The sequence below is a fragment of the Mobula birostris genome, chromosome 21 (genome assembly GCF_030028105.1).
Source record: "Mobula birostris isolate sMobBir1 chromosome 21, sMobBir1.hap1, whole genome shotgun sequence".
NCBI lineage: Eukaryota > Metazoa > Chordata > Chondrichthyes > Myliobatiformes > Myliobatidae > Mobula > Mobula birostris.
Window position 1 is genome coordinate 11,271,917 of NC_092390.1, and position 121,896 is coordinate 11,393,812.

The 121,896-nt window shown below is 45.6% G+C and overlaps 1 protein-coding gene across 1 annotated transcript; it reads left to right on the forward strand.

Moving 5' to 3' along the window:
• The first annotated feature begins 9,111 nt into the window (after nt 1-9,111).
• Nucleotides 9,112-104,979, forward strand: LOC140185888 (prominin-1-A-like). Its single transcript, XM_072239692.1, is given in 27 exon segments — nt 9,112-9,290; nt 12,731-13,087; nt 32,148-32,203; nt 39,178-39,383; nt 43,443-43,563; nt 48,164-48,227; nt 48,805-48,894; nt 51,764-51,960; nt 53,292-53,366; nt 62,468-62,526; nt 63,262-63,365; nt 63,368-63,419; nt 65,261-65,352; nt 65,355-65,412; nt 67,521-67,644; nt 68,394-68,485; nt 69,530-69,614; nt 77,138-77,284; nt 81,162-81,233; nt 83,592-83,681; nt 84,529-84,582; nt 88,143-88,223; nt 92,448-92,516; nt 96,284-96,373; nt 97,135-97,247; nt 99,079-99,102; nt 103,288-104,979. Coding segments are annotated over 26 exon segments (2,472 nt in total). The 5' UTR covers nt 9,112-9,290; nt 12,731-12,849; the 3' UTR covers nt 103,307-104,979.
• Nucleotides 104,980-121,896: the final 16,917 nt, after the last annotated feature.

Sequence of the window (121,896 nt, forward strand, 5' to 3'; positions counted from 1 at the left end):
TGCCATATTGTTAGCACTAGAATGGAGTGAGCAGGTTGATTGTAATAATTTTGTGATATGTAGCGATTCTGTGTCCCCCCCTTGCAAGCATTAAGGCGAATACAGCTGGAGGTCACTAGGATCTGCTTTATGAGATCCTGTTTACAAATTCAAGACTGGCTAAACAAGGCAAAAATATCGCATTCATGTGGGTTCCAGCACATTCAGGTATTATGGGAAATGAGACAGCAGATAGGCTGGCAAAAGCAGCAGTCAAAAAAGGATGTATACAGGTCAATATTAAACTATCAAAATCAGAGGGGAAGAGCATAGTGTGGAGAAGGATAAATCAACAGTGGCAGCAGCATTGGGATAGAGCAATAAAAGGAAGACATTTACATTCAACTCAGAACAGAGTGGATATGGGAAGAAGTAGGGGAGTAAAGCAGAAGGAGCAAGTAATTATAAGTAGACTGAGAACTGGGCACAGCAACCTTAATGGCACTCTGGCCATCATAAATAAGCATCCAACAGGTTTTTGCGATCTATGTCAGGAGACTGAAACAGTAGAGCATATCCTTATTTCATGCAGGAAATTTGCATAGGAAAGACAACAAATGTTACAACAGTTACAAAAAATAGGACTGGTAGAGAACAGTGTTAAAGGTTTATTGGAGTGTGGGGAGTGTGATCAGGGGAGAAAATGGTTGTTTACTTATTTAAGGGTGACGGGACTGGAAAGACGGCTTTAAAGTGAGTGGACAATGAAGGACAATAAATCATGAAGATGGCAGGAATGCAACAGTGTGGATGCCAACTGCCGTAAAAACTCAAAAAAGAAGAAGAAGAAGAAGAAGGTCCAAAAGCTGGCAAGTCAGTATCCTGGGAAAAAAATTACAACAAGGAGACAAAAGAATACTCCAAGCAACTCCACAAAAAGGTTACTGAAAAGCACAAGTCAGGAGATGGATACAAGAAAATTTCCAAGATACTGAATATTCCTTGGAGTACAGTTAAGACAATCATCACAGCTGTAAATCTGCCTAGCGCAAGCTGTCCTCAAAAACTGAGAGACCAAGCAAGAAGGTGACTAGTGAGGGAGGACACTGAGGGTTGGAAAATGCAAGGGCATGCACTTTGGTAGTAGAAACGAATGTGCGGAATGTTTTCTAAACGGGGAGAAAATCCAGGAATCTGAGATGCAGAGGGACTTGGGAGTCCTGAAGGTTAATTTGCAGGTCGAGTCAGTGGTGAGGAAGACAAATGCCATGTTATCATTCATTTCAAGAGGTCTAGAATACAAGAGCAAGAATGTGATGCTGAGGCTTTATAAGGCACTGGTGGGACCTCACCTTGAGTATTGTGAACAGTTTTGGGCCCATCATCTTAGAAAAGGTGTGCTGGCATTGGAGAGGGTCCAGAGGAGATTCACAAGGATGATTCCAGGAATGAAAGGGTTATCATACAAGGAACGTTTGATGACTCTGGGTCTGTGCTCGCTGGAATCCAAAAGGATGAGGAGGGATCTTATTGAAACCTTTTGAATGTTGTAAGGCCTAGACAGAGAGGATGTGGAAAGGATGTTTCCCATGGTGGGAGAGTTTAGGACAAGAGGGCACAGCCTCAGGATGGAGGGGAGCCCTTTCAAAACAGATGTGGAGAAATTTCTTTAGCCAAAGGGTGGTGAATTTGTGGAATTTGTTGCCACATGCAGCTGTGGAGGCCAGGTCGTTGGGTGTATTCAAGGCAGAAATTGATAGGTTCTTGATTGGACATGGCATCAAAGGTTATGGTTAGAAGGCCATGAACTGGGGTTAAGAAGGAGATAGAGAAAAGTATCAGCCATGATTGAATGGCGGAGCAGACTTGATGGGCCAGATGGCCTAATTCTGCTCCTATGTCTTATGGTCTTATGGACACCAATAGACATTTACAACTCTGGAGGAGTTACAAGCTTCAGTGGCTGAGATGGCAGAGACTGTGCATACAACAACTGTTGCCCAGATGCTTCACCAGTCGCAGCTTTATGGGAGAGTGGCAAAGAGAAAGCCACTGTTGAAAATACTCACATGAAATCTAAGCTAGGGTTTGCCAGAAGGCATGTGGGAGACTCTAGAATCAGCTGGAAGAAGGTTCTATGGTCGGATGAAACCAAAATTGAGCTTTCTGGCCATCAGAATAAACGCTATCTTTGGTGTAAGCCCAACACCGCACATCATCAAAAACACACCATCCCTACCGTGAAGCATGGTGGTGGCTGCATCATGCTGTGGGGATGCTTCACTGTAGCAACACCTTGTGAAGGTAGAGGATAAAATGAATGCAGCAAAATACAGGGAAATCGTGGAGGAAAACCTGATGCATTCTGCAAGATAACTGCAACTTGGAAGAAGAATTGTTTTCCAGCAAGACAATAACTCCAAGCATAAAGCCAAAGCTACACAGGAATGGCTTAAAAACAACAAAGTTAATGTCCTGGAGTGGCCAAGTCAGAGTCCAGACCTCAATCCAATTGAGAATTTGTGGCTAGACTTGAAAAAGGCTGTTCACTCACAATCCCCTTGCAATCTGACAGAGCTTGAGCAGTTTTGTGAAGAAAAATAGGGAAAAATTGCAATGTTTAGATGTGCAAAGCTGATAGAGACCTATCCACACAGATTCAAGGCTGCAGTTGCTGCCAAAGGTGCATCTACTAAGTACAGATGAAAGGGGTGAGTAATTATGCAATCAATTTTTTTAAATAATTATAATAAGTTCAGAACAATTTGTAGCAATTTGTTTTCACTTTGACATGAAAGAATATTTTTTGTTGATCAGTGTCAAAAAAGCCAAATTAAATCTACTATGATTCAATGTTGTAAAATAATAAAACATGATAACTTTCATGGGAGTGAATACTTTTTATAGGCACTGTATGTGTCTATTAAATAGTTAAAACAAATGGTGCAAAAAAAACTAGAAATAAAAAAGGAGTGAGGTAATATCCATGGGTCCAATGTCCATTTAGAAATCGGAGGTGAAGAAGCTGTTCCTGAATCGTTGAGTGTGTGCTTTCAGGCTTCTTTACCTCCTTCCCAACAGTAACAATGAGAAGGAGCATGTCCTGATTAGTGGGGATCCTTAGTGACAGATGCCGCCTTCCTAAGGCACTGCTCCTTGAAGATGTTTTGGATACTATGGAGGCTAGTATCCATGATGGAGCTGACTAATTTTACAAGTCTCTGCAACTTACTGCAAACTTGTTCAGTGGCCCACCCCCCTCCCCCCCATACCAGACAGCGATGCAGCCAGTCAGAATGCTCTCCACAGTACATTTGAAGTGTTTGAGTTGTCCACAGGAGGTTTGTCTTGTCGTATGAGGAGTGATTGATGGCTCTCAGCCATGTACTTGCTAGAATTTTAGAAGAACAATAGAGTGAGTTCATTGTAACTTATGTTGAAATGCCTAGAGAGAGTAGATGTGGCGAAGATGTTTCATGTAATGGGGTAGTCTAGGACCAGAGGACACAACTTCAGAATAGATGGTTGTCAATTTAGAACAGCGGTGAGAAGGAATTTCTTTAGCCAGAGGGTAGTGAATCTGTACAACTCATTGCCACAGGCAGCTGTGGAGGTCAAGTCATTGGGTGTATTTAAGTTTGAGGTTGATAGGTTTTTGATAAGTCAGGGCATGAAAGGTTACAGGGAGAAGACAAGAGAATGGGGTTGAAGGGAAATGGGTCAGCTATGACGAAATGACAGAGCTGATTCAATGGGTTGAATAGCCTAATTCTGCTCCTATGTCTTGTGTTCTTATGGTCTTGTAGGTGGTGGAAAAAGGTGTTTAACAGACTAGCCTTGATCAGTCAGGGCACTCTGTGTAAGCATTGAGTCATTATGCAAATTCAAGTTTATTGTCAACTGACTGTACGTACATGCAACCAAACGAAGCAACGTTCCTCTGGACCATGGTGTAATGACTAAACGTGTATCACGCTCAGCACATAAAACAAATGGGATGTATGGGCACTGTACAGATGAGTGCTGCACCAGTTGCCTCCATCTCTCACGGCTGTGGACAAGTGCCTGGGTTGCTGCAAAGCTCTCTCCAGTCCATCTGCAATGTTGTCTGTCCATTACTTCTGTCTGCCTGCCCGTTTTTCTTTTCCCCAGCACTTTGAGAGTCCACTTGATCTTCTTAAGTGGCAATACCATCTCATTTTCCTCTTCTTTACTGTGGACAGTAGATCTTTGTAGTGTCTCATGTGCTGGGTGATGGTTCTTTGTACTTCATCATTTGACACATGGTCTGTATAGGAGATGCTGGGCCTTCTGAAGCATCTATTTTCTACTGCCTGGATCTTCTTTTTCAGTTCTGCTGTCAAAGTCTGTGATTCGCATGCACACAAGAAGATGGAGAGCACGTGCATGCAAGAGTTTCAACTCAGATCTGAGAGTGACGTTATTGTCTCTGCAGATTGGTTTTAGTTTAGCCAGCATTGCTGTTGTTTGGATTGTCCTTGCAACGACTTCGGGCTTTGATCCTCCGTGGTTGATGATGGCACCGAGATACTTGAATGGTTTGACAATCTCTAGCTCTTGTCCACTGACTGATTTTTGTGGTGATTGGATCCTCACTGTTTGGTTTTCTCTGTGCTGATCTCCGTGCTGTATCTGGTAGATGTATTGTCCAGACGGTTCACAAGGCAGGCCAGTTCATCCTCACTTCCTGACAACCCATCAGTGTCACCGGCGAACCTGAGGTTGGTTATTATGTCCTCCAATGCTGACTATGCCAATATGGTCTTCCAGGGCATCTATATTATTTGCTCCAGGAGAATGTTGAACAGAGTGGGTGAAAGGAGGCAGCCTTGTCAGACTCCAACTGATGTGTGGAACCACTCTCCAACTGTGCCTTGGACAAGTACTGCACTGCGAGCTTTGGTGTAGGGCTGCTTGATGGTTTGGACCAGCTTCTGGCCCAGGTTGTATCTCTTCGTTGTGGCCCAGAGTACATCATGCCACATGCTATCAAATGCCTTCTTGGAGTCTATGAACATGCGGAAGATGCCCTGTTGATGTTGGTTGTATTTGTCGCACAGTACTCGGAGGTTGAATATCTGTTCTGTTGTACTTCTTCCTTCTAAATCCAACCTGCTCTTTGGCGATTATTTCTTCTGCCTGTGGTTTCAGTCTGTTCAAGATTACTTTCAGCATCACTTTGCTTGCAAAGCTGACAAGACTTGTGGTTCTATAATACTGGCACTACTGTAAGTTGCCTTTCTTGGGGAGAGTGATGATGAGTGATTTTTGTCCAGGGTGCTGGCCAGATTTTGTTGCAGAAATTGATGAGGTTGTCTATCATTGTCTTTCCTCCTGTACCTCCTTCCTTACTGTGTGGGCCAAAGAGATTGTGAAATGGATGGTGAGGATCATCGACAATGCTTCAGGTCCTTCACACACAGGAGGTCCTGAAAACAGACTACAGGGAGTTAGGAAGGAAGTTGAGAAGCAGGACCACAAAGGTAGTAATCTCAGGATTACTGCCTGTGCTACAGGACAGTGAGTAAAGGAATAGAATGAGGTGGACGATAAGTGCGTGGCTGAGGGATTAGAGCAGAGGGTAGGGATTCAGATTTCTGGATCATTGGGACCCCTTTTGGGGCAGGTGTGACATGTGCAAAAAGGACAGGTTGTACTTGAATCCCAGGGAGACCAATATCCTGGCGGGGAGGTTTGCAAAGGCTATTGGGGGAGAGTTTAAACTAGAATTGCAGGGGGGTGGGAACTGAAGTGACGGAGGAAAGGGAGGTTGGCTCACAAATAGAGAAAGCTTAGAGCAGGGAGGATCAGCAGGTGATAGAGAAGGGACGCACTCGGACCGATGGCTTGAGATGTGTATTTTAATGCAAGGAGTATTATGAACAAAGTGGATGAGCTTAGAGCGTGGATCAGTGCTGCAACTATGATGTTGTGGCCATTACAGAGACTTGGATGGCTCAGGGGCAGGAATGGTTACTTCGAGGGCCAGGCTTTAGATGTTTCAGAAAGGACAGGGAGGGAGGCAAAAGAGGTGGGGGTGTGGCACTGTTGATCAGAGATAGTGTCACGGCTGCAGAAAAGGAGGAAGTCATGGAGGGATTGACTACAGAGTCTCTGTGGGTGGAAATTAAAAACAGGAAAGGGTCAATAACTCTACTGGGTGTTTTTCGTAGATCACCCAATAGTAACAGGGACATCATGGAGCAGATAGGGAGAAAGATTCTGGAAAGGTCTAATAATAACAGGGTGGTTGTGGTGGGTGATTTTAATTTCCCAAATATTGATTGGCATCTCCTTAGAGTGGGGAGTTTAGATGGGGTGGAATTTGTTAGGTGTGTTCAGGAAGGTTTCCTGACACAATATATAAATAATCCTACAAGAGGATAGGCTGTACTTGATCTGGTATTGGGAAATGAACCTGGTCAGGTGTCAGGTCTCTCAGTGGGAGAGCATTTTGGAGATAGAGATCACAATTCTATCTCCTTCATCTTAACATTGGGGAGGGATAGGAACAGACAAGTTAGGGAAATGTTTAATTGCAGTAAGGGGAACTATGAGGCTATCAGGATGGAACTTGGAAGCATAAATTGGAAACAGATGTTCTCAGGGAAACGTACAGAAGAAACATAGCAAATGTTCAGGGGATATTTGAGTGGGGTACTGCGTAGATACACTCCAATGAGACAGGGAAAGGATGGTAGGGTGTAGGAACCATGGTGCACAAAGGCTGTTGTAAATCTAGTCAAGAAGAAAAGAAGAGCTTACAAAAGGTTCAAAAAAACTAGGTAATGATAGAGATCTAGAAGATTATAAGGCTTGCAGGAAGGAGCTTAAGAATGAAATTAGGAGAGCCAGAAGGGGCCATGAGAAAGCCTCGGCGAGCAGGATTAAGGAAAACACCAAGGCCTTCTACAAGTATGTGAAGAGCAAGAGGATAAGACATGAAAAAATAGGGTCAATCAAGTGTGACAGTGGAAAAGTGTGTATGGAACCGGAGGAGATAGCAGAGGTACTTAATGAGTACTTTGCTTCAGTATTCACTGCGGAAAAGGATCTTGGCAATTGTAGGGATGACTTGCAGCAGACTGAAAAGCTTGAGCATGTAGATATCAAGGAAGAGGATGTGCTGGAGCTTTTGGAAAGCATCAAGTTGGATAAATCACTGGGACCAGATGAGGAGGTGAGGAAGGAGATTGCTGAGCCTCTGGTGATGATCTTTACATCATCAATGAGGACAGGAGAGGTTCCGGAGGATTAGAGGGTTGCGGATATTGTTCCCTTATTCAAGATAGGGCATAGAGATAGCCCAGGAAATTATAGACCAGTGAGTCTTACTTCAGTGGTTGGTAAGTTGATGGAGAAGATCCTGAGAGGCAGGATTTATGAACATTTGGAAAGGCATAATATGATTAGGAATATTCAGCATGGCTTTGTCAAAGGCAGGTCTTACGAGCCTGATTGAATATTTTGAGGATGTGACTAAAAACGTTGATGAAGTTAGAGCAGTAGACGTAGTGTATATGGATTTCAGCAAAGCATTTAGTAAGGTACCCCATGCAAGGCTTATTGAGAAAGTAAAGAGGCATGGGATCCAAGGGGACATTGCTTTGTGGATCCAGAACTTGCTTGCCCACAGGAGGCAAGGAGTGGTTTTAGACAGGTCATATTCTGCATGGAGGTCAGTGACCAGTGATGTGCCTCAGGGATCTGTTCTGGGACCCCTACTCTTTGTGATTTTTATAAATGACCTGGTTGATGAAGTGGAGGGGATGGGTTAGTGGTGGAGGCAGAAACGATAGGATCTTTTAAGAGACTCCTGGATAGGTACATGGAGCTTAGAAAGATGGAGGGCTATTTTCTAAGGTAAGAACATGTTTGGCACAGCTTTGTGTGCTGAAGGGCCTGTATTGTGCTGTAGGTTTTCTATGTTTCTATATACAATGTTATTGTTGAGGCTGTACTTGGAGTATCCTATAGAGTTCTGGTCACACTGTTGTCAGAAAGACGTGGTTTTACTGGAAAGTGTGCAGTAATGATTTCCGAGAAAATTACCAGGACAAGAAAGCCTTATTTATGGGGAGAGATTGGCTAGGCTCAGTCTTTTTTCTTTGGAATGTGAGAGAATGAGGGGCAACCTTATAGAAGAGTTTAAAACTATAAGAGGCAGAGATAAGGTGGATGGTAATGGTCTTTTTCCCAGGGTAAGGAGTCCAGTACGAGGCGCAGAAGTTTAAGGTGATAGAGGAAAGGTTTAAGAGGGGCCTGAGTGGAAACTTTTTCATGTAGTTGATGGTGAGAGTATGAATCAAGCTGCCAAGGGAAGTGGTTGAGGCAGGTACAGTAGTAATCATTCAAGAAGCACTTGGATAGGTACCTGCAGGGGTGGAGACTGGAGGGATATGGGCCAAATGCAGAAACTATAGACAAGATGGGTGGGCACCATGGTTGACATGGTCTGCTTGGCCTGAATGGCCTGAATCCATGCTGTATTGCTCTGTTACTCTAATTTTAATTTCGATTTCGATTTCAGCCATTCTCAAGAATCCCTAGTTAGTTCTGAACATGTTATAATATGCCTGGTGGATATATTTTTTAAAAAATGGCTCAGAGCCCAATTAATATCACGTCACAAATTGAATGTTGGTGTGATCGGAGCTATCCGTGTGTGTATGGGCCGTCATTACAGGAAACGTATTATCAAGATTAGAATGAAATGTGACTTAGTCACAGTAGCTGCAGAATAGCTAACAAATGAAAGGAAGCAGTAAGCAAATTTTAATTCTATCTCACTGTAACTTCTTAAAAAAATTTAGTTTATGCAACCTTCTTCCAGAGACTGTGAAATAACAAGTGCCCAGTGAAACAAAATACTAGTTTCCAAAACTCTGATCAAGAAATCGCCAAGGTTATTAATTTACCAAGGGAACAAATAATTCCGATTCATGCTGAGCACAGCTCAAGTTGTGTGCGCTGCTGCTTTTAAGATTACCTATTGCTTTCAGGTCAAAGTTTTTATTCTTTAACAGCCTGAGAAGGGATAAGGTTCAAAGTTTGGATCAAAAAGTTGTGTTTGGAACAGAGCCTGTGGGTGTATTAGGAAACGTGGTGGAAAGTTCAGACATCTTGTTTGGCTGGAAAATGAGATAGAAGACTGCCCCCACACTACAGGACCAGAGAATAATGTGTCTAGGTTCTTGTTAGCATTGTTTCTTTGTGTTTATAGTTAGATGAGCCAGGATTAATGTGAGTGTTTTAAATGTGCTTCCTAGCAAGAACCCAGCCTGATGAAGGTGAGTTGTGATGAAGGAAGTGGGGGGTGGTTGGCCGGTAGCTGCAAAGGAAGGGACTGGTTAAGAGTGAAGGGAAGGGTTAGTCAAAGGTGAACACAAGATGAATTGTTTCATCCTGAATTGCCGAATGTTTATTCCTCTCAATAAATCCTGTCTGAGCTGCTGAGTTCCTCCAGCATTTTGTACATGATGCCTGGTCAAAGGTGAGATGGTGATGCGGAGGGGTGGGGGGGGGGGGGGTGTTGCGTGCAGAGATGTGAAAGGCTCACAAGAATAATCTCAGGAACAAAAGGTTTAATATATGAAATGCCTTTGTTTCCAGGCCTGTACCCGATGGGGTTCAGGAGCAGGAAGTGGGATCTCATTAAAACCTAGCAGATATTGAAATGCCTAAAGAGTGGATATGGACAGGATGTTCCCTTTCGTAAGAGAGCCCAGGATCTGAGGGCACAGCCTCAGAAGAAAGCGACATCCCTTTAAAACTGAGACGAAGAGCAATTTCAGCCGGACGGTGGTGAATCTGTGAAATTTGTTTCCACAGAGAGCTGTGTAGCCAAGTCAGTGGTTATATTTAGGACAGAAATTAATAGGTTCTTGATTGGTAAGGGGGTTAAAAGTTGCAAAGAGAATGCGGGAGAGTGAGGTTGGGGGGAAAGAAGTCATTATTGAAGGGGCAGAACAGACTCCATGGCCATATTGGGCTAATTCTGCTCCTATGTTTTATGGTCAATTAGATCACAGCTGATCCTTGCCAACTATCCACCTCCTGGTTAGATATGAAACTCGTATAAATCTCTAATTTTGAATTCTCCATTGAGCCTGGTTCTAAACTATGGCCTTGCATAGAAATGGTTCCTCACTTCACTTCTGGAAGTCAGATGGTGCCAGAAATACCCAACAGGACGGGCAGCATCTGCGGACAGTTGACCAGTCGTGTCTGAGCCATTTCCTCAGGATTTTAAGCTGATTGAAGGAAAGTAAAGCAGTGTTAGAAGTAGATTTTGTTTTACCCTGAGAGTGGTGTGTGTGCGTGGAACACTCTGCTAAAGAAGGTGATGAGACAGTTACATTAGGGATATTTAAGAGACCTTGATAGACACGTGATAATTGAAAAATGGAGGTTTATAGGTTAGGTTAGCTTAGCTTTTATTTGTCACATATACTTTGGAACACTGAAACGTACAGTGAAGTACGTTGTTTGCAATAACAACCACCATTGTCCAGGGATGTGCTGGGGGCAGCCCACAAGTATCGCCATTCTTCCGGCACCAAAGTAGAATGCCCGCAACTTACTAATGTTAACCTGTACGTCGTTTTAATGTGGGAGGAAACCAGAGCACCCGGAGGAAACCCATGCAGTCTCAAAAGGAACGTGCAAACTCCTTGCAGACATCAGTGAGAATTGAACCCAAGCCGGTGATATTGTATGCCATTACATTAAACACTTCACCACTGTGCCTACTGTGGGCAAAGTGGGAGGGAAGATTTACACTGATATTAGAGTAGATTCTGAAGTCAGCACAATAGGATGGGCCAAAGGGCCTGTATTGTGATGTAATGTTCTATGTTCCAAATAGTAAATGATCGGATCTCCAGCATTTGTCGATCATCCTGAATTTCATGTACTTTTAGTCTCTCTCACCTTCAGCAGAAACTACTCACAGCAGGAATTGTTCCTAATAATGAGGTTAAAAACCTCAACTGTTACCTGCCTGAGCCTTTTAAGTTCCAGACTACACAAACTACAGTTGCACTACCTCTTCTTAAATGAGTCACTACCTCAGGAAGACAACACCCCTCATCAAGTGGTTAGAAAGTTGTAGGCAAGCTACGTTGGTGCCAGACGCCACCATAGGCTGTGCTGGTCATTGATGCAAACAATGCATTTCACTGTATGTTTCAATGTACATGTGACGATGTAAAGTTAATCTTGATCTTTAATCACCCTCTGGGCCGTGCTACTTTCTCACTGCAGCCGTCGGGCAGAAGGTACAGAAGCCTGAAGTCCCACACCATCAAGTTTAAGAACAGCTACTCCCCTTCAACCATTTGGTTGTAGAACCAACTGGCTCAACTCTAATCACCACTTTGATCACTTTGGACTTTTTTCTGCTCTATCTGAAGATCGTACACTATCTATGTTTGATTTCTGTTTTTTTTTTGTGTAACTGATGCTGTGTACCTGTGAAGCCCTTATGTTTCTGCTTTGTGCCTCTGTTTACATGTGCTTATGATAATCACCTTGACTTTACCTAAAATACATTTGCTGGAGGCTGTTCCTGTTCCTTGGAGAAGTGGATTCTATATTTCCTTATGGAGGAGCACCATGGCATCATGGCGGTTAGCACGACAGCTCAGGGCATCAAAGTTTGAATGTTCAATTCCAGTGCCACCTGTGAGGAATTTGCACATTCTCCCTGTGAGTGTGCGGGTTTCCTCCGGGTGCTCTGGCTTCCTCCCACAATCTAGAGATGTACCCATTAGTAGGTTGATTGGTCATTGTAAATTGTCCTGTGATTAGGCTGTTGTTAAATTTATGGGTTGCTGGTAGTGCGTCTCGTTGGGCTGGAAAGGTCTGTTCCACGTTCTTTCTCCAAGTGAATAAATAAGGATATTTTCGCTCCTTGGTTCCATGCTGGCTTGTAAAGCAATCCATTCTCCCTGTATCCTGCCCCCCGCACCTCCCTCAGCTCCACCCTCCCCACCCTCACAGACTTCACCACTTCACCTCCGCTCTTCGGGAAACTTGCAATGGCCCATTAACCCACCAACCTGCAGGGCTTTTTTGGGATGTGGGGGGAAGCTGGAGCACCCAGAGGAGACCCATCCGGTCGGCGTGAGAAGACACAAGTTCCGCGCTGATGGCTCGGAAGGCTGGGGTGGAACCCGCGGCCCTGCGACTGTGAGGCCGGGCGCTCTACCAGATGTTCCACTGTCCCATTGCCCTGCTTTCTGAGCCTTCTCCGACAGGCGTCACCTTGTCGTGCTGGAGAAGCTTGAGATCCCAAGGGCAATGCCATCTGGAGCTCGGCTCCTGGTAGGGTCACCCCAGGCGGTACGGTCGACTGGGAGGTTCCAGTCTAAGAGTAATCCGACCAAGACCAGAACTGTGGAGGCTGGTGGGAGATGATGCCCCCTCACAATGGCAGCGAAGGGTCCTCAATCATCTTGCCCTCTCTGCCACCGGACCTCGACCCCAACCTGTCAAGGACTTTGTGGTGGCTGCCCACGCATCAGCCTCCCTGTCCTAAACAAAATTACGGGCAAGACCCCTTGGGAGAAATTGTACTCGAATGGAGTAATCACCCTGTTATCATTACTGCTTTGTGAATAGACATATTGTAAAGTCAGACATAGAGGGGAAGTCAATTGTAAATAGTATGCAAATGTGGGAACAGGAAATAAATGTTTATTGCTTAGTAACACATTTATTTTCTCAGTGCATGAATCAGAATCCCGCCCAACACCATGAACCAGGCACTGCAATCTTAAAGCAAACACTTCTTGGAGAAAGAGGGGAAGACGTACTGGAGTGTGGAGAGACTCCGCTGTGGTGGTCATGGCTCTCCCCGGGCTCCTGGCAGCTTCCCGATGGGAACTGCTGACGCTGGCAGTGCTTGCCCTCTCTCGGACGGCTGCTTCTGTTCAAGACTGTGGCCAGAACATTGGGAACTCCAGCAGCATCCCAGAGGCGCCGTACATCCGTGGTTCCGAAGTCGAGGCAGGCGGGCTGTCAGTGCTCTACCGCATGGTGCACAACTTCCTCGATATCGTTCAGCCCAACCCCTTCCCAACAGGTGAGACGGCGAGCCGGCCGGGTTTTAAAGGGGAAGGCTGCAGAGCTGTGGGGTTAGTGGGGCAGGAAAGCAGGCCATTTGGCCCACACTGAGTAGTACTCACCCAGTCTTCCGGTACGTCGCTGTGCATGTTCGGTGTCCAGTAATTCAAGGGCTCGTCCAGACACTTATTATTAAATGCAGTCGGGGATTCTTCCTCCAACGCTCTCTCTGGAGTACATTTCAGGAACTCAACACTCCCTAGGTGGCAAAGGTCCTCTTCTAATCCCTTACTGCCCGCCCTATGCCCTTTGATCCTGTGTCCCTCTGAGATACAAGAGCCTGCACTGCCCAATTACGCCTATGTGAACAAACAAGCTACTGGCTGCACACCTTTAAGGTGTGGGAAGAAAGCGGAGCAGAGTAAACCCATGCAGTCATGGAGAGAAAACTTCTTATAGACAGCGGTTGGAACTAAATCCAGATCGGGGGTGCTATGAAGCATTGCGCTAACTGCGGGGCCACAGTGCCGCCCCCAAGTCTGGGGAGTCGCTATTCCCCAATTTGGAGAATAGTTTCCTGCTGTCTACCCTGCCTAGCTTTCTCATTCTAAAACATGCTCCTCTCTGCCTCCTCAAAAAACAGGCCGAACCTCTCCAGTCACTCCTCGTAGCTCAAACACTTCATCCCAGGCAACGTCCTGGTGAAGACTGACAAAAAAAAATGCTGCAGCAGCACACACAAAATGCTGGAGGCACTTGGCAGGTCAGGCAGCAGCTGTGGAGGGGAATGAACAGCTGATGTTTCACGCCCTTCCCTATAACTCGGGTTCTAAGGCCTGGCAACATCTTTGCAAATGTTCTCTGCAGTCTTTCGATCTTGTAGGTATTCTCTTATGAGATTGTGTTGGGAAGCAATTGGAATTTGTTTGAGGGAAGTGTGAGGTAACGTGCTAGAGGAGGACAGTGGAGGCAACGCTATGCTCCTCACTCTATCGCTCCACCAAAGGATCAGTGGGTCTGTGGGGTGCGTCAGGTACCAATTGCACTGCAGTTTCGAGTCCATTTCACTTCAGCAGCACCGCCCAAGCCAGCTATTATCACCACGATGGACAGGGGCACAGAGCACACGATGGCACCACCACCTACAAATTCCCCTTCAAGTCACGCACCATCCTGACCAGGAGTATAATTCATATTTCCTTCCATGTGTAAAGGGGGGGGCCATTCAGCCCATTAATTCTACACTGGCTCAGAGAGCAATTCAACCTCACTCCTCCATAAGACATGGGAGCAGAGTTAGACCACTCAGTCCGTTGAGTCTGCTCAACCATTCTATTGTGGCTGATTTATTATCCCTCTCAATCCTATTCTCTTGCCTCCTCACTGTGACCTTTGACTCTCTAATTAATCAAGACCCTATTAACCTCTACCTTAAATATACCCAATGACTTGGCCTCCATAATATCTGTGGCAATGAATTCCACATATTCACCACATTCTGGCTAAAGAAATTCATCCTCACCTCAGTTCTGAATGGATGTCCCTCTATTCTGAGTCTGTGTCCTCAGGTCCTAGACTCCCCCCTCGATAGGAAATACCCTCTCCACATCCACTCTATCTGGGCCTTTCAATATTCAATAGGTTTCAATGAGATCACCCATGCACCCCCCTTATTCTTCTAACCTCCTGAGTGTAGAGTCCCAGTGCCATCAAATACTCCTCATAACTTAACCCTTTCATTCCTGGAATCATTCTTGTGAACCTCCTCTGGATCTTCTCCAAAACCCGCAAATCTTTTCTTAGACAAGTGGCCTAAAGTACTGCTCTCAATATTCCAAGGGTGGTCTGACCAATGCCTTATAAAGCCTCAGCACTACCTCCATGTTTTAGCATTCTAGTCCTCTTGAAATGAATGCTAACATTGAATGTGCCTTCCTTACCACTGATTCAACCTGCAAGTTAATCTTTAAGGAGTCCTGAAAGTCCTTTTGCATCTGTTTTTTAATATTCTCCCTGTTTTGAAAACAGTCTACACCTTTACTCCTTCTACCAAAGTGTATGACCATACACTTCCTTAAACGGTATTCCATCTGCTGCTGCTTTGCTCAATCTCCAAGTCTTTCTGCAGACACCCTGCTTTCTCAACACTATCTGCCACTCCACCTATCTTTGTACCGTCTGCAAACTCGGCCACAAAGCCATCAATTTCTTCATCCAAATTATTGACGTATGGCGTGAAAAGAAGCAGCCCCAATACTGACCCCTGCGGCAGAGAACTAGTCACTGGTAGCCGACCAGAATACAGTATGCCCCCTTTATTCCTATTCTTTGCCTCCTGCCAGCCACCCAATTTTCTGTTTGTGCTAGTTTCTTTCCTGTAATATCATGGGCTCTTTTCTTGTTAAGCAGCCTCGTGTGTAGCACCCTTGCCAAAGGCCTTCTGAAAATCCAAATAAACAACATCCACTGACTCTCCTTTGTCTATCCTGCCTATTATTTCCTCGAAGAATTCCAACAGATTTGTCAGGCAAGATTTTCCCCTTAAGGAAACCTTGCTAACTTTATCTATCCAAGTTCCCTGAAACCTCAACTTTAATAATAGACACCCAAATCTTTCCAGCCACCGAACTTAGGTTAACTGGCCTGTAATTTCCATTCTTCTGCCTCCCTCTCTTAAAGACTGGAGTGACATTTGCAATTTTCCAATCCTCCAGAACCATTCCAGAATCCAGTGACTCTTGAAAGATTATTACTAATGTCTCCACAATCTCTTCAGCCACCTCCTTCAGAACCCTGGGGTGTAGTCCACATGACCCAGGTGACTTCTCGACCTTCAGACCTTTCAATTTCTCAAGCACCTTCTCCTTAGTAATGGCAACGACACTCAGTTCTGCCCCTGGCACTCTCAAATTTCTGGCATTCTGCTGGTGCCTTCCACAGTGAAGAGTGATGAAAAACATTTATTACATCTTCCATTTCTTTGTCACCCATTGCTACTTCTCCAGTGTCATTTTCCAGTAGTCTGAAATCGACTCTCATCTCACTTTTACTCTTTATATATCTTGGGGGGGGGGGGGGGAGAGAAAAATTCTCTTTTGTATTATTGGCTAGCTTACCTTATTTAATCTTTTCTCTCTTTATGGGTTTTTTAGTTATTATCTCACTGTAACCTATTAATAAGACCACAATACACAGGAGCAGAATTAGGCTACTCAGCCTTTCAAGTCTGTTCCACTGTTCGGAATTGCTGCTATTGTTTCAACCCCATTGTCACAACTACTACCTGTAACCCTCTTTCGAATCGATACAGCACGGGTACAGGCCATTCAGCCCAACGAGTCTATGCTGACTACATTGCTCATTCCAATTTCCTGCACTTGGCCCAAATCCCTCCAGGCACCTCCCCTGTGTACCTATGTGGGTGCTTCTGAAATAGTACGATTGCACCCTCCTCAACCACTTCCTCTGACAGCCCCTCCCCCTCTGTGGGGAAAAGGTTGCCCCTCACGTCCCTCGTAAATCTTTCCCCTCTCACCCTAAACCTATGCCCTTTGCTTTGTACTCCCCTAACCCTGGGGGAAAAGATTGTTACCCAAATCTCATCAGTGTAAACACCTCCGTAAGATCGCTCCTCATTCTCCTCTGTTCAAAGGATTAAATATCTAGCACGGCCAACTTCTCCCTATAACTCAGGCCCTACTCTCCGGTAACATCGTTGTAAATCTTTTGTCCATTCTTTCCAGTTCAATCGCACCTACCCTACAAGAAAGTGACTTAAACTGTACACGTTACTCGAGTGCAGCCTCACCAATGCCTTCTGTCCTGGTTCCTATAGTCAATGCCCTGGCTGACAACGGGCAGCGTGCTAAATGCCTTTTCATCACTCTGTCCACCTGTAACATCTGTGGATTTTGAGCATTGTATAAACCATTGGATAAGGCTGCACGTGGAAGGTCGTGCATAAATTAAGAGCCCACTATATGGGAAGAGGTGTATTAGAATGAATTGATAACCTGTTACAAAGAGTTGAAATGATCTCAGAATTGGGTTCAATATCACTGGCCTATGTTGTGAAATTTGTTCGCTTTTTGCGGCAGAAGCACGTTGCTATTCTTACAGTAATAATAGAGTAACACCTGTGCATTACAGTAAATATGCATAATAGTTAAATTAGACAAGTAGTGCAAAAAAAGTATATTTTTTAAAAAAGTAGCAGGTTAGTGTTCATGGGTTCAGTGTCCATCCAGAGATCAGATGGTAGAGGGGAAGAAGCTGTTCCTGGATCGTTGATTGTGTGCCTTCAGGCTCCTGTACCTGCTTCCTGACGGCAGCAATGAGAAGAGGGCAGGTCCTGGGTGATGGGCATCCTTCAACATGGACGCCGCCTTTTTGAGGCATCGCTCCTTGAAGATGTCCTGGATACTACGGTGCCCATGACAGAGCTGACTAAGTTTACAACTCTCTGCAGCTTACTTCGATCCTGTGGCAGTAGCCCCTCTCTCATACCAGACAGTGATGCAGCCAGTTAAAATGCTCTCCACTGTACATCTGTAGAAATTTGCGGGTGCTTTGGGTGATGTACCAAATCTCCTCAAACTCCTAATGAAAAATAGCTGCTGTCTTGCCTTCTTGCACCGAAGGGACGGGACGAGCAGAGTGCCATAGGGATGACAACTTGTCCCGCTGGTGTTTACAATTTGCATTGGCCTGCTTTCGATGTACGGTACAGGTGACAAACAAAACTGACACAATGGAGCGCTTCTTCGTTCCCCTTGACCCCGGTACAGTATCACAGCGGGAACTGGTACTTCTCCCTCAGCACCAGCTGGAGAAGAAAAAGACGGCGTTTCGTTGTTCGCTTCATTATTTGCAACTCAGGGGGTGGGGAGGAACTGTGCTGGAATGCTAGGCATGGCAAGGTTAAATTCTCTGTAATTAGTGAACTGTACTACCCACTTATTCGTTCATGCTAAATATCGGGTTGGCTTCGTGTTTGCCTACTTCAGCTTCTGTAACGAGATAGTTCCCTATAGTCCATTGTTAAATGAATCCGTTTACCTGACACCCTTTTCAACAGAGAACACTAGCATTCTGAAGCAGAACGAGTTCCCTGAACAATGACATTAATTACAGCCGGTTCAAGTTGCACTGCTTTACAGCGACAATTGCTGGTTAATTGCCCGTTTGTCCAAAACACACCAATCTGTTTTGTCATGGTTTCCAGTTCAACGCTCTTCCGTCTCTCCACATTCACCCTCTTCAAAGAAGATTGGGTCCATAAGGCACAGCAGCAAAATTAGGCCATTTGGCCCTTCCATTCTTCTCTGCCATTGCATCATGGCTGATTTATTATCCCTCTCAACCCCATTCTCCTGTCTTCTGCCCCTTAACCTTTGACGCACTTACTAATCAATCACCTATCCCTCCCTTACTCCTATGGTCCACTCCCCTATCCTTTCAGATTCCTTCCTCTCCAGCCCTTTTGCATTTCCCACATCACCCACCACCTTCAAGCTGCCCTCCCTCCCTTTCCCCCTACCTTTTTATTCTGGCATCTTCCCTCTTCCTTGTCCAAGAACCTGTCAACCACTTGAAATAACTTGGCCTCCACAGCCATCTGTAGCAATGAGTTTCAAAGGTTCACTGCCCTCTGGCTAACGAAGTTCCTCCTCACTTCTGTTCTGTAAGAACATCCTTGCACCCTGAGTCTGTGTCCTCCAATCCTAGACTTCTTCGCAATAGGAAGCTTCCTCTCAGTGTCCAATATCCGGACCTTTCAGTACTCGATAGGTTTCAGTGAGATCCTGCACCCCCCCCCCCCCCACCAGACCCATTCTTCTAAACTCCAGCAAGTACAGGTCCAGCTCCTCATATGTTAACCCTTTCATTCCTGGGATCATTCTCGTGAATCTCCTCTGCACTCTCTCCAGTGCCAGCACATCCTTCCTTAGATAAGGGGCCCAAAACTGCTCACAACACCAAGTCCTGTCTGACCAAAGCTTTATAGAGCCTCAGCGTTACATTCTTGCTTTTGTATTTCAGTCCAGCTGAACTGAGTGCAAACATTGCATTTGCCTTCCCTTAAGTTGGGATGCAAGTCTGGTTGAGTTTATTGTCACGTGCAAAGTACGGTGAGGTACAGGTAGAATTGAAAATCTGCGGCAGCACCACACAGATCATGATCTATAGCAGAGAGTGAAGAAGGAAAGTCTGTACAAACCATGCAGTTAGTGTAACAAAGGTCCACGGCAGGACAAGAGTTGCTCCTTGGTGTTAGTAACTGAGGTAGGGTTAGTGTTGTACAGGTCAGTTCAAGAACCTGTTGGTTGTAGGAAAGCTGCTGTTCCTGAACCTGGTGGTGTGGCACTTCAGGCTCCATGCCTTTATTCTGGCACCTTCATGCTTCCATTTCAGTCCTGAAGAAAGGTCTTGACCTGAAGAATTGACTGTTTACTCTTTTCCATAGATGCTGCCTGAGCTGCTGAGTTCCTCCAGCATTTTGTGTGTGGAGCTCTGGATTTCCAGCATCTTCAGAACTTTTCATGTTTACTCTGTACGTCCTGCCTGATGGCGGTGGTGAGAGCGGAGCGGAGCCTGGATGGTGGGGATCCTTGAGGATAGATGTTGGCTTGATGAGACAGTGCCTCCTGTAGTGATGGGGAGGGCTGTGCCCGTGATGGGCTGGGCAGTTCCCGCTGATGGTACCCCCGCAGCTTTTCCTGTTCTGTGCCCATTATCTCTCAGTCACCAGCCTGGTTTTGTACTGACGATTAGTCAACTTGCATTGAACTAATGTTCAGATTGACTCAACCTGCTTTATTCATCTTCATCTATTTTCACCCAGAACAGACACTGGTGAGTCCTACTTTGGAGGATTGTGTACAGTTTTGGACGGCTACCTGCAGGGAAGATGTAAATAAGATTGAAAGAGTACAGAGAAAATTTACAAGGCTGTTGCTGGGTCTGGAGGACTTGAGTTATAAGGAAATATTGTGATAGGTTAGGACTTATTCCTTGGAACGTAGAAGATTGAGAGGAGATTTGATAGAGGTAGACAAAATTGAGGGGTATAGATAGGGTAAATGCAAGCAGACTTTTTCCACTGAAGTTGGGTGCGACTACAACCAGAGGTCATGGGTTAAGGGTGAAAGGTGAAAGGTTTAAGGGGAGCATGAGGGGGAACTTCTGCACTCTCTCAACCCTTTGAGTGAAGAATGAGGTGCCAGCACAAGTGGTCATGTGAGCTTGATTTCAATGTTTAAGGGAAGTTTGGATAGGTGCATGATGGTAAGGACACGGAGAGCTATGGTCCTGGCACAGGTGGATGGGACTAGGAAGCTTAAATGATTCAACACAACTAGAAGGGCTGAAGGGCCTGTTTCTGTGCTGTACTTTTCTTTGACTCTATGACCTTAAGAATATTGTAGAACATAGAATACTACAGCACAGTGCCAGTCCTTTCGTCCACTGACCTTTTTAATCTACTCCAAGATCAATCTAACTCATCCTTCACACATAGCCCTCCATTTTTCTTTTAAGAGTCATAAATGTATCTGCCTCCACCACTACCTCTGGCATGTATGTACCACCCTCTGTGCTTTTTTAAAAAAAACCTACTTCTGACACCCCCCCCTTGTACTTTCCTCCAATCACCTTAAAAGTATGTCCCTCTGCCCCAGGAAAAAGGTGCTAGCTGTCCGCTCTACCTGTGCCTCTTATCACCTCGACTCTCTTCTCATCCTCCTTCGCTCCAAACAAAAACGCCTTGGCTCGTTCAACCTATAAGACACGTGCTCTTATCCAGACAGTATCCTGGTAAACTTCTTCTGGAAGTCTCTAGAGTTTCCACATCCTTCCTATAATGAGGCGAAAAGAACTGAACAAATATTCCAAGTGTGGTCTAACCAGAGATTTATAGAGCTATAACTTGGCTGTTGAAGTCGATCCCCAGACTAATAAAGGGCAACGCACCACATGTCTTAACCGCCAGATCAACTTGCACGGCAACTTTGGGGGAACAATGGGCTTGGACCACAAAATCCCTCTGTTCCTCCACACTGCTAAGAAATTCTACATTATACATAAATCAGAATGGGTTTATTACTGTATTACCCCTGACACCAGGGAAGGTGGGACCTGTGCAGAAGGGACAACTTGCACCTGAACTGTAGGGGGACTATATATCCTAGCGGGAAGCTTTATTAATGCTGCAAGGTGGGGTTTAAACTAGAGTTGCAGGGGGATGGGAACCAGAGTGCCGGAACAGTTAGTGGAAATGTCGAGGAGGCAGATGTTGGTAAGATCTCAGACAAAGTTAGGAATCAAAACGTTGAGCGTGGTGCAACAAAATCAAGAAGGGTGAATACAGGACTGAAGGTGCTGTATCTGGATATGTACAGTGTACGGAATAAGGTAGATGAACTTGCAGCACAGTTGCAGATTAGCAGGTATGATGTTGCAGGCATCACGGAATCATGGCTGAAAGGTTATAGCAGGGAGCATGATGTCCAGGGATACACATTGTATTGAAAGGAAGGCAGAGGGTGTGGTGTTGTTCTGTTTATTAAGGATGAGGTCTCAGGGTTCTTGGAGGCACACAGTAAAATAGGCTGCAGTCAGCATGATTTCCTCAAGGGAAATTTTTGCCTCACAAATCTGTAGGAACTCTTTGAAGAAGTAACTAGCAGGATAGACAAAAGAGAATCGGTTCATGTCGTGTCCACCGATGGAATACAGGCGTATGGTCATGCATTTTGGTAGAAGAACTGAAAGGGGAGACTATTTCTAAATGGAGAGAAAATATTTAAAAAACTGAGCTGCAAAGGGACTTTGGAGTTCTCGTGCAGGATTCCCTAAAGCTTAATTTGCAAGTTGAGTCTGCAGTGAGGAAGGCAACTGAAATGTTTGTATTTATTCCAAGAAGACTAGAATATAAAAGCAAGGCTGTAATGTTGAAATTTTACAAAGCATGGTGAGGCCTCACTTGCAGTATTGTGAGCAGGTTTGGACCCCTTATCTTAGAGAGGATGTGCTGAAACTGGAGACTGTTCAAAGGAGGTTCACAAAAATTATTCCTGGATTGAATGGCTCGTCATATGAAGAGTGTCTGATGGCTCTGGATCTGTATTCACTGGAATCCAGAAGAGTGAGAAGTGACATGACTGAAACCAATCAAATGGTGATAGTGAATGAAGAGAGGACGTTTCCTATGGTGGGAGAATCTAAGACCAGAGGACACTGCCTCAGAATAGAGGGGGCATCCTTTTAGAATGGAGATGAGGAGGAATTTCTTTAGCTAGAGAGTAGTGAATCTGTGGAATTTGTTGCCTCAGGCAGCTGTGGAGGCTGCCTTTATGAATATTTTAGGCAGAGATTGGTAAATTCTTGATTGGTCAGGGCATGAAAGGAGATGGGGAGAAGGCAGAAGATTGGGGCTGAGAGGGAAAATCGATCAGCCGTAATGAAATAGAAACATAGAAAACCTACCGCACAATACAGGCCCTTCGGCCCACAAAGCTGTGCCAAACATGTCCTTACCTTAGAGCTACCTAGGCTTACCCATAGCCGTATATTTTTCTGAGCTCCATGTATCCATCCAGGAGTCTCTTAACAGACCCTATCGTATCTGCCTCCACCACTGCCGCCGGCAGCCCATTCCACACTCTCACCACTCTCTGCATAAAAAACTTACCCCTGACATCTCCTCTGTACCTATTCTTGAAACTGCCTAGAGTTTTCCTAGCACATAGCCCTCTATTTTTCTCAGCTCCATGTACATATCTAAGAGGTTCTTAAAAGACCCTATCGTATCTGCTTCCATCACCACCGCTGGCAGTGCATTCCATGCACCCACCACTCTCTGTGTGAAAAACTTACCCCCGACATCCCCTCAGTACCTATTTCCAAGCACCTTAAAACTATGCCCCCTTGTGTTAGCTATTTCAGCCCTGGGAAAAAGCCTCTGACTATCCACACAATCAATGCCTCTCATTATCTTGTACACCTCTATCAGGTCACCTCTCATCCTCTGTTGCTCAAAGGAGAAAAGGCCAAATTCACACAACCTATTCTCATAAGACATGCTCCCCAATCCAGGCAACATCCTTGTAAATCTCCTCTGCACTCTTTCTATGGTTTCCACGTCCTTCCTGTAGTGAGGCGACCAGAACTGAGCACAGTACTCCAAGCGGGGTCTGACCAGGGTCCTATATAGCTGCAACGTTATCTCTCGGCTCTTAAACTCAATCCCATGACTGATGAAGGCCAATGCACCGTATGACTTCTTAACCACACAGTCAACCTGCGTAGCAGATTTGAATGTCCTATGGACTCGGACCCCAAGGTCCCTCTGATCCTCCACACTGTCAAGAGTCTTACCAGTAATTCTATATTTTACCATCATATTTGACCTACCAAACTGAACCACCTCACACTTATCCAAGTTGAACTCTATCTGCTACTTCTCAGCCCAGTTTTGCATCCTATCGATGTCCCGCTGTAACCTCTGACAGCCCTCCACACTATCCACAACACCCCCAACCTTTGTGTCATCAGCAAATTTACTAATCCATCCCTCCACTTCCTCATCCAGGTCATTTATAAAAATCACAATGAGTAGGAGTAGCAGAACAGATCCCTGAGGCACACCACTGGTCACCAGCCTCCATGCAGCATATGACCCATCTACAACCACTCTTTGCCTTCTGTGGGCAAGCCAGTTCTGGATCCACAAAGCAATGTCCCCCTGGATCCCATGCCTCCTTACTTTCTCAATAAGCCTTGCATGGGGTACTTTATCAAATGCCTTGCTAAAATCCATATACTCTACATCTACTGCTCTACTCTCATCAATGTGTTTAGTCACATCCTCAAAAAATTCAATCAGGCTGGTAAGGCATGACCTGCCTTTGACAAAGCCATGCTGACTATTCCTAATCATATTATGCCTCTCCAAATGTTCATAAACTTTGCCTCTCAAGATCTTCTCCATCAACTTACCAACCACTGAAGTAAGACTCACTGGTCTGTAATTTCCAAGGCTAGCCCTATTCCCTTTCTTAAATAAGGGAACAACATCCGCAACCCTCTAATCCTCCAGAACCTCTCCCGTCCTCATTGATGATGCAAAGATCATCACCAGAGGCTCAACAATCTCCTCCCTCACCTCCCACAGTAGACTGGGGTACATCCCATCCGGTCCCGGTGACTTATCCAACTTGATGCTTTCCAAAAGCTCCAGCGCATCCTCTTTCTTAATATCTACATGCTCAAGCTTTTCAGTCTGCTGCAAGTCATCCTTACAATTGCCAAGATCCTTTTCCGTAGTGAATACTGAAACGAAGTATTCATTAAGTACCTCTGCCATCTCCTCCGGTTCCATACACACTTTTCCACAGTCACACTTGTTTGGTCCTATTCTCTCCTGTCTTATTCTTTTGCTCTTCACATACCTGTAGAATGCCTTGTGGGTTTCTTTAATCCTGTCCGCCAAGGCCTTCTCATGGCCCCTTCTGGCTCTCCTAATTTCATTCTTAAGCTCCTTCCAGCTAACCTTATAATCTTCTAGATCTCTATCATTACCTAGTTTTTTGAACCTTACATAAGCTCTTCTATTCTTCTTGACTAGATTTACAACAGCCTTTGTACACCACTGTTCCTATACCCTACCATCCTTTCCCTGTCTCATTGGAATGTATCTACGCAGTACCCCACAGAAATATCCCCTGAACATTTGCCATGTTTCTTCCGTACGTTTCCCTGAGAACATCTGTTTCCAATTTATGCTTCCAAGTTCCTGCCTGATAGCCTCATATTTCCCCTCACTCCAATTAAATGTTTCCCTAACTTGTCTGTTCCTATCCTTCTCCAATGCTATGATGAAGGAGATAGAATTGTGATCTCTATCTCCAAAATGCTCTCCCACTGAGAGACCTGACACCTGACCAGATTCATTTCCCAATACCAGATCAAGAAAAGGGTACTAATTATGGATGATCAGCCATGATCACAGTGAATGGTGGTCTGACTTGAAGGGCTGAATGGCCTACTCCTGCACCTATTGTCTATTGTCTATCAAGTACAGCCTATCCTCTTGTAGGCTTACTTACATATTGTGTCAAGAAACCTTCCTGAACACACCTAACAAACTCCACCCCATCTAAACTCCCCACTCTAGGGAGATGCCAATCAATATTTGGGAAATTGAAATCTCCCACCACAACAACCCTGTTATTATTACTCCTTTCCAGAATCTGTCTCCCTATCTGCTCCTCAATATCCCTGTTACTATTGGGAGGTCTAGAAAAACACCAAGTAGAGTTATTGACCCCTTTCTGTTTCAAACTACCACCCACAGAGACTCCGTAGACAACCCCTCCATGACTTCCTCCTTTTCTGCAGCCATGACTCCATCTCTGAGTAACAGTGCCATGCCCCCACCTCTTTTGCCTCCCTCCCTGTCCTTTCTGAAACATCTATAGCCTGGCACTTGAAGAAGCCAATCCTGCCCCTGCACCATCCAAGTCTCTGTAATGGTCACAACATCATAGCTCCAAGTACTGATCCATGCTCTAAGCTCATCCGCTTTATTCGTAATACTCCTTGCATTAAGTAGACACATCTCAAACCATTAGTCTGAGCACGTCCCTTCTCTATCATCTGCCTTTACCTCTATTACTACCCATCACCTCTATTACTACCTTTGAGGTCCTGCTTCTCAACTTCCTTTCTAACTCCCTGTTGTCTGTTTTCAGGACCCCCTCCCTTTTCCTACCTACGTCGTTGGTACCAATATGTTCTACGACCTCTGGCTGTTCTCCTTCCTACTTCAAGATATCATGGACACAATCTGAAACATCCCGGTCCTTCGCACCTGGGAGGCAAACTACCATCCGTGTTTCTTTCCTACGTCTACAGAATCGCCTGTCTGACCCCCTAACTATAGAGTCCCCTATCACTGCTGCAATCGTCTTCCTTTCCCTACCCTTCTGAGCCACAGGGCCGGACTCTGGAGCAGACTCGATGGGCCAAATGGCCTGATTCTACTCCTGTATCTTGTGGCCTGATATATAATGAAACTTCTTGTTTTTTTTAGCAGCAGTGCAGAACAATACACGAAATGTACTATAAATTACAATAAAAAATATGTATTAGAACATTAAGTATGTAATGTAAGAAGAGAGGAAGAATAATGAAGTAGTGCTCATGTATTCTTTACGGGTTGAGCTAAGGAATAGCAGGGGTAAAAGGACCCTGATGGCAGTTATTTATAGGCCTCCAAACAGCTGCAGTGATGTGGACTACAAATTACAACAGGAAATAGAAAAGGCTTGTCAGAAGGGCAGTGTTTAGGATAATTGTGGGGGATTTTAACATGCGAGTGGATTGGGAAAATCAGGTCGGCAATGGATCTCAAGAGAGAGAGAACTTGTAGAATGTCTGCGAGGTGGCTTTTTAGAACAGCTTGTTGTTGAGCCCACTAGGGGATCGGCTGTACTGGATTGGGTATTGTGTAATGAACCGGAGGTGATGAGAGAGATTGAGGTGAAGGAACCCTTAGGAGACAGTGATCATAACATGATTGAGTTCACTGTGAAATTGGAGAAAGAAAAGCCGAAATCTGATGTGTCAGTATTTCAGTGGAGTAAAGGAAATTACAATGGCATGAGAGAGGAACTGGCCAAAGTTGACTGGAAAGGGACACTGACGGGAAAGACGGCAGAGCAGCAGTGGCTGGAGTTTATGTGAGAAGTGAGGAAGGTGCAAGACAGGTATATTCCAAAAAAGAAGAAATTTTCGAATGGAAAAAGGATGCAACCGTGGTTGACAAGAGAAGTCAAAGCCAAAGTTAAAGCAAAAGAGAGGGCATACAAGGAAGCAAAAATTAGTGGGAAGACAGAGGATTGGGAAGTTTTTAAAAGCTTACAAAAGGAAACTAAGAAGGTCATTAAGAGGGAAAAGATTAACTATGAAAGGAAGCTAGCAGATAACATCAAAGAGGATACTAAAAGCTTTTTCGAGTATATGAAAGAGTAAAAGACAGGTGAGAGTAGATATAGGACCAATAGAAAATGATGCTGGAGAAATTGTAATGGGAGATAAGGAGATGGTGGAGGAACTGAATGAGTATTTTGCATCAGTCTTCACTGAGGAAGATATCAGCAGTATACCGGACACTCAAGGGTGGCAGGGAAGAGAAGTGTGCGCGGTCACGACACAGAAAGTCCTCAGGAAGCTGAATAGTCTAAAGGTAGATAAATCTCCTGGACCAGATGGAATGCACCCTCGTGTTCTGAAGGAAGTAGCTGTGGAGATTGCGGAGGCATTAGCGATGATCTTTCAAAAGTCGATAGATTCTGGCATGGTTCTGGAGGACTGGAAGATTGCAAATGTCACTCCGCTATTTAAGAAGGGGGCAAGGAAGCAAAAAGGAAATTATAGACCTTAAACAACAGGAATTCTGCAGATGCTGGAAACTCAAGCAACACACATCAAAGTTGCTGGTGAACGCAGCAGGCCAGGCAGCATCTCTAGGAAGAGGTACAGTCGCCGTTTCAGGCCGAGACCCTTCGTCAGGACTAACTGAAGGAAGGGCTAGTAAGAGATTTGAAAGTGGGAGGGGGAGGGGGAGATCCAAAATGATAGGAGAATGTCGTTCCACAGGGATCAGTGTTGGGGCCGCTTCTTTTTACATTGTACATCAATGATTTGGATTATGGAATAGATGGCTTTGTGGCTAAGTTTGCTGACGATACGAAGATAGGTGGAGGGGCTGGTAGTGCTGAGGAAACAGAGAGTCTGCAGAGAGACTTGGATAGATTCGAAGATTGGGCAAAGAAGTGGCAAATGAAATACACTGTTGGAAAGTGTATGGTTATGCACTTTGGCAGAAAGAATAAACGGGCGGACTATTATTTAAATGGGGAAAGAATTCAAAGTTCTGAGATGCAACGGGACTTGGGAGTCCTCGTACAGGATACCCTTAAGTTTAATCTCCAGGTTGAATGGGTGGTGAAGAAGGCGAATGCAATGTTGGCATTCATTTCTAGAGAAATAGAGTAAAGGAACAGGGATGTGATGTTGAGGCTCTATAAGGCGATGGTGGGGCCTCACTTGGAGTACTGTGGGCAGTTTTGGTCTCCTTATTTAAGAAAGGAGGTGCTGACGTTGGAAAGGGTACAGAGAAGATTCACTAGAATGATTCCGGGAATGAGAGGGGTAACATATGAGGAACGTTTGTCCATTCTTGGACTGTATTCCTTGGAGTTTAGAAGAATGAGGGGAGACCTCATAGAAACATTTCGAATGTTGAAAGGTATGGACAGAGTGGATGTGACAAAGTTGCTTCCCATGATGGAGGAGTCTAGTACGAGAGGGCATGACTTAAGGATTGAAGGGCGCCCATTCAGAACAAAAATGCAAACAAATTTTTTTAGCCAGGGGGTGGCGAATCTATGGAATTTGTTGCCACGAGCAGCAGTGGAGGCCAAGTCATTGGGTGTATGTAAGGCAGAGATTTATAGGTACCTGAGTAGCCAGGGCATCAAAGGTTATGGTGAGAAGGCGGGGGAGTGGGACTAAATGGGAGAATGGATCAGCTTGTGATAAAATGGCGGAGCAGACTCGATGGGCCGAATGGCTGACTTCCACTCCTTTGTCTTATGGTCTTATTCATTGACCATTAGGAAACCTAATGGCGGAAGAAAAAATTCTGTTCCAAAATGCTGAGTGTGTGTCTGTGGGTTCATAAAATTTGTATAATATATATTTTAATTTTAATTGCATAGTATTTGATTTGCATAAAATTTGTAAATCTTGTACCATGTGTGCAAACACTGTATAAGACCTGTCATTCCAGTAGCTCATCAGAAAATCATCAGTTTCCTTCTAGAATCACCAAAATAGACAACAGCATAGTCCCTGTGTTCCATCTTCCATGTTATCACTCATCTTGTCCAAAGCACTTCAGTACAAACATGATGGGCCAAAGGGCCTGTTCCTGTGCTCTACTGTGCCATGTTTTATCCCCTTGAAGCTCCTTTGCATCCACCTCTGTACTCACAAATCCATCTGGTTTAGTATTTTGAACAGTTATGACTTTTGCTGACAGAGCTATCGCAATCTCTTGCTAAAGTCGAGTGCACCTTCATATGCGTTCGAATGTATGCGTTAGGGCACCATGGTTAGCGTGACACTCTTATAGCTCACCGAGTGATAGAGTTCGGAGTTCAATTCCCCTGTAAGAAAGTTTGCACTTTCCTTCCCGTGTGCACGTGGGTTTCCTCCATGTGCTCAGGTTTCCTCCCACACTCTAAAGACCTGCTGATTAGTAGGTGTGTCATTGTAAGTTGTCCTATGATTCGGCTTGGGTTGCTGGGTGGTGCAGCTTGGCGAGCTGAAAGGGCTGATTTCACACTGTGTCTCTAAATAAATAAACGAGATACCTGTAGTGACTGAGAGACACTGAAGCTGGAGGAGATAAAGTCTTTGTTCAGCAAAACAAGCCGGCATCATAGTGGAGACTAATCCAATATTATATGACATTTTTCAATGCTAAATATCAAAGGTAACACAGGACAATTCTATAGTTACAATGTATCCGCAATGCTTCCTTTGAACTGTATATCATTTTCAAACACCTAGATCTTCAGACACCCAAAATGAATGCTAATCACCATTGTCTCTGAGCTGCATTCATGTATATGCAGAAATTTTAGGTCAATGAGTGTGTCTCGGTTTGCAATTGACCCCATTCTGTAGGTTCAAGAACATCATTGTTCTGAGATGCATATTAAACTCAATCTACAATCCACATTCAGATCTGAAGACTAGTTGCTATTGAAATTAATATTTGCTATATTCCTTAATTCTAGAGTATGCCCTAACACCTGTAAATAAAATAGCATCACATAATCAGCATTCAGAAGAAAGCAAACACAAGTTTTACACAATCTTTGCAAGAAAATTCTCAATTGGAACAAAAGCTAATTATGCAGTGTCTGCAGAGATGTTTAGATGGGTAAAGTGAACGGGCAAGGGTCTGGCAGATGGAGTACAACGTTGGTAAATGTGAGGTCGGCCACTTTGGAAGGAAAAATGGAAGATCAGATCATATTTTAATGGAGGAAAACTGCGGCATGCTGTTTTGCAAGGCTTCACCTTGAGTACTGCATGAGTCCTTACTTGAGGATTGATGTATTGGCTTCGGAGCCATTGCAGAAGGGATCCACAAGTTGATTCCCGAGTTGAGGGCATTACCCTATGTGGAGTGATTGGGACAATATTCGCTGAAATTCAGAAGGATCTCAGAAACATAAAATAATAAAAGGGATAGAGAAGACAGAGACAGGAAAAATGATCCACTTCCTAGAACTAGAGATCATAGAATTGAGGGGATAGATTTAGGAAGGAGATAGGGAGAATCTGAAAGTAGTAGAATTCTCTGTCCAGGGAAGCAGCAGAAGCTACTTCATTAAATATATTATTGGGGCTACTGTGCAGGACTGAATGAAGCTCCAGATAGTTGTGAACTCGGTCAGCTCCATCAGGGACATTAGCCTCCCCAACATCCAGGTCACCTTCAAGGAGTGATGCCTTAAAAAGGCAGCATCCATCATTAAGGACCCATATCAATCAGGAGATGCCCTCACCTCACTGCCACCATCAGGGAAGAGGTATAGGAGCCTAAAGACACACACTCAGCGATTCAGGAACAGCTTTTTCCCCTCTGCCATCCGATTTCTGAATGGACATTGAACCCATGAACACTACCTCACTAATTTTAATGTAGTACTTATTTAAATAACTATTTTAATATATAGACAGTTCTTTTTATCATGTATTGAATTGTACTGCTGATGTGTCATTTCGTGACTGGTGCTGGTGATATCAAACCTGATTCTGATTCTAATGTATTTAAGACACAGTGAGATATATTTTCGCCTAACAGTGGAATTGAGGGCTATTGAATTGATCTTATTTCTTACATCCTTCACATACATGAGGAGTAAAAATCTTTGTGTTACATCTCCATCTGAATGTATAATTTATAGTAATTTGTAATAAACAATATGTACAACAGGACAGTTAATATAGCATAGAAATACAATTGTATCAGTGTGAATTAATCAGTCTGATGGCCTGGTGGAAGAAGCTGTCCCTGAACCTGTTGGTCCTGGCTTTTATGCCGTGGTACCGTTTCCCGGATGGTAGCAACGAGAATAGTTTGTCATTGGGGTGACTCGGGTCCCCAATGATACTTTGGGCCCTTTTTATGCACCTGTCTCTGTAAATGTTCTGAATAGTGGGAAGTTCACATCTACAGATGCGCTGGGCTGTCTGCACCACTCTCTGCAGAGTCCTGTGATTGAGGGCAGTACAGTTCCCATAGCAGGCAGTGATGCAGCCAGTCAGAATGCTCTCAATTGTGCCCCTGTAGAAAGTCCTTAGGATGTAGGGATTCATGCCAAACTTCTTCAACCGTCTGAGGTGAAGGAGGCGCTGTTGTGCCTTTTTCACCACACAGCTGGTATGTACAGACCATGTGAGGTCCTTGGTGATGTGGATGCCGAGGAACTTGAAGCTGTTTACCCTCTCAACCCCAGATCCATTGATGTCGATAGGGCTTAGCCCATCTCTATTCCTCCTGTAGGCCACAACCAGTCCCTTTGTTTTTGTGACATTGAAGGAGAGGTTGTTTTCTTGACACCACCATGTCTTCCTCTCTGTAGGCTGCCTCATTATTATTTGAGATGAGGCCAGTCAATGTAGTATCATCTACATTGGCGAAAAGGCAGGTAGAAGGAGCGGAGACCATGGACAGATCAGTCATAATCTTATTGAGTGGTGGAGCAGGCTCGATGGGACGGAATACCAACTCCTGCTCCTGTTTTATTGCAGATTGATCCAGATCATCATCGTGTTGTGAAACTACAGTGATTTGTGCTTTGTTGTTGAACTGCAGGAATTTGTATCTTGCTAGTTGGTTCAAGAACACAATGTTCGAAGGGAAGCAGCTGTTCCTGAACGTGTGTGCGAGGTGAAAGCTGATATATTAAAGCATACTGTCTTTGCTTTTGTAGATATCATCAAATTACTCATGGAGAACACTGAAGAAATCCAGAACAGCTACATGAAGGTAAGAGTGAAGATGTCATCTCATTAGGTTTTTCAATGGTTCAATTTATCAGAGAATGTGATTCGATGGTTCTCCAAGTCTCCCGACTCAAGGACTTGCATAACGAGAGCTATCACTAACTCAAATCCCGTATGGCTTTGGAATGTGGGAGGAGACCTACTCAGCAATGGGAAGAATGTACAAACTCCCTTACAGAGTGGCAGAATTGAAACCAGGTCTCTGGTCACTGGCACTGAAAGTATTACACTCACCACTACCAAATCACCTCAACAATTGCACTGTTAAGTTGATGTAACAGTCTAATTGAGCCAGGACCAAACTAACCCAGTGCACAGTGAACTGATGGCTCACAGAGAGAGCTGCTACCCGACATCACCCACAGGCTGTCTGCGTGGAGTTCACATGACCTCTCCAGGAGCTCCAGTTCCCTCTCAACGACATGTGGTCGGGTTGGTTAATTGGCCTCCGTAAGTTATTCCTGGTCTGAAGTTAGAAGGTAAATGATGAGATTAGAACATACAGCATAGTGCAGGCCCTTTGGCGCATTGTACTGTGCCGACCTTTTTACCTACTTTAAGATCAATCTAACCCTTCCCTCCTATATAGCCCTTCATTGTTCTTTCATTCATGTGCCTATCTAACAGTCTCTGAAATCTCCCTAACATACTTGCCTCTACCACCACTCCTGCGTTGACGGTTTATTCCCCTTCACAGATGCTGCCTGACCTGCTGTGTTCCTCCAGCATTTGGTGTGTGTTGCAATCAATCAATCTTTCCCTGGTACAAACACTCAGCTCTGAAGCTTTTGGGTGAGATGGTTGTCCTCATTCCTCAAGTCACTGGAGGATTGTTAACTTCCCCTAAATGCCCCGAATGTATCTGTGTCTACCACCAACCCTGGCAGCACGTTCCATGCACCCACCTCTCTCAGTGTGAAGAACTTAACTCTGACATCCCCTCCCCGCTAAACGTTCCTCCAATCGCATTAAAATTATGCCCTCTCGTATTAGCTATTTCTGCCCTGGGGAAATAGGTGCTGGCTGTCCACTCGATCTCTGTTTCTTATCACTTTGTACGTCAAGTCAAGAAATGTGGAGACAATAACACCAGATTTGTGTAAAGAGTGGCTATCAGTCTTGGTGGGTTGAAAGCCCTGATTCTGTGCTAAATCTCTCTCTGACTCTGCGATCCTGTCACCTCCCACCTAGCTTCCTGAATGCCATATTCTGCCACTGTCTCACGGTTACCTTCTCCCCACACCTTTCTACACCCCTGAGGTACTGCAGAGACCACCTTCAGCTGAGAACCGAATGCTGACAGCTCATTTTAAACTCTGCTAGCAGAATTTGCTGGATGAATTTCAGATGAGAGTTTATACCCAGCCTATCCAGAATCACTCAGAAAAGTGAAATACTTAGTGGGTATACTTGAGACAGTGGTTGAGAGGTTCTTGATCAGTCAGGGCATGAGGGGATACGGGGAGAAGGCAGGAGGTTGGGGCTGAGAGGGAAAATGGATCAGCCATGACAAACTGGCAGAGCAGACTAGATGGGCCAAATGGCCTAATTCTGCTCCTTTCTCTTATGGTCTTATGAAATGTTCCTTCTCAGGGAACACCTTAGTTCAAAGTACATTTATTATTGAATTACGTAAGCCTTGAGATTTGTCTCCTAACAGGCAGCTACGAAACACAGAAACCCAAAATAAAACCCTGGTGAATCTCCTAAGCACCTTCTCCAAAACCAGCATATCCTTGTGTCAGTTATTTCTCTCAAAGTTGGCAGTATTTTCTATCTTATTACAGTGTAAGGTGAATACTTATCAATCATGCGCAGAATTTCAAATTACCTTGAGGAAAACTAGTGAACTCAAAGCCGTGTAGGATTTGAATGATGTCACAACCTTTGGAGCCATTGTTAGCACAGCTTTTTGTCCTGCAACACTTGACTGGTGTTAATGTGATAGAAAAGAGACATCGTCACAAGTGTGACTTCCCGATAGCCAAACATTTTAATTCTGATTCCCATTCGGACGTGTTGGTCTATGGCCTCCTCTTGTGCCAAGATGAGGCCACCTCAGGTGGAGGAGCAATGCCTTGTATTCCATCTGGGTACGCCCCAACCTGACAGCAGGATTATCAATTTCTCCTTCCAGTAAACAAATTTCCTCTTCTCCCCTCAGCTCTTCCTCTATCCCCACCCTAACCTTCCACTTCTTCTCACCAGCCTATTGCCTCATCCTGGTTCCCCTCCTCCTTCCTTTTCTCCTATTGCCCACCTCCTTCTTCTCCAGCCCTTGACCTTTCCCACCCACCTGGCTTCACCTACCACCTTCCACGTTGCCTCCTTCCCCTTTGCCCCACCCCAAGCTTTTTACTTCAGACATCTTCCCCCTTCCTTTCCAGTCTAGAAGGAGAGTCTGTTTACTCTTTTCCATTGGTGCTGCCCGACCTGCTGAGTTCCCCCAGCATTTTGGTGTGCGTAGCAAAGAGAAAGCAGTGATCTAGAACAGCGGTCCCCAGCCACCGGGCCGCGGACTGGTACCGGGCCACAAAGCATGTGCTACCGGGCCGCTAGGAAACGATATGATTTGGTGATATGAAACGATATGAGTCAGTTGCACCTTTCCTCATTCCCTGTCACACACTGTTGAACTTGAACGCACATGAGGTCATTACCCGCACGTCATCCATGTCAGCGCGGGAAGGAGATCAACTCCTCGGGCTTGCAAATGACGGCGGGCTGAAAAGTATGTTTGACATAACATCTCTGCCGGCATTCTGGATCAAAGTCAAGGCTAAATATCCTGAGATAGCCACGAAAGCACTAAAAACGTTGCTTCCATTTCCAACATATCTCTGCAATGAATGTAACAAAAACTAAATTGCGGAATAGACTGGACGTAAGGAACTATCGCTGTCTCCCGTCACCCCTCGATAGGACCATGTTGTTGCAGAGAAACAAGCCCAGGGCTCCCAATGATTCAGTGATATTGGTGTGTTGCAATGGTTTTATATGTTCATACGGGGAAAATATGTGCAGTGTGTTTAATATCCAAACGTTACTTAAAATGTTATGATGCTATTGACTTATGTGACTTATATAACCATATAACAATTACAGCACAGAAACAGGCCATCTCTGCCCTCCTAGTCTGTGCCAAATGCTACTTTCACCTAGTCCCACCGACCTGCACTCAGCCCATAACCCTCCATTCCTTTCCTGTCCATAAACCTATCCAATTTTTCTTTAAATGATAATATCGAACTTGCCTCTACCACTTCTATTGGAAGCTCGTTCAACACTTACTTCAAGCTCCCCTGTCCTCCCCTGATAATTGACTTATCACTATATTCATGCAAAGAAAATATGCGCTGTGTGCTTAATATTAAATTTGTTAGATAAACCCTTCTAGAAACGAAATTGAGTGTATTAGCCACTTATCACCTATATTCTGGTCGTGATTAACCCCCCCCCCCCGGAACAGAATTGCCAAAAACAACTGGTAGAAAAAAAATCGGCACGTACACGCATTTGCACTGGTTCCTGCGTCAGGTTTCATGGTCATTGTAGAATTTCTTGGGGTAAACACAATGCATTTGACTGCTACTCTTGTCCATTGGCAACCCTACACCACCCTCTCCCCCCCGGTAGGCTGGTCCGCAAGAATATTGTCAATATTAAACCGGTCCGCAGTGCAGAAAAGGTTGTGGACCCCTGATCTAGAAGGGCCGAGATGGCCTGTTTCCGTGCTATAATTGTTATATGGTTGTATCTGTCATAGTCAGAGTTACAGAGCATGCAACAGACCCTTTATCTCAACTGTTTTGTGTCAATCAGGTATCTTCCTGAGTCAGCCCATTGAACTGAACTTAACCACTAATGCCCCAAACCTCTCCTATCCAAGTACCTGCCCATACGTCTTCTTAAATGTTGTAATTGTACCCACCCCTACATCTTCCAGTCTCCCCCCGCCCCCCATGGACTCTATCCTTCTAGCTGCCTCAGTAAAGCAGCCAGTTTAATTTTAATTTACACTAGAATTGCATTAAGAAAATTGAAATTGTGTTTGGTAATCTTGCTGCCTCAGTCAACTAACTTCAGGAGAGAAAAGAACCCCCCCCCACCCCACCGCCGGATTGAAAATCAAAGTACTGCAGATGCTGGAAATCTGAAATAAAATGGAGAACACTAGGGATACTTGTCAGATTGGACAGCAGCTGTGGAGAGAGAAGTATTCGGGTTGATGATCTTTCACCAGATGTATCCTGAGTCACCAAGTTTGCACGTCATTCTCTGTATGAGCTGGCAATCAATTTTTTATTGATGCATGTAAGGGAATTAAAGAAGGGAGTTTCAGAGAATTCTTTTTCATACACAAGTACATCAAGGTACTGTAAAAGATTCAAAGTACATTTATTATCAAAGTATGTATGTAGTATACAACCCTGAGATTACTCTTCCACACAGATGGTCATGAAACAAGAACCATGAAATCAACCTCTTCAAAGAAAAACAACAAATATCAAAATCCCCTCCCCCCAGAGCACAAAAAAAATCGCACAGAGGACAACCCAAAAATAAGAACAAACAAAAACACAGAATATTAAACACAAAATCAAGAGAAGTACTTCAGAATGCGGACTAAGCAATCAGGAGGGATGGACGACGGGGGTATAAATACCACCGGGCTAGACGTGCCCAGGCATCATCCCTGATGGAGATGGCGGAGTATGTCATTGAAACGTCAGTTATAATTAATACCTATACCCGGCTGAAAGCCCGCGAAGAGTTTATTCGGCATATATGCTGGGAAAGTACGAGATATTTCCCTACAGCTTGGCTCAGTGTTTATTGTTTGCAGGCCATCCTGATTCAAAAATCGCCCACAAGTAGTAATAAAAAAAAAGCGATTAGAACTACAACTAGAGCACATCATCAACCTGAATTAGAGTCCAAATCTACAATCTGTGTCAATTAAACCTCGCTCTGGCACCGTCCGCTGACAGCATCGAGTGAGAGGGAGATCGAGATCAAGAACCTTCCCTTGGGAGTACCAAGCGAGAGTCAGAAAGAGGCTGTCACACACAGACACCTTCTCCGACAGCAGCAGGCGAGAGGGGCGAGGGATGTGTGAAGAGAGAGAGGAAAACTGGTCACACACAGACACCTTCTCTGGGAGCACTGAGCGAGAGGGGCAAGGGATATGTGAAGAGAGAGAGGAAAACTGGTCACATACAGACACCTTCTCTGGGAGCACTGAGCGAGAGGGGTGGGGGATGTGTGAAGAGAGAGAGGAAAACTGGTCACACACAGACAACTTTGCAAGAGGCTGGGAAATGGTGCTGAACACTTTGCTCTTCCTCCAAACCCAGCTCAATGATTTCAATCTTCCTCAGCAAGATCGATGAGAGAAAACCACTTCCCTCTCCTCTGTGGCCCACTCTCTTGTCTTATTATATCTCTTCTTCAGCTCTTTACCTCTTCCACCTCTCCCCTCTTCTTTCTTCATCTCTCCTTCCCCCTCAACTACTAGTTTTACTCCCTCAGCCCTCCTCACTCCTGCCCCCTACCTTTCCAGTCCTGATGGAGTGTCTCAGCCCACAACACCGGCTGTTTATTCCCTCCATAGATGCTGACTGACCTGGCGAGTCCCTTTAGAATTTTCAGCATCTGCAGAATCGCGTGTTAACAGAATGCTGCAGGTCACACACATCAAAGTTGCTGGTGAACGCAGCAGGCCAGGCAGCATCTCTAGGAAGAGGTACAGTCGACGTTTCAGGCCGAGACCCTTCGTCAGGACTAACTGACGGAAGAGCTAGTAAGAGATTTGAAAGTGGGAGGGGGAGGGGGAGATCCAAAATGATAGGAGAAGACAGGAGGGGGAGGGATGGAAAGAGCTGGACCGGTGATTGGAAAAGGGGATATGAGAGGATCATGGGACAGGAGGCCCAGGGAGAAAGACAAGGAACGGGGGCGGGAACCCAGAAGATGGGCAAGGGGTATAGTCAGAGGGACAGAGGGAGAAAAAGGAGAGAGAGAGAAAGAATGTGTGTATAAAAATAAATAACGGATGGGGTACGGGGGGAGGTGGGGCATTAGCGGAAATTAGAGAAGTCGATGTTCATGCCACCAGGTTGGAGGCTACCCAGACGGAATATAAGGTGTTGTTCCTCCAATACCCCTTGCCCATCCTCTGGGTTCCCCCCACCCTTGTCTTTCTCCCCGGACCTCCTGTCCCATGATCCTCTCGTATCCCTTTTGCCTATCACCTGTCCAGCTCTTGGCTCCATCCCTCCCCCTCCTGTCTTCTCCTATGGTTTTGGATCTCCCCCCCCCCCACTTTCAAATCTCTTATTCACTCTTCCTTCAGTTAGTCCTGACGAAGGGTCTCGGCCCGAAACGTCGACTGTATCTCTTCCTAGAGATGCTGCCTGGCCTGCTGCGTTCACCAGCAACTTTGATGTGTGTTGCTTGAATTTCCAGCATCTGCAGAATTCCTCTTGTTTGTTGTTTGCTGAAGGTAATATGACAGTTACAAACTGCAGTGCCGTCAAACGAATCAAGTGCAAGGGTTGTGATAAGTAAGAATGAGAGATGAGGAGTTCATCTTTATCAGCTTATAACAGTGGGGTAGAAGCCGCCCCTGAGCCTGGTGGGACATGCTTTCAGGCCTCTGTATCTTCTCTCTGAAGGGAGGGGAGAGAAGAGAGAATGCTCAGGGTGAGTGGGGTCTTTGATTATTTTTGCTGCTTTACTGAGGCAGTGAGAAGTGTAGACAGAGTCTGTGGAAGTGAAGCTGGTTTCCTCGGTGTGCTGAGTTGTGTCCACAACTTCCTGCACTTTGCAATGGTTCTGGGCAGAGGCATCCAGGTGGGATTCTTTCCATGGCGAGAGTTTCCAGCACCACCCTCATCCCGATCTCCTCACTCTCACCTGACGCATGCTCTAATCTCTAACCTTGTCTCACCCCAGGTGGTACAGTATGAGGTCGGTTACATCGTGTGCACCGTCATTGGGATACTCCTGTTCCTCCTCATGCCCCTCGTTGGTCTCTGTTTCTGCTGCTGTCGCTGCTGTGGGAGGTGTGGAGGGAAGATGTACCAGGAGCAGACCAAGTGGATGGACACCAGGAGGAGGCTGCTGGCCGTGGCCCTGTTTGTGATCACGTCAGTCATACTGTGAGTGAGCTGGGAGCCACACTATTCCTCTTCAGGATCACCTTCACTATCACTGACACGTGTCGTTAAACTTTTCCCGTGGCTGCAGTACAGTGCGAGGATTAAAAATATAATAAACTACAAGATAAAATAAAATTAGTAAATGGTGTAAAGGAAAAAATAGTGAGGTAGTGTTTGTGGGTTGACTGTCCATTCAGAGATCCAAATTCTGAATCACTGAGTGTGCGTTCAGGGTCCTGTCCCTCTCCCTCATGGTAACAATGAGAAGAGGGCATGTCCTGAATGATGGGATCCTTAATAATGGATGCTGATTTCTTGGGATATTAACTTTTGACTGGCTTTTGAAGATTCCTTGATGATGAGGTGGGGATGTTTGTGTCTGTGTAAACTCTCCAATGTTCCAGCATGGGATAAGCTGCCCAGAGGGACACAAGATAATTTAAAGTCACAGATTTCAAAGGCTCCTAGAGAAGGTGTGGCTCTCTCTACATTCTTCCATTGCAGGGTCAGCACGGGTTAGATACAGAGTGAAGCTGCCTCTACACTGTCCCATCACACACTCCCAGGGCAGGGACAGCACGGGTTAGACACAGAGTGAAACTCCCTCTACACTGTCCCATCACACACTCCCAGGACAGGGACAGCACGGGTTAGATACAGAGTGAAGCTCCCTCTACACTGTCCCATCACACACTCCCAGGGCAGGGACAGCACGGGTTAGACACAGAGTGAAACTCCCCCTACACTGTCCCATCACACACTCCCAGGGCAGGGACAGCACAGGTTAGATAGAGTGAAGCTCCCTCTACACTGTCCATCACACACTCCCAGGACAGGGACAGCACGGGTTAGATACAGAGTGAAGCTCCGTCTACACTGTCCCATCACACACTCCCAGGGCAGGGACAGCACGGGTTAGACACAGAGTGAAACTCCCTCTACACTGTCCCATCACACACTCCCAGGGCAGGGACAGCACGGGTTAGATACAGAGTGAAGCTCCGTCTACACTGTCCCATCACACACTCCCAGGGCAGGGACAGCACGGGTTAGACACAGAGTGAAACTCCCTCTACACTGTCCAATCACACACGTGAGTGTAATGGGCCGCACTTTTGCTGCAATGAAACATTAAATTACATTTAAATTATTTTTCTTCAGGAAGTTGGAGAATTGAGAGTTGCCTTAATGTCTACCTCTCCATTGTTTAAATCCTTGACATCAGTTAAGACTTGAAGGAATGAGACACGACTGTACGATTGGTTAGCTCTCTAAACGGTGGAGGTGGATCTTCTGCCTGCAACATGGAATGAGTCGATAACCAATTTTTTAGATTGAAGTGGTCAACTATTTTTGATAAGCTCCATTTGTACCCAAATGGAAATCCAGCAGCCACACCTGTTTAATGTCAGACGGTGATAATCCGTGTTTAGAAGCTGATCTCAGAACAGTGCACCTTGTTGTCTATTCTGCATTGTCCTTCCTCGATGTACTGTGTCATGGTTTGTTCATTATAAACAAAGTCAAAATGTAATTTATTATCAAAGCAGCTATATGTTACTAAATACCATCTTGAGTTTCATTTTCTTGCAGGCACTTACAGGTAATTAAAAATGCAATACAAGTTGCAAAAAAAATCTATACATAGCCAAAGACTGTCAAACAACCAATGTGCAAAAGAAGACAAATTGTGCCAATAAAAATATTGATACAGAGAATGAGTTGTAAAACGTCCGTGAAAGTGAGCGGGTAGGTTACGGAATCAGTTTAGAGTTGTGGTGATTAAGGTTATCCATGGCGGTTCAGGAGCCTGATGGTTGTAGGGTAATAGCTGTTCCTGAACCTGGTGCGATAAGACAAATTAGTATACACGAGAAGCTTTTCACTGTACCTTCGTGCATGTGACAATAATAAGCTAATTCCTATTCCAGTATCACCAAACATGATGATGGATATTCTGGTTTGACCATCTGAGGTAAGGCAGTGAACACGGCCCAGTCCATTACAGGCAAGGGTCTCCCCACCATTGAGCATATTTACGTGGAGCACTGCCACAAGAAAGCAGCGTCCATCATCAAGGACCCCCTCATCCAGACCATGTCCTCTTCTCACTGCCACCATCAGGAAGGAGATACCCACACCACCAGGTTCAGGAACAGCTATTGCCCTTCAGCCATCAGGGCTCCTGACCCAGGCAACACACATAAAAGTTGCTGGTGAACGCAGCAGGCCAGGCAGCATCTCTAGGAAGAGGTGCAGTCGACGTTTCAGGCCGAGACCCTTTGTCAGGACTAACTGAAGGAAGAGTGAGTAAGGGATTTGAAAGTGGGAGGGGGAGGGGGAGTTCCAAAATGATAGGAGAAGACAGGAGGGGGAGGGATGGAGCCAAGAGCTGGACAGGTGATAGGCAAAAGGGATATGAGAGGATCATGGGACAGGAGGTCCGGGAAGAAAGACAAGGGAGGGGGGGACCCAGAGGATGGGCAAGGGGTATATTCAGAGGGACAGAGGGAGAAAAAGGAGAGTGAGAGAAAGAATGTGTGTATAAAAATAAGTAACAGATAGGGTACGAGGGGGAGGTGGGGCATCAGCGGAAGTTAGAGAAGTCGATGTTCATGCCATCAGGTTGGAGGCTACCCAGACGGAATATAAGGTGTTGTTCCTCCAACCTGAGTGTGGCTTCATCTTTACAGTAGAGGAGGCCGTGGATAGACATGTCAGAATGGGAATGGGATGTGGAATTAAAATGTGTAGCCACTGGGAGGTCCTGCTTTCTCCGGCGGACAGAGTGTAGGTGTTCAGCAAAGTGGTCTCCCAGTCTGCGTCGGGTCTTGCCAATATATAAAAGGCCACATCGGGAGCACCGGACGCAGTATATCACCCCAGCCGACTCACAGGTGAAGTGTTGCCTCACCTGGAAGGACTGTTTGGGGCCCTGAATGGTGGTAAGGGAGGATTCCACGTCCCATTCCCATTCTGACATGTCTATCCACGGCCTCCTCTACTTTAAAGATGAAGCCACACTCAGGTTGGAGGAACAACACCTTATATTTCGTCTGGGTAGCCTCCAACCTGATGGCATGAACATCGACTTCTCTAACTTCCGCTAATGCCCCACCTCCCCCTCATACCCCATCTGTTACTTATTTTTATACACACATTCTTTCTCTCACTCTCCTTTTTCTCCCTCTGTCCCTCTGAATATACCCCTTGCCCATCCTCTGGGTTCCCCCCCCCTGTCTTTCTTCCCGGACCTCCTGTCCCATGATCCTCTCATATCCCTTTTGCCTATCACCTGTCCAGCTCTTGGCTCCATCCCTCCCCCTCCTGTCTTCTCCTATCATTTTGGATCTCCCCTTCCCCCTCCCACTTTCAAATCCCTTACTCACTCTTCCTTCAGTTAGTCCTGACGAAGGGTCTCGGCCTGAAACATCGACTGTACCTCTTCCTAGAGATGCTGCCTGGCCTGCTGTGTTCACCAGCAACTTTGATGTGTGTTGCTTGAAATTCCAGCATCTGCAAATTTCCTCGTGTTTGCGCCACAACCTATGGACTCACTTTCAAGGGGTCTACAAGTTAACTATTACTTATTTACTTTTTTATTTGCATGATTTGTCATCTTTCGCACATTGGATGTTTGTCAGTCTTTGTCATTTACAGTTTTTCATAAATCCTATTGTATTTCTTTACTTCACTGTAAATGCCCACAGGAAACCGAATCTCAGCGTGGTATATGGTGACATAGACGTATTTTGACAATAAAGTTACTTTGACCACTGGATTGGATGATCACCAGGGTATGTTTGCTCAAATCTCTGGAGTGGGATTTGAACCCGTCTGAGTGCTATTTATACCCACATTGCTGGAGTGTGGTCTGAACTCTGTCTCCCACTTGTGCCCCACATCTCAGGAACAGAATTAGAACCCACACTCTTGAAGCTCTAAAGAGAGAGGGAGAAGCGTCTCACTACAAGGACTAAATTAAGCACGTCAAACATTGATCATTTTTGAGTAAAGCACAGACATAAAGGTAGCCTGTTTCTGATTCTCCACTTACAGAGCAGGATGTGTCTGCATGTTTGTCAGCAATGCTAAGGCGTCAGAAACCGTACAGGAGGGTGAGAAACTGCTGAACAACACCCTGGAAAACTTAAAACTCTACATAATGACCATCCCGACTGTAAGTTTTCATTTTTCTGGTAATGCCACATTAAGACCATAAGACATTGGAGCAGAATTAGGTCATTCAGCCCATCGAGTCTGCTCCACCATTCCATCATGTCTCATTTATTATCCGTCACAACCCCATCCTCCTGCCTTCTCCCTTTGATGCCCTGACCAACCCAGGACCTATCAACCTCCACTTTAAATATACCCACTGACTTGGCCACCAAACCATCCATGGCAATGATTTCCACAGATTCGGCACTCTCTAGCAAAGAAATCCCTCCTCATCTCTGTTCTACAAGGACATCCTTTAATTCTGACACTGTGCCCTCTGGTCGCCAGCTCCCTCATTATAGGAAACATCCTCTCCAAGTTCACTCAATCAAGGGACTTCAATATTCAATAGGTTTGAATGAATCCCCCACATCCTTCGAAACTCCAATAAGTAGAGCATTCTCCAATGAGTAGAGTAAAGCCCAGAGCATTCAAACACTACTCATGTGTTAACCTTACCATTCTCATGAACCTTCTCCGGACCCTCTCCAATGCCAGCACACCAAACCAGCTCACAATACTCCAAGTGTGGTCTGGCCAGTGCTTTGTAAAGCCTCATCCTTGCTTTTATATTCCAGTCACCCTGAAATAAATGCTAAGATTGCATTTACTTTCCTTACCACCCAGTCAACCTGTAAGTTTACCTTCAAGGAATCCAGCGTGGGAACTCCCAAGTCCCTCTGCACCACAGATTTCTGAATTCACTCCCTGTTTATTGTTTATTTTTATTGCGATACAGCACAGAATTCACCGTTCTGGCCCTTCGAGCCACGCCACCCAGCAATCCCCTGATTTAATCCAAACGTGATTACAGGACAATTTACAATGACCAATTCACCTCCCAACCAGTCCTTCTTTGGACTACGGAAGGAAAGTGAAGCCCCCGAAGGAAACCCACACGGTCACGGGGAGAACATACAAACTCCTCACAGGCAACGGCGGGATTTATTTCTGCAATACAGACTTATCACTGAGCAAATTAACCCCTTCAGCTGCATGCCTGACCAACACATATGTACAAAATGCTGGAGGAGCTCAACAAGTCAGGCAGCATCTAGAGAGGAGAAAAAAACAGTCGATATTTCGGGCTGGCGCCCTTCATCAAGACTGGAAATGAAAGGGGCAGACGCCAGAAAAGGAAGGTGGGGAGAGAGGGAAGAGCACAAGTTAGCAGGTGATAGGTGAGACCAGGTGAGGAGGGAGGTAGGTGGGTTGGGGAGGGGGGAATCAAGTAAGATGCTGAGAGGGGATAGGTGGAAGAAGTAAAGAGGAGGAATCTGAGAGGAGAGTGGACCCTAAGAGAAGGGGAAGGTGGAGGGGTACCAGGGGGTGGGGGGGGGGCAAGGGCAGGTTAGAGAAGAGGTGAGGTGAGATGAGAAGCAGAATGGGGAATGGAAAAAGTGGGAATGAAGGGAGGTGGAGATATTACCAGAAGCTGGAGAAATCGATATGCGTGTCATCAGGTTGGAGGGTACCCCGACTGAGTAGGAGCATTGCTTCTCCAACCTGAGTGTAGCCTCATTGTGGCAGTACAGGAGGCCATTGACCAACAAGTTGGAATGGGAATGGGAAGTCCAAATTAAATGGATAGCCAAAGGGAGATCCTGTCTTTTGCGGCTGACAGATGTCCAACAATCTGCATCGGGTCTCACCAATTTAGATGATTTGCACCTGATGCAATAGATAACCTCGACAGACTCGTAGATGAAATGTTGCCTCACCTGGATGGATTCTTGGGGCCTGAGCGGTGGTGAGAGAGCGATGCCTGACCAAGTGTCCCTTTCTAAAGGCAAACCTTTTGAATTCAAAGATTTGCATTATTGAACTTTTTAAGTTCCTGTTACCAAAATTGTACTGACAGAGGGAGGCCAAACTGCCATTATACCTGGGCTGGTTCTGTGAAAGACCTCTCCCAATTCATCTCACAATCCTATGTACTTCCTTCCTTTACAAACAAATCCGCTGTTCTCTCGTTATGCTTTTGAGATTACAATATCTACAGGCATTAAAGAATACTCTCCCATCTCACTAATTCTCTTTGAGTATTTGCTCACCAGCTCTCCAAAAAATGTATCTCCTTTTCCCTCTCAATATGATAAATGCCTTCACTAAATCTCACCGTTGGTTCTGTACTTGTACCTTACACTAACAGGAGGCTATTTGGACCATCCAGTCATTGTTGGCTCCCTCCTCCCCATTTTCCTTTATCTCTAAAGGTTATTCATTCATACAGTTTAAAGTTACCGCCTGTTGTGCTGCTGGTGTTTAGGGCAGCAATGAAGATCCTACATCTCTGTCTGTCCTTGGCCAGTTTCTATATTGTGCTGCTGGTGTGGTTCAGGGTCCTCATTTCTGCCTCTACAGCACGGTGTCAAGTTGCCTTCAGTCTCCCCCATTTCCTCTGCCCCTCAGTTAAGTGCTGTCTTGATGATAGAGTTGGCCTCTCTTCACGTCACATGCCCAATCCATCTCCAACATTCCTCATGATGACGGTGGCCATGTCCTCTTGGTGACACTGAAGGAGTAGGGCATGGTTGGAGATCTTTCTTGGCCAGAAAATACGGAGGATGTTCCAATGGCTCGTGGTGTGGAATGACAACAGCTTGGCAAGGTCATTCTGACCTGTACAAGAGTGTGGACAGAACGCAGCTCTGGTATACCTTCACCTTGGTGTGGACGCTGTGCTCGGTTGATATTCACTCATACACACCCATCAAAACCTCCCTCCCCCCCCCCCCTTGGCCTACACTGGTTGATCAACTGACCACCTTTGCGAAGTAGAAGCTGGAGCACCCGGGGAAAACTCACACCGTCACAGGGAGAAAGTTCACACTGCACACAGACAGCAGCTGAGCCCAGGTCGAGCCGGGGTCCCTGGAGTTACAAAGCCATGGAGGAAACAGCCTCCTGTTCCCTATTGTAATAGGATGTGGCAGAAAACCAGGGAAGACCCAGGTGATGACAAGCAGAGCGTACAAACTTCACTCAGACAGCACCCAATGTCAGGATCGGACATGGGTGCAGAGCGCCGTGAGGCAGCAGGGCCATTGTGTTGTGTAACACATGTAATTCAGGTCTAGATTTGTAACAGCGTCATAGATTCTTAGAGTATATGGCATGGATACCGTCCCTTCAACCCATATGGTCCACGGTGAGCACCCCAGCCAGTCCCACTTGCCAACAATTGGCCCAAACCCTCTAAAACTTTTCCATCCATTATAATATTTGCCTCAAATCTTCTCATTTCATGTACCCACCACTCTCTGTGTGAAGCAGTTGCCTTTCAGGTCCTTGTTAAATCTCTCCCCTCTAACCTTAAACCTATGCCATCTAGATTTGATTCTTTTTCTCATGGAGAAGAACGATGTACATTCATACTGTCTATGTGCCTCATGATTTTTGCATATTTCCATAAGGTGCCTGGGCTCCAAGGAATAAAGTTCTAGTCTGCCCAATGTCTCCCTATAAATTTAGGTAACTTTCTGATAAATCATCTTTGCACTCTTCTCAGCTTTATGATTTAAGACCATTCATTTCAAGAGGTCTAGAATACAAGAGCAGGGATGTGATGCTGAGGTTTTATAAGGCACTGGTGAGGCCTCACCTTGAGTACTGTGAACAGTTTTGGGCTCCTCATCTCAGAAAAGACGTGCTGGCATTGGAGAGGGTTCAGAGGAGGCTCACAAGGATGATTCCTGGAATGAAAGGGTTGTCATATGAGGAACGTATGGGCTCTGGGTTTGTACTTGCTGGAATTTAGGATGAGAGGGGATCTCATTGAAACCTTTCAAATGTTGAAAGGCCTTGACTGAGTAGGTGTGGAAAGAATGTTTCCCATGGTGGGGGAGTCTAGGACAAGAGGGCACAGCCTCTGGATACGGGGCATCCATTTAAATCAGAGATGCAGAGAAACTTCTTAGGCCAGAGGGTGGTGAATTCGTTGGGTATATTTAAGGCAGATCTTAATAGATTCTTGATTGGACATGACGTTAAAGGTTATGGGGAGAAGGGGAAAAAAGAATCGGCCGTGATCGAATGGTGGAGCAGACTCGATGGGCCAAATGGCCTAATTCTGCTCCTGTGTCTTATGGTTTTATGGTCTAAATCTTCTTACTCTCTTTTCAGCTTAACGGCTTCGTTCTCATGACAGTGTGAGCAGAGGTTCCCCACCATGTTTATTGCATGAACCCCTACCATTGACGAGTGGTCTGTGGATCCCAGGTTGGGAACCCCTGCCGAAGACGATTCTCGACAGTTGGCCTCGCCAACACATTACTACTGCAATATGACATCCCAACTTCCGTACTTAATGTCCTGACCAATAAAGCCAACTACCTTCTCCACCCCTCCACCCCGATGGTATACTTACAACACTGTCTATTCGTACATGTATCCAGTTGGCCATTCAAATTATGGGCGTGTTTTTGATCATGTAAATCTCCCCAAACTGCTGCTTGAAAGAAAATCCCTAATCACGAGCTGCGTCTTTTGCATATGTGGGTTCCAGGAACCGCGCACCTGAGATTATTATAATTTCTCTTCCAAATTGTTTCTTCCAGCAAGTCACAGCCATCACAAACGGCACCTCTATTCCAGTGATGCTCGTCACGGCTAACCTGGACAGTAAGTTAAGATGCTTTGGCACTCCGCTAATCGATATCAGCGTGTTCGGCTCCAGGTTGAAAAGCCAGCCCCTTACAAGCATTCTGATCACCAGTATGGGCCACGTTTGGTTAAATATATGAATTACTGACACCTGGATTAAGATCAGGATCACCCCCGCACCTGCCCATTCTCTGTATCTCTTATCTTTAAATGTCACCATCTTGAACATCTGCTAACATGGAGACACAAGAGACTGCAGAAGCTGAAGTCTAACAAACTAAACCCCACACACCCCAGAATTCTCTCTCTCGGTCATCTCTCCCTCCGATCAGGAGAAAACACAAAAGCCCGAAAGTGCGCACTGCCAGTCTCAAGGACAGATTTTATCCTACTGTTGTAAGACTTTTGAATGGGCTCCTAGAACGATAAGATAGACTCTTGTTCTCCGTCTGATGTGCCCCTGATGCACGAGGATGAGGTCACTGTTCCCTACAGCTGATGGTGTACCTGCACACTTCAATTTTGCTGTAATGGTGACATCTTGGACTGGGTTTCTCATTTGGCTTGTCTTCTTTGAACCTCTTATCATTTTCAGATATTGGCTCGAATCTGGGTGAATCCATTAAGGAGAAGTTAGGTGGAAGTGCATACCCAGCACTGACAGCAGCATGGAATTTGGCTCAAGGTAATGACCACCAGAGGCTTGTACGGAAAAAGAGCAATGACTGAGGTGGGGTCGTCTGTGTGTTCCTAGTCTGGCAGTGTGTGATGGGACAGTGTAGAGGGAGATTCACTCTGTATCTAACCCGTGCTGTCCCTGTCCTGGGAGTGTGTGATGGGACAGTGTAGAGGGAGCTTCACTCTATCTAACCCGTGCTGTCCCTGTCCTGGGAGTGTGTGATGGGACAGTGTAGAGGGAGCTTCACTCTATCTAACCCGTGCTGTCCCTGTCCTGGGAGTGTGTGATGGGACAGTGTAGAGGGAGCTTCACTCTGTATCTAACCCGTGCTGTCCCTGTCCTGGGAGTGTGTGATGGGACAGTGTAGAGGGAGCTTCACTCTATCTAACCCGTGCTGTCCCTGTCCTGGGAGTGTGTGATGGGACAGTGTAGAGGGAGCTTCACTCTGTATCTAACCCGTGCTGTCCCTGTCCTGGGAGTGTGTGATGGGACAGTGTAGAGGGAGCTTCACTCTATCTAACCCGTGCTGTCCCTGTCCTGGGAGTGTGTGATGGGACAGTGTAGAGGGAGCTTCACTCTGTATCTAACCCGTGCTGTCCCTGTCCTGGGAGTGTGTGATGGGACAGTGTAGAGGGAGCTTCACTCTGTATCTAACCCGTGCTGTCCCTGTCCTGGGAGTGTGTGATGGGACAGTGTAGAGGGAGCTTCACTCTATCTAACCCGTGCTGTCCCTGTCCTGGGAGTGTGTGATGGGACAGTGTAGAGGGAGCTTCATTCTGTATCTAACCCGTGCTGTCCCTGTCCTGGGAGTGTGTGATGGGACAGTGTAGAGGGAGCTTCACTCTGTATCTAACCCGTGCTGTCCCTGTCCTGGGAGTGTGTGATGGGACAGTGTAGAGGGAGCTTCACTCTATCTAACCCGTGCTGTCCCTGTCCTGGGAGTGTGTGATGGGACAGTGTAGAGGGAGCTTCACTCTGTATCTAACCCGTGCTGTCCCTGTCCTGGGAGTGTGTGATGGGACAGTGTAGAGGGAGCTTCACTCTGTATCTAACCCGTGCTGTCCCTGTCCTGGGAGTGTGTGATGGGACAGTGTAGAGGGAGCTTCACTCTATCTAACCCGTGCTGTCCCTGTCCTGGGAGTGTGTGATGGGACAGTGTAGAGGGAGCTTCACTCTATCTAACCCGTGCTGTCCCTGTCCTGGGAGTGTGTGATGGGACAGTGTAGAGGTAGCTTCACTCTGTATCTAACCCGTGCTGTCCCTGTCCTGGGAGTGTGTGATGGGACAGTGTAGAGGGAGCTTCACTCTATCTAACCCGTGCTATCCCTGTCCTGGGAGTGTGTGATGGGACAGTGTAGAGGGAGCTTCACTCTGTATCTAACCCGTGCTGTCCCTGTCCTGGGAGTGTGTGATGGGACAGTGTAGAGGGAGCTTCACTCTGTATCTAACCCGTGCTGTCCCTGTCCTGGGAGTGTGTGATGGGACAGTGTAGAGGGAGCTTCACTCTATCTAACCCGTGCTGTCCCTGTCCTGGGAGTGTGTGATGGGACAGTGTAGAGGGAGATTCACTCTGTATCTAACCCGTGCTGTCCCTGTCCTGGGAGTGTGTGGTGGGACAGTGCAGAGGGAGGTTTTGTTTTGCATCTAACTACTCCATGATGCTACCATATCACATGTGCACGCCTCACTAACAAAGAGTAGGCACATCTTCCCCCGGCTTTCCCGTGCTTTCCTTTTGATTAGTTTTCGAGTTACAAAACATAACACCCGACTTCCCCGGTGGAATCACAGAGGTTCACAGACCCAGGGTCTTCGTTCCTGATCCAAAACTTCCAGTTCTCCAGTTGTATCCATGAGATGTGTGTAATCACCAGAGTGGGACTGGTTCTGTATTGGCTTCGCCAGGTACCCTTGGTTCAATAGGATATACTGGCTCTGGTTAGGGACAGAGTGGGAGCAACGGCCATACCCACAACATGGGAAAGATTCAGAAGGGCAGTCGTAAGAATATGGCACAGAGGACATGGATGAAGGGAGTGAGAACCTGCGTGAGGATTTAGACTGGCTCAATACCAGGTCCACGTCTGCATGTAGAGGGAAATGGTGAAAATTGGTGCAGCCATCCAAGTGGGGAAAGGCCACAGTTTCAGATACTCCCACCACGGTGTCCCAAGAGATTGGACTTACTGGTGGAATGGACAGTGAAGAAAAATAATGACATCAGGTGGTTCTAATGTCAATCCTATAAAGAAGCGGAATGGTATATCTTGCAGAGTGATTTACAATGAATAAATATTTTTGTGTTACCTTAGAATTTGAGGAATGAAGTGTGTGTACGTTTGTGAAATAAGGCCAGAGTGTGTGGTGGGAGAGTGAGATGGAGGAGAGCCTTCAGAGGAGAGATGAAGATGAGCTTTGTTTGTCAAATGTACGTCGAAACATACAGTATGCAATTGTTTGTGTCAGCAACCAACACAGTCCGAGGATGTGCCAAGTGTTGCCAGGCTCCTGGTGCCAACAGAGCATGCCCACAATTTACTAACCCGAACCTGTACCTTGCAATGTGGGAGGAAGCCTGCACGGTCATGGACAGAAAGTACAAACTCCTTACAGACAGCGGCAGAAATCGAACCCTGATCTTCCGGTTGCTGGCACCGTGAAAAGTTGCACTAACCACTAGGCTAGCGCGCTGCCACTTCCAGCCCGGGGCTGTTCAGTTGAGTGTGAGGTTTGCTTACCATAAAGCCGTTAGGCTGTGGGATTGAAACTGGGAGTAAACTGTCCCCCAACAGGGAACAGCTGAAAGGCAGTGTTTGATCTTTGGGATTCTGGTTCCATCTCTCCGGTCCAAACATTCCAAGTGTTTCATTCACAGACATCCAGGAAATGAACAACAGACTTCTGCAGATCAACAACACAGTGGCAAAGCTGATCCAGCAGCAAGAGTATCTCCAGAAGAATCTGAGCGACATCCAACAGAGCATGAACAAGACCCTCATTCATTGTGGATCCAATTGTACCAGCAGCCAGGGCCTGGTGACTGGGCTCACCCCTCTCGCCAATTTTTCCATGGTACGGGACCTTCCAGTCTCCTCTCTCCATCTCGTCCGGCCCTCTTCCCCAATCTTCCTAGCTGCATCACACCATCCACGGCATCCCTGCCTGTCCGGAAACTGCTCCATCCCTCCTTCTTCTCAGCTTTGCTTAAAAGTTTCCTCTTTTAGCTCTTTCCTTTGTCGCTCCCATCCATGGCTTCGTGTTGGACGTTATTTGATGCCTCTACCGCAAACCATCTTGGAGCAGTTTATTAATGGCGTGACTGAAAAATGTTTTTGCCAGCACACAGCCCAGTAAAGTAATGAGATCACCCCTCAATCTCCTACACTCTGAGGAGTAGCGGTCCACGTGTCCATCCTCTCCCCATAACTCAGCCACTTGGGTCCTGGCAAAATCCTTGTTAATCATCTGTGCACGCTTTCCAATTTAAGCACATCTTTCCTGTAACAGTGCGAGCAAAGCTGGACACAGCAGTTAACTGAATTGCAAGATGATAAGAGGCATAGATAGAGCAGGCAGCCAGAGACTTTTCTCCAGGGTGAAGATAGCTAATGAGAGAGGGCATCATTTTAAGGTGATTGGAGGAAAGTGTAGTGGGGGAGTGGCTGAGGTAGGTTTCTAACACAGAGACTGATGGGTGCGTAGAACGCACTGCCAGGGTTTCTGCTGGAGGCTGATATGTGAGGAACATTTCAGAGACTCTTGGGTAGGTACATGGATGAATGGAAAAAGGATGGAGGGTTAGCTTGATCTTATAGTAGGTTAAAATGTCGGCATAATGTTGTCGCTGAAGGGCCTGTATTGTAGTGTAACGTTCGATAATCTAATACACCAATGACCTCGTCAACATCTTGTACAATCACAATATAACCAAATATTAGACATTAGGAGAAGAATTGGGCAATTCGGCCCATCAAATATAGTCCACCATTCTATCATGGCTGATTTATTATCCCACTCAACCCCACTCGCCTGCCTTCTCCCCATAACATTTGACACCCTGGCTAATCGAAGACTTATCAAACTACATTTTAAATATACCTGATGACTTGGCCTCCACAGCCATCTGTGTCTGTCTCCCAGCTTCCGTATTCAGTGCCCTGACTGCTGAAAGCCAGTATGCCGAAAGCTTGCTTCACCACCTGATTTACTTGTGACTCTGTTTTAAGGGAGCCAGTAACCTGTACTCTAAGATTCCTATGTTCTACAACAGGGCCCAGGGACCTTCAGTTCAATATAGCTGCTTCAACTGCTCCTTTGATCCTTGAGTGTGGATGTTGGGGGAATCAGCAATGGTAATGCGTTGTGTTAACTCTACACACAATTCATTTCTGATCTTCTGACAGATTCCTAACATGGACGTCATGACCAATGCCATGAAGCAAGTTGTGGATTCGGACCTCCAATCCCTTGTACAAAAGGTATAGAGTTTCTCGTTATGTATGCGCGGAGGAAGATTGACAAAGGAGCAGTGAGATTAAACTTTTTACTGAGTCGTGTTAGTAATGGTACACAAACACAAGATTCCCCAGATGCAAACCTAGCCTACCAAAATGAAAATATATTCCCTCTCTCTCTCTCTGCCTTCCTGGGTAGCTGATTTTGAGGGTAGTGGGCTGTGAATCTCCTCATCTCTTCAAAGTTCGAAAATTCAAAGTAAATTTATTGCAGCACACACAGTATATGTCACCATATACAGCCACGAGATCCAATTTCTTGTGGGCATACTCAATAACTCCATAGTAGAATAATAACCATAACAGAATCAATGAGAGACCGCACCAACTTGGGCATTCCACCACTGTACAAAAGACAACAAAGTGCAAATACAAAGAGAGAGCAAAAACAAATAATAATGAAATTATAATAAATAAGCAATAAATATCGAGAACATGAGATGAAGAGTCCTTGAAAATGAATCAGGTCACCTCTCATCCTCCACTGCTCCAAGGAGAAAAGGCTAAGATCACTCAACCTATTCTCATAAGGCATGCTCCCCAATCCAGGCAACATCCTTATAAATCTCCTCTGCACCCTTTCTATGGTTTCCACGTCCTTCCTGTGAAGCGACCAGAACAGAGCACAGTACTCCAAGTGGGGTCTGACCGGGGTCCTATACAGCTGCAACATTACCTCTCGGCTCTTATACTCAATCCCACAGATGATGAAGACGAATGCACCGTATGCCTTCTTAACCACAGAGTCAACCTGCATAGCAGCTTTGAGTGTCCTATAGACTCGGACCCCAAGATCCCTCTGATCCTCCACACTGCCAAGAGTTTTACCACTAATACTATATTCTGTCATTATATTTGACCTACCAAAATGAACCACCTCACACTTCTCAGCCCAGTTTTGCATCCTATCAATGTCCCACTGTAACCTCTGACAGCCCTCCACACTATCCACAACACCTCCAACCTTTGTGTCATCAGTAAATTTACTAACCCATCCCACCACTTCTTCATCCAGGTCATTTATAAAAATCACGAAAAGTAGGGGTCCCAGAACAGATTCCTGAGGCACACCACTGGTCACTGACCTCCATGCAGAACATGACCCGTCTACAACCACACTTTGCCTTCTGTGAACATGCCAATTCTAGATCCACAAAACAATGTCTCCTTGGATCCCATGCCTCCTTACTTTCTCAGTAAGCCTTGCATGGGGTACCTTATCAAATGCCTTGCTGAAATCCATATACACTACATCTACTGCTCTACCTTCATCAATGTATTTAGTCACATCCTCAAAAAATTCAATCAGGCTCATAAGGCACGACCTGCTTTTTATGCCTCTCCAAATGTTCATAAATCTTGCCTCTCAGGATCTTCTCCATCAAATTACCAACCACTGAAGTAAGACTCACTGGTCTATAATTTCCTGAGCTATCTCTATTCCTTCCCTTGAATAAGGGAACAACATCGGCAAACCTTCAAACCTCAGGAGCCTCTCCTATCCCCATTGATATTGCAAATATCATTGCCAGAGGCTCAACAATCTCCTCCCTCGCCTCGCACAGTAGCCTGGGGTACATCTCATCTGGTCCCGGAGACTTATCCAACTTGATGCTTTCCAAAAGCTCCAGCACATTCTCTTTCATAATGTCTACATGCTCAAGTTTTTCAATCTGCTGTAAGTCATCCCTACAATCGCCAAGATCTTTTTCCGCAGTGAATACTGAAGCAAAGTACTCATTAAGTACCTCTGCTATCTCCTCCGGTTCCATACACACTTTTCCACTGTCACACTTGATTGATCCTATTCTTTCATGTCTTATCCTCTTGCTCTTCACATACTTGTAGAATGCTTTGGGGTTTTGCTTAATCCTGCTCGCCAAGGCCTTCTCATGGCCCCTTCTGGCTCTCCTAATTTCATTCTTAAGCTCCTTCCTGCTAGCCTTATAATCTTCTAGATCTATATCATTACCCAGTTTTTTTTAAACTTTGGTAAGCTTTTCTTTTCTTCTTGACAAGATTTTCAACAAACTTTGTACACCACAGTTCCTGTTCCTTCTCATCCATTCCCTGTCTCATTGGAACATACCGAACTTGTTTGTTCCTATCTCTCTCTAATGCTATGGTAAAGGAGATAGAATTGTGATCACTATCTCCAAAATGCTCTCCCACTGAGAGACCTGACACCTGACCAGGTTCACTAACCAATAGCAGATCAAGTACAGCCTCTCCTCTTGTAGGCCTATCTACATATTGTGTCATGAGCCTTCCTGAACACACCTAAAAAACTCCACCCCATCTAAACCTCTTGCTCTAGGGAGATGCCAATCAATATTTGGGATAGCCCTGTTATTACACCTTTCCAGAATCTGTCTCCCTATCTGCTCCTCGATGTCCCTGCTACTATTGGATGGTCAATAAAAAACACCCAGTAGAGTTATTTACCCCTTCCTGTTTCAAACTACCACCCACAGAGACTCAGTGGACAATCCCTCCATGACTCCCTCCTTTTCTGCAGCTGTAACACTATCTCTGATCAGCAGTGCCATGCCCCACCTCTTTTGCCTCCCTCCCTGTCCTTTCTGAAACAGCTATAGCCTGGAACTTGAAGTAACCATTCCTGCCCCTGAACCATCCAAGTCTCTGTAATGGCCACAACATCATAGTTCCAAATACTGATCCACACTCTAAGCTCATCCACTTTGTTCATGATGCTTCTTGCATTAAAATTGGCACATCTCAAACCATCGGTCTGATTGCATCCCCTCTCTTTCCCCTGCCTATCCTTCCTTTCACACTGTCTCCAAGCTTTCTCCATTTGTGAGCCAACAACCCCTTCCTTTGTCTTTTCAGTTCGGTTCCCACCCTCCAGCGATTCCAGTTTAAACTCTCCTCCATAGCCTTAGCAAACGTCCCTGCCAGGATATTAGTTTCCCTCAGATTCAAGTGCAACCCGTCCTTTTTGTACAGGTCATGCCTGCCCCAAAAGAGGTCCCAATGATCCAGTAATCTGAATCCCTGCCCCTGCTCCAATCCCTCAGACACACATTTATCCTCCACCTCACACTATTCCTAAACTCATTGTCGTATAGCACAGGCAGTAATCCCGAGATTACTACCTATGAGGTCCTGCTTCTCAATTTCCTTCCTAACTCCCTGCAGTCTGTTTCAGGACCTGCTCTCTTTTCCTACCTATGTCATTGGTACCAATATGTACCACGACCTCTGGCTGTTCACCTTCCACTTCAGGATATCATGGATGCGATCAGAAACATCCTGGACCCTGGCACCTGGGGCGCAAATTACCATCCACTTTTCTTTCCCGCGTCCACAGAATCGCCTATCTGACCCCCTAACTTAACAAACACCTCAGGAAGTAGAGGTGTTGTGACACTTTCTTCGTATTTGAACTTACACGGTTGGCCCAGGACAGGTCCTCTGAAATAATAACACCTAGGAAGTTAAAGTTGCTAACTTCTGATCCTCCAATCAGTACTAGCTCATGGACCTCTGGTTCCCTTCTCTTGAAGTCTATGATCAGTTTCTTGGTCTTGCTGATATGGAGTAAGAGGTTGTTGTGGCACCACTCAGCCAGGTTTTCAATCTCCCTCCCTCCAATCACCAACTTCGATTTTGCCAGCAACGGTGATGTCATCAGCAAGCTTAATTATGATGTTGGAGCTGTGCTTAGCCTCACAATCATTGTGTAAAGTGAGTAAAACAGGGGGCAAAATACACAGTTTCGTGCTGCCGATGGAGGTCATGGAGAGGATGTTGCTGCTGATCTGAAATGACTGGGGTCTGCAGGTGAGGAAGTCAAGGATCCAATTGCACAAGGAGGTATTGAGGCCCAGGTCTTGGAGCTTATTGATTTGAAGGGATGATGGCATTGAATGCTAGTTTATAATTGATAAAGAGCATTCTGATGTATGCATCTTTGCTGTCCAGGTGTTGCAGGGTTGAGTGATGAGGCAATGAGATGCACCTGCTCTGGACCTGTTGCTCTGGTAGGCAAACTAGAATGGATACAAGTCACTTCTGGAGAAGGAGTTGATATGTTTTATCATCACCCTCTCAAAACACTTCATCACTGAGGATGATAGTCATTGAGGCAGGTTACCATGTTCTTCTGAGGCATCGGTATAACTGAAGCCTGCTTGAAGCAGATGGGTACCGCACACTGCCAAAGTGAGAGGTTAAAGATCTTAGTGAACACCAGCATAAGTTTTTAGTACTTGGCCAGGTACCTTGCCCGGGCTGGATGCTTTTCGTGGGTTCACAATCTTCTGAAAGCTGCTCACACATTGGTCTCAAAGACTGAAATGATAGGATCATCGGGGGATGTGGGAGTTTGTGATGGTCCCTCTATGATTTGACAGTCAAAGCGAGCGTAGAAGGCATTGAGCTCATCTGGAAGCAAAGCCCTGTTGTCGCTTTGATTTAACTTTATAAGCGGTGGCAGTACTCAAGCCCTGCCACAACTGTCAAGCATCCTCCATTCATTCAGCTTTAGTCCAGAATTTATTTTTTGCCCATGAGATGGCTTTCGGGAGATTGCACCTGGATCTCTTGTATCTTTCTTTGTCAGCAAACTTGAATGCCTTGTATCTGGCGCTCAAAAGATTGCAGTATTATGGTTCATCCATGATTATACGTGACGAAGCATCCATTGATTCATCTGCTGGGATGCTGAATTCATCAGCAGAGGACGCAAACTGCCCTCCCATGATCTTTCTGCCTGTTGGCCAAGAAATAAAGTTGACACTATCATTCCCAGGCAACGTCTGAGATTAGAAAATTGTGAAATCCCGGGTCTCAGGCTAAAAGGCGGGGGGGGCACGTAAATGCAAGATATGGTAGGAATGACTTTTTACCCAGGAGTCTTGCAGAAAGTTCATCAGCACCATGAGTTCAGAGATAGACAATAATATCCATCTTTATTTATCAGGATATCGTGGAACAAAATTGCAAAAAGACCCGTTTACAATCTGAAACAGAAAATGAAACGGAGGACATATTCAGCAGAGCAGGCAGTGTTTGTTGAGAAACAGAGGTTAATCTATCAAATATTGAAAAGCCTAGATAGTGTGGACATGGAAAGGAGGTTTCCAATAGTGGGGGAGTCTAGGCCCAGAGGGCACAGCCTCAGAATGTTGTGTACATACATCTATTGATGCTCCTGGACCCATCTTCAGTGATGTTCCTGGAATCATCGGGTGTTTCGGGTCTTTCAACATCATACAACCTCCTCCAGGTGACCCAGCCGGAGCTGATCAGACCCCAGCTTGTGTCCAGATGGCTAGCTACTTATGACTCCATGGCTCCCCTCTTTTGAGCCACAGCCATCTTGAGGCCCTCTCTGCCGCATCGGTGGTACTGTGGATGGCTCTCCTCTTCCTCTCTCCCTCGATGCCCAAAATGCCGAAGGCTCTAACTAAAGAATGGGCTCTGAATCCCCTACAACCAACTTCCACTGGGAGACACCTCGCTCTCCATCCAGCCTGCTGACAGTTGCTGACCAGTCCTGCGTACTTGGAGAGCTTCCTTTCAAAGGCCTCTGCCAAGGATGTCCCTTTAGAAAAGGATGAGGAGGAACTTCTTTAGGCAGAGGGTGATAAGTCTGGAATTCATTGTCACTGACAGCTGTGCAGGCCAAGTCATTGGGCGTATTTAAAGTGGAGGTCGATAGGTTCTTGATCAAAGGTTATGCATCAAAGAGGAGGCAGGAGAATGGAGTTGAGAGGGATAATAAATCAACTCCATTGATGGAACAGACTCAATGGGCTGAATTGCCTCATTCTGCTCCTATTGCGTGGCTGATAGTCTTATGGGCTTATGGTACTGTTTCAGAGCATAGAGAATGTTTACCTACTGAAAATTGTCATTGGGTAATGATTCCTCAAGTTATGCCAAGCAAAGTTTATCGTCATATGAACGATGAGGTACAGATACAACAGTATCACAGGTACGTAGAGCTGCAGACAACACACAGAACATCAATTGTACAAGACTCTTAAGGAAAAGATTGTGCAAATTAAGATATTAGTGCAAAAGAAATCACAATTAGAAAAAAGTTAATGGCAATGCGGGAGATGGGTCTGTAGTCAGAATGAGAATCAGGTTTATTATCACTGACGTGTATTATGAAATTTGGTAGCTTAGCAGCAGCAATTCAATAGAATACAGAATATAGAAAGAAACAGTAAATCAATTTCAGTAAGGGCATATGTGTGTATATATCTATTTATATTATATATATTTAAAAAGATTGAAAATAGTACAAAACAAAAATAATATTTTTTAAAAGTGAGGTAGTGCTTATGGGTTCAGTGTCCATTTGGGACTTGAATGGCAGAAGGGAAGAAGCTGTTCCAGAATCACTGAGGGTGTGTCTTCAGGCTTCTGTACTTCCTACCTGATGGTAGCAATGAGAAGAGGGCATGTCCTGGGTGGTGGGGGTCCTTAGTGATGGATGCTGCCTTTCTGAGGCATCGCTCCTTGAAGATGTCTTGGATACTACAGAGGCTAGTACCCAAGATGGAGCTGACTAATTTTACAAACTTTCTGTAGCTTTTTTTCGGTCCTGTTCAGTAGCCAGCCCTCCCACCCCCGTACCAGACAGTGATGCAGCCTGTCAGAATGATTCTGCAGTACTTCGAAAGAAGTTCTTGAGTGCTTTAGGTGACAAACCAAATCTCTTCAAACTCATAATGAAGTGTAGCCACTGTCTTCGCAAACACGAGGAAATCTGCAGATGCTGGAATTTCAAGCAATACACATAAAAATTGCTGGTGAACGCAGTAGGCCAGGCAGCATCTCTAGGAAGAGGTACAATCGACGTTTCGGTCTGAGACCCTTCATCAGGACTAATTGAAAGAAGAGATAGTAAGAAATTTGAAAGGGGGAGGTGGAGATCCGAAATGTTAGAAGAAGACAGGAGGAGGAGGGATGGAGCCAAGATCTGGAAAGTTGATTGGCAAAAGGGATATGAAAGGATCATGGGACGGGAGGCCCAGGGAGAAAGAAAAGGGGGAGGGGGGAAGCCCAGAGGATGGGCAAGGGGTATAGTGAGAGGAACAGAGGGAGAAAAAGGAGGGAGAGAAAAAGAATACATATATATATATATATATATATAAATAAATAACGGTGGACAGTAGAGGAGGCCGTGGATAGACATATCAGAATTGGAAAGGGATGTGGAATTAAAATGGGACAATAGAGGAGGCCAAACTACACCTACGCTCTGTCCACCAGAGAAAGCAGGATCTCCCAGTGGCCACACATTTTAATTCCACTTCCCATTCCCATTCTGATATGTCTATCCATGGCCTCCTCTACTGTCAAGATGAAGCCACACTCAGGTTGGAGGAACATCACCTTATATTCTGTCTGGGTAGCCTCCAACCTGATGGCATGAACATTGACTTCTCAAACTTCCACTAATGCCCCACCTCCCCCTCGTACCCCATCCGTTATTTATTTCTCTCTCTCTCTCTCTCTCTCTCTCTCTCTCTCTCTCTCTCTCTCTCCCTCCCTCCCCCCCCCCCCCCCGCATTCCTCTGACTATACCCCTTGCCCATCCTCTGGGTTTCCCCCCTCCCCCTTTCTCCCTGGGCCTCCCATCCCATGATCCTCTCATATCCCTTTTGCCAATCACCTGTCCAGCTCTTGGCTCCATCCCTCCCCCTCCTGTCTTCTCCTATCATTTCGGATCTCCCCCTCCCCCTCCCACTTTCAAATCTCTTACTATCTCTTCTTTCAGTTAGTCCTGACGAAGGGTCTCGGCCCGAAACGTCGACTGTACCTCTTCCTAGAGATGCTGCCTGGTCTGCTGTGTTCACCAGCAACTTTTATGTGTGTTGCATAGCCACTGTCTTGCCTTCTTTATAGCTGCATTGATATGTTGGGACCAGGTTAGTTCCTCAGATCTTGACACCCAGGAACTTGAAATTTCTGGCTCTCTCCACCATTCTTTTCCTGATGTAAAGTTGGGGCAGTGCTGATCAAACAGAAAAGCACCACGCTGAGCCCGAAGACAACTGTTCTTCCGAGATACTGTATTGTCCATTCTACCTCCACAGCAGTGACATTCCCACAAAGGATTCCCCATTTACCTGTTATAACACTGGTGGAAGATTTGGGGAAAACCCTGGAAAACTATTCCAAAGTATCACTTTTTCGCATTAAGCTATTCATGGACAATTCCAGTTCTTTGTAATTAATTCCAGATGTCAAAACTCTCCATATTGTATCCATTACAACTTATTAGCAAATCTCGGTGATTCTCTATAAAACTCCCAGGTACCCAGTTTAATCACAGTTTAGTTCCCAAACTTAATAAAATGTTTGTGGTCTTCTGCTGCTGTAGCCCATCCACTTCAAGGTTTAACATGTTGTGTGTTCAGAGATGCTCTCCTGCACACCACTGTTGTAACACCTGGCTATCTGAGTTACTGTCACCTTCCTGTCAGCTTGAACCAGTCTGGCCATTCTCCTCTGACCTCTCTCATTAATAAGACATTTTCGCCCGCAGAACTGCTGCTCACTGGATGGTAATTTCCTGTTTCTCGCACCATTCTCTGTAAGCTCTAGAGCATGAAAATCCCAGGAGATCAGCAGTTTCTGATGTACTCAATCCACCCAATCTGGCACCAAGAATCAAAGTCACCTTGATCACATTTCTTCCCCACTTTGATGTTTGATCTGAACAAAAACTGAACCTCTTGACCATGCCTGCATGCTTTTTATGCATTGAGTTTCTGCCACATGATTAGCTGATTAGATACTTGCATTAAGGAGCAGGTGTACCTAATAAAATGGCCACAGAGAGTAGACTGGAGCAATGGTAAAGGAACCCAGACTCCAGTTGTCATAGCAATGCTGATAGCTATTGCCGACACTCGGTCTCCAAAATGTTCTCCAGAACGCTCAGTGCCAATAATCTCAAAGGTTATTTGTATTGCTTTATGGCAATGTATCAGTAACTAGCCATTTACTAGACACTCACAGCTTTGCAATCTCAGCACTTCCAACATCCTAACTTGTCTCTGTTGCTTTTGGTGAAGGGTTACCAAGCTTTCAATGATACCCCAGAAATGGTTACCAATCAATCTGCCAGCACTGTGTCAGGTGAGAATGATTCTGCATTAAATCCAGACATACACAGATTGTTGGGTATCTCCTACACCTAATATTCTCGGCCATTCGGGGTATTATTGATTTATTTATTGAGATCTATCTCCCTTCGAGCCGCGCTGACCAGCAATCCCCCTATTTAATCCTGGCCTAACCATGGGACAATTTACAGTGACCAGTTAACCTGCAAACTCGTAGGCCTTTGGACTGTGGAGGAAACTGGAGCACCCAGAGGAAACCCACAAGGTCACGGGGAGAACGTGCAAACTCCTTACAGACAGTGGCAGGAATTGAGCCCAGATCCCAGTACTGTAAACCGTTATGTTAACCACTATGTACCGTGCAGCCCCAATATTTCCTGATCTTCTGGGGCTGTACCCTTCCTCTTCAAGGATCAGAGATGCTCTCCTGCACACCGCTGTAACATGAAATGTATACTACTGTAACACGTGGTTATTTGAGTTTACTGTCGCCTTCCTGTCAGCTTGAACCTCTGGCCATTCTCCTCTGACCTCTCTCATTAACAAGACATTTTCACCCGCAGAACTGTCTGTATTTTGTTTCTCACACCAGTCCCTGTGAACTTCCACATTTCACTGTATGTTTCGATGTCCAAGTCATTCATAAGTAAAAACCCAAACTGAAATCCAATACATGGCACCAGCTTCTATCGCTCCTCCAGAAAAAACTTGCTTCATGAATCTCATTTCTCTGTGATCTGCAGAAGTGAAGAGAGTCTGAATGATATTCAAAATCAGGTAGAAAAACATCAAAGAGCAGTTCCAATATTAAACGCAGCTAGCTCGATCGAGTCTGAGATCGACAACATTACAGCACAATAACACAATACTACCCGAATGTTAAAGAGGCAAATAAATACAGGTGAGTCAGAAAGTGGTGTGATGCAGCTACCCTCCACCCCACCTCTAACCCTCCCTCCCCTCCCCATCACCCCGCTGTATCTCTCCCTCCCCCTCCCCTCACCCCGTGTTACTCTCCCTCCCCTCCCCCTCACCCCGTTGTAACTCTCCCTCCCCCTCCCCCCACCCTCTGTTACTCTCCTCCCCCTCCCCCTCATCCCGTGTTACTCTCCCTCCCCCTCACCCCACTGTAACTCTCCCTCCCCTCCCCCTCACCCCATTGTAACTCTCCCTCCCCCTCCCCCTCACCCCGTGTTACTCTCCCTCCCCTCCCCCTCACCCCGTTGTAACTCTCCCTCCCCTCCCCCACCCCATGTTACTCTCCCTCCCCCTCACCCCGCTGTAACTCCCCCTCCCCCCTCCCCCTCACCCCGTGTTACTCTCCCTCCCCCTCCCCCTCACCCCGCTGTAACTCCCCCCTCCCCCTCCCCCACCCCATGTTACTCTCCCTCCCCCTCACCCCGCTGTAACTCCCCCCACTCTCACCCCGTGTAACTCTCCCTCCCCTCCCCCTCACCCCGCTGTAACTCCCCTCCCCCTCCCCCTCACCCTGTTGTAACTCTCCCTCCCCCTCCCCCTCACCCCATTGTAACTCTCCCTCCCCTCACCCCACTGTAACTCCTCCCTCCCCCTCCCCCTCACCCCGCTGTAACTCCCCCTCCCCCTCCCCCTCACCCCGTGTTACTCTCCCTCCCCCTCCCCCTCACCCTGCTGTAACTCTCCCTCCCCCTCCCCCTCACCTGTTGTAACTCTCCCTCCCCCTCCCCCTCACCCCATGTTACTCTCCCTCCCCTCACCCCACTGTAACTCTCCCTCCCCCTCCCCCTCACCCCGCTGTAACTCCCCCTCCCCCTCCCCCTCACCCCGTGTTTACTCTCCCTCCCCCTCACCCTCACCCTGCTGTAACTCTCCCTCCCCTCCCCCTCACCCTGTTGTAACTCTCCCTCCCCCTCCCCCTCACCCCATGTTACTCTCCCTCCCCCCTTACCCCACTAACTCCCCCTCACCCTCACCCCGTGTTACTCTCCCCCCCCTCCCCCCTCACCCACCGTAACTCTCCCTCCCCCTCACCCCATTGTAACTCTCCCTCCCCTCCTCCTCACCCGTGTTACTCTCCCTCCCCCTCCCCCTCACCCCACTGTAACTCCCCCCTCACTCTCACCCCGTGTAACTCTCCCTCCCCCTCTCCCTCACCCCGCTGTAACTCCCCCCTCCCCCTCACCCCGCTGTAACTCTCCCTCCCCCTCATCCCGCTGTAACTCACTCCCCTCCCCCTCACCCCATTGTAACTCTCCCTCCCCCTCCCCCCACCCCATGTTACTCCCCCTCCCCCTCACCCCACTGTAACGCTCCCTCCCCTCGCCCTCACCCCGCTGTAACTCCCCCTCACCCCGCTGTAACTCTCCCTCCCCCTCACCCCGTGTTATTCTCCTCCCCCTCCCCCTCACGCCGTGTAACTCTCCCTCCCCTCCCCCTCACCCCGTGTTACTCTCCCTCCCCTCCCCCTCACCCCATTGTAACTCTCTCTCCCTCTCCCTCTCACCCTGTGTAACTCTCCCTCCCCCTCACCCCGTTGTGACTCTCTCCCCCACATTGTGACTCTCTTCCCCCAAAGTGACTCTCTCTTCCCCGCCTTGACTCTCTCCCCCACATTGTGACTCATCTCCCCCCCCCACTATGACACTTTCGCCCCACTGTGCTCTTCCCCTCCCCAATAGATTGTCAATATTCTACATTGCCTCTTGGGTTCCTCTCCCGGGAATCCTGTGTGTGTGCTGACTGTCCTGTTGTTCCATGTTTCAGATGGATCGTCGGGATTGTGCTATCCTGTATCATTCTCCTGATTGTGGTCTGTTATTCCTTTGGCCTCCTGCTGGGAACAGCCTGCCTCAAAGCAGCGTGGACCCCAGTCAGAGGAGCTCTGCGTCCCATGCTGGAGGGAACTTCCTCATGGCGTAAGAATTTCAGATTCCAGATTTTAGGTTTCAGCTTTTGGTTAGTAGATTCAGATTCATTTGTTTATTGCACGTATGTCGAAACAAACAGGAAATAATAAAACCTTGGGGCAGCCTGCAAGAGTCGCCGCCCATTCTGGCAACCAGCAGTGCATGCCCACCACATTCAGCAAGAAGCTGCAGCAACAACAGCAATAAAGCAAAGTCAACAGCAAAAAGGCCCCATTTCTCCCTCCCATCCACTCACACATGCAGTCAGTCCTCCAGCGCTGGGCACGGGCCGCTTCCGGTGTCCCACCCTCCAGCCCCCAGCTCTAGGGTTGCCAACTGTCCCGTATTAGCCAAGGACATCCCGTATATTGCGCTAAATTGGTTTGTCCCATACGGGACCGCCCTTGTCCCGTATTTCTCCCGCTAAGGTAGAGCGTTCCTATGAAACCGTTCGTAAGCCGAAATGGCGTGAAGTGCAGAAGCAATTACCGTTAATTTATATGGGAAAGTTTTGAGCATTCCAGACTCAAAAAATAACTTACCAAATCATACAAATACTTTATACTTTACTTTATACTTTATTGTCGCAAACAATTGATACTGGAGCGTAGAATAATCACAGCGATATTTGATTCTGCTCTTCGTGCTCCCTGAGTACAAATCAATAGTAAATATTAAAAATTTAAATTATAAATCATAAATAGAAAATAGAAAAGGGGAAAGTAGGTACTGGTAAAAAACCAAGAGGCAGGTCCGGATATTTGGCGGGTACAGCCCAGATCTGGGTTAGGATCCGTTCAGCAGTCTTATTCACAGTTGGAAAGAAGTTGTTCCCAAATCTGAGATAACACATAAAACCTAAAATAATACTAACATATAGGAATGATATGATAAATACACAGCCTATATAAAGTAGAAATAATGCATGTACAGCGTAGTTTCACTTAACAGAGTTGGGAAGATTAAGCCAAAGCCAATTTGTAGAAAAAAAATCGGCATGTACACACATGCGCACACAGGTGCCCGCACAAGGCTTCATGGTCATGGTAGTCTTTCTCGGGGTAAACACAAGTGTCCTGTACTTGACTGCTGCTTTTGTCCCTTATTTGGGACTGAGAAAGTTGGCAACCCTACCTGGCTCAGACCTTTAAACATCAAGCCTCTGACTTCTGGAACTCCTGACACAGGGACCTCGACCATCAGGCCTAAACTTTGAGGGGAAAATCTTTATTTTTTTTTTAACATTGCAGCAGTGTCAGAGCCTGATTGATCTGAAATACTCAGATTCCAACGTTGAGTAAAAATGAGTAAATTGGGAAATGGATTTATTAACATCATGTGTACTAAGGTAAAGTGAAAGCTTGTCTTGCAGGCCTTCCATAAGATCATTTCATCACAATAGTGTCTCTCTGTCTTTCTCTGGCAACAGGCCCCTTTCCTTTCCAGTCCTGATGAAGGGTCTCGGCCTGCAACATTGGCTGCTTAGTCTCCACAGACAAAGGAAAGGAATAAACACAGACAAAGGAAAGGAATAAACATTAACTGTTTATTCCTCTCCATAGATGCTGCCTGACCTGCTGAGTTCCTCCAGCATTTTGTGTGTGTCACTCAAGATCTCCAGCATCTGCAGATCTCTTGTGTGTACAAGAGAAAAGCGAGCAGAATGCAGAGTGAAGTCTGACAGTTACAGAGAGAGTGTAGTGCAGGCAATAAGGTTCAAGGCCCTGATGAGGTTTATTGAAGCCAGCAGTCCATCCTGTTGAACTAGGGAAGAAACAAATTTCCTTCCACCATGTCAATAAAATTACATGGCTTCAAAATGATGACATAGACCCCCAGAAAAAAAGTCTTTTCTTATCCAGGGAAAATGTGCTCCAATGTTCTCTGAAGTTTCTTATTTAATTCTGATTAATAGATCTCACCGGGGGGCTGGCCGACAATGAACACAAAGCATCAGTGTCCAGTTACATTGCTGGAACACACAAGTGCTGTTGCCATGGGGGGGCAGGGGGTGAAAACGGGGAATATCTCGAGGGAGTTTCAGGGGCTGTGCTCTGGAAGTGTTCCATCCCTCCATACTGAGTGACCCTCACCAGCTCCAATCTCTGCTCCAACAGGGGAGTCGGCTTCAGCTTCATCTTCTACTGGCTCCTGATCCTCCTGGTCTTAATCTTATTCCTTGTGGGCGGCAATGTCTACTCGTTGGTTTGCAAGCCCTGGTACAATGGAGAATTGTTTCAGGTAAAATTTCTCCCGTAATCTCATTGAGCTTGTATTTCAGTCTGATGATCATTCCTCTTCATCTCTTCACGGACTGAAATCCCTTCACTACTCCTTCACTTGTTCCTTCCACCCATTCCATTATTTCCCATCCTTATTCCTTCCTCAGTCTGTCCATCTCCAATCCTCTCCTGTTCCTCAAATCTTTTTTCTCTCTTTCATTCCCCTCTCTCATTCTCTCTTCCTCTCAGTCTTTCTCTCTCTTGTCACTTTCTCTCTTTCTCTGTCTCATTTTCGCTTTCCCATTCTGACACTCTCTGGGATTTTCTCTAGCATCAGACTCGCTCCCTTTCCAGTCCTGATGAAGGGTCTTGATGCAAACCATGGACCATCCATTTCCCTCGCCACGTGCTGATTTCCTCCATTAGCTGTTGTATTGTCTAGTGGCAGCATTTTCTGGAGGCCCCTGTTACACGATGTCCCTCCGAGTCAGTACTGTGCACCGTCACCGGGTGGCAGTGTGCTCATCCCATCATCTACCATCCAGAGGAACTGGATCCATGGTGAGGGAAGTTCATGGATGGAAATGGCGGGGCGGGGGGGGGGGGGGGGTAGGAGACCACATCAGACAGAAATAAATCAATCTTTATTTTTATTCTGTACTACCTTGTCCAGGGGTTTTGGGGGTTTGGGGGTTTGATAAGCCCTGTGCGGGTGCGCAGTCATCCTCCCTATAACTGTAACATCTGAACCATCTCGTTGGGTTACAGGTAATTGACGATGTGGGACTGTTGGACGAGTTCAACTTGGGAGAGGCCCTCGGACTGGAGAACACCGTCCTCAACATCAGCACTCTGTACCAGTTAGTACTTTGAAGTTAATTCCACACAATATCAACGTCAACGTGACATGCCTCTTACTGCTCTTGAGCTGAGCTTCTACAGATGCACAGTAGAGCGTATCCTAATTGGTTGTGTATCACAGCCTGGTATGGAAACACCAATTTCCAGGAATGAACCAGGCTTACACAAAGTTGCTGGACATAGCCCTGTGTATCACAGGCAAAGCCCTCCCCACCACTGTACACATGTACAAGGAGCACTGCCACAGGAAAGCAGCATCCATCATCAAAGACCCTCACCACTCAGGCCATAAGACAAAGGAACAGACTTAGGCTATTCGGCCTGTCAAGTCTGCTCTGCCTTTCCATTGCAGTTGATTCATTATCCTTCTCAGTGTAGGGTTTGAAGTGACAGGTGGAAGAGGTAAAGGGCTGAAGAAGAAAGAATCTGATAGGACAGGACAGTGGACCATGAAAGAAAGGGAAAGTGTCGCAAAACCAGAGGGAGGTGAAGAGAAGGGAAGGAGTGAGACGAGAACCAAAATGGGGAATGGAAAACAAAAGAAGTGGGAGGGGGAAGAGATTACCAGAAGTTGGAGAAATCTAAGTTCATGCCATCTACTCGGAGGCTACCCAGATGGACTATGAGGCGTTTGCACCTCCCACCTCAGTTGGGACTCATTGTGGCAGTCAAGGAGGCTGTGGACAGACATGTTGGAATGGGGATGAGAAGTTGGTGACAACTGGAAGATCCTCCCTTTCTCTTCCCTTAAACCTTTTGGTTCTTGGACCAACCAGCACAACCATAATCACGAGAGCTTAACAACAGTGTGATCACTTTGCACTAAAGTAGACCTTATATTTTTTGTATTAAAAAGTTTTGAAGAACTTGTGTTTAATTTATGTTCCTGAATTCTGATTAGCTGATACTATGTACCCGTAATGCTGCTGCAAGTAAGTTTTTCACTGGATCTAATCTCACGCCTGCTTGTGCATAGACCGTAGACTCTACTGTGTTACTTGCTTTGGGACTTTGCACCTGACAAGCTCCTTCTCTGCACACAGCGACTGCCAGAACAATACCTCAGCGTGGAAAGCCTTAAACCTGGGTCTCAGCTTTAACCTGGATGAGTACCTAAACATCAGCAAGGTACGTGCAGAACTCTAACCAGAACTCGACCAGATCAGCCTACCCACAGAGTCATAGAATGCTACAACACAGAATCAGGCCCTTCGGCCCGTCGAGTTTGTGCCGCACCAGTAATCCGCCTGGTCCCATTGATCTGCATCTGGATCAAACTAGTCCATATACCTAGCCAAATTTCTCTTAAATGTTGAAATCGACCACTTGCTCTGGTAGCCCATTCCGCACACATACCATCGTTTGAGTGAAGATGTTCTCCCTCATGTTCCCCTAAACATTTCACCTTTCACCCTTAACCCTTGCGGGAATGGGACCCGCTCTCAGAGCCTCATGACCGGCTGCTTTTTGATATCCCAAGGACGCGGCCTGGGAGACTAGCGTGCCTTCAGGGTTCTAGGATTTCGTGGCTCTGCAGACAGGCTGATTCTAGGTGGGAGAACGCGGAACATCGGGAGCAATGGTCTGGCTGTTGGGGGCTGTGTGTCCAGAGACCTGAGTCTCTTTGGGGCTGACTCTCAGGGCACAGAGCTCAGAAAAAGTGAAAAAATCAGACTTTTAACATCATAAGTCAGTGAGTTGTTTGTTATGTCTCCCCTCTCACTGTCAAATGGGGACAATTCCTTTTCCCTTATTAGGCAGAGAGAGAGAGCCTGTGGTACGTTGAACTACTGAGTGAACAAGGAGTCTTTGGGGTACTGCAAGTCTGTGTCTTTATTGATGCTTTGCTGCACGCTTGAGTGCTCGGTGGGGGGGCACCGATGCTTTTTTTTTGCTGGTGGGGGAGGGGGTGTCGTTGCTTTGCTGCCACTTACACATGGGAGGGGGAGCTGGGGGGGGCTTTGGGGTTCTAACGTTTAATTGTCATTCACTCTTTGGGGCACTGTTCTGTTTTCGTGGATGTTTGTGAAGAAAAAGAATCTCTAGGTGTATATAGTGTACATTTCTCTGACGTTAAATGTACCTATTGAAACCTAATGACCTCTAATTATGGTCTCACTCAACCTCAGTGGAAAAAGGCTGCTTTCATTTACCTGTCTCTACCTCTCATAATTTTGTATACCTCTATGGAATCTCCCCTTAATCTTCTATTTTCTAGCAAATAAAGTCCTACCCTATTCAACGTTCCCCTACTAGTCTGATCTTCAAGTCCCAGCAACGTCCTTGTAAATTGTCTCTGCACTCTTTCCCTTGTCCAAGGGAAGGGCATTAGGACCCATACAGCTTGGCACTGGTGTCATCACAGAGCAATGTGTGGTTAAGTGCCTTGCTCAAGGACACAACATGCTGCCTCAGCTGAGGCTCGAACTAGTGACCTTCAGATCACTAGACCGACGCCTTAACCACTTGGCCACGCGCCAACAGAACTAATTGGATGTCCTCTTTCTTCAAAAGGGTTTTCCTTCCTCCACCATCAATGCCACCCTCACCCACACCTCTTCCATTTCACATGTTTGCCTTCACCTCATCCACCTGCCACCCCACCAGGGATGGGATTCATCTTCTCCTCACATACCACCCCATCAACCTCCGCGTCCAGCACATAATTCTCTGTAACTTCCGCCATCTCCAAGATCTCACCACCAAACACATCTTTCCCTCCCTCCCTCTCACTTTCTGCTTTCCACAGGGATTGCTTTCTTACTGACTCCCTTGTCCATAAGTCTCTCCCCACTGATCTCTCTCCTGGCACTTATCCTTGCAAGAGGAACAAGTGCTACACCTGCCCCTACACCTCCTCCCTCACTATCATTCAGGGCCTTAAAGAGCCCTTCCAGGTGAGGGAACACTTTACCTGTTGGGGTCATATACTATGTCTGGTACTCCCAGTGTGGCCTCCTGTATATTGGTGAGATTCGAAGTAGATTGGGAGACCACTTTGCTGAGCACCTACGCTCTGTCTGCCAGAAAGAGCGGGATCTCCCAATAGCCACCCATTTCAATTCTACTCCCCATTCCCATTCTGACACGACAGTTCATGATCTCCTCAAAATTCGCTGCAGATGCTGGGGTCAAAGCAACACTCACAACACGCTGGAGGAACTCAGTAGGTCGGGCAGCATCCATGGAAACGATCAGTCAAAATTTCGAGCTGGAACCCTTCCTGATCTCCTTTCTGTCCCTCTACCTATCGAGTCCCCTATAACTACCACACTGCCTGACTTTACTCTTCCCTGTCGAGCCCCAGAGCCGGCAACCATGCCACCAGCCTGGCTGCTCCTGTCGTGATCTGATGGGTCATCTCCCCCAGCAGAATCCAAAGTGGTGTACTTGTTGCTGAGGGGAATGGCCACAGGGGAACCCTGTCATGACTTCTTAATCCCCTACCTCTCCTGGTGGTCACCCATCTACTGTCCGAAGCCTGTACTCTGGGTGTGTCCTTGTCTCTGGGGATTTATCCAGCCTAACTTGCCTCAAGACAAATACCTCCTTGTCTGTAATTGTACAGGGTCCATGACCCCACTGCTGCTTTGCCTCATTTTTATAGGCTCTGTATCTGATCCAGATGCAAAAAAATTAATTTAGTATTTCCCCCATCTCTTTTGGCTCCATGCATGGATTACCTCTCTGATATTCCAGAGGACCAATTTTGTCCTTTGCAGTCCTTTTGCTTTTAATATATCTGTGGAAGCCCTAGGGATTCTCCTTTACCTTGTCTGCTGGAGCAACTTCATACCTTCTTTTAGCCCTCCTGATTTAGCTTAAGTATTCTCTTGCATTTCTTAAAGTCCTCAAGCACCTCATTTGTTCCTGACTGCTTATACCTGCTATGCATTTCCTTCTTTTTCTCAACCAGGCTTCAATATCTCTTGAAAACCTGGGTTCAATAAGCCTGTTATCGTTACCTTTTATTCTGACAGGCACACACAAGCTTTGTACTCTCAAAAGTTCACTTTTGAAGTCCTTCTACTTATTAAGGGCATCCTTTGCAAAAAAAAACCTATCCCAATGCACACTTGCCAGATCTTTTCTGATACCATCAAAATTGGACTTTCTCTAATTTAGAATCTCAAACCGAGGAGATTCTCAAACTAGCCTTTTCCCTATTTAACTTGAAACTAATGACATTATGCTTACTAGATGCAAAGTGTTCCCCTACACAAACTTTTGTCACCTGCCCAATCTCATTCCCTAGTATCATACTCTCTCTAATTGGGACTTCTATGTACTAATTAAGGAATCTTTCCTGAACACATTTGACAAACTCTAAGCCTCTATCCCTTTCTGGGAGTCCCAGACAATATGTGGAAAGTTAAAATCACCTGCTATCACAACCTTGTGTTTCTTGCAACAGTCTGCGATTTCTCTACAACTTTGCTTCTCTAAATCCTGCAGACTTTTGGATGGTCTATAATATAATCCCATTAGCACGGTCATACCTTTCCTATTGCTCAACTCTACCCTGAAAGCCTCACTAGATGAGCTCTTCAGTGTGCCATGACTCTGCACTGCTATGACATTTTCCCATCTCTCCCCTCTACCATATGTAAAGCAACAGAACCTTGGGACATTGAGCTGCCAATCCTGCCTCCCCCCGCCCCACCCCACAACCTAATCTAAATCTCACTAATGGCTACAATGCGATAATTCCACATGCTGATCCTTGCCCTAAGCTCATCCACCTTTCCTACAATACTACAATACTAGCAAACCTTCCTGTTAGGATATTAGTTCCAATCCAATTCAGGTGCAAACTGTTCCTTCTGTACAAGTCCTACCTTCACTGGAAAAAAAGCCCAAAGTTTCAAACTTCTGTAAAATTCTGAAGCCCTCCCCCTTGCACGAACTCCTTTGCCATGTGTTAAACTGTATGATCTTCCTCTTTCTGACCTCACTAGCACGTGGCTTGGATAGCAATCCTGAGATCATAATGTTGGAGTTGCTGTCCTTTAACTTAGCATCTAACTTCCTGAGCTCACTTTGCAGGACCTTGTCTCCCCTCCTACCTATGTCATTGGTACCAATGTGGGCCATGGCCTCTGGCAGCTCACTTTCCTACTTAAGAATGCTCTTGACTCGATCTGAGATGTTCCTGACCCTGGCACCCAGGAGGCAACAACCCAGCCAGGAATCTTGCTTCCATCCACAGAACCAGCTTCCTGTTCCCTAACCAATGAATCCCCTATCACTACAGTTCAGCTCTTATCTTCCCTTCTCTTCTGAGTCACAGAGCTAGAGACCTGGTTGCTGTGGCTTCTAGTAGGTTATCGTACCCCGAATAGTATCCAAAGTGGTGTACTTAATATTGAGGAGAATGGCCACAGGGGTATTCTACATTAGCTGCCTATCCTCCTGACAGTCACCCAGCTACCTGCCTACTGTAACTTAGGGCTGATACCCCTCCTGTACCTCCTGTCTATCACCTCCTCATTCTCCTGTATGAGCCAAAGGTCATCGAGTTGCAGCCCCAGTTCTCTATCCCTTCATGGGAGTCCAGTCAACATGTGGAAAGTTAAAATCACCTGCTATCACAACCTTCTGCTTTCTGAGGAGCTACAATTTGGTGCACTTTGTGCAGATGTAGTAATCAGGAAGACTGGTTTCCCAAAGTTCCTACATTTCACAAGGAACGTGCCACTAACTGTAGACCCAGTCTCAGTGCACTAGCCAGCTCCTAACAGAACATAAAAATTACTTCGAGCCTGTGTCTGTTCTCGCCCAAGCCTGACCACTCTAACACTGCCCACTCCAACAATGGCCTTGTACTGTTATAGAGCACTGCAACACAGAAACAGTCCCTTCGGCGCATCAAGTCTACATCAAACAGTCATCATGCACAGACCCGTCTACCCGCACCCAGACCACAGCCCTCCAGACTGCTCCCATCCAAATACCTAATCAAATTTCTCTTGTGTTACAGTTGAACCCCCATCTACTGCTCTCGCTGGTGGCTCATTCCACTCTGGTGCCACGCTCTCAGTGAAGAAGTTTCCTGAAATATTTCACCTTTCACCCTTAACCTACGACCTCTAGTTCTAGTCTCGCCCAACGTCAGGGGAAAGAGTCTCCTGGCCATTGTTTCAACCAGGAGTGAGGCAATTTGGGTTGGTCTTGGGCGGAGGGACAGGGACTACTTGCTGCATTTTGTCGAAACTCAATCCCACCTCACCTCTCTGCAGTGAATGTAAAGCCACCACCACCCCCCCCCCCCCCCGCCCAGCTGAGCAGTGTGGCTGTCGTCTGCAGTAGGATACCGTCACCTGATGAACAGGCCGCAAGGAGGCCGATGCTGTGGCAGCTGAATTATTCTGATGCGGCACGGCGCTGTTTAGTCAGTTACCAACTGTGAAGTTCAACTCTCATGAACAGCGTTCACAATATAATGATGACCTTTATTTGTCTCATGCACATCGAGACATACAGTGAAATACGTCGTTTATGTCAATGACCAACACATTCCGGGGACGTGCTACTAACCCTAACCTGTAAGCCTTTGGAATGTGGGAGGAAACGGACGCGGTCACGGGGAGAACGTACAAACCCCGATCTTACACAGTTTTACGCAACCTTTACGCGACCCCTAAAGAGCCCTCCAGACAGTGCAAAGCAAGTTTTCAGACACATTTCCTTAGAAATGGCCTGGGATTTTATTGATTTCTGTTGTTCAACAGAATTGATCGAGTGATTTGGTCAAAGCTTGTGTGAATGTTGAAAGGCATGGACAGAGTGGATGTGGCAAAGTTGTTTCCCATGGTGGGGGAGTCTAGTATGAGAGGGCATGACTTAAGGATTGAAGGGCGCCCATTCAGAACAGAAATGCGAAGAAGTTTTTTTAGCCAGAGGGTGGTGAATCTATGGAATTTGTTGCCACGGGCAGCAGTGGAGGCCAAGTCATTGGGTGTACTTAAGGCAGAGATTGATAGGTATCTGAGTAGCCAGGGCATCAAAGGTTATGGTGAGAAGGTGGGGGAGTGGGACTAAATGGGAGAATGGATCAGCTCATGATAAAATGGCGGAGCAGACTCGATGGGCCGAATGGCCGACTTCTGCTCCTTTGTCTTATGGTCTTATGGTGATATTGGGAGGATGGCTGGGATAGACGGAGAGAAATTGCTTTCAATATCGGAGTGTCTCAGACGAGGTGGCAGAGTCCAAAAATAAGAGGCAGGTCCTCAGGAGTGAAATTAGGAAGCAGCTTTAGACCCAGTTAAGATTTCAACATTTAAGAGAAGTTTAGATAGGTATGTGCATTGGAGGGTTATGGTCCAGGTGCGGGTAGATGGGACTAGGCAGAATAACAGTACTGCAAGGACCGGATGGGCTGAAGGGCCTGTTCCTGAGCTCTTTTACTCTATGACTTTATGAGAGAGAAATCGCCTTTGCCAAATCCTGGGAATCAATGGGTCATGCCTGACTACTGATTCAACAGGACCACAGGCCAGATGCTAAGCGTGAACCAGAGAGATATATCACCTGATTGCCCAGAAGTTTCTCCATCATCTACAAAGTGATGGGATACTGCCAGCTTCCCTGGACAAGTGAAATTCCAACAAGTTCAGCTCCATCCAAGACAAGGTAGCCCACAACTCGTACTGGGTTAGGGAGGAGAATTGTCTTTCTGGTATTTTCCTTGTAGTTTACCCTGCTTGCTTGTGTTTTTATATAATCGCCTATAGAACACGGAACTAGAACATTACAGCACAGTACCGGCCCTTTGGCCCACGTTGCTGTGCTGACCATGTGACTGCGGTAGTCCGGAGACAGTCCAGCATGTTTTGCTGAGCTGTAATCAATACAAATTTGAAAGAAGCATGTTGTTCAAGAGGCTATCTGGCTTAAATTAATTTTGGTCTTCTGTTAAATCCTTCTTTGGCCATCAAGAGAATCAACATCTGATTGAAGAGTCTATTACTCAGTTTATACGTGAGACTAGGTTGTATTCGAGAATATGAGTTCCTTGAAGTTCTATAATTAATTATACATCCTGCGAAGGGTTGTAACACACCTAGGTGCGTCTAAGCAGCCGGAAATAAAGGAAGGAGAAGATGAAGAAGACCACCAAACTTGCTTAAAGCTCAATCTAACCCTTCCCTCCCACAAAGGCTCTGCATTAGTCTCTTTTGTGTGTACTGATCAATACGTGGAATTGTTCCAGTAATTGTAGCACAGCTAGGAATTTCTCAGAGTTTCGGCAGTAGGTGTCACCCCCGCCTCCCACCCCCTCCGCTGCCATGAATCTGGCTATTTTCAAGGATAATTGTTAGCATTGGAATGTTCTTAACTGTAGTCTGAGAATGAGACGACCACAGCTTCTTTCTTCTCCTTTGTTTCTTTTTCATTCTTGTAACATTCAATAAAACAGCCATAACCACCAAATCTCACTCTTGACTTCCAAACAATCTCTAATCCATATCATCAGATCCGACACCAGCACCCTGTTTATCTGCCCACTCCACAGCACTGAGTGTACAATCTGCACCGTGAGCCCCAGCTAGACACAAGCTGCTCCTCAAACACAGCACCAATGTGAGCTCCCTGATCGCTCGCTTCAATGCTGCTGAGGCTCAGTAATACATTCCTTTGTTTTTCAGTACACCGGGGATATTTCAAACCAGTTTGAAAAATTGGAAGTCAATTTATCAGGCATTACGTTACTGGATAACGAGGGCAAGGAGATTGCGAAGAACGTGTTGGAAACTAATGTTACAAATCTCAACTTCACCAGCTTCTCTGATCAGGTATTTCAACTCCCTCACACATTCGCAGAGGGTAGTGTGTCTCCAGTCAGATCACACTCCTGACAAATCACTCACATCACATTCACAGAGGGTAGTGTGTCTCCAATCCAATCACACTCCTGACATATCACTCACATCACATTCACAGAGGATAGTGTGTCTCCAATCCGATCGCGCTCCTGACAAATCACTCACATCACATTAACAGAGGGGAGTGTGTCTCCAGTCAGATCACACTCCTGAAAAACCACTCACATCACATTCGCAGAGGGTAGTGTGTCTCCAATCCGATCACACTCCTAACATATCACTCCCATCACATTCACAGAGGGTAGTGTGTCTCGAATCAGATCGAACTCCTGACGAATCACTCATATCACATTCACAGAGGGTAGTGTGTCTCCAGTCAGATCGCACTCCTGAAAAATCACTCACATCATATTCACAGAGGGTAGTGTGTCTCCAGTCAGATCACACTCCTGACAAATCACTCACATCACATTCGCAGAGGGTAGTGTTTCTCCAGTCGGATCACACTCCTGACAAACCACTCACATCACATTCACAGAGGGTAGTGTGTCTCCAATCTGATCACACTCCTGACATATCACTCACATCACATTCAGAGGGTAGTGTGTCTCCAATCAGATCACACTCCTGACAAATCACTCCCATCACATTCGCAGAGGGTAGTGTGTCTCCAATCCGATCGCACTCCTGGCAAATCACTCACATCACATTCACAGAGGGTAGTGTGTCTCCAGTCAGATCGCACTCCTGACATATCACTCACATGACATTCACAGAGGGGAGTGTGTCTCCAATCCGATCACACTCCTGACAAATCACTCACCTCACATTCTCAGAGGGTAGTGTGTCTCCAATCCGATCGCACTCCTGACAAATCACTCACATCACATTCACAGAGGGTAGTGTGTCTCGAAATAGATCACACTCCTGACAAATCACGCACATCACATTCACAGAGAGTGGTGTTTCTCCAATCCGATCGCACTCCTGACAAACCACCCACATCACATTCTCAGAGGGTAGTGTGTCTCCAGTCAGATCGCACTCCTGACAAATCACTCCCATCACATTCGCAGAGGGTAGTGTGTCTCCAATCCGATCGCACTCCTGACAAACCACTCACATCACATTCACAGAGGGTAGTGTGTCTCGAATCAGATCACACTCCTGACATATCACTCACATGACATTCACAGAGGGGAGTGTGTCTCCAATCCGATCACACTCCTGACAAATCACTCACCTCACATTCTCAGAGGGTAGAGTGTCTCCAATCGGATCGCACTCCTGACAAATCACTCACATCACATTCACAGAGGGTAGTGTGTCTCGAAATAGATCACACTCCTGACAAATCACGCACATCACATTCACAGAGAGTGGTGTGTCTCCAGTCAGATCGCACTCCTGACAAATCACGCACATCACATTCACAGAGAGTGGTGTTTCTCCAATCCGATCGCACTCCTGACAAATCACTCACATCACATTCACAGAGGGTAGTGTGTCTCCAGTCAGATCGCACTCCTGACAAATCACTCACATCACATTCACAGAGGGTAGTGATTCTCCAATCCGATCACACTCCTGACAAATCACTCACATCACATTCAGAGAGGGGAGTGTGTCTCCAATCTGATCGCACTCCTGACAAATCACTCACATCACATTCACAGAGGGTAGTGTGTCTCCAATCCGATCACACTCCTGACATATCACTCACATCACATTCACAGAGGGTAGTGCGTCTCCAATCAGATCACACTCCTGACAAATCACTCACCTCACATTCTCAGAGGGTAGAGTGTCTCCAATCGGATCGCACTCCTGACAAATCACTCACATCACATTCACAGAGGGTAGTGTGTCTCGAAATAGATCACACTCCTGACAAATCACGCACATCACATTCACAGAGAGTGGTGTTTCTCCAATCCGATCGCACTCCTGACATATCACTCACATCACATTCGCAGAGGGTAGTGTGTCTCCAATCCGCTCACACTCCTGACAAATCACTCACATCACATTCACAGAGGGTAGTGTGTCTCCAATCAGATCACACTCCTGACAAATCACTCACCTCACATTCTCAGAGGGTAGAGTGTCTCCAATTGGATCGCACTCCTGACAAATCACTCACATCACATTCACAGAGGGTAGTGTGCCTCCAATCCGATCACGCTCCTGACAAACCACTCTCATCACATTCACAGAGAGTAGTGTGTCTCCAATCCGATCACACTCCTGACAAATCACTGATATCTCTCAGTGCCAGTTTAAAACTAATTCTTCAAATTCCCTGGAAATGTGAAGCTGCTGCAGTAAATGTGACTGCAGAACTATTGGATTGTTGAAAGGACCCTCGCATTTGAATGGAATTTGGTTGGTGTGTGTGTTTATATCCAGCATGGATGCAGATTAAGCTTCACTATCTTCTGACGGGTCAGTAATACACCAGGAAGTCTGGTATCAGTTCCAAAGGGCTGTTCGCAACTGCAAATTGATATGCATCTCAACAGCCAAACCCACAATGTGAGAAGAAACTAAATAACCTGCCTGATCTCTCCCAAACTGAGCAAGTTGTTTCTATGTGGTGTCACGGAATCACCCACTTGTCCAGTCCGTGTGTGTGTGTGTGTGTGTGTGTGTGTGTGTGTGTGTGTATGTATATGTATGAGTAAATGTATATTGTATAATGCTGATGTGTGTGTTTTTGTGTGACTATGAATATGTTTGTGTGTTTATAACGTGGTATATGGATGGGTGTGTGTGAGATGGTGCAACGATCAATCAGAGTCAGAGGCTGTGAAACTGGGAGTACCTCCAGTGACTTGACCCCAAAGTCGGAACTGAGACTTACTTGTTGTACTGAGGGGAAAGGTGGATGGGTCAGCTTTGTCCGAGATCCCACTGCTCCACTGGGGCTCTTGGGTGTGCAGAAGACATCTGACAGCTCCACCTGTGTCTCAGCCAATGCTGAGTTTGTCGGTGGGCACCGTAATGCAGATTACCTGGCCACCCCCACAAGGGACCTTGCTATGACGAGCTGGGCTGATAAATTTCCTTCAGGGATGCCCCCTCAAAGCAAAGTTGCTTGTGTTGAAATCCCACTGGCACATTCCGCGTCAGCAAGGTGGGCTGGGTGAGGTTTGGAATAAAGTAGCTGGGGTGGGGGGTGGAATTCAGAACAAATAATTCCCGACCTGCACACCTGACAATTTCCCTCAGCCTAGGGGTCAGAAATGTCGGATGAGGATATCTTGGCCCTGTCCAGCTGCTTTATTTGTCACACGTTGAGTAAAATGAGTCGTTTGAGTTAATAACCAACAAAGTATGAGGATGTGCTGGGGGAGGCCCACAGTTATCACCATGCTTCTGCCACCAACATAGCAACTTACTAACCCTAACTCACACGTCTTTGGAATGTGGGAGGAAACCAGAGCACCCGGAGGAAACCCACGCGGTCACAGGGAGAACGTACAAACTCCTTCCAGACAGCAGTGGGATTAAACCAGATCATGAGCACTGTAACATGTTATTGTAGCCACTAAGCTACTGTGCTGCCCTGCTACTGAGTTTAAATATATTGGGCACCAACCCAAAAATTTGTACCCAGTAGCATCACCGCAGTTGGGTAGATGACCGCTTGGGGTTGAACCTCACTGATGTCACTGCACATTGGAGTCACCCTATGCAGTGAGGTAATGGGATGTTCTGCTCTGGTTGCAATGATGCAGTGTGATAGACAATATTCTTGGCATTAAGTGTCCTTGAGGATTGAGATAAGAGTGAATCTCACCAAGGCTCTCGCTAACACCTGTCCCAATGCTCTCTTTCTTTACAGTTGAACCTTCCTTTAACTCAGAGTGAACTCCTTGATACTGCAAGGAAGCTACAGAACCTCTCCAAGAATGTGGTCAGTTCGTCAACTCTCTTCTCTCTTTAATAACCCTCTCTTTGGGAGCCAACACCCAGTTGAGAGAGCGTTAGTACTGGGCGAGGAACTACCATCAATATTGACCACTAGAAAACTTCGGCAATCCTAGATCCAGGAATGGTTGCCAGCTGTAGAGTGGGTGGTGGTCCAACAGCCGCCAAGCCCGTCCCTTCCATTTTACCTCCTGCTCTGTGCCAGAACCCTGTCTCCCCAATGGAGACTGGATGAGTCCAGAGAGATCCAGCTCTGTTTGAGATCTGGAGTAATATGCACAAAATGCTGGAGGAACTCAGCAGGCCAGGCAGCACCTACGAAGAGGAATGAACAGTTGATCTTTCGGGCCGAGACCCTTCATCGGGGTTGGAAAAGTATGGGAGAGAGGCCAGAATGTGGGGGAAGGGAAAGAGTACATGGTGGCAGGTGATTGGTGAAGCCAGGTTGGTGGAGGAGGAGGGATGCAGTGGAAAGCTGGGAGGTGATAGGTGGGAAAGGTAGAGGGCTGAAGAAGAAGGAATCTGATAGGAGAGGATAGTGTACCATGAAAGCAAGGGAAGGAGAAGGGGCCCCAGGAGGAAGTGATAGGCAGGTGAGGAGAAGAGAAGAGGTAAGAGGGGATGTGGCCCACTAAATCAGTATCACCTACAAATTTGTAGGTTATATAAAATTGTAAATGTACAAAATTACTAAGTGTGGATAGGGTAGCAAATGCAACTTTGGGTCTCATGACACGGTTGCCTAAAACTACACACAGTGGCCACTGTATTAGGTACACCTGTACACTTGCTCATTACTGCAAATAGCAAATCAGTCAATCCTGTAGCAGCAGCTCAATGCGTGAAAGCATGCAGACATGGTCAAGAGGTTCTGTTGTGGTTCAGACCAAACATCAGGAGGGAGAGGAAACGCGATCTAAATGACCTTGACTGTGGAATGATTGTTGGTGCCAGGATGGTTTGGGTATCTCAGAAGCTGTTGATCCTGTTAGGCCTGCACAGGCAGGCACCTTCCAGTCTCCAGCAAGTTAACAGGAGTCAGTTGCCGCTCGTTTCCAACTGATCACCTGCAGCCTATTTAAACCCAGCTCCCAGCCATAATCGGTGTTCACTCATACGAAGCAGCCAGCTTCGACCAGGCGCTCCCAGCCTTGTTGGCTTGTTGTGCTGGGTATCTGTTCTTTCTTGTTTTCTGGCTTCTTATTTTGCAGTTTATTATTAAAGTTACCACCCCCAAATAAATCCTCTCGCTGCTCTGCGTTTGGTCAAACCTCCTCTCCAGTCCCTGGCAGACCTCCTGGGATTTTCACGCACAACAGTCTCTAGAGCTTACAGCGAATGGTGCGAAAAGCACAAAAACATCCCGTCAGTGGCAGTGTTGTGGGTGAAAACGCCTGTTAATGAGAGAGGTCAGAGGAGAACGGCCAGACTGGTTCACAGCTGACAGGAAGGCGACAGTAACTCAGTTGTAGGAGGTACCTAATAAAGTGGCCACTGAGAGCAGAGGGCACCGGTCGTGAGAGGGGTGACGTTTAAAGAGATCTGAAGTCCTCACATAGTTAGAAATTGGTATCCAAAACGAGCCGCCAGAGAAGGTGACAGAGGCAGGAACAACAATAATAATTTAGAAGCATCTTGATAGATCCTTAAGTGAGCAGAGCATTGAGAGACGTAAACACGAGGAATTCTGCAGATGCTGGAAATCAAGCAACACACATCAAAGTTGCTGGTGAATGCAGCAGGCCAGGCAGCATCTGTAGGAAGAGGTACAGTCGACGTTTCGGGCCGAGACCCTTCGTCAGGACTCAGATGAAGGGTCTCGGCCCGAAACGTCGACTGTACCTCTTCATAGAGATGCTACCTGGCCTGCTGCGTTCACCAGCAACTTTGATGTGTGTTGCCAGAGCATTGAGAGATATGGAATGAGTTCAGGCAACTTGGATTAGTATAGATAGCAGCAATGGGCTGAAGGGCCAGTGTCTAGGCTGTACAACACTATGGACATGATAAATTATAGTGCCCCACATCAGAATCCCATGGCACTGATTAGTTGCTGGCGTCACTAGAAGCTAATAAAAATGCCACCTCCAAATATGCCAATGCTCCTACGTGCAATCCAGAACGCTAACCAGGAAATATTGAAAATACAGACTTCTGCTTACGAGTGTGTCTGAGTTACGAAGGGGAAGGTGGATCGGCCATGGTTGAGTGGCAGAGCAGACTCGATGGACCGAATGACCTAGCCCGGCTCCTGTGATTATGGCCTCACTGAGAGGAAACGGGGGAACCTGGGGACAGGGCTGTTGCCAGACACTGATTGCAAACATCCCTTGCTCTGTTACAGCCGGAATCCGCCGAAACCGAGCTCAACCTACAGGCGGGCAAACTGGAGCAACTAGATCGCTGGGTTAAGAGTGACATGATGCCAAACGTGGTAGGTTCCTCATTGGGCTGGTCGCACGTTTGAGACAGGCACTTCCGTGTTGAACACGGAGCAAGGGGAGGTGGGGCTCAGAGCAGTAAAACAGAACATTAGAACGCAGTGCAGACCCCCTATTTATTTGTGGTGTTTATTCACCCACTCTGCACGGCCTGTACTTGTTAAACAGTGCAATCTGTATTCAACACAGAACAATAGACTCTTCTATCTGTAATGCTATGCCAATCTCTTAGCCTACTCCAAGATCAATCTAATCCTTCCCTCCCACATAGCCTCCTATTCTTCTTTCATCCATGTGCATACCTAAGGGTCTCCCAAATGTCCCTAGTGTACTTGTCTCTACCACCACCCCTGGCAGTGTGTTCCATGCACCTACCTCTCACAGTGTAAAAACCCACCTCTGCTATTGCCCCTGTACGTTCCTCCAATCATCTTAAAATTACGTCCCCGGGTATTAGACATTTCCACCCTGGGAAAAAGTCTCTGGCTGTCCACTCTCTCTCTATGCCTCTTAACATTATATACACCTCGATCAAGTCATCTGTCATCCTCCTTTATTCCAGAGAGCAAAACCCAAGCTCGCACGACCTTTCTTCATAAGACATGTTCTCTAATCCAGGCAGCACCCTGCTAAACCTCCTCGGTATAAACTCCCATTGTTCTGAACGACAGCAAACACAATTAAAGCTCAGACATTGAGACCCTCAGACGTTGGAAATCCAGAGTAACCCACACAAAAAGCTGGAGGAACTCAGCAGGTCAGGCAGCATCCATGGAGGAGAATAAACAGCCTGCAGAATCTATTCTGTTTATTGACAATGTTTGGTTTTTAATTTTCCAGAAAACTTTGAAACAAAACATTCAGAAACTTCAAGCAAAAGCTTCAGGCCTTGAGGTGGGTGGATAGTTTGGAGTAGTGATTTGTTCGATCTCCTTTTCTCCTAGACCAGCAGAGAGCTGCCAAACCTGAGGAGATGCAGTTTGAACTGTTTGTCCAAGTGTCAGACAGGAGCTGACTGATCACAGTCGAAACCTCATTCCTAAATCGTCAGGATACCTTGGTCCCATGAGGCAGGGCGATGAATTCTGAATTAACCTGCCATTATTGACTCCTAAACAACTCCAGGATTCTTGTTCCTATTTTTCATGCCTCATAATACTCTTCTACATAGAATCATAGACTTAATACAACATGAAGAGACCATGCAACATCTCTCTGGAGCAATATTTATTACACCTCAGGAACAAGCCTGTCTTTTTTGCATTGTTAACATTACACAATTTAATTTGCAGGTAATTCTCCAAGCCCATTTTGTAAAACTTACCTTTCCATCAATTTCTAATTTAAATATATGGTGTAATAGCAAAATGGGTATATTCCAAGAGTGGAATTGGGATCAGGTTAACTCAAATACCACCCTGTTTTAGAGGGAATTTAAATGTCCTTAGCTGTTTGGAGACCATAAGAATACTTTATTGTTCTTAAAAACTTGTTCTTTTAAGCTTTGTTCTTTATTTTAAGTTATTCTTTCTTTGTCAGTCTGGGCATTATTACTAAGGTGCTTCCAAAGTGTTGTGTGGTGGAAGTTCAACTCAATTCAAGTTTAATTGTCATTCAACCATAGATCAATACAGCCAAACGAGACAGTGTTACTCTGGAGCCAAGGTAGAAAACATGATACCAACAGTCACACACAACACATGCAAGATAGCAAGCACGTATTGATATCACGGTCCAAACTCGAGCCATCAATCTATAGATGATCTACAACAGAGCTTGTCCTCTGCCGAGCGGACACTTGGGGGCAGCACCAATTCCAGCCTGGATGCCCCACCCCACACTGCCCCCTCCCCAGCCCCCCGATGGAGCACACTGGCTCTGCTGCCTCTTTCCTCGTGGCTGTAAACAGGCGACACCGTGGCTTGGCACAGTTCCAGTAATATTGATTCTACCACTTGGCTGAGGTGTTTCGAATCGGGGGTCACTGCCTTAAAATAAGGGGCTAAACCGAGATAAGCAGAATGGCGGGATGGAATGGAGTCACAGTGCACTACAGTGCAGAAACAGGCCCTTCAGCCCATTTAGCCTGTGTTGTATTGTTATTCTGCCTAGTCCCATTGACCTGTATCTAGACCACAGCCCTTCTTACCCCTCCCATCCATGTACTTGTCCAAACTTCTCTTAAGTGTTGCATTCAAACCTGCATCCACCACTTCCACTGGCAGCTCGTCCCACTCTCCCACCATCCTCTGAGTGAGAAGATCTCCCTCAGGTTCCCCATAAATATTTCACCTTTCACCCTTAACCTATGACCGCTAGTTCTGGTCTCACCCAATCTCAGTGGAAAAAGTCTGCTTGCATTTACCCTGTCTATACCCCTCATAATTTTGTATACCTCTGTCAAATCTCCTCATTCTCCTACACTTCAAGAAAAATGAATTATCTATTCAATCTTTCGCTGTAATTCATGTCCTCAAGTCCTGGCAAAATCCTTGTAAATGTTCTCTGTGCTCTTTCAATCATATTCCATTCCATTGATTCTATCACGGTTATTATCCTATAAGAGATTTATTGAGTATGCCTGAAAGAAAATGAAACTCAGGGTTATATATGGTGACATATTTGTACTTCAATAATAAATTTACTTTGAACTTTGATATATTTCCTGTAGGTTGGTGACTAGAACTGCACCCAGTACTTCAAATTTGGCCTCATCAACGTCTTGTATAACTTCAACGTAACATCCCAACTCTTGTAATCAATACTTTGATTGAGAAGGCCAATGTGCCAGAAGCTTTCCTTATGACCCTACCTACCTGTCACTATACTTTCCTTATGACCCTACCTACCTGTCACTATACTTTCCTTATGACCCTACCTACCTGTCACTATACTTTCCTTATGACCCTACCTACCTGTTACTATACTTTCCTTATGACCCTACCTACCTGTTACTATACTTTCCTTATGACCCTACCTACCTGTCACTATACTTTCAAGGGATTATGGATCTGTATTCCCAAATCGCTCTGTTCCAGCACACTATGCAGTACCCTACCACTCCTACCCAGGCTTATCCTCCCAAAGTGCAACACCTCACATTTGTTTGCATTGAATTCTATCTGCCATCTTTTTCAGCCGGCCCAGATCCTGTTGCAAGCTTTGATGGTCTTCCTCACTGTCCATGGCACCCCTAATCTTGGAGCCATCCACAAATTTGGTGTTCCAACTTGCTGAATCTTTAGAGTTTGTTCTGTGAAGGCTGTAAAGGCTGAGTCAAGGGATGTACTGAAGTCTTATTTCAATACCTTTGAGAATTAAGGGTCATTTGACTGATGCCAGAAGGTGGTAGGTAGGAGACTGGCCATCTGCGAGGGTGAAATGTTTGTAATCCATGTGTTACTATGCTCTTGCAGCAAACTGCACAAGGCTCTTCGAGGTGTGGCTTACGATTGATATTTTGATTTTTATAGGAACTTTGCGTTTTATATAATGATGGTGTCACGGAGTAATGGTGTTCTGTATTGTGTCACACAATAAGTTTTCTGTAGAGCATAGTGGTGTCATACAGCAATAATTGTATTTACAGTGATATTGTGATGGTGTTATCTACACTAATGGCGTTATAGTAGCAGTGGAATCACGTGTGATGTTCTCCTAAAGGATTCTCTATTGCTGGGTCCTCAGGTGGCCCTAGAAGCTGATCCCGGGTCAACATATTCTGGTGCAATGTGGACAGGAGTAAATAGAGGCTGTGGTCAGTGGGTGGATCTTTTGGTTGTTCGCTCTGTTCTTTCGCGGTTGCCGCACAGCGGAGGTCACTCTCATGTAGCGCAGCTCCCTCTTGAATGATTTCCTCCGGGCCTACCTATTGAGTGCAATACCGTCCCAGTTTTTAGATGTAATTTGGTGTTATATACAACAATTGTATCATACAGTACAGTAACAGTGGTGATAAAAGCCATAGCATAATATAGTTTTATTTATAGTGATGGTATTACATAGGTTGATTGTGTTACATACAGGAACAGAATAATACAATAAGTTTTATTTACAGTGGCATTGTGTTGTGACAATGATGGTGTTATCTACAGCCAAAGTATAATACAGTAACAGTTTATTTACAGTAATGGTGTTATACACAGTAATGATTTTGTATATGGTGATGGTGTTATATATAGTAATGGTGTCATATACAAAAACAACATTATTTAAATTGGTGTTATATCCTTTAATATTACATATGGTATAAATTGGTGTTCTGTACAGTAGTGTTCTGTACAGTAAGTATTCTATACAGCGTGGGTGTTATGTAGAGTGACAATTTCATATAATGTTACGCACAGTAACAGTTGTATAATGGAGTTATAGAAATTCATTTTGCTATACACCGTTATCGATACTTACTCCAACTTTATTATAGACAGTCACTCATTGTACTGATTGTTTTACAGAGAGCAGTGAACACCACTTTGACGAAGATAGAAAATGCACAGGCTCTCCTCCAGACACAAGCCCTGGACATCATTAAGAATGTGAGTACCACGAGGAAGTTGCTCAGATCCCCAGAGTCTGTTATTGTAGGTGTTTGTGAAGGGGGAAGTCATTCTGCCTTTGAAACATCCATCATCCAGGATACCCACCATCCAGGCCATGCTCTCTTCTTGCTCTGCCATCGGGAAGGAGGTACAGGAGCCTCAGGTCCCACACCACCAGGTTCAGGAACAGTTATCACCCTTCAGTTGTTACCTTACAACCATCAGGGTCCTGAACTGGTGTAGATAACTTCACTCACTTCAACAGTGAACTGATTCCACAACCTATAGACTCACTTTCAAGGACTCTACAATTTGCTAGTACTATGTCGACGCAGGCCTAGGTGGCTGGTGTCGGGCACAAATTGTGTTTTTATTAATTTATGTATTATTAATATTTTAGTATTTGTAACTTGCCTTCTTTTGCACATTAGTTGTTTGTCAGTCACGTGTGTAGTTTTTCCTTGATTCAACAAACTATGCAAATATAAATAAATAGCAATAAATAATGAGAGCATGAAATAACAAGGTAAAGTCCTTAAAGAGAGACCGTTAGTTGTGGGAACACCAGAAACACAATGAGTGTAGTTATCCCCTTTTGTTTAAGAGCCTGATGGTTGAGGGGTAGTAGCTGTTCCTGAACCCGGTGATGCGAGTCCTGAGGCTCTTGTAACTTCTACCTGATGGCAGCAGCAAGAAAGGAGAATGACCTGGGCAGTGAGGAACTTTGTTGATGGACGCCGCTTTTCTATGGCAACATTTCATGTAGATGTGGTTCAATGGTTGGGAGGGCTTTACCTGTGATGCTCTGGGCCGAATCCACTACCTTTTGTGGGATTTTCCACTCAAAGACATTGGTTTTCCCATACCAGTCCATAATGCAGCCAGTCGATATACATTCCACCTCACATCTATTGAAGTTTGCCAAGGTTATCGATGACATGCTGAACCTCTGCAGACTCCTGAGGAAGTAGAGGCGCTGTTGTGCTTTCTGTGCAATAATATTTATATGATGGGTCCAGACAAGGTCCACCAAAAAAGTGACACCCGGGAATTTAAAGTTACTGACACTCTCCACCTCTGATCCTCTGAGTACTGGTACGGGTTTCCCTCTCCTGAAGTCTACAATCGTTCCTTGGTCTTATTGACATTGAGTGAGAGGTTGTTGTTATTACACCACTCAGACAAATTTTCAATCTCCCTCCTGTATGCTGAGTCATCACCACCTTTGATACAGCCCACAACAGTGGTGTCGTCAGCAAACGTATGTGGTGTTGGAGCTGTTACATAGCCACACAGTCATAGGCATAAAGCCAATAGTGTGGGGTAAGCACACATTCCTTTGCTAATGGAGGGTGTGGAGGAGATGTTTTTGTAAATCTGAACTGACTGGGGTCTGCAAGTGAGGAAATCCAGGATCCAATTGTACAAGGGCATATTGAGGCCCAGGTCTTAGAGTTTATTGATCAGTTTTGAGGGGGTGATGATGTTAAACGCTGAGCTGTAATCGATACAGAGCATCCTGATGTGTGTATCCTTGCTGTCCGAATGTCTTAGGGTTGTGTGAAGGGCCAGTGAGGCAGCAACAGGTCTACAGCAGATGCTTCGGTAGGTGAACTGGAGCAGATCCAAGTCACCATTCAGACAGGAGCTGATACGCTTCAACACCAGCCTCTCAAAACACTTCATCACTGTGGATGTCGGTGTCACTGGGCGATCGTCATTTAGACAGGTTGCCACGCTCCTCTTGGGCACTGGTATGGTTGAATCCTGCTTGAAGCAGGTGGGTACCACACAATGCTGGAGTGAGAGACTGAAGATTTCCGTGAATACACCAGCCAGCTGGTCAGCACAGGTCTTCAGTACTTGGCCAGATACTCTGTCTGGACTGGATGCTTTCCTTGGATTCACTCTCTTGAAGGCAGCCTGCGCGTCATCTTCAGATACTGAGATCAAGAGATCGTCAGGAGACTTCGGGGTGCGTGATGGTTCCACCCTGTTCTGGTGATCAAAAGTGAGCATAGAAGGCATCGAACTCATCTGTAAGCAAAGATCTGCTGTCCCCTATGTCGCAAGATTTAGCTTTGTAGGAGGTTATGGCATTCAAACCCTGCCACTGCTGTCGAGCATCCCTCACTGATTCCAGTCTAGTCCGGAATCTCCACTTAGCCCTTGAGATGGCTTTTCGGAGATCATGGCTGCACCTCTTGTGACATTCTTGATCTCCAGACCACACCATTCAACCACCAACCACACCCCTGGACTCCAGTGGCCGATGAAATCTCTGCCCAAAATGAAATACCTAGGTGCCACACCGCCAGGCTCAGGAACAGTTATTACCCCCCAACCAACTGCTGGTAAACCAGCATGGAAAACTTCAGTCACCTCGGCACTGAACTGATTCCATAACCTGCAGACTCACTTTCAATAACCATTTACAACTCACCTTCTCCGTTTGTTTTATTTGTGCCATTTCTACTGTACTCTGCTCACTTTACACCAATGACTGTGTGGCTAAGCAGTTCCAATGCCATATTCAAATTTGCTGACGACACCACTGTCATCGGGGGTGGTGACAGATTGGCTTATAGAAGGTAGATTGAAAATCTGGCTGAGTGGTGCCAGAACGACAACCTCTCGCTCAACGTCAGCAAGACCAAGAAGCCGGTTATTGATTCGGGAGGATGAAACCAGAACTCCATAAGCCAGTACGCAACAGGAGGTCAGAGGTGGGGAGGATCAGCAACTTTAAGTCCCTCAGTAGGTAAGTGCAATTATGAAGACATGGGGCAGCGTTTCTGAAGAAGAAAGCCCTTAACTCCGAGTGGAGTCATCATGACGCTGTCATGACGGTGTTTCTTTTAGCAGGCTTTCTTATTTTTACAAGGCCGAGTTGCTAGCACGACACTCAACCCAGCACGGATGGAAAGCGTGCAAGGGTGCTTGGGAGCCTCCGCTCCGAAGTCCGGCACTGATGCCACTACGCCACCAGCCGGCATCAGTATGACATCTAAAACTTTGACAAACTTCTTGCGCGGAGGAGTGTATATTGACAGGTTGCATCACAGCCTGATACAGAAACACCAATGCCCTTGAATGGAAAATCCTACAAAAAGTGGTGAATACGGCCCAGTCCATCACGGGTAAAGCCCTCCCCACCATTGAGCACATCTACACAAAACACTGTCACAGGAAAGCAACATCCATCGTCAAGAACTCCCACCACCCAGGCCATGCACACTTCTTGCTGCTGCCATCAGGAAGAAGGTAGAGGAGCCTTAGGACCCACACCACCAGGTTCAAGAATAGATATTTCCCCTGAATCATCAGGCTCTCGATCCAGAGGGGATAATTTCATTCAGCTTGTCTTGCCCCATCACTGTAATGTTCCCACAGCCTATGGACTCACTTTCAAGCAGGCTTCTCATGTTCTCGATATTTATTGCTTATTTATTTATTGTTATTACTTCTTTTTTTATTTTTTTATTATTTGAACAGTTTGTCATCTCTTGCACACTGGTTGTTTGTCTGTCCTGTTGGATGCCGTCTTTCATTGATTCTATTATGGTTCTTGAATTTATTGAGTATGCCCACAAGAAAACAAATCTCAGGGTTGTACACGTGACAAGCGTGTAATTTGAAGGTAACTTTACTTTCAACTTTGAATTTGTCTTGTTTTGCACATTTGTTGATTGTCAGCATTTGTTTATAAATTTTCCTGTATGTGCCTGCAAGAAAATGAATCTCCGTGTATGATACGGTGACATACACATACTTTGATAATAAACTATGCTTTGAACTTTGAAATGCTTTTCCCATTTTAACTACACAACTTCTACTTCGGGATGGGGGTATAGGATCCTTAAGTCCCACGCCAGCGATTTTGAAACTGATTATTCTCCACACTCATTAGGCTCCTGAACCAGTGTGAAATACCTGAATTCCAAACTGATTCCCCAACTTGTGGAGTCATTTTCAAGGACTTTACAGTTCATGTTCTCAGCATTATTTATTTATTATTATTATTTGTATTTCCACAGTTTCTCTTCTTTTGCACACTGGTTGTTTAACATTATGTGTAGTTTTTCATTGATTCTATTGTAGTTCTTTGTTCTGCGAATGCCTGTAAGAAAATTAATCGCAAGGTAGTATGTGGTGACGACTATGTACACTAATAATAAATCTACTTTGAACTTTGACCTTTGAAGTGCTCTCCTTCAACAGGAATCCAAGGATTTCCTGGACTGCCAGCTGAGTTACTTCAATCAATATGTGAATTGGGCCAAGAAAATGGTAAGCTTAACTTCTCTAACTTCCATTAATGCCCCTCCTCCCGTTCTTATACCATCCCTTATTTATTTATTTATTTATTATTTTTTCCCTTTTTTTCTCTATCTGTCCCTCTCACAATAACTCCTCGTCTGCTCTCCATCTTTCTCTGGTGCTCTCCTCCCCCTTCCTTTCTGCCTAGTCCTCCCGTCCCATGATCCTCCCCCTTCTCCAGCCTCGTATCCCTTTTGCCAATCAACTTTCCAGCTCTTAGCTCTATTCCTCCCCCTCCTGTCTTCTCCTATCATTTTGGATCTCCCCCTCCCACTTTCAAATCTCTTACTATCTCTTCTTTCAGTTAGTCCTGACGAAGGGTCTCAGCCTGAAACGTCAACTGTACCTCTTCCTAGAGATGCTGCCTGGCCTGCTGCGTTCACCAGCATTTTGTGTGTGTTGCCTGAATTTCCAGCATCTGCAGATTTCCTCATGTTTGCGAGTTTAACAATCCCAAACTTTCTGGGTGGGAATGAATTGTAAATTATAAAATTATGAAAGGGATAGATAGGAGAGACAGGAAAATTGTTCCTGGCTGGGAAGTGAAACTAGAGCAAGGGGACATAGATTGGGGGGGATAGATTTAGGACAGAGGTAGGGAGAAGATGCTTTTCTCAGCAAGTTAGTGAATCTGTGGATTTCTCTGCACAGAGAAGCAGTAGAGGTTATTAAATTAACTATATTTGAAGATTAACTTTTGCATAGCAGAGGAATTGAGATTTCTGGGGAAAAGGCAGGTGGGTGGAGCGGAACCCATGGCCAGATCACCGGTCATTTTCTAGAATGGCAGACTCATGGGCCAGGTGGTCAACCCCTGCTCCTATTGCTTGTGCTCAAATGAACGCCCCGCACCAGCACTGAAAAGCTGAGTAGTGCACCTCGCCCTCAAACTGTGATTGAGAGACTGGAGCATAAGGCACTCAGACCCTTGATCAGTTTGACTCAGCTCTCCCTTCCCGTTGGGCAGAAGCATGTCCTGCCAGGCTCAACAACAGCCTGTGTCATGCTATTATATGACAATTGGATGGTCCCCTTGTATGAAAAGGTGACCTTTTGACCTCACCATCGACGTTCTTATAGCCTTGCACCTTATTATTTCATTTTTGAGAAGAATTAGGCCATTCAGCCCATCAAGTCTGCTCTGTCACTCCATCATGGCCGATTTATTATCCCTCTCCAACCTTCCCCACGTAACCTTTGGCATCTTCATTGATCAATAATCTATCAAGCTCCACTTTAAATATACCCAGTGATCTGGCCTCCACACCGGGAATGAATTCCACAGATTCACACCCTCCCTGCACTGCATTTTCTCTGTGAATGTAACACTTCATTCAGCTTTCTGTGCAACCCATACAGAATGCTGGAGAAACTCAGCAGGTCAGGCAGCATCTCGTGAAAGAAATAAAGAGTCAACGTTTCAAGTGAATCCTGGTGAAGGGTCTTGGTAAAAAAACGTTGACTCTTTACTCCTCTCCATAGAAGCTGCCTGGCCTGCTGAGCTCCTCCAGCACTTTGTGTGTGTGACATTTCCATCCAGGTCATTTATATACATCACAAACTGCAGAGGTCCCAGCACAGATCCCTGTGGAACACCACTAATTACAGACCTCCAGTTCAAATTAGCCCCTTCAACCACTATTTTGTGTTACTCTGGATTTCCAGCATTTGTAGAATTTATTTATTTTATTCTACTTATTGAACTATAGCACAGAATAAGCCCCTTGAGCCGGGCTGAAGAATAGAGTTGAGGACGTTCTTTAGAAAGGTTTCCATTCACCTGGATTAACTATGCAATTCCAAACATTGTCCCAATTTAACCCTATCCTAGCCGCAGGACAATTTACAAAGACCACCTTCAGTACGCTGGATGAACTCAGCGGGTCGGGCAGCATCAGTCAGAAATGATGAGTCGATGTTTTGGGCTGGAACCCTTCATCAGGACTGAAGAATGAAAGATGGGGAAGGATTTGAAGAATGCTTGTAGCTTCAGTTGAAAGACCAGTAACTTGAAAGACAAAGGGGTGGGGGAGGGGAAGCATCGATATCATAGCCCTGAAAACAATGGGTGGTAGAAGAAGGAGGCGGAACCATGAGGGAGCTGGGGGAGGGGGTAGAGTGAAATAGGGATAGAGGAAGGGAGGGGGAGGTAATTACTGGAAGTTGGAGAATTCTATGTTCATACCCAGGGGCTGGAGACTACCTAGACGGTATATGAGGTGTTGCTCCTCCAACCTGAGTTTAGCCTCATCATGGCAGTAGAGGAGGCCATGTATGGACATACCTGAATGGGAATGGGAAGCAGAGTTCCGTCCGGCACAATCGACAGGATCTCCCGGTTGCCACCCACTTCAACTCTGCTTCACATTTCCATTCGGATATGTCCATACATGGCCTCCTCTACTGCTAGGCTACTCCTACACCCCTACTCCTCTAGGCTAAACTCAGGTTGGAGGAGCAACAGCATCTGCAGTGTATTTTGAATTTACAAAGACCAGTCAGTAGGTCAGTGGATCGTGGGAGGAAACTGGAGCAGCCAGAGGAAAACCTACACGCTCCTTACAGGCAGTGGCGGGAATTGAACCCGGGTCGTCTGTACTGTAAACCATTGTGCTGACCACTATGCTCTCTTGGGTTTAGTATTTTCTGCATCCTGTTGTTGCATACCCTTGTGCCACCTCAATGTACAATACTGATGGAACGAAACGATGCGAGTCCATGTGGTGCGAAACAAGGTTTCTCGTGTTATCTCAGTACGCGTGACAATAGTAAACCACTTTACCACTTGACTGTCCAGCCACCTTTCAACAAAGTCACTGCGGGAGCTTCACTCTCACTGACAGAGCAGCCGCACTACTTGGAGCTTTCTAAGATTCACAACCATTAGAGTAAAGAATTCCCTCATCATCTCAGTCCTAAACAAACAGAGGAGGTGCAGCCATTCACATTGCCACTGACCTGGGTTCAATTCCCACCGCTGTCTGTGTGGAATTTTCCATAACTGTGTGGGTGCTCCCCTTCCCTCTCACATTCCAAAAACATATTGGTCAGTAGATTAATTGGTTTCATGGGTGTAATTATCCCAGAAGTGCCTGTAACCATGCTGTATCTCTAAACATTTTTTAAAAATCTGTTCAATTCTAGCTCTCCTCACACCCCTCCTTTTCTCACACCTCCCTCTAGTGTGTTTCCTCCTTCCCTTTCTCCCATGGTTCACTCTCCTCTCCTATTAGATATCTTCTAATTCAGCCCTTTACCTCTTCCACCTGTCGCCTCCCATCACCCTCCCCCACCCACTCACTCACACCTCATCTGATCTCACCTATCGCCTGCCAGCTTGTCCACCTTCATCTCCCCTCCCCGCCACCTTCTAAAGAAGGGTCTCGGCTGAAACGTCGACTGCTTATTCGTCTCCGTATAGATGCTTGCCTGACCTGCTGAGCTCCTCCAGCAATCTGTGTGTTGCTCCGGATGCTCAGCACCTGCACGTTCTCTTGTATTTAAAATAATGTGGTCAGTCTTGGTTCTGTGTTCCTCAGTCCAAGGCCTGAACATTGCCACCTTCGCCTGAGTACAGTTCACTGTCACAGTCCCTCGTTCTAAGTCTCGGTGAGGAACAGCTGCCACACGTGCAGGCTGGGGTGGGTCCCACACAGTGGACGGGGTGGATGTTTGTTTGTCTGTGACTAATTTCGGCTCATTCATGGCTACTCAAGTGAAACCTGTTTATTTTCCAGATAACTCAGGATGTAGCCCGGTGCAAACCAGCAGCCAATGCCTTGGACTCTGTAGCGACCATCTCCTGTTCCTACCTTCTGGACTCATTGGTAAGAACGGGATTCAGAGGGGAAAGGAGGATAACACTAGTTCAGCTGAACAACTACCCACCAAGAGTTTCACTCTGTATCTAACCCGTGCTGTCCCTGTCCTGGGAGCGTGTGATGGGACAGTGTAGAGGGAGATTCACTCTGTATCTAACCCATGCTGTTCCTGCCCTGGGAGTGTGTGATGGGACAGTGTAGAGGGAGATTCACTCTGTATCTAACCCGTGCTGTCCCTGTCCTGGGAGTGTGTGATGGGACAGTGTAGAGGGAGCTTCACTCTGTATCTAACCCGTGCTGTCCCTGCCCTGGGAGAGTGTGACGGGACAGTGTAGAGGGAGATTCACTCTGTATCTAACCCGTGCTGTCCCTGCCCTGGGAGCGTGTGATGGGACAGTGTAGAGGGAGATTCACTCTGTATCTAACCCGTGCTGTCCCTGCCCTGGGAGTGTGTGATGGGACAGTGTAGAGGGAGATTCACTCTGTATTTAACCCGTGCTGACCCTGTCCTGGGAGTGTGTGGTGGGACAGTGTAGTGGGAGCTTCACTCTGTATCTAACCCGTGCTGTCCTTACCCTGGGAGGGGTGTGATGGGACAGTGTAGAGGGAGCTTCTAGAGTAAGGTTCTGTCTGTTGAAGTAGTTTGAAAATAAATTTACATTGAAAAATCTACTTATTAATTGTAATGCATAGAGGGGGTTGGTAACGGGAACCCCGAATGGGGTGTGGGGACAGAAAGGTGTGACGATTTGTATCTGTCTTTACAGAATGCTTTCTGGTTTTGCATGGGCTGGTGCACCATCTTCCTGATTCCGAGCATCATATTCGCAGTGAAGCTGGCAAAATACTACTGGCGCATGACCACCCTGGACGTATATGAGTACGTGCTTTGTAATGTTGAAACGAGTATGTGTCCAGTGTTGAAAGTGAGGTGACTGTTGTGGTCAGGAGCAGGAGCAGGCTGCCGAACCCCTCACGGTTATCGGTCAGTCTCAAAGTCAAGATCAGGTCTATTGTCGCGTGCACGAGTACGTACGTGTATGTAGGGTTCAAATGAAAAACTTACTTGCGGTAGCGTCACAGGCACATCACTTCACAGAATGTTACAGCACAGTACAGGCCCTTCGGCCCACAATGTTGTTCTGACTTTTTAACCTACTCGCAGATCAATCTGACCCTTTCCTTCTTCATAGTCCTCCATTTTTCTATCATCCATCTTCCCATCTAAGAATCTGTTAACTGCTGCACCATCGTGGCACACCCAGTAGCGTGGCGGGCAGTGTGTCACTATTACAGCTCGGGGCAATCCGGTTCAGGGTTCAGTTCTGGCGCCGTTCTGTAAGGAGATTTTGTACGTCCACTCTGTGGAATGCACAAATTTCCCACAATGCAAAGCAGTACTGCGTAAGTTAATTGGCCATTGTAAAATGATTTCCTGACTTGGTTAGGGGTCATCGGGTTTGTTGGGGGTGCTGGGACAGCGTGACTCAAAGGACCAGGTCATTAGATCAATAAATGCCCACAAAGTATCTGCCTCCACCGACACCCCTGGCAGGGTGTTTCATGCACCCACTGCTCTGAGTAACAACAGCAACCTCTGACATTTCCACCCCCACCTCACCCATACTCTCCTCTAACCACCTTGATATTATCCTCCCTTGTATCTGCCATTTACACCCTGGGAAAAAGTCTCTGGCTGTCCACTACCTATGCCTCTTACCATCTTGTACACCTCTACTAAGTCACCTCTCATCGTCCTTCACTCCAAAGAGAAAAGCCCTGGCTCGCTCAGCCTTTCCTCATAAGACATGCTCTCCAATCCAGACAGCATCCCGGTAAACCTCCTCTGTGTCCTCTCTAGAGCTTCCACATCCTTCCTATAATGAGGTGACAAGAACAGAACACGATACTCTGAAGTGTGGTCTAACCGGAGTTTTATAGACCTGGAACATTACCTTGCACTCTGGAACTCAGCCCACTGACTAATAAAGGCCCAACACACCTTACAGCTTCCTAACCACCCTATCAGCCTGCACAGCAATTTTGAGGGATCTATGGATGTGGACCCCAATACCTTTCTGCTTCTCAGCACTGCTAAGAATCCTTCATTAACCCTGTTTTCTGCCTTCAAGTTCGACCTTCTAAAGTCCCTTCACACCTTTCTGGACTGAACTCCATCTGCCACTTCTCGGCCCAGCTCTGCGTCCTATCAAAGTCCCATTGACAACATTCTACACAATCACAACACCACCAACATTTGTATTACAGTATCTGCAAAAACTACCACCCCACCCTCTAGGATGGTTAGGATTAGACAGCTACCAATATCTTTTCCCACGAAAGACAGCGAGATGAAAGGTTATTGGCTAAGAGAACATTCAGGTGAAATTTTCACAAGTAATTTTTGTGGTGGTGCCTTTCATCAATTTTGACCTTTAACCTCAAAATATTCAGTGATTCTCACTTTCACTGGGTGAAGTTCCAGGTTATAATTGTAAAAAGAGATGGCGTCTTTCTGAAAGTTGGCCATCAGCAGGGCGATATGAAATAATTCTGAGAAAGAAACAGATTGAGTGCAGATAAAACCTAACAGCACGACTGCTGCCTTGGAGTGCTGGTATGTTCTCTGTGCTTAGTGAACGCGGGGCTGTGAGTCATGAGCTATCTCCTGGCACTCGTATAATCGTCACTCTTTTCTCTCTCTCCTTCAGGAATGGCGGCCCACAGTTTGAGACGTAAGTGGACTTTGATTAGATTTCTGATTCCCTGACGTATGTCGGGGTGCTGGGTGCAGTCGTGACCGAAAGGGGAGGTGGGGGCACAATACAGGAGGGGATAATGATTCAATCCCTCCAGATGCTCCCCCTTAATACAGTTCTCTTTCCCGGCCAATTCACCATAAAATTTGTAGCCTTTCCTGGACAAAATCCTATCGTAAACACAAGAGATTCCGCAAGTGCTGGAAAAAAGAGGTGGGCAGAGCTCACCTCTGTCCCAGGATACTGACGGACTTTTACCGCTGTACCATTGAGAGCATACTCACCAACTGCATCTCAGTGTGGTATGGCAATTGTCCCGTATTGGACCGCAAAGCACTCCAGCGTGTGGTGAAAACTGCCCAGAGGATTACCAGCACCTATCTGCCCACCATTGAGAACATCTACCATAAACGATGCCTGGGTAGGGTGAAAAGCATTATCAAGGATGCATCTCACCCTAACCATGGACTTTTTACTCTCCTCCCATCTGGTAGGCACTACAGGAGCCTCCGCTCCCGCACCAGCAGGCACAGGAAGAGCTTCTTCCCTGAGGCTGTGACACTGCTGAACCTCTCATCACAGCACTAAGCAGTATTGCATCCATATTGTACTGTCTCAGTACTTTTATATTTGTGTGCTATAGCACTTTCTTATTCGCAGTTATTTTGTAAATAACACTATTCTTTGTATTTCTGGTCAGATGTTAAATGCATTTCATTGGCTTTGTATCTGTACTCGGCACAATGACAATAAAGTTGAATCTAATCTAATCTAAATCTAAACCTTAATCTGGAGCAATACACACAAAATGCTGGAGGAACTCAACAGGTCAGGCAGCATCTGTGGAGGGGAATAAACAGTCGATGTTTCAAGACGAGACCCTTCATCAGGACAGGAAGGCGGGGGGAAGAAGCCAAAATAATATTGGGGGATGGGGGAGGAGTATGAGCTACCAGGTGAGGGTGAAAGTGAGTGGGTGGGGGAGACAGAATGAGGTGAGAAGCTGGGAGGTGATAGGTGAGGGGAAAGGTGAGTGGGTGGGGGTGACGGAATGAGGTGAGCTGGGAGGTGATAGGTGAGGCCAGGTGAGGGGGAAGGTGAGTGGGTGGGGGAGGGGAAATAAGGTGAGAAGCTGAGGTGATAGGTGAAGCCAGGTGAGGGGGAAGGTGAGTGGGTGGGGGAGGAGGAATGAGGTGAGAAGCTGGGAAGTGATAGGTAGAAGAGCTAAAGGGCTGAAGAAGACAGGACAGGAGAGTGGACCTTGGGAGAATGGGAATGAGGAGGGGAACCAGACGGAGGTGATGAGCAGGTGTTTGGTATATTGGTCACCTCATTAGGTGGAGTGGTTCCTGCAAACGAGTGAGCCTCCGGGGTGGATTGGGGGGCTGTGGTAGCTAAGACCCTCCCATAGGCTGTGTTGATGGCCTCCTGACAGCTCCCCTGGCCCTGTCCCCGAACTGCTGATCACCTGTGCAGAGAAAAACATTTTTAAAGTGGTGGGGCAGGGCATGGGAAGGGATACAAGCCGGCAGGTGATGGGTGAGACCAGGTGAGGGGGACGGTGAGTGGGTGGGGGAGGAGGAATGAAGAAGCTGGGAGGTGATAGGTGAGACCAGGTGAGGGTGGAGGTGGTGGGTGGAGGGAGGGGTACAAGCTGGCAGGTGATGGGTGAGACCAGGTGAGGGGGAAGGTGGGTGGGTGGGGGAGAGGGAATGAAGAAGCTGGGAGGTGATAGGTGAGACCAGGTGAGGGTGGAGGGAGGGGTACAAGCTGGGAGGTGATGGGTGAGACCTGGTGAGGGGGAAGGTGGGTGAGTGGGGGAGAGGGAATGAAGTAAGAAGCTGGGAGGTGATAGGTGGAAAAGGTAAAGGGCTGAAGAAGGAGGAATCTGATAGGAGAGGACAGTGGACCCTGGAATAAGGGGAAGGAGGAGGGAAAAGGGGGAAGGAGTTTGTTTAATTGTGGTATCCTTTGTAAGAAAGCTTGTATGTTCTCCCCCTGACCATATGGGTTTTCTCCAGTTGCTCTGGTTTCCTCCCACCATCTAAAGGCCGGTTAGTAGGTGAATTAGTCATTGTAAGCTGTCCTTTATCAGGTTTGCGTTAAATGGATAGGTTGCTGGGTACCATGATTTATGTCCCGTACTGGGCTGTATCTCTAAATCAAAGTTCAAAGTAAAATTTGTTATCAGAGTACATACATGTCACCACATACAACCAACCCTGAGATTCTTTTTCCTGCAGGCATACTCTGCAAATCTATAGAACAGTAACTGTAAACAGGATCAATGAAAGAGCGTAGAAGGCAACGAACTGTGCAAATGCCAACATAAATAAATAGCAACAAATAACAAGAGCATGAAATAACAAGATAAAGTCCTTAAAGAGAGACCATTAGTTGTGGGAACACCAGGAATAGAATAATGATCCCCTTTTGTTCAAGAGCCTGATGGTTGAGGGGTAGTAACTGTTCTTGAACCTGGTGCTGAGAGTCCTGAGGCTCTTGTACCTTCGACCTGATGGAGTCAGTGAGAAGAGTGTGGGCGGGTGGTGAGAATCTTTGCTGATGGAGTCAGTGAGAAGAGTGTGGGCGGGTGGTGAGGATCTTTGCTGATGGAGTCAGTGAGAAGAGTGTGGGCGGGTGGTGAGGATCTTTGCTGATGGAGTCAGTGAGAAGAGTGTGGGCGGGTGGTGAGGATCTTTGCTGATGGAGTCAGTGAGAAGAGTATGGGCGGGTGGTGAGGATCTTTGGTGATGGATTCTGCTTTTCTACAGCAGTGTTTCACATAGAGGTGCTAAATAGTTCGGAGGGTTTTACCCGTGATGTACTGGGCCAAATCCAATGCCTTTTGTAGGATTTTCTGCTCAAACGCATTGGTGTTCCCATACCAGGCCGTGATGCAGCCAGTCTGCACACTTTCCACCACACATCTATAGAAGTTATAAAATAAATTGAAAAAACTCTCCCTCCTTTTCTCTTTCTCTAACTCCCATTACCCCATCATTCCTTCTCTCACCTGCCCATCGCCTCCCTCTGGTCCCCTGCTCCTTGTTACCCCTCAAGTGCCCTTTAAATCTTTCCTCTTTCACGTCTAATCTATGCCCTCCAGCGGTAGGCTCCCTACCCTGGTGAAAGGATTGTGACCACCCACCTTATTTCCTCCCCTCAATGCTATAAACCTCTATAAGGTCACACCTCCACTTCCTGCACCCCGGGGAGAAGAGTCCTTATAACTCAAGCCCTCCTGTCTTGTGAATCTTTTCTGGGGCCTTCTGCAGAGAATGGAGGGATGTAGACATCGTGTAGACAGAAGGGATTTGTTTAGTTCTTTATTCTATTATTAGTTTAATTAGGTCAGTACAAAACTGTGGGTCAAGTGGCTTGTTCCTGTGCTGTACTCTTCCAAACTCTGTTTTTAAGATTAGTTTCACCCGTCACATCTACATCAAAGTTTTGGAACATACGGTGAAAAGCGCCACTCGCGTCAACGACCGACACAATCTGAGGGTGCGCTGGGGGCAGCCCGCGAGCGTCGGGGTCACGACCCACTGACCCTGACGCATATACCTTTTGGAATGTTGGAGGAAATGATGCCAAGTCTGCCTTTGTGAGCTGCTGTCCGGGATTTGAACTCGGTCTGCACGTTGTTAATCCGCTCCAGTGACACTAGCCACGTTGCTCAGCTAGGAACCGGCTTCACGTGTGCTGGAAATGGTCCCTGAGCTTGAAAGTGACCCAAGTTGGGAGTGCTCGCAACACTTATAGAAAATAAAACTTAGATCAGGCACATTACATGGAGAAAGAAAAAGTTACCCTGACCAGCTACCCTTTCATCTGAACTGATGGAAGGTCGTTGATCTTGAAACATTACCTACATTTCTCTCTCTGCAGATGCTGCCCAGCCGGCAGTTTCTATTTTATTTCGGGTTCCCAGTATCTTAATGTTGAAATATTTATGGAGTTCAGACCATTCAATCCATCTAGTTGTGCTTACATCCGCGTGCATTGGATGACCACCTGGGCTTTCTGGTGTCCGTGATGCTGACTACCCAGGGAATACATCCTCAGAGAGAAAATCGGGAGAAATTAGGAATAACAATTGTTAAAACCGGGAGGCTGGGTGCATGATGTATAACTAATGTTATATCTACTTTGATCTAGGAGAAAATTTAATAAGTGAAGCCCCCAGACTAAGATGGTCCCAACGATGCTGGCCTGCTCTGACTCTGTGTGGACAAAGGACAATGAGCCTTCCCTGCGTCTCCTCATTTCTGTGTCCGTGTGACATCGCCAGCAAGCACTAAAAGTGAATTTGTAGACTGCATCTTGAACAATGTGTTTAACAAAAATCCCAAACCCTCAGATCAATTTCCTGGGACCTCTGTGCTTTAGCCTCAGCCCATCAAGTTCTCTCTCAACCACGAAGATTGAACCAGCCCTTCTTCTTCATGTTTCTGACCACAGTGCACATCTTTATCACGTGCTTTGCAAGGCAACCTCCTTCTCTCCTAGTGAGCCCCTCTGAGAGATCTCCTGCTCCCTATTGTTCCTTTACGCCCGGCTGTAACATCCATCCTTGCCTTCTGCTGACGTCCTTCACTCTCCTTTTCCAATGGTCTCTCTTCTCCACGTGATCTACATTGTATCCTTAAGTAACATCTACCAAAGACTCCTTCCCACGTGACATCACAACATTCTCTCTCACCATCACCTCCCTTCACCATCTTGAGAGTTTGTGGAATCTGCTAGTCACTTAGTGGAGGGATACAATGCCTACAAGATGATCTTTGGGAAGACCTTAGTGTGGACTTCATTTCCCAGATCTCACTGGCCTTGGCATTGTCTTGAGCCCAAAAGGAGCTTCACGTCTTTTGTTTTGCCAATCATAGGACTCCGTTAGTCTTCTGTGCTCTACCATCTCACTGCTAATCAACATCCCCTCCCATGACCACTCTGCAGAACCATGATCCTCTCCACCTTTGGTCCCAATCACCATCCCCACCCTCTGCCCTCAACACCCCAGCTCCTAACTGCTTCAGCATAGCAATTCAGGCTCTCGTTTCCCAGAGGACATCCGGGTCCTCTGTCCTATGACCTCCTCCAGTCCTTTTGTGCTCTAACTGTCCTCTAATTCTGTGGATTTCTAGTTGCCACACTACAGGAAGGGTACAAAAGATGTACTTGGATGAGAGAGAATTAGCTGTATTGGATGGCTTTTTTTTGGAGCATTGAATGTTGATAAAATTATGAGAGGGGTGATGATCAGAATCATTGTCCCAGGGTGGAAATAAATACCTCAGGACACAACTTTAAGATGAGAGGGGACAGTTTGTAGGAGATTTGAGTGGCAATTTTTTAAATGTAGTGCGTGTTAGGTGCCTGGTATTGCTGCAGGGGAGGTGATCGACATTTAAGAGGCAGATGAACAGGCAGGAAATGAGGAGATGGAGACTATGTGCAGGCAGAATGGATCCGTTAGATTAGCATTACGTTCAGCCCTGACATTCTGAGCTGAATGGCCTGTTCCCATACTCTGTTGCCCTGATTTTAATCCTTTCATCAGCCCCTATTCTAACTTCTTCAGCATTTCAGGTCTAGCCTCCAACTGTCTGGGCCTGGCATCCCTGTATTTGCTCTCTAAACCCCTCTGCCTCACTCTTCTTCAGACACTCCAATGTCATTGAAACCCACCTCTTTGAGCGCACTGTCACCTTCTTTTGAGGTCAGATAACTATCCTGTGAGGCACCTTTACCTGTTAAGCCACACAGCATTTGCTGTTTACAATGGAGCTAAAGAGGTAAAAAATAAAATTGTAAATAAATTAAAAGTTCTTTTGATTATGCTATGCACTACTTCCGGTTTCCCTTTGTCCTTGTTCTCTATTAACTTTGTCAAAGTATTGGTGTTGTTATGGATAGACTGATAAATTGGTTTATGATGGTCTCTTTCTGAGGTAAGTGAAATGTTTTAGTGTGCCAACTAGACAGAACGGACTGTACATAAATACATTACATAAGGTAATAAAAAGGGAAACTGAATGCAGAGTAAGGTGTTACAGCTACCAGGGAAAATACAGGCAGACAAACAAAGTGTTAATGATATTGGAAATATGTCGGAAGATGTTTATCTCGGGTGGTTGATGGTTGGGTTTGTTCTCCAAACTTGGCAATCGACACCACCTGAGCTACACATCTTGTCAATATCTCCTCACGTGGTGACGAAATGTCTGCAGGTAACTTGCCATGTTGACGTAGTTTGGCACCTTTTGGTGTGTGAGAGTTCTGCTCCAGATCCTGATAACAGTGGGATAGAAGATGGATTCGCACCTGGTGAATCAGGATCATTATCAGAATCTGAAACCGAATCTCGTTTATTATCCACTTGCGGAAGTTCCTACTTGCTTCAAAAAGGTAACAATTATACCAGTGCCTAAGAAAAATAATGTGGGCTTCCTTAATGACTACTCCCCTGCAGCACTCACATGGACAGTGTTGAAATGCTTTGAGAGGTTGGTCATGACTAGACTGAACTCCTGCCTCAGCAAGGACCTGGACTCATTGCAATTTGCCTATCGCCACAATAGGTCAACGGCAGACACAATCTCAATGGCTCTCCACACGGCTTTAGACCACCTGGACCACACAAACACCTATGTCAGGATGCTGTTCATCGACTATAGCTAGCATTTAATACCATCATTCCCACAATCCTGATTGAGAAGTTACAGAACCTGGGCCTCTGTACCACCCTCTGCAATTGGATCCTCAACTTTCCAACTGGAAGACCACAGTCTGTGCGGATTGGTGATAACATCTCCTTCTCACTGATGCAGTGATCAACGCTGGCGCACCTCGGGTGTGTGCTTAGCCCACTGTTCTACTGTGTGTGTGTGTGTGTGTGTGTGTGTGTGTGTGTGTGTGTGTGTGTGTGTGTGTGTGTGTGTATATACACATCAGTAAAACAAAAGCGCTGATTGTGGACTTCAGGAAGGGTAAGATGAAGAAACACACACCAATCCTCATAGAGGGATCAGAAGTGGAGACAGTGAGCAGTTTCAAGTTCCTGGGTGTCAAGATCTCGGAAAATCTAACCTGGTCCCAACATATCAATGTAGATAAAGAAGGCAAGACAGCGACTATACTTTATTAGGAATTTGAAGAGATTTGGTACATCAACAAAAACACTCAAAAACTTCTATAGTTGTACCGTGGAGAGTGAGAGAATTCTGACAGGCTGCATCAGTGTCTGGTATGGAGGGGCCACTGCACAGGACTGAAAGATGCTGCAGAGGGTGGTAAATCTAGTCAGCTCCATCTTGGGCACTAGCCTACAAAGTACCCAGGACATCTTTAGCAGAGAGGAGCGGAGTTAACAACACTAATAACACAACAGCCCATGTCTTTTCCTTTTCTTTAGTTTAGTTGATTAGTATTGTTTAGTTTTCTTTCTAGGGTATTTTTTCTTTCCTTTTTTCATACTACTTCTGCATTTTTTTCTTATATTTGTATTCTGTAAGATTTTGGGAGGTTTAATATCCGTGTGTTAACTGAGTTTATATTTATATATGCTAATTATTAACAATGTAATCCCAATAGCTTTGTATTAATACTATGTTATGTTTAACATTTTGATATTAACAGAAAGACTGGAAAAGAAAAAGGACATCTTCAGGAAGTGGTGTCCCAGAAAGGCAGCACCCATTATTAAAGACCTCTAGCATCCAGGGCATGCCCTTTTCTCACTGTTACCATCAGGGAGGAGGTACAGAAGCCTGAAGGCACACACTCAGTGATTCAGGAACAGCTTCTTCCCCTCTGTCATCTGATTCCTAAATGGACGTTGAAGCTTTGGACACTACCTCACTTTTTTTAAATATACAGTATTTCTGTCTTTGCACTTTTTAAGATCTAGTCAATATACATAACTGATTTACTTGTTTATGTTTTATTTTATTTATTATTTTTTTTCCTCTCTCTCTGCTAGATTATGTATTGCGTTGAACTGCTGCTGCTAAGTTAACACATTTCACGTCACATGCCGGTGTTGGTAAAACTGATTCTGATCACTGACATATTTCATCAGATTGGTTGTTTTGCAGCAGCAATACAGTGCAAGACATTAAACATGCATAAGTTTATTGCAACTTATACTAATGTTTTTAAAAAGTAGTGCAAAAAGATTGAAAAATAGCACGTTTATCCACAAATCAGGAATCTGATGGTGGAAGGGTGGGTCTTCAGACTCCTGTACCTCCTGTCTGATGGTAGCAATGGGAAGAGAGCACCCCCTGGGTGATGGGGCATGCCTTCAAGCTTTTCTATCTTCTGTCTGGTAAGGGGGGGGCGGGGGGGAGAGAGAATGACCAGGGTGGGAGGGCTCCTTGATTGTGTTCCCTGCTCTCCTGAAGCTGCCAGAAGTAAAGCAAAAACCTCTCACAATTGTCCTTGAAAGTTCTTGATAAGTATCTATAATATGAAAAAATAAATAATAATTAGTACAAAAATAGGGCAAAATATGGAGGCAGTGTTCATGGACCATTCAGAAAGCCGATGATAGAGGGGAAGAGCAACTTCTTTCTGTCCATCATCAGATTTCCGAGTGGTCCATGAATCCAAGGATATGATATCTCTATCGGTCTCCAAGTGAGTGAAGGGCAAACTTCTGCAGTGGTCGGTGCCCATACTGAATCTTCTCACTGACCCTCAGTCTCGGCTGGATATGGGGAACATCACATTGAAAAAGACATAAGAAACTGCAGATGCTTAAATCTGGAGCTTAAAAAAAAATAAGTCACCAGAGGAACCCAGCGGTCAGGCAGCATCAATGGAGGCAAAAATAATGTTTTGGGACTGGTGAAGGATTGTTCCTCAGCTTCTACTGTTGTGTAAAATGGAAGACGCACATTCCCTCATTTGGGGAGATATGGCCTGATGAGGTAAAGAGGAGTTTTCAGATGTTTACTGTCAGGTTTGCAAATCCAGATGTTTCAAATGCCACTGACAGATGCTAATTAAAGCGAGAACAGTTTGCCTGGAGTGCGTGAGCAAACAACATCGTGTGTGCTGGGCTGTTTTCTGATCAGTCCCTCAGCAGGTTTCATAAATGTATGATGCTGGGATTATTAATGTAAGAAATGTTCTAATGGGTCATCTGCTCCATCCGCTGTCTGGTGGACAATCGGCTCCGTCCGCTGTCTGGTGGACAATCTGCTCTGTCCACTGATGGAAATCTGCTCCGTCTGCTGTCTGTTGGACAATCTGCTCTGCCTGCTGTGCTGTTGCGGCAACATAACGAGGCTCACGCTGACAGCGTGTGAGAGAATTCTAATTTCCACAGATCGGGGGACTGACATTTTCCTATGCATGCAATGTCAGCAAGACCAAGGAGTTGACTGTGGACTTGAGGAATGAGAAGTCAGGAAAACCTGTACCAGTCCTCATGGAGGGGTGAGCAGTGGAAAGGGTGAGCAGCTTCAAGTTCCTGGGTGTCAACATCTTCGAGGATTTATCCTGGGCCCAACACATTGAAGCAATCATGTAGAAGGTGCACTAAAGGCTCTCCTTCATTTGGAGTTTGAGGATAGTTAGACTCCAGTAAATTTCTACAGACAGAAAGCATTCTGACTGGTTACATCACTATCTGGTCTGGGGGTTCCGTTCCAATGCACAGGATTGGAAAGATAGCTGCAGAGGGTTGTAAACGCAGCCAGCCCCATCATGAGTACCAGCCTCCCCACCACTGAGGACATCTTCAAAAGGCAATGCCTCAGGAAGGCGGCATCCATCATTAACAGCCCTCAAGCTCCAGGACATGCCCCCTTCTCATTGCTGGTGTTACGGGTTAAAGAACCAGCAGAAATGGAAAACACCTTTAGTCTGGTATTACTAATGCTATTGTGGCCCCCCCCGCCCCCCGGCCACCCTCAGGGTCGCTCGGCTCGCTGTCGTCTAGGGAAACAGCCTCGGCCCTGCCAAACTGGGTAATTAGTTTGTGTGGATGCTGTGTGATCTACCCCACCCCACCCAAATAACAGACATTACACCAGATGCAATTAAATGATATACAGTTTATAGATATAACTGGAACTATATAATTGAGAGAATAAAATATAAAAGGAAAATAAAAGGCGCCACACTTATCAAAGTTCAATCTCTTCGTGCACAAACAGTTGGAGCTCAAGGACCTTCTTCTTCACCCTGCGACCCCTCAGACCACCTCGACCAGCCACCTGGGACCAACAACGGTGGTCGACCAGACGCTCCACACGAGTCCGTCTCCGTCTCCTCGCCGAACGCCCACCTCGGGGTCCGACCCCGTTAGCGGACTCACAGCACCTCATCAATCCTCTGTCTCGCTCTCCCGCCTTCTACCCCCAAACCCCGCGCATACAGTATCTTCAAATACACCAAAACCATAACAACTATCCCAATTGGTTAATAACATATTTCTTATCACACTCTAAACCAAAACAAGCTACTAGCACAAACTTTCACAGCGTTTAACACAACATAACCGCAAACTATTGAGCTTTGGGGAAACAAGTTGTTCCACTCCACACACGAAATATCACTGACAGTGATCTTCAGCAAATATCCTTTCAAGACAAGTGGTACCACACCCAAATTCAGCTACGGGACATCTCAAAGTGGTGGCCACAGGATACTCCAACAGAATCCACGTATGGATTATCACCAACAGTAGCTTATCACAAAGGGGACCCTCTTCAAGTGGTAAAACTACCAACCCAGGCAAGGATTATCACAAAATAATCTGCAGATGCTGTAAAAGATCAAAGCAACACCTTCAGTACGCTGGATGAACTCAGCAGGTCGGGCAGCATCAGTTAGAAACAATGAATCGACGTTTCGGGCCGGAACCCTTCGTCAGGACTGAAGAATGAAAGATGGGGAAGGATTTGAAGAATGCTTGTAGCATCAATTGAAAGACCAGTAACTTGAAAGACAAAGGGGTGGGGGAGGGGAAGCATCGACATCATAGCCCTGAAAACAATGGGTGGTAGAAGAAGGAGGTGGAACCATGAGGGAGCTGGGGGAGGGGGTAGACTGAAATAGGGATAGAGGAAGGTGGGGGGAGGGAATTACTGGAAGTTGGAGAATTCTATGTTCATACCAAGGGGCTGGAGACTACCTAGACGGTATATGAGGTGTTGCTCCTCCAACCTGAGTTTAGCCTCATCATGGCAGTAGAGGAGGCCATGTATGGACATATCTGAATGGGAATGTGAAGCAGAGTAGAAGTGGGTGACTACCAGGAGATCCTGTCTGTTGTGGCGTACAGAGTGGAGGTGCTCGACGAAGCGGTCCCCCAATCTGCGTCGGGTTTCACCGACGTAGAGGAGGCCGCAGCGGGAGCACCGGATGCAGTAGATGACCCCAACAGACTCACAAGTGAAGTGTTGTCTCACCTGGAAGAACTGGTTTGGGGCCCTGAATGATTGCAAGAGATGAGGTGTAGGGATGGGTATAGCACTTTCACTCTACCCCCTCCCCCAGCTCCCTCATGGTTCCGCCTCCTCCTCCTACCACCCATTGTTTTCAGGGCTATGACGTCAATGCTTCCCCTCCCGAACCCCTTTGTCTTTCAAATTACTGGTCTTTCAACTGAAGCTACAAGCATTCTTCAAATCCTTCCCCATCTTTCATTCTTCAGTCCTGACGAAGGGTTCCGGCCCGAAACGTCAACTCATCGTTTCTGACTGATGCTGCCCGACCTGCTGAGTTCATCCAGTGTACTGAAAGGATTATCACACACAGGTAGCTTCCACACAAGGTTACCTCAAACACACAACTGTGATAGCCACTTATCCAGTTCCACGTGTTACGTAACCGGCATCAATGAATATTGATCGAGACAGGTTTTAGAAAAACAACTGAACATTTATTAAACACGTATACGCGATAAGGGAAAAAAAAACAAAGGAAAACTTTAACCGGAGGTTAACAGGTACGCAGCCGCTCATCAACTCCACTCGGCTCTGGTTCTTAAAGAGTTAAATGCGGAAACAGTTCTTAAAGCGATACAGTCAGTTAAAGCGGTAACTTCGAAAGACCAACAGTTTTACACATTCAATTGGGAGAGACTTCTCTAGAGAAGGATTTCTTCACAGACGCACTTTTACTGCCGGTTCTGTCCACAGGATTCCCGATGCCGAAAATAAACAGTTTAAGTCGACTGACCTTAAATTCCTTTCAGAGAGAGAGATCCTTTTTGCATGAACTCATTGCCCTTTTGCAAAAGTTATCTCAATGCAGCTTCTCTCCAGCAAAGACTCAATAAGGTCGATCCTTTATTAAACTGCCAAATGATGTCGACTTCTCTCGACCCTTCACTTCGACGAATTCTTCACTCCGCCTTCAAAACTGTCGGAATTGAGTAAATTGGCACTTCCAGCCACAAATTCCCAGTTCAAGTAATATGGAATCTTTCAACAGAACGTACGACCGTTTTAAAACTGAAACTGCGTCACAAAAAACAAACACGTAACAGAAACGGAGATGCAACACGTTCTACCTGGAAATCTACAAAGTCAAACTCCGACTGTGTTCCCTGAGTCGACCCTTATATAGTCCCGGCCGTGGGGGGGGGGGGGGAACACATTTCATCACGTGACCCCCTCATCGGCGGGAAAATCCCATCAGGTGACCTCCAAAAGACCATGACAGCATTCTCACAAAAAAATACAGATCTCCTTGAGCATGTAACACACGACATAGGAAATAACTCCAACAGTGATTTGCCACAGGGGTGTCTTTCTTCAGTGAACTACCACACCCAAACAAGGGTAACACACAAGTGGTATTCACAAAGGTACTGCCCTCACCAGAGAACCCACTCCTGTGGATTAACTACGTGGCAGTCACACCTTCGTATTCGAATGGAACTCACACTCACCCTTACGGGCTACTTAGGAGAGAGTCCAAACAGTGACCTCTTTGTCATAGTCATAGTCATAGTCATACTTTATTGATCCCGGGGGAAATTGGTTTTTGTTACAGTTGCACCATAAATAATAAATAATAATAGAACCATAAATAGTTGAATAGTAATATGTAAATAATGCCAGGAAATAAGTCCAGGACCAGCCTATCGACTCAGGGTGTCTGACCCTCCAAGGGAGGAGTTGTAAAGTTTGATGGCCACAGGCAGGAATGACTTCCTATGACGCTCTGTGTTGCATCTCGGTGGAATGAGTCTCTGGCTGAATGTACTCCTGTGTCCACCCAGTACATTATGTAGTGGATGGGAGACATTGACCAAGATGGCATGCAACTTAGACAGCATCCTCTTTTCAGACACCACCGTGAGAGAGTCCAGTTCCATCCCCACAACATCACTGGCCTTACGAATTCTGTTGGTGTCTGCTACCCTCAGCCTGCTGCCCCAGCACACAACAACAAACATGATAGCACTGGCCACCACAGACTCGTAGAACATCCTCAGCATCGTCCGGCAGATGTTAAAGGACCTCAGTCTCCTCAGGAAATAGAGACGGCTCTGACCCTTCTTGTAGACAGCCTCAGTGTTCTTTGACCAGTCCAGTTTATTGTCAATTCGTATCCCCAGGTATTTGTAATCCTCCACCATGTCCACACTGACCCCCTGGGTGGAAACAGGGGTCACCGGTACCTTAGCTCTCCTCAGGTCTACCACCAGCTCCTTAGTCTTTTTCACATTAAGCTGCAGATAATTCTGCTCACACCATGTGACAAAGTTTCCGACCGTAGCCCTGTACTCAGCCTCAACTCCCTTGCTGATGCATCCAACTATGGTAGAGTTGTCCAAAAACTTCTGAAGATGACAAGACTCTGTGCAGTCGTTGAAGTCCAAGGTGTAAATGGTGAAGAGAAAGGGAGACAAGACAGTCCCCTGTGGAGCCCCAGTGCTGCTGATCACTCTGTCGGACACACAGTGTTGCAAGCACACATACTGTGGTCTGCCAGTCAGGTAATCAAGAATCCATGACACCAGGGAAGCATCCACCTGCATCGTTGTCAGCTTCTCCCCCAGCAGAGCAGGTTTCTTCTGTTTCAAACCTTCCTCTCCTCTCTTGTCTTCCTGCAAACTTGTTCTAGTTGCAGAAGACTTGAGAGAGTCATTTATCAATACTCAGGGTCAATCTCAACTCACCCCTTTCTGGGCTACTGAAAGTTTAAACCAGGACCTCACTCACTGGTGTCTTTCATTGATCGAATCCATCTTGACTCTAACTCTGTGTGTCTGTGTGTCTGTAACTGTCCTTGTAAAAAGTAAACACGCTGCAGAGAAACCATAACATCGATTGTCCATCAAATAACGCCACCTCAGTCACCATGGCGACCCATGAGCTGCTCGTTGCTCTGTCTCTCTCTCTTTCCATGGCAACCCAGAAGCTGACAGCAGCAGTCAGTGTCCTTGTAAAAGTGTAAACACGAGCTGAACGTCAGACTCCGCTCCCTCTCTCTCTCAGCAGAAATCCAACAGTTAGTCTCAGTTCTCTCTTGTGCCTTAAAGTGACAGTCCACAGCAAAAAGGAACCCTCAGGGTACATAACACTAGCATCAGGGAGGGGGTACAGGGGCCTGAAGACACACACTCCACCATTTTAGGGACAGCATTTTCCCCTCGGCTATCAGATTTCTGAATGGTCCATGAATACTTCCTCAATATTTTGTTCTCTATCTATTATAACTCTTACTGTAACCTATAGTAATTTTGATGTCTTGCACTGCACTGCTGTCATAAAACAAGAAGTTTCATGACACATGCCAGTGATAATAAGCCTGATTCTGAAGCTGGCTCTTCACCAAGTTTGCTGCAACTGGAGCTCTGAGCAGTGTCACTTGTTACGTAACCGGCAACAATGAATATCAATTGAAGCAGGTTATATAAAAACAACCAAACATTTATTAAATACGGATAAACAATAAGGGAATAAACAAACGAAACCTTTAACCGGAAGTTAACCAATGTGCAGCCGTTCACCAACTCGTCACTCGGCACTGGTTCTTAAAGCGTTAAATGCTAAAGCAGTTCTTAAAGCGATAAAGTCAAATATAGTTCTTAAAGCGATAAATTCGAAAGTCCAACAGATCTATACGTTCAATTGGGGAGAGACTTCTCCGGACAAGGATTTCTTCACAGATACAACTTTCCTGCTGGTTCTGTCCACAGGATTCACGATGCTGAAATAAACAGTTTAAATCAACTGACCTTAAATTCTTTCAGAGAGAGAGAGCAAACCTTTGCATGAACTCCTTGCTCTTTTTGGCAAGAGTTATCCTCGATACAGGTCACTACTCAAGAGTTATCCTCGATACAGGTCGCTACTCCTCCAACGAAGACTCAATAAGGTTGATCCTTTATTAAACTACCAAACGATACCGACACATCTCGATCCTTTGGTCCTGTACTTCGATAAATTCTTCACTCTCCCTTCTACTGTTGGAATTGGGTAAATCAACACATCTAGCAAAAATTTCCAGTCCAATAATATGGTATCTTGCAATAGAACACAATACTCCGTTTTAAAAATGAAACTGCGTCACAAAAACAAACACGTAACAGAAACGGAGACACAGCACGTTCTACCTGGAAATCTAAAAGCTAAAAACCCACTGCGTCACCTGGGTTGACCCTTATATACCCATGGTGCACATGTCATCATGTGACCTCACATCGGCGGGAAAACTACATCAAGTGACCTCCAAAAGGCCATTACATCATTCTCACAAAAAAAAAGATCTCCTTGAGCATGTAACACCTCCCTCCAAAAAAAATTGGTCTCTTAAAGAACAAAACAATTTGTACAAAAAATACAAATGCATAAAATTTACAAAATACGCAGTATATACAATCTTATCTTTCAGCCCTTTACAAACTAATGTACAGTAGGAGTGTTACAAATGTTGAAATACCACTCCAAAAAAAAACAAATTTTCATTGTACATTTAACATCTAGACCATCAGTGATCACATTATCTTTACCCTTAATATGAGTGATCAAGATATTGTACTCCTGTAACATCAGACTCCAATTTAATAATCTTCTATTTTTGTTTTTCATCTTACTTAAAAACATTAATGGATTGTGATCGGTATAAACTGTGAGTGGTTTATGAGTAGTACCAACATACACTTCAAAATGTTGTAAAGCCAAAACAAGAGATAACAATTCTTTTTCTATTGTTGAGTAATTTCTTTGATGGGCATTAAATTTCTTAGAAAAATAAGCTACTGGATGGTCAACTTCATCACCATCATCTCTTTGAAGTAACACTGCTCCTGCAGCTTCATCACTAGCATCTACAGCTTAAGAAAAATGGTTTCTCAAAGTCAGGAGATTTAAGTACAGGTTGACTACATATTATAGCCTTCAATTTATCAAATGCCTCCTGACAAGACTCTGTCCAAACAAACTTCTCATTTTGTCTTCAAGAGATTAGTTAATGGAAGAGCAATGTTTGCAAAATCCTTACAAAATTTTCTGTAATATCCTACCATACCCAAGAATCTTCTGAGAGTTTTTCTACCAGTGGGAGTGGGTACTTCTAAAATTGCCTGAACTTTTGCTTGAACAGGTGCTAATTTCCCCTGACCCACAACATAACCCAGGTAAGTTACTGTGGCATGACCAAATTCACTTTTGGATAAGTTAATAGTTAAGTTAGCTTTTGAAAGTCTCTCAAATAATTTCTCCACTGCCGTAATATGTGCTTTCCATGTATTATTCCCTGTAACCAAATCATCGATATAGGCATCTGTATCTTTTAATCCCTGAATCACGCTATTAATCATCCTCTGAAAAGTATCTGGTGCGTTCTTCATCCCAAATGGAAGAACATTATATTCATATAACCCAGATGGGGTACAAATGCTGAAATCTCTGTACCTCTATCCATCAATAGAACACACCAATAACCTTTTAACAAATCAATTTTTGTAAGGGATTTGGCCTGTTCAAATTTATCCACACAATCATCTACCCCAGAGATTGGATATGCATCAGTTTTTGTCACAGCATTCACCTTTCTGTAATCCGTACAAAACCTAATACTATTGTCTGGCTTAGACACCATAACACACGGTGAACTCCAATTCGAATTAGAATGTCTAATAATATCATTCTCTAACATATACTTAATTTCCTGTTCAGTAAGTTCACATTTTTCCCTGTTCATTTGATACGGATGTTGTTTTATGGGTTTTGCATCTCCCACATCTACATCATGCGTAGCTACAGTGGTTCTTCTAGGGACGTCTGGAAATAAATCTCTGTACTTAAAAATTAACTGTTTCATCTGCTCTCTCTGCTCTGGCTGTAAATGAGTTAATTTTTCATCAATATTTTCCAGATTTTTTGAATTTGGTAACCTGTCTGAAATAATGTTGGTTTTTAAATGAGTTTCAGATGAATCCTCCAGTAAGTTTTCATCAAGATCAGACTCATTATTGATCACAACAGTCATAGTAGCAACCTTTCTCTCATAATACAGTTTTGTCATATTTATATGACACAGCTGTGTTGTCTTTCTCTGATCTGGGTTTTTTACCACATAATCCACATCATTTACCTTAGATTTAATCTCATAAGGACCATGAAATTTGATGTAATGGGTTCGTTTGCACTGGGAAAAGAACCAACACCTTATCTGCAGGCTTAAATGACCTCATCCTAGCTTCCTTATCATACCACCTAATCATGTTCTCTTGAGCTAACTTTAAATTTTCCATGGCCAAGCTACAAGCTTTATAAAATCTTTCTTTAAATTTCAAAACATAATATAGCAAATTAGTGCGTACTTCTTTATTAATCCACTGTTCCTTCAAAAAAGCCAAAGGTCCTCGAACTCTATGTCCAAACACAAGTTCAAAAGGACTAAAACCTAATGATTTCTGTACTGCCTCCCTTACTGCAAAAAGTAGTAAATGTATACCTTCATCCCAGTCCTTTTCATTTTCCACACAATATGTCCTAATCATAGTTTTTAGTGTAGAATGAAATCTCTCCAAGACTCCTTGTGATTCTGGATGATAGGCTGAGGAAATAATCTGTTTTGCTCACAATTTATAAACTATCTGCTGAAACAACCCAGACATAAAATTACTACCTTGATCTGATTGTATTTCCTTAGACAACCCAAAATAAGTGAAGAATTTTATAAGAGCTTTTGTCACAGTTTTAGCTGTTATATTCCTAAGAGGTACTGCCTCTGGAAACCTAGATGCTGTGCACATAATAGTTAATAAATATTGATGTCCAGTTTTAGTTTTTGGCAAAGGACCTACACAGTCCACAATGATTTTTGAAAACGGCTCACCAAATACAGGAATTGGTTGCAGTGGAGCCACTGGAGTAACCTAATTAGGTTTACCAACAATTTGACATGTATGACACGTTCTACAAAATGTCGCCACATCTTGTCTTAAACTAGGCCAATAAAAATGTTTAGAAACTTTGTTCATTTTTTTCTTTACACCTAAATGACCACCCAAAGGAATACTATGAGCCATAGTTAAAATCTCATTTCAGTAAATTTTAGGAACAACAACCTGATGATTAACTTTCCATTCCTCACTAGCAGGAATTGTAGGTGATCTCCACTTTCTCATTAATACCCCCTTTTCAAAATAATATCCTACTGGTAACTTTTCAATTTCCCTATCTGGAAGAGCTTGTTCTTTTAATTTGACTGTCTCAGGATCTCTACCCTGCTCTGCTATCACCTCCTTCCGAGAAAAAGACAAATCTTCCTGGTCAGACTTACCACCAAAATCCTGACCAAATAATGTAGGTAAGAAAGTTTCTGATACATCCTCAAAATTCGAATCTTGATTTGAACTGTTATGGGTAACAACCTCATCCTTTACGTCAGTCTTTTTAGCCATAGCTCTTGTTACAACACAGGAAGAATCTGTGTTAGAATCCCTCTGTGGTTCCTCAGAATTTGAATTTATTGTCAAATGCACTTCAAGAAAAACTTGTCCACCTGCTAAATCATTCCCTAACAAAAGAAAAACATCATTCACAGGTAAACTGGATTATAATCCTACTTTAACAACCCCTGTAACTAATCCTGACCTTAAATTTACTCCATGTAAATGTACTGGCATAAGGGCACTCCCTACTCCTCTTATATAATTTACCTCACCAATGTCAGACTCATCACTAAACCTTAGCACACTATCTAATATTAGTGATTGCGAAGCTCCAGTATCTCTAAGTATCCTTATCGGTACTGAATTGGATCCCTCTTTCAAGGATACAAATCCTTCAGTTATAAAAGTTTCATATCCCTTCTTAACTTGGTCAGACTCTGAGCCACCTTCATTAGTATTTTCTAAACCCTGTGGCTTTACAGGTTTTTCAATATGCTGCACACAAGCATCTGGGGCCACTTCTTTCTCTTTCCTTTTCAATCGGAAGCAATTAGGTACTACGTGTCCAGGTTTCTTACAATAATTACAAATAATACCAAAATGTCTTTCCTTCACATGTCTCCCTTCATCCTTACTTTTCTCACTAACTTCAGATTTAATTTCTGGTTTACCTTGACTCTCTGTGCTATTTTTCCTTTTAAAAATTTTACCTGGAGAAAATTTATTCTTGTGAATTAAAACATACTCATCAGCTAATTTAGCAATCTCCTGCGATGTAGCAGTGTCTCGTTGATTTAAGTATGTTCTCACTTCAACAGGAATGCTTCTTTTAAATTCCTCCTGCAAAATCAGCTCTTTTAATTTATTATACTCCCCATTCACATTTTTAGAGGAAACTCATCTCTCAAAACACACAGATTTCTCATAGGCAAATTTCACATAAGTTTTTTCCACTGATTTCTTCAAACTTCTGAATCTTTCTCTATACGCTTCTGGAACCATCTCATATGCCTTTAATATGTGCTGTTTAACAATATCATAATCCAGTGCTTGCTCAGCATGTAAAGCTGTATAAACTTGTTGTGCCTTGCCTTTAATTACACTTTGTAGCATCACTGGCCATTGGTCTTTCGGCCACTTTAAACTCAGAGCAACTGTTTCGAAATGTTGGAAATATTTGTCCACTTCAGCTTCATTAAGTGGAGGAGCCAAAATAACCTCACGACTAGCAATAAACTGTTTCGTAGAACCAGAAGACTGACTCTCAGACTTTAATTTCTGCATCTCTAGCTCAAATTTCCTCGGGTTTTCAATTTCTCTTTCTTTAAATTCCCTTAATTTAATAGCTTCCATAGCGTCAAATTCCTTCTGTTTATTTGCAGCTTCTAACCGACTCTTTTCCAAATCAGCTTCTAATTGCTTTAACTTTATTTGTTCAAGATGTAATTGCAATTCCAGAATACTCATTGGAAACTTATCTAACACCTCCTCGTCAAATAACTTCAAAGTAATATAGCGATTTTTCTTTGTATGAAAGCCTTGGTGGAATTCCTCGTAATTCCTTTAATATCCAACTTCCTAGCAATCTCCAATACCTCAGGTTTTCTTGCACTCTCTAAAGATCCGGAGTCAGGCGTGACCAAAAACCCGTCAATATCCATTGTGGCCGAATACAACACATAGGCCAATCAAACCAAAAAAAATCAGATATTTCCCTTTTCCAAACCAAAATGGCAATTACCAGCACTTAAACTCAAAATCAGAACATATCCCGGACGAGCCTCCACAGATTATGTTACATAACCGGCAACAATGAATATCAATCGAGACAGGTTATATAAAAACAACCAAACATTTATTAAACATGAATAAACAATAAGGAAAAAAACAAATGAAAACTTTAACCGGAAGTTAACCGATATGCAGTCGTTCACCAACTTGTCACTCAGCACTGGTTCTTAAAGCTTTAAATGCTAAAACAGTTCTTAAAGCGATAAAGTCAAATATAGCTCTTAAACCAATAAATTTCAAAGTCCAACAGATTTATACGTTCAATTGGAAGAGACTTCTCTGGAGAAGGATTTCTTCACAGACGCAACTTTCCTGCTGGTTCTGTCCACAGGATTCACGATGCCGAAAATAAACAGTTTAAAACAACTGACCTTAAATTCTTTGAGAGAGAGAGAGAGAGAGAGAGAGAGAGAGAGAGAGAGAGAGGGAGAGAGACAGCAAACCTTTGCATGAACTCCTTGCTCTTTTTGGCAAGAGTTTCCTCGATGCAGGTCGCTACTCCTCCAATGAAGACTCAATAAGGTCGATCGTTTATTAAACTGCCAAACGATGTCGACACCTCTTGATCCTTCAGTCCTGTACTTCGATAAGTCTTCAATCTCCCTTTTACTGTTGGAATTGGGTAAATCAACACATCTAGCAAAAATTTCCAGTCCAATAATATGGTATCTTGCAACAGAACACAATACTCCGTTTTAAAAATGAAACTGCGTCACAAAAACAAACACGTAACAGAAACGGAGACACAGCACGTTCTACCTGGAAATCTAAAAGCTAAAAACCCACTGCGTCACCTGGGTTGACCCTTATATACCCACGGCGCACATGTCATCATGTGACCTCACATCGGCGGGAAAACTACATCAGGTGACCTCCAAAAGGCCATTACATCATTCTCACAAAAAAAACCAGATCTCCTTGAGCATGTAACACACTGACCCAGATTTTGGCTTCAAGTCCCACACGTGCACAAAACTTCTGGCAGAGTGGCCCAGTGGAGTATGCTCCTGCCTCCCGGGATCTGCTGAACCAGGTTTGATATCGACCCCTGGCCAAAAGCCTGGAAGCAGATGCCAACAGTCTGAAGGACAGCTTCTCCCCCACTGTTGTAAGACTGTTAAACGGTTCCCCAATGTAATAAGGAGCCTTGACCTCACAGTCTGACCTTACACCTTTTTGTCTACCTACAATTGTATATATTTATTTTATATATACAGTTACAGTTACACTTATAAATATATACAGTTACACTTTCTCTGTAACTGTAACACTGTATTTTTAATTTATTTAGAGATACAGCAGAGTAACAGGCTCTTCGGCCCACAAGCACACACCACCCAATTACATCCATGTGACGAATTTTTTTTTAATTTCAAAATATACTTTATTCAAAAATAAATATATACAATAAATCATTCAATAACTTTCCATCCTTTACATACATTTCCATTAAAGTCAGTACATATCCGTATTTATGGCCCACGTGGCACTCCAGTTGTTCACCTTACCACATCATTGTTGAGGGGTATACTCCCCGCCCCCCAACCCCTCCCACTCCCACGGGTGGAGAAACCTACACTGTGGTCCTTCCCCACCGGGCCCTTGCGGTGGCTGCACCGAGTTTCAGTGCGTCCCTCAGCACGTACTCCTGCAGCCCAGAATGTGCCAGCACGAATTAATCCGTACGTCTTTGCAATGTGAGAGAAAACCAGATCACTCAGAGCAAAACCACACATTCACGTGGAGAATGTATAAACTCCTTATAGACAGGGGTGGAACTGAAAGCCTGTCACTGGCATTATGCTAAGCCCCACACTGCCATGCTATGATAATATTCTGCTATTGTCTTCCCTCGTACTTTCCCAATACATTGATATGATGATTTTTTTCTCTATGGATGCCATTCAAACGGAAGTTTTCGCTGTACCTCAGCGTCGGGACAATAATAAACAAATCTATCCTTTCACTAATTTAAATTCTTGGGCTCCCTCCAGACACTCCACTTTTCTCCCACATCCCAGGGGTGTGTGGATCGTTAGGTTAATTCAATGCTACTAATTGTCCCTAGGGTAACTGAGCGGGAGGAGAACTGATTCCCGAAA